We start from the raw sequence: 139,892 nt of genomic DNA, 5'->3' as shown, positions 1-139,892 counted from the left end.
GTACTTCTTGTATCGTTGTTCGACTTCTTTTGTTTTTATTTTGATGAAAAGTTTGTAGAGATTGTTTTTCTTTTTACAGGCATTAATTATCCCTTTTGTGATCCAAGGGCTATTTTTATTTTTTCCTTTTATAAAATATTCTTTTACGGGGCTATGTTTATTATGCAGTGAAGTAAAGATGTCTAAAAAATTACAATAAGCACTGTCCACATTAGGTTCTCTGTATACTGAAGTCCAATCCTGAACTGCTAAACTATTGTTTAGGGCAAAGATTGTTTCCTCAGTTGTTATTCGTTTAGAGATTTTTGCCATAGTGTCTTTGGTTTTCTTGAGATGACAGTCATATAAAGTAAAAACAGGTAAATGGTCAGTGATATCACATATAAATAGGCCACTGGTGACTTGATTTCCCATAATATTAGTAAAAATGTTGTCAATGATTGTAGCACTATGTGTTGTTATTCTGCTTTGTTTGGTTTTGGTTGGATATAGAGACAAGCTGTACATTGTGTCAATGAAGTCATCAACATGTTTTTGCTTGGTGGAGTTTAACAAATCAATGTTAAAATCACCACAGATAAATATGGTTTTTTGGTTCACAGAGGAAAATAGTTTACCCATCCACTCATTGAAAGTTTCTATGCTTGAACCAGGTGCCCGGTATACACAGCTCATGAAGATATTTGTCTTTTTGTCATTTAGGATTTCCACTGTTAAACATTCAAATAATCCATCGACTGCTATGGTCATGTTTGTTAAAACTTTAAATGTAACAGATTTATGAATGTACAATGCGACCCCTCCTCCTATTTTATTTATTCTGTTTATGTATGTTAATTCATAGTCATTCAGACTAAAATCAATACCTTTATCATTGTTGAACCAGGTTTCAGTGATTGCAACAATGGTAAATGGATGACTAAATTCTTTCAAGTAATCCTTGATAGCCTCAAAGTTAGTGTACATGCTTCGACTATTGAAATGTATTATAGATAGACTATCTTCTGATTTTACACTGTTTTTATATTGTTCGCGGGTAAAATAATTACAGTTTTTAACAATCGCAGAGAAAAAATTATTATCAGGGTCTATGTCCATATCAGTCTCTGTTGTGGCGTGCTCTTGATACTCACACATGTCCAGTTCTTTTTGTTGATGTTGGAGGATCTTCTGTAACATGTCCATATTAATACTTGGTGTGGTCTGTGTTCTTGGTGTGGGTAGCATTGAGATGATGTAAAAGTCACAAGCTACATTGATACCAAGTACTGCATCAATGTCAATACTTATCAAGATCTTCTATTTTCCTTATCACCAAGACTTTTGCTTCCTCCGGCGTCCCATTTAGTTTGATGAAGATCTTACAGTTCGTTACCCAGGTTTGTTGAATCTTGCTTTGCCTTTTAAGTTGTCGTGCGACCCTTGCGATGTCAGCATTTTTCTTGGTCAAGTGTTCATTGATGAAAACATCTGTTCCTTTGAGTTTGCGTCCTTGCCTTAATAGTGCGATCTTCTTTCTGTTTGCGAATCTCATGATGACAGCGGGTGGTCTCTGGTTCCTCATGGGCAGTGGGTGACAAGCCTCGATGTGCTCCAGGTCCATCTCTATCCCCCTGCTCTGGAGATAGGAGGCCACCTGCTGCTCCACCGACTGTGCCTCCTGCTCGCTGGGCTCCCCGCTGTCCGCGGCCACCGCACGCGCGTAATTTCGTGGCTTGATTTTGATGCCGGTGATGACCACATCATTCATGCGGGAATATTGCTCCAGCTCGTCCACTCGCTGCTCCAGGTCCACAATGCGCCGGTCTTTTTCCACGTTCTGGAGGCGTAGTTGTTTCACCTCCTCCAGTAGACCCAAAAGCTGCTCCTGGTGCTCCCTCACCGCAGTCACATCACCGCACAGGGAAAGGAGTGTGAGCCTCATCTCCTCGAACTCCTCCGATGTGGGGCTTTTCCTCGGTGCAGGCATCACGATATATCTGCCGACGCATCCAGCAACAGAAGGAAAAATCCACCTCCGTATCTCAGGCCGGTAATGCTAGCCGGCTCCGGTGTGCTAGCTCGCAGCACCGATCGACACAAGCTACAAAGTGTTACGGCACAGTGACACAGCGAAGCCAAAAAAGAAAAAGCATTTCTTGACATCTTCAAGTAAAGACTATTGTTAAACCCGTCCAACGCTACATTATTATGTGACTGGGCCGGTACGCTGTAAAGCGGACGCCTAGACACCGTGCGGCTGTTCAAGGGTGAATATTCCAGGTGAGAGAGGACGTTGAAGGCAGTGTCTTTAAGGCACACCCCCAAAATATGTCCGGGTGGAAATCGGGAGAAATTCGGGAGAATAGTTGCCCTGGGAGATTTTCGGGAGGGGCACTGAAATTCGGGAGTCTCCCGGGAAAATCGGGAGGGTTGGCAAGTATGGGTGTGCCTCCGGGTTTTTTCAATGCAAAAAATGTGCCTTGGCTCAAAAAAGGTTGAAATACACTGCCGTATATGATTCATTAGTATCACAGTAGTATACTAATACTGGTATACCGTACAACCCTAGTCAAGACCTAATCAAACAAGTTTGGGATACATGCAAGGAGTGTGTGCACACACACACAAACAGTTCAAGAGAAGCAACAAACAATTTGCGGTCACGTTGTTATGATAGAATATACATTTAGCGTCAGCTATCCACTCGCTATCATTAGCTGGGGTTAGGGGTTACGTACGGGCGTTGTCACGTGCTAAAAGCCGGAAGAGGGCGGGACATAATCCTTTAAACATTGAAAAGTTAATAATGTCCTCTGGGAAAGCGCGCAAAGGCTGCCAAACATCTCCTTCAAGGTGGTCAGAAAGTGAGAGTTGAGATGCCGTTTAATTTTTTGAAAAAGCACCAGTTTTTTGCATATGTTTAAAATCACTCATTCGGGCTAAACGTTATCATTGAAAAACCGTTCAATAACAGATTAGAGAGTTTCACAAAGAAAAATAAACAATACGTGAAGCTAGGCGAACACACGTCTACAACGCTAAATATATCCTGTGGTGTACCTCAGGGATCAATACTAAGACCACAATTGTTCAATCTCTATATAAATGACATTTGTAAAGTTACAAAATATTTAAAGTTAGTATTATTCGCGGATGATACAACTGCGTTTTGTTCAGGACAGAACACACATAAGATAATACAAATAATAACAGAGGAAATGAACAAATTAAAAAGATGGTTTGACAAAAACAGACTATCTTTGAATCTCAGAGACTAAAATAATGCTATTTGGTAACAGTAGAAGAGAAAGTCAAACACAAATACAAATAGACGGAATAGAAATTGAAAGAGTAAATGAAACCAAATTTCTAGGTATAATGATTGATGATAAATTGAACTGGAAATCTCATGTAAAAAATATACAACATAAAGTAGCAATAAACACATCAATAATGAATAAAACAAAAAATGTTCTAGACCAAAAATTACTTCATATTCTCTACTGCTCACTAGTGTTACCATATCTGAGCTACTGTGTAGAAATATGGGGAAATAACTACAAAAGTACACTTCATTCAATAACGGTGTTACAAAAAGATCAGTTAGAATAATACATATTGTTGGATATAGAGAACATACAAATCCTTTATTTATTGAATCAAAAATACTGAAATTCCACGACATAGTGAATTTGCAAACAGCTAAAATTATACACAAAGCAAACTATAACCTGCTAGCCAAGAATGTACAACAATTCTTCTCAACAAAAGAGGAAATATATAACCTTATTGAAAAATGTAATTTAAAACATCTGTACGCACGTACAACACTTAAGACCTTCAGTATATCAGTATGTGGGATTAAATTATGGAATGGATTAAGCAAAGAAATCAAACAATGTACTAATATGATCCACTTTAAGAAACTCTTCAAACTTAAAGTGTTTACAAAGTACAAAGAAGAAGAACCATAATAAACATTCTGAATTTATTTCATCCATTCATTCATTTTCAAGATAATCTTACTCATCCCACCATATGGAATATCATTTACTTCACCAATTATTATTTATTTACTTATTGATTTTTATTGTTATTACTTATGGAGTATATTGTGAATAAATTGAGAACAGGAAGTGAACATAAGTTTTAGCAACTACTATGTAAAGGAAAAGGGGTAGGATTAAATAAGCTCTGCTTCTTCCTATTCCTTTTCGAACATGTTGAATAGAGAAACTGGAAATTGTGATACAGTATCATATTGTATGCACGCATGTTCGAAATAAACTCAAACTCAAAACGTGACTCGTCTTCAATAAATCATCTTAATTTTCCATTTATCATTTCATAATCAGCGACCTGTATTACCATTGATGAAAGCACATGCTTGTCCAAACAGTTGATATCATGAGTTTTTAATGATACTTCATCACAAAGAGTGTATTTGGTATCATGGTTTAATTCAGGCTGTTTCAGTACATGTCATTAGGACGACACATCAGGCTAATCATATACGCTTCAGCGATTAGGTTGACTTCTGAATTGAGTGCGACTAAGCTAGTTTGTCGGTCTGAACACATGTCAGTATTTAAATGTGTTTGAACTTGAGCGATCTTCAAGCGCCATTAGCAGTCCTCTCTCTACCACTTCATTTGCCAGTGGAATGTAAGCCAATTCCAGATGTTACACTCGTATATACACGTTATAAATAGAATAGGATATATATCATATACACCATAATAAATAGACAGACACATGAACATTAGAACAGGAAGTGAAAATACAACAAATGATGTCTTGCCCTCCACTTTTCTAGGAAGTTGAAGTTCAAGTGTGTTTGTGGGAACTCTACCAGTCATGGAAGTCCATTTGTAAGGCCAGAGGTCAACATTGATGGAGCAGAGAGAGGGCCTATTCTGCCTCATTGCAATGGTGTTTGATGGTTTTGAGGTCTGGGCTCCTAATACTTTGTCCATACAGTGTCTAGTAAAACGTGGAATAGTATTTTGTTTTTTTGGACTGCATGTGCCTAAAAAGTTATTTTAGTAGAAAGGCTGTCTCGTAGAATATCAGGCTGCAAACGAAGGGTTGCTAGTTCGATCCCAGCTTGGTCAAGCTCATGTTGAGGTTCCCCGCTCCTGATAGCTCGTGGTTAGAGCTGTGTGTGGGAAATTTGGTGAATGGGCTTATGTGTGCATATACTCAGGTATAGTGGCGCTCTATATAAATACAGCTATATACAAACCATTTACCATGTTGAGCCAACTTGACTTACACTTGTACAAAGTTAATAAAAAATACATTAAACCAACATATTTTAAAGCAGTGGTTCTTAACCTGGGATGGATCGAACACTAGGGGTTCGGTGAGTCGGCCTCGGGGGTTCGGCGGAGGTCAAGACACACCCGACGCATCGTGTAAATAAAAACTTCTCCCTATCGGCGTATTACGGATACGGCAACAGCAGAAGTCAGGCTGATTTGCAGGTGTGTAATTTGTTGTGAGTTTATACACTGTGTTGGTTTTGTTGTTTGAACAAGGTGATGTTCATGCACGGTTCATTTTATGCACCAGTAAAAAAAACAGGGTAACACTTTAGTATGGGGAACATATTCACCATTAATTAGTTTCTTATTAACATGCAAATTAGTAGCATATTGGCTCTTAACTAGTCATTATTAATTACGTATTAATGCCTTATTCTGCATGGCCTTATTATAACCCTAATCATCTAACCCTGACCCTAACCCTCTAACCCTAACCCTAACCCTAACCCCAAACCTAACCAAATAACTCTAAATTAGGTCTTTGTTACTTAGAATATGTTCCCCTAGTGTCCAAATAACTCTAAATTAAGTCTTTGTTACTTAGTATATGTTCCCCATACTAAAGTGTTACCAAAAACATATAACTTTGTCTTGAATTTGAAAAAAACCAACATTTTATTTTTCACTAAAGAAGGGTTCGGTGAATGCACATATGAAACTAATGGGGTTCTGTACCTCCAACAAGGTTAAGAACCACTGTTTCAAAGGTATCTCAACTAATATTTTCAAGTTCATCTAAATGAATCGACTGAATGTCAACTCATGTTTTGAAGTGCAAAATACTTGACTTAGACTTGGACAAACTTTATTGATCCACAAGGGAAGTGGACTCAACTTCACTCAGTCAAAGCAACAAGATGACCTGACTAAGTGAAGTTGAGTCAACTTTTTTTTTTTTTACGCCGAATGTGCTGGACTCTCACATTATCATGAATAAAGCCACAACTGTACTCACTTGGCATCCATTGCAGCCGGGCACCCAGGAGGGGGTCTCCCAAATCTGTGGCCCCTACCCAAGGTTTCTTCTCTTACCCATTTTGGGCTTTTGGAGTTTTTCCTTTCCCAGATGTGGTTTTTCGGATCATCATCATTGTGGTTTATGCAGCCCTTCAAGGCTCTTGTGATTAAGGGCTATGCAAATAAACTTTGATTGATTGGTTGATTTAATGAGAGGAAATGTCGAAGACAGACTAATTGTCATTTTCTATAATGATGTTTATAATGTCATCATAATCAAAGAGCCCACACTGACATTTCAGCCATTGATTTACTTCGGCGATGACTAAAACTGTATTTTCTATTCTGTTCTGCATGTTCATGCTATACAAAATAAATAACCACAAAGTGCAACAGACATACAAACACAAAGGAGATAGACGAATGAGTCATCATAGCAGAATTTATTTCTATAATGTTGCTCTATCATAATTCCATTAGAAATTTTACATCATGAGTTTAAACATATTATTATCTTCTTTTCCCACATTTTATTCACATTTTAATTTCATTTTATTACAGGTTTTACAGAGAATAAAATCATTGTTTAATAGCCCTGGAAACAATTCAATTAATATTTAATACTACTAATACTAATATTAAACTGATGCTTGGCCCCGCCCCTAAGAACAGTATTTCCAGGAATCCCCCTTTTTTTGGACAGCTCAAGGGATTCCTGGGAAAACTGGACCCCAGGAGAGAGGAAATACAAATGAAACATTCATCATCATCGTCACTGGCAGATGTTAAGATTGACAAAGTTAAAGTAATGCTCCCGGGTGAATTAGTGCACCTGGTGGCGTGGAGGCCAGTGTGTGGGTCCTTGGTCCCGAGCTACAGTGCTTCATCTCAGACTACCAACTGACCAGAGATGCAGCACTGCACCATGGGCCACAGGGAGTGTGCACATACACTTTTACATGGAGGGGGGGGGGGGGTTAACAGGAAACTACTTGAACTCTGGACATATGTGACTTCCTGTGGCGTTAAGTGCTTTTCCTTCTCCAATTACACTTAGGCACTACTTTGACGCTGTAAAAGAAACAAGTGTGTGTGTGTGTGTGTGTGTGTGTGTGTGTGTGTGTGTGTGTGTGTGTGTGTGTGTGTGTGTGTGTGTGTGTGTGTGTGTGTGTGTGTGTGTGTGTGTGTGTGTGTGTGTGTGTGTGTGTGTGTGTTCTTGTATGTCTACCCTTCTTGAGACATCAACAAGGAAAAGCGCCTTACATGTGAGGACCGGTGAACAAGTTAGGACCGAAATCATGGTCCAATACGGAAACCCATTGCATCTCACAGAGAGCCAAATACTAGAGTCCGTGAACATTGCTCCAAAGTCAGGATTTTTTGGTGATTTAACGTGCATACAAAAGTAAACAATGACAGGTGCAAAGGCAGCAATATATGATAAAACAAGACGGCAGCTAAAGAAGGACTTCCCTATTTATCCCCGAAAAAACCCGCCAGGTGAACAGCTGATTGTACGACTTCTGGTGCTGACGTAAGATAACCTGCGCCCCATATGTGATCATAGGATGAATAAATACACTACGCTACTAAGACTATAGTGGCCATTAACAGTTAGCTTTTACAGCTGGGTTGCCCAAAGAGCGGCACAGGGGCCATCTGTGGTCTGTTTGTCATCAACCTTAAGCACATTACAAAAAACAATAAATAGGGGTGCAAATCTAATTTGCACCCCAGGTGGTGAAATCTATCAGAATTAGGGTGGTCCCAAAAAGGAGGGATTTTTCAAATTGACTGTGTGTCGGTTTTAAAAGTGCTCCCTCTGGCCAACATATGAAATAACAAGTGTGTGTAAGAAATTGAAATGCGCCCCCTTTGGCCAAAATTGATACAAAAAATAAAATATGTATACAACTTGAAGTAAACAATGAAGATTAAAAACCAATTACAAACAAAAAAAAAATAAACAAAAAAATAAAAGCTTACCGTTTTTATATTTGCATAGTATGTATATATGATTAATGTTGTAAATACAAATCTTTATCTATCTAGAAAGGGTGGTCCTGAATAGGTAGGCAAATTTTTCGGAGGTCTCAAGAAGGTAACAAATACAATAGTGTGTGTGTGTGTGTGTGTGTGTGTGTGTGTGGGTGTGTGTGTGTGTGTGTGTGTGTGTGTGTGTGTGTGTGTGTGTGTGTGTGTGTGTGTGTGTGTGTGTGTGTGTGTGTGTGTGTGTGTGTGTGTGTGTGTGTGTGTGTGTGTGTGTGTGTGTGTGTGTGTGTGTGTTGTTGATAGTCACCTCTTTGCTCCATGCACATCTCATCTGGAACACACACACATGCTTTGTTCAACTCACTGTAAGTACATCACTTGTTATAAAAATCAAAGCAATCATCCCTTTTTGCATAACCAAAACATACAATAAATAGATATAATATAATACAACTGTGACTAACTGTGACAGATGATTAGGTCATTTATTTATATGAGCTAAATATGTAAATAAATGTCATTTGTAACGTTGGAACATCCGGAAGCGCATTTGTGAGGTCAACAACTTATCTTATAGTTCATCCCACAGTTGTTTGATGGGCTTGAGGTCAGGGTTCTGTCACACATGACACTCGTCTAAATCCATTCATTCTAGTTTACTGTAACACCACACCACACGGTCTACATTTGAACAAATACATATATTTTACAACCTCAATACTAAACTTATATTGAGCAATGTGCTGACATGAACAACTATATATGTATATATATGTAGTGTATATTTATTTACTTGCTTTGTGTTAATTAGTGTGTTAATTAGTATGTTGTTGTTGTTTAGGTTTATTTTGAATATGCAAACTGTTGCAATATGATAACCCCCCCCCCCTTTTTTTTAACCACATTGCAATTACTTACATGTTTGTTCACTTCCTGTTCTCAATTAGTAACACAATTCAAATTGAAATGTAAAATAGCTACAGCAGTTCTAATTTGTGTAAGTCAGGCCAGTAAAGGTTGCAATGTTGCTCAATCACTGTGAGCCTGTTGTTCGCTCTGAGACGGGCCAGAGACGTAGTGGCCACGTGACCACGTGAGAGGACACGTGCATGTCAACATGTTACTTTTGGTCAGACAGCTGACTGTGACGTCAGTGGACACAGGAGTACAAGGCACACGTGTGGACTGACAAGTGTGCACCATAACTGCATCACCCAAGTAAACGTTCATAATTGTACAGAATGTACATAAATAACTTACTTCAATCCACTACTGTACTGTATACAGTAGTTATAAGTTATAATTACTGTATGCAGTAGTTATAACTACTATATGGGTGTGTAATAACTACTGTATGCAGTAGTTATAACTACTATATGGGTGTGTAATAACTACTGTATGCAGTAGTTATAACTACTGTATGTGCTAGTTACACTGTAAAAAGTGTCATTGTAAATTCACAGCAAACTGCTGGCTAATGATTGCATTACTTTCACAGTGACATTTACAGTAATTTACTGTGGTATTACACAGGACTATGATTACAGTATTTGAATGTGAAGAAAATACTGTGGAATCCTGCTAAATGTGGTTTTCATTGAGGGCCTCTTGTAACCTTAGATCATTTATGAAGATAGATGCATAAGGATCCGCCTCACGATATTATTATTGCCTATGCATTTTATTATTATATATAGTTTTTACGCACACTATTAAAATGAATATGTACATTTTACGGTGATTCACCAGACTTTTACAGTAAAATCTACAGTGGTATTCACAGTATATTACTGTAAATGGAAAAACAGTCCCATGTTTTTTTTAACAGTAGAATTGTAGTAACAAAGGTGCAATTTTTTTTCAAATGTAAAATCTACAGGTGTTATTTTTACGGTGTATTACTGTAAATGGAAGAACGGGATCACAGTTTTTCTATGATAAAATTCTGCCGACTGAGCTGCCATTTCTGTAGTGTCCAATTTGATGAATGACTTGCTGTGAAATCATAAGTCAAGCGGATATTTAAATTGTAACACAAATGTTTGAATGTATGATAAGATAATATTTGTTGCATTTGAGATATTATGGTATAAAATATTTTCAATTGCATGCAGTACTAGTTTTCTCTCAAAATGGAAAATACGAATACATCTATTTTGTAGGAAAGATGAAATATTTTATTGATGCATATTTTTGCCCAGGCTTTCAAGGGCCATTTAATGATGTGGTGGGCCACATCTGGGCCTGTGATTCGTTTCTACAAAAGGTGAACTAAATAGAAGAAAACTCAGGATGTTGCAAAACTACATCTTATTTGTTCAACCATGTTATGAAATATATTGTTGGAATACAAAATGACTAATTCAATAATAAAATTAAAATAAAAGAATAAAAAATAGTATACAAATAAACACCATATTTTCCGGACTGTAAACGACTACTTTTTTTCTACGATTTCAACTCTGTGGCTTAAAGAATGGTGAGACTAATTTATGTGATTTTCTTTGCTAACAGCCATAACGTTTTATATTCAACAAATAGTTTTCATAGAACACCATGAATTGATTAACGTGGACCCCGACTTACCACGAATTGATTAACGTGGAGCCCGACTTAAACAAGTTGAAAAACCTTTTCGGGTGTTACCATTTAGTGGTCAATTGTACGGAATATGTACTGTACTGTGCAATCTACTAATAAAAGTTTCAATCAATCAATCAAAAACCGGCAAAGTTGGTGTTATTTTTTTATGCTATGGCGCCATCTTTTGGACGATTTCAGCCGATGCGGGTGCCGCAGGTTAAAAATGTACTTCCTGTTTCCTGCCTTGAGCCGCAAGTAAAACCGTCCATAGCGTTTCTGCTCGAAAGGATTCTTCACTCATCACCCGAAGCAACGTTTGTAAGTTTTACAATATAACTAAAACAATTCATACTTACTAAACTGTCCCACGTGTGATGTCTGTAATCAAGCTAGCATTGTTAGTATTAGCTAATATGCTAACACTTTTTCAAGTGTCTGTGTTAGTTTTAATAACTTTGTATTGTTGCAGTTTTGTAAATTCTCCAAAATGTCACCGTGGAGTTATGGAGTCTGTTTAGCTGATTGGAGAGTTTGCTTACGCAGCTAGTGGGTCCATGACGATGACTTCTGTTTTGTTTGATCAGTCATTTTACTGCCGTGTTACAGGCACCATTTGGAAACAATTAAGGTATGTAAATAAAAATTTACAAAATATTTCCGTGTAAATAACTAATTTCACAAAATACATATCAGTGGCTAATATATGGAAAAATATTTTTTTCTTCAAAAATTTGTGAGTGTGGCTTATATGTATATGGTGCGCTTTAGAGTCCGGAAAATACAGTATATCTTATTGTTGCACCTTATTGCTGCTCCAGAGTGATGTCCATCTTCGGTCTCCTCATCTCCATCGCAACCCCTGATAAAAGATAAAACACAGTTTAATGAAACAGCTAATAGGACAAACAGAGTTAACGATGTTGGGGTTTTTTCACTGGAAATCTCTGACATTTGCTGGACTGCAAACGCTCCACCGTCCCTTATAAGGTCGCAGCTGGACTTTTTATTTTGGGGATGATGGAAAATAGGGAAATGGGACCAGCACGCAGCATAAACATTCCCTGGTCCAGACTGTGATTACTCCCACAGATAGATGGTCAGACCTCCTCCCCTGCCCTCCCCTGCTGTACATACATTCCCTTTTCTAGGCACACTTGGAGGGCAGCGGGGGGAGGAGGAGGGCTTGGTCTCCCTGTGCTCTGGCTCAACAAGTCCATATTAAGAAGAAAGACATGCTCTCACACTCGCACACACACACACACACACACACACACACACACGCACACGCACACGCACACACACGCACAGTAGGCCATGTTCCCAGGAAGTGCGACCCACACTCAAGCAACAAACACATGTGCCCTCTCCCAGCCTCGTCATACAACTATTGCTTCTTGCAAGTCCCACCAAACATTTCACTGCTACTTCACATTCAAACACCATTTTAGTACTGAACACCCTTGTTGTTGTCGTAGTACTTGGACTATGTCAGGTCTATTACCATGAATTGATTAACGTGGACTCCGACTTAACCAAGTTTAAAAATGTATTCGGATGTTACCATTTAGTGGTCAATTGTACGGAATATGTACTGTACTGTGCAATCTACTAATAAAAGTGTCAATCAATCAAATTTGTTGTTTTGCCCTTCCAATGGTTTTGAAATTAATCAGCCAATAAGGAAATCAGCACTCGATACAATTATAGACTTTCAACTTTAATTTGACATGCAGGCTAAATAAACAAAATAAAAAACTGTCATTATCCAAATTCTACTGCACTGCTTGCTGAGATTTTATGACCTATATTGAGCAAAACATGCTTGAAACTAGAATAGAATCAATAAAGTACTATCTATCTATCTATCAATTGTTGCAAAGCTGTGTCATCAACACTCACAAGTATAAAACTACTTTTTTAAAGTAATAATTTCTTATTTCAAGCATGTAAAACAAAATAATTTTGACACAATTGTGTCTCATATTAAAACAGATGACAGCCAAATGGACTTTGCTGTTTTATTTTCAATGAAACAAGAGAAAATACGTACTCATATAGTAGTACAGTTGTTATTAGTGAGAATATACTTATTTTAAGGTATTTTTGGCTTCATTGAGGTTAGCTAATTTTACTTGTTTTGGAAAGTCTTGACAAGCCAAATTTTCTTGTTCTATCGGCAGATAATTTTGCTTAGTTCAAATAAAATACACCTAATTTTTGTATTTTTTTTCTTGTTTTTGACAAGCCAAATTTTCTTGTTCTATTGGCAGATGATTTTGCTTAGTTCAAATAAAATACCCCTAATTTTTTTTTTTTTCTTCTTGTTTTTGAACACTGACTTTTTGCAGTGTGGACCTTACTTTAATATAAACACACATCACACAATTAAAGTTGTATTTATTTTCCATTCTTATTTGTATTTCAGCCACTCAATATCAAAGAAAAATAATGGCTACAACATGAAAATAAATGGTGAATTAAAAAGTATAGACTTACTCACACAAATACATGAGCTATTCCACTCAGAAGACTTTTAAAGCCATTCATAACATACAAACATTTTTTAATTGTTTTTGTTCCAACAAACATCCATCCAACATCCAACATCCATCCATCCATTTTCTACCTGCTTGTCCCTTTCGGGGTCGCTGGGGGTGCTGGAGCCTATCTCAGCTGCATTCGGGCAGTAGGCGGGGTACACCCTGGACAAGTCACCACCTCATCACAGGGCCAACACAGATAGACAGACAACATTCACACTCACATTCACACACTCGGGACAATTTAGTGTTGCCAATCAACCTATCCCCAGGTGCACATTTTTGATTGAAATGCTTTTTCCCATTGTCACTCTTCCAAAACTAGATTCATTAAAAATCTTAGTTCCCTCTCGGACTCTCAACTGTGGTATGTGTGTACGCCAAAGAATCACTTGATTAAATATTTAAACACAGTGTTACTGTTCAAGCTATGTGTAATGTTACAGTGGCCAAAACATATTAAATGTACTTGTTAAATAAAACCTCTGCTTTGTTTTTAATGAATACTTAGGCCTACAGCGCTATAGTATCATTATGGTGTTACTTGGAGAGCCAAGTGTTTTCTGAGGTGGTACTTTAACCACTTACTTTCTCTTTTTACAAATATGTTTAGAATGTTGTTTAATAGAATTTGTATGTGCTTTATACATAATTTCTAAGATATTGTACTCCAACATTAAACATCAGTAGGTTTAACTGTTTAGATCTTCTTCTTTAACAAGGATCATAGAAATATGTGGGCCATAAGGAAAGATCCGATGCAGAGGGAAGAGAGAATAGTTGCAATCGTCCATCAGACATGGTACTGTAACTTTACAGTACACAGTATACGACAATAACAGTATTCTTAAAACATCTTCAGCATTGCAGCTTAACGTTGGCACAAACTATGTCATGATATGTGGACACATTCACTTTTGTGTTTTGTCTGTGGTTGTGTGTGCGTGTGTGTGCATGTGTGTGTGTGTGTGTGTGTGTGTGTGTGTGTGTGTGTGTGTGTGTGTGTGTGTGTGTGTGTGTGTGTGTGTGTGTGTGTGTGTGTGTGCGTGTGTGTGTGTGTGTTTAGACAGGCTATGATAACAGCCAGAGAGCTATCTCTTCTGTGAAGCTAAACATTTCCTTATATGGTCATATCCCCCTCCCAGTTCAGTAAATCACACACAGGAAACCCACTCCATTTGACTTTATCTGCTTGTTCTACAAAATGTCCATCCGACAGACACACACACGCACACAACCACACGCACACACACGCAAGCACGCACACACACACACACACACACACACACACACACACACACACACACACACACACAGTAAAAAAGTATGAAAAAAATACTGTATGAGAAAAAGAGAGACACTTTAATCTGATGGGGTTACTTTAAAAGTCAAAGTTTCCATTGATCGAAACTGAGGAAAGCAATGAAGGCGAAAGCATAAAAATAATGACAAGAAGGTTTAAGATAAAAACTGGTATTGGGTGGTCCCTAAAAGTGAGACATGAAATGGGACACTCTAAAGCAATGTGTCAAATTCAAGGCCCGGGGGCCCGACCCGAAAATAATATTTGTCATGAAATAACTTTTCTTACTAAATGTGTTTGTTTTTCCATTTTGACAAACAAAAATATACGCACTGCATGTAATTGCATACCTTTTAAAGTTTAAAAGGTATATTATATATAATAGTATCTAATATTGCAACACATATTAAATTGTCATATTTTATTTTATGTCAAAATAAAACTAAATACTTAAATATCTGCTTGACTTATGATTGCAAAGCAAGTTATCAATCCGATTGTACACTGTGAAATGAAAATTATTTTACTGTCAATTGAAAATGTTAATTATTTATTATTTAATTATATTAAATTAAGGTAAAGTTCTACCGGCCGAGCTGCCAGTTGTTGTAAATGTAAAATCTCTCTTTGTTGTTTTTACCGTGTATTACTGTAAATGGAAAAACGATACCAATTGGCAGTTCGGTTGCCAGAATTCAAATAAACAGTAGCACTGTTTTTCTATTTACAGTAGTAATATGTTGTAACAAATAAACACAGTACAATTTACAGTCATATTCTGTAACCAGGCTGCCATTTTTTTGGTAAAAAAAACAATAGTGGTACTGTTTTTCCATGTACTGTATTATGTTATAAATACACACTGAATTTTTTTACAGTAAAATTCGATTGACTGAGTTGGCAGTTTTTACTGTAAAATCTAAAACAAATTATTTACAGTGTACATAAAAAATATATGGAAAAGTCAAATGAATAGGCAAATTCATATTTGTCTTGCCCTCGATGTGGCCCTCAACAAAAAACAGTTCAACACTCCTACTCCAAAGTGTCAGTATCAGTATCTGTATACTGCGATACAGGCTAATCGGTATCTGAACGATACCAATAAATATCCCACCTCTATTTTTGTACAGCAAAAATAATGTAATGATCAATCTTCACTATGACAAAATATTTGTATCAACAACGCGCACTTTTATGAAGTAAGTGGAAGAGAAAAAAAAGCGATGTATTTGTGGAATTGTGCCACACAGAAAAGAAAGAAAAATTAAAACTATGCATCATTGATTTATGAGTCATAAAATTGTAAAATGATATCAAAAATATCACAATAACTATTATAATCTGGAAAAAGTCAGATACTTTTGAGGAAGGAGTTGTAATTTAACCAGAGTAAATTTGTAATACTATGAGAATTAATAAATTAAAGTTTGTTTAAAAAAATTTAAAAAAGGTAGTGCTTTTACCATAAAATGCTGTACTATTATGAAAGAGTCTGATTTCTTTCAAAGAAAATTAGATCTTAATGGGAAGTTGTAATCTTGTGAAAATAATTACATCGTTTTTCATAATCACATGTTTTCATAAAACAAATAGGTAATACTGTACAATAACAATAATATTGATAAGTCCAATTTTAAAAAATTAAGTGATTTTTTTTAAACAAAAAAAACTGCAAATTTAGTATGTTATTAAAAAAAAGAAGTAAATATTACAACAATAAAACTAGAGTTAGTATTTTGTGTAAAAACCAAAATGCTTTTATAGTACAAGAATAAAGTCATAATATCACAAGTTTTCAGATCAAATAGTCAACGTTTTGCTACTTCAAAATAATATTTAATGTTGCTGACGGGAATAAGCGGTAGAAATGGATGGATGGATGGAGAAAGAACGACACAAAGTGAAATTCCCTATTCGCTTGGCTGTGTCAGCAAATAGTGAAATCATATAAACCAACAAGACAGATGTGAAGAGAGAATGATCGATAACATCAATAACTCCACAATTTAACATGCCCAGCCTTACACCTCCTAAAATGCTACTTTTTCTATCCTCCCAAATGTCCCACTAAATATAAAAGCATTGTCGGCACATGTGACATCGCTCTTCCTCCCATGTGACCGAGGGAATATGCTCTTTAGGTCCCTAAGGGGGACTCATGTGAGGGGGTGTAGTGTGTGTGAGTTGCCTGGCGGGTCATGTGAAAGTCCTGTTAACCCCCCCAAGATGTTTGACTGTAAAATAAATAAATATTGCATTTCCTGTTCTCCCCTATTTCTTTAAGACCATGAAATTATGCTGTGAACGTCTTCCCCTCTTTTCTTACATGGAGCAGTGACCTTAATGTGACCCATTGTGTGTGTGAGTGTGTGTGAGTGTGTGCGTGGGTGTGTGTGTGTGTGTGTGTGTGTGTGTGTGTGTGTGTGTGTGTGTGTGTGTGTGTGTGTGTGTGTGTGTGTGTGTGTGTGTGTGTGTGTGTGTGTGTGTGTGTGTGTGTGTGTGTGTGTGTGTGTGTGTGTGTGTGTGTGTGTTTCACCTCTCCGGCCTCTCCTGTCATCCATCTGTGTGTGTTGTGAGGACCAGGCAGCGTTCTGAGAGAACATGACGACTTGTCACTTGTACACAGTGCAGTGAATAAATGCAATGATGACGTGTGTGCTGAACATAAGTTCAGATAATGTTGTACTGCTCAGGGCCAAAGCTAAGCTGACACAACCGACTTTGGTCACTAGACACACTCTCTCACCTGCACACCCATGTGGGGACTTCAGGAAGCTGCAGAAAAGTCATGTAAGTAGTGAAAAATATTTCAATACTAAACACATATTACACCTGGCTCCTAATGTGATATATATATATATATATATATATATATATATATATATATATATATATATATATATATATATATATATATATATATATATAACTATTTTTTTAATTCGATAGTATTCGATTGTGCAAATAGAAAAAACTCACAAAATCAACGTTCACTTGTTACTTTATTCTAACTGTCAATATGCATGAAGTATTACATCAAGCATCTGATGCAGTTGTTTCACTTTTTTAATTCATACTTGTCTCATAATGCCTGCTAAATGGGGTGAAATATATTTGGCAACATTGTGTTTACCTCTCTGACAGTCCAAATGTGACATGCAAAATACTGTGATGTCATTTCATATTTTATGACTGACATTCTCAAGTATCAGTGTAATAATGACCAGTACTGTACACATGCATGTATAACATGCACAGAATGTGCATGTCCATGATAATTGTAATATACTGCATTTTAACAAGTGCACCCTTCATAACCTGCACATTTAGGCTCTGACTGCACAGTATCGACACACATGTATCAACAATAATAATTTAGGAGGTGGTTTATTGCGTTTATATATATATATATTTTTTTTTTTTACCAGTCTCTATTTTAATTTTGTGCATTTTGTTACCTTTATCCGCACAATAATTACTGTAACAAAATAAGCTCCTGCGGGTGATCATTAATGTTTATTTTAGTGCTGTCAAATGATGACATTTATTTTTTAAATAGGACGAATCACACTTTTGAAACTGGATGAATCATTTATGATCACAGGTTATTGCTCGCTTGCATGATTTAAATCAACTTTTTAAAAAAAAAACTCTAAGATTTGGACACAAAAAGAAGCGGTCAAAACGCATTTTGTAATTAATCTGCATATGATTAATTCAGTCATTTTTTTGCATTAATCACATGAGTTAACTTGTTATTTTTGACAGCCCTAGTTGATTTATTTTTAATTGCAGTTTGCACATTTTGCATCACACTGACCCTTAATCAACCGATTAATTGATTTTAAAAGTGCACTAAAATGCGTGTAGTAGTGTGTGATGAGAGTGTCTTCAGTCACAAATCAATCCATCCATCTTCTATACCGCTTGTCCCTGTTAGGGTGATGGGCACGCTGGAGCCTACCCCAGCTGACTTTAAGGGTGAGAGGCAGGGTGCAACAGAGAGAAACATGTACAAACTTTAACTCAGAGATTCAAACCTTCAAACTCCTAACCGCTAGGCCACTGTATGTCCACTATTCACCAACTAATCTGCATAAATCACACAACAAATGTTGACTTCCTGCAGGACTGTCGTGTGGTGCCTGTGATCAAGGTAAAGCCACCTGTTGACCCCAAAGAACAGTTTGTGTAGTCATACCTGAGCGGGAGACGCCATGTCGTGTATGAGAGGAGGTCTTCGCCGCGGATCTCCAGAACACTAACTATCGTCATCACATGGACCCCTCTGGTCTCCTTATGAAGCGGATGGACTTCCAAGAGCCGCATTCCTCCGATACCTTGTATGGGAGACCGGAGGGCGGGGCCTTGGGCGGGAATGACTGATGGGGCAGATGTCAGCAGACCCGACCGGTGACCTGTCGAGTCTGTCTGGGAAAGACTGGGAATGACACGGAGTTAAAACAGAGAAGGAGGAGGGGGCTGGGAAGAGGATGTGAGGGGCAGAGATGAAAATCTGGGAGGAAAGTAAGAAAAGAAGGAGTGTTTGTTAAAAGGCATATATTCCCTCCCTTAGAAAAAAAAAGTGTTTGACATATTTTATGTTTCTTCTAAATTTGGGCTTTTCTGCTCAGGCAGTGGAAAGCTCTCACATAACATGTGGAAGTCATTACACAGGGAGAAGGAAAAGGGTCATTATTTAGAGTATCAAAGCACACACACACACACACACACACACACACACACACACACACACACACACACACACACACACACACACGCACACACACACACTGTACCCTGTTCGTCTTACAGAGTGCATGTCAGGGCCTGCAAGTACATTGTTCCTATGGAGGTTGTCCACATTACAGTACAAACAGTTCAATCTTGTTCAATCTCTTGCAATCAATCGCTCATGTACGCTAGGCCAGGGCTGTTCAACAGGCGGCCCCTAGGCCAAATCCAGCCCGGGAATGACACTATACCAGACCCCCGGGTTCAGTTTAAACTTGGGAGAAAAAACAATTTTGCAGCAAATTCCTCACAAAAAAAAGAGTGTTCCTGTTGTATAGGAGAACTTGCACCAGTGTAAACACATGGGCAGATCTTTGTGTTTATAGTTTGACCTTGCCCGCATGCATAGAACACTGGGGTCATAACCATACTTGCCAACCCTCCCGACTTTTCCGGGAGACTCCCGAATTTCAGTGCCCCTCCCGAAAATCTCCCGGGGCAACCATTCTCCCGAATATCTCCCGATTTTCACCCAGACAACAATATTGAGGACGTGCCGTGATGGCACTGCTTTTAGCGTCTTCTACAACCTCTACAATCCATACAAACAGCGTGCCGGCCCAGTCACATGTTGTATGCGGCTTCTACAGTACACACACGTAAGTGACTGCAAGACATACTTGATCAACAGCCATACAGGTCACACTGAGGGTGGACGTATAAACAACTTTAACACTGTTACAAATATGCGCCACAATGTCAACCCACACCAAACAAGAATGACAAACACATTTCGGGAGAACATCCGCATCGTAACACAACATAAACACAACAGAACAAATACCCAGAATCCCTTCAAGCCCTAACTCTTCCGGGACGCTCCAATATACACCCCCGCCACCTCAACCCCACCCCCCCACCCCCATCTCCCGAATTCGGAGGTCTCAATGTTGGCAAGTATGGTCATAACGTGTCATTTGCATAACTGAGGCGTTCCTCAAGGCACACCTTTAAGTCCTCTTCATTTTTTCATAATGTGATTTATGTAGCTCAGGTTACTTCAGATTAGGGTTGTACGGTATACCGGTATTAGTATAGTATAGTACCGCGATACTAATGAATCATATTCGGTAATATACCGCCTCTGAAAAGTACCGGTCCACCACCTGACATCCACTGTAATGATACCAAGTACAGTAGCGTATCTAATCGATACTTCTATAATTACGACAATATTTTTTGGCATCACAACATCCTTCGTTTTTTTAAAATGTATATTATGTTTATAAACTCAGGAAATATGTCCCTGGACACATGAGGACTTTGAATATGATCAATGTATGATCCTGTAACTACTTGGTATCGGATTGATACCCAAATTTGTGGTATCATCCAAAACTAATGTAAAGTATCAAACAACAGAAGAAAGAGTGATTATTACATTTTAACAGAAGTGTAGATAGAACATGTTAATAGAGAAAGTAAGCAGATATTAACAGTAAATGAACAAGTAGAATAATAATTCATTTTCTACCACTTGTCCTTAATAATGTTGACAAAATAATAGAATGGAAAATGACACAATATGTTACTGCATATAATAATAATAATACCTGGGATTTATATAGCGCTTTTCTAAGTACCCAAAGTCGCTTTACATGTGTGTGTGTGGGGGGGGGGGGGCATCTCTGAAGGTGGTTTTGAAGGTAGGGAGGGAGGGGGCATCTCTGATGTGCCTGGGGAGAACGTTCCAGAGAGAGGGGGCAGCCACGGAGAAGGCCCTGTCGCCCCAGGTTCGGCGCCTGGTCTTGGGGACCTCCAGGAGGCCAGCATCACTAGACCTGAGGGAACGGGACGGGACGTGTGGCTGGAGGAGGTCAGAGAGGTAGGGTGGAGCCAGGTTATGGAGTGCCTTGTAGGTGGTGAGGAGTATTTTAAAGGGGATTCTGTATTTGACAGGCAGCCAGTGGAGGTCATGAAGGACAGGTGTGATGTGCTCTCTGGAGCGGGTTCCGGTGAGCAGGCGGGCAGCGGAGTTCTGGACATATTGCAGTTTATTGAGGGTTTTGGAAGTGATGCCGTAGAGCAGGGGTCACCAACGCGGTGCCCGCGGGCACCAGGTAGCCCGTAAGGACCAGATGAGTAGCCCGCTGGCCTGTTCTAAAAATAGCTCAAATAGCAGCACTTACCAGTGAGCTGCCTCTATTTTTTAAATTGTATTTATTTACTAGCAAGCTGGTCTCGCTTTGCTCGACATTTTTAATTCTAAGAGAGACAAAACTCAAATAGAATTTGAAAATCCAAGAAAATATTTTAAAGACTTGGTCTTCACTTGTTTAAATACATTCATTTATTTTTTTACTTTGCTTCTTATAACTTTCAGAAAGACAATTTTAGAGAAAAAATACAACCTTAAAAATGATTTTAGGATTTTTAAACACATATACCTTTTTACCTTTTAAATTCCTTCCTCTTCTTTCCTGACAATTTAAATCAATGTTCAAGTAAATTTATTTTTTTTATTGTAAAGAATAATAAATACATTTTAATTTAATTCTTCATTTTAGCTTCTGTTTTTTCGACGAAGAATATTTGTGAAATATTTCTTCAAACTTATTATGATTAAAATTCAAAAAAATTATTCTGGCAAATCTAGAAAATCTGTAGAATCAAATCTAAATCTTATTTCAAAGTCTTTTGAATTTCTTTTAAAATTTTTGTTCTGGAAATTCTAGAAGAAATAATGATTTGTCTTTGTTAGAAATATAGCTTGGTCCAATTTGTTATATATTGTAACAAAGTGCAGATTGGATTTTAACCTATTTAAAACATGTCATCAAAATTCTAAAATTAATCTTAATCAGGAAAAATGACTAATGATGTTCCATAAATTCTTTTTTAAATTTTTTCCAAAAGATTCGAATTAGCTTGTTTTTCTCTTCTTTTTTTCGGTTGAATTTTGAATTTTAAAGAATCGAAATTGAAGATAAACTATGTTTCAAAATTTAATTTGCATTTTTTTCGTGTTTTCTCTTCTTTTATAAAGAAGCTAGCTAGTTAAAATGGGATATTGTGATTTCACAAGACTCTCTTAGAAGGGATCATTTGAAAATGTTCAATTTAAAAAATGTGCACTTAGAGAAAATATAATAATAAAGTGTTGCATATTGATATTTATCTGTTTCTATATATATTTATTGTGAGAAATCATTAAGGTGATCAGTGTTTCCACAAAGATAAATATCATTAATTATTAATAATAACATAGAGTTAAAGGTAAATTGAGCAAATTGGCTATTTCTGGCAATTTATTGAAGTGTGTATCAAACTGGTAGCCCTTCGCATTAATCACTACCCAAGAAGTAGCTCTTGCTTTCAAAAAGGTTGGTGACCCCTGCCGTAGAGGATGCTGTTGCAATAGTCTAGCCGGGATGAGATGAAGGCGTGGATGAGGGTTTCGGCAGCAGAGGATGTGAGGGACGGCCGGAGACGGGAAATGTTTCTGAGGTGGAAAAATGCAGTTTTGGTGATGTAGTTTACGTGGGGGAGGAATGAGAGGGTAGGGTCGAAGATTACACCTAGATTGCGAATGTGGGTGGAGGTAGTGACAAGGGAGCCGTCGATGTTTAATGAAAAGTCCTGAGTGGAGCATAAGTCAGCAGACTAATTAGGAGCCTTTGTTTGTTTACTTACTACTAAAAGACAAGTTGTCTTGTATAATCAATATTTTATTTAATGACAAACTTGCAATAAGAAACATGTGTTTAATGTACCGTAAGATTTTTTGTTTAAATAAAGCCAATAATGCAATTTTTTGTGGTTCCCTTTATTTAGAAAAGTACCAAAAAGTATTGAAATAATTTTGGTACCGCTACCGGTACCAAAATGTTGGTATCGGGACAACATTACTTCAGATGCAGTCTTTTGTTCAACTTCTTTAGTTCTACTTGTAATGTACTTGAGGTACTTGAATCTTGTGTCACCAGGCAGAATTCAAACTGTAAATCCCGCCCCCGACTCTGCTCACCTGGCTGATAGTCCCTCCCAGTCTCCTCCTCTCTAGAAGTGCCAGAAATGGTGCACCAGAGCTGTATGTGCACATGCATAGGATGTTGACAGTCTGAAGTTGCATCAAAGAATCCCTTGGTTCGTATTTTGTTGCAGACTACCAGTAACACACGTCGACACGCAAAAGAGTACAGACAAAATAAAGGAAAATGGAACATTTGATTGCCTGTCAAGAAGGAAAACAGACACCAAAGTTAGTCCAAAACCGGCTCACAATGCCCCCCATCTTGAATAGGCCAGAACAGTATTTTTTTAGTTTTGGCTCTTCTTTGTTTTTTTAGACGCACAACATCTTTCTTTTCTTCCTCTGATTTCCTCTTTTGTTTTTGTTTTTTAGCAGTATATGCTGGTGTTGCAATCTTTTCACACTGCAAAAAGTCAGTGTTCAAAAACAAGAAAAAAATAAAATAAAATTAGGGGTATTTCATTTGAACTAAGCAAAATTATTTGCCAATAGAACAAGAAAATTCGGCCTGTCAAGACTTTCCACAACAAGTAAAATTAGCTAACCTCAATGAACCCAAAAATACCTTAAAATAAGTATATTATCACTAATAAGTGCACTTTTCTTTGTAGAAAAAAAAGAGACCTTTTTGCTCAATATGTTGAAAAATATTCTTAAATGAAGTAAATGCTAGTGCCATTATCTTGACATAATGATATGCGCTCGGCATCATGATTTTTTTTTTCATGCTTGAAGTTAGAAATTATTACTTTAAAAATGTAGTTTTATACTACGTTAATGACACAACTTTGCATCAGTTGCTATTCTAGTTTCAAGCATATTTTACTCAATATAGGTCATAAAATCTCAGCTTCAAGCTGTATTATCTTACTGAGATAATTTAGAACCGAAACCCTTAAAACAAGTAAAACACTCTAACATAAAATCTGCTTAGTGAGAAGAATTATCTTATCTTATTTTATCTTGATCCTGAAGGAATCAATAAAGTACTATCTATCAGACAGAAAATAAGCCAATATCACCCTTATTTGAGATATTTAATCTTAGTTAGATTTCGTTTTTTGCAGTGCAGGTGGTTGTTCAGCAGCCATGTCGTACTAAAAACAAGTTTGCACCGTGCACGCGCTTTAATAAATATCGTGTCAGCCAATGAGGAGGCTCCTTCTTGGACTCTGCTCACCCCTCCTTTCTCTAAATCCTGGGATTGGATCTGGAGGGGTTGACCGCCAAGAAGTCAAATGAGTTTGTCTTCCGGGGTTTTATTTACTAAAATACTTAATTATAAGGCGCAGACACCACAAAGACGTACGATTTTTCCCGAAATGATTACTGTTACAATATATTGTATGATGCTAATATGATTTTTTTTTTAGATAAAGATTATATCTTAGGTACCCCAGCTTTAAGGTTCTATTTTAGGTTCTTTCTTTTTCATCGTTTAGGCTATTCAACTGGTGACCCACAAGGTCAGTTCAAAAACCTGTGAGAGACTCACATTTTTGCAGAATGTTTTAAAAACATCAGAGCGCTCCTGTAACTCTGAAAAAAATAAATCAAATGTCTCCTGCAGAAAACACTGGGTCTCCGTAATATACAAAATAAGACTAACAGTGAAGGGTTGGTGCAAGGATTGAAAACATAAATAAAGTTAGAGCCACAAATAAATTGCTATATTTCCAGATTAATATTTCAACAATGCAATAGGAATATTAGGAACATTATAATAATTATCATCATGATGACGTTTTGTGTATTACTTATGGTTGTCATGATCCCACACCCCAGTTTGGACTGAGTTTGTTATGTTCATTTGTTTAGAATCACTTCCTGTCTTGTTTTGTCAGTATTTCCTGTTTGGTCTCTGTGTTTTGAAGCATCTTTGCTTTCTGTTCCTTGTCCTGCCAGGACACCTTTTTTCATCATTGTTAATTAGTTCAATTTACTTTTTCACCTGGTTCCTTCTTTCAGCGCTGGATCATACTTTTTGGTAGTCTGGTTAGTGTGCTTGTGTTCTGTTCAACTTGGTTCCTGCATTGCTTTCCCTATGCTTCCGGTGCACTTCCCAGCTGCACCATTGCGTTTGCTTTGTCATTAAGTATATTTTTACCTGCACACCGTCTGTTGTCTTCAGCATCTTAGGGTAGCATCGCAAGCAACGCTCACCAGAACCTTGACAATGGGGGAATCATAACCAAACGAAATCTCCAAAAACTCATCAAATGTAGAAAAAGAAAATTAATAAAAGTAACTTTACGCCATACTTGCCAACCTTGAGACCTCCAAATTCGGGAGATTGGGGGGGTGGGGATGGAGTATATTTATAGCTAGAATTCACTGAAATTCAAGTATTTCTTACAGTATATATATAAATAAAATAAATACTTGAATTGCAGTGTTCATTTATTTACACATATATACACATAACACTCCTCTCTACTCATTGTTGTATTTGAAAGTGCAATGCTTTGCAGTAAGTAGCACAGCCTTTGAAGGAGCGTAGGTATGAGCAGTGTAATATTCTGGGTTGGAGTCAATAACCAGGCGAGGTGACGAAGTTACGTCTCTTTCCTTCATACTTCAGAACCGACTCCCACACTTGCCGTCAGGGTGCGCAATACAACGTAAACCGTTGGCCAACCAAAAAGTAACCACAGAACACTATAGTGTTCTGTGGTTACCACAGAACACTATAGTGTTACTTTTTGGTTGGCCAAGCAGACGTGACGACAGGCTGTCCTCACTCAGGTCCGCACAGATCTGGAGGGGGCGTGCCTTAAGTCCGGCTGGAAATCGGGAGAAATTCGGGAGAATGGTTGTCCCGGGAGATTTTCGGGAGAAGCACTGAAATTCAGGAGGGTTGGCAAGTATGCTTTACGCACATGGCCCTAAGACTTGTTTTGGTTGTTATTTCCTGTGTTCTGGTTTATTGTTACATAAATGATATACATATATATATATATATATATATATACACTACAGGCCAAAATTTTGGCCACACCTTCTCATTCACAACACAACTGATGGTCCCAACCCCATTGATAAAGCAAGAAATTCCACTAATCAACCCTGATAAGGCACACCTGTGAAGTGAAAACCATTTCAGGTGACTACCTCTTGAAGCTCATCAAGAGAATGCCAAGAGTGTGCAAAGCAGTAATCAGAGCAACGGGTGGCTATTTTGAAGAAACTAGCATATAAAACATGTTTTCAGGTCATTCACCTTTTTTTGTTAAGTACATAACTCCACATGTGTTCATTCATAGTTTTGATGTCTTCTGTGACAATCTACAATGTAAATAGTCATGAAAATAAAGAAAACACATTGAATGAGGAGAAGGTGTGTCCAAACTTTTGGCCTGTACTGTACATTCATTTTATTGTTTCCTTTCTAGCACTCTTTGTTTTCTGTCCACTTCCTGTTTTGCCATGCTTAGTGTTAAGGTCACCTCTGCTCTGAGCGCTGGTTCCACACCTGTTACTAACTGACAATCAGGAGGCTCACCTGGCTTTGATTGCCAATGATTGATTGCGATTTTTGTTATTCTATTTTTGACTTAACCGTGGTCTACTACCTTGTCAACGCTGGAGCTACCTGTTTTTCCTAATAAATATTATTTTAACCTGCACATGGCCTCGTGTCTCTGCATTCCGGGGTCCAGACCTACATAGCCAGTGACACTATTCACATAAATAGGTAAGATGAATATATTTTCTTATGGCTTTGGTATGGATGACATTATTTGACATATGTCATATGACGGCGTGGCTCAGATGCGAGAGCGGTCGTGCCAGCAACGGTTCCAGGTTCGATTCCAGCTTCTGCTATCCTAGTCACGACTGTTGTGTCCTTGGGCAAGACACTTAAAACACCTCTCCCCCAGTGCCACTCATATTGGTGTATGAAAGTAAAAGAATGTTTGGTGGCAGTCTACCCCAGGGTCGCTTTGCCTACAAATGGAACATACCACCATCCAAGTGTGAATGTGGAGTGAATGAATGACGGGTTCTCACTTCTCTGTGAAGCACCTTGAGTGTTAGAAAAGTGTTATATAAATCTAATTCAATATTATTATTATCATGTGACAAAGAGCTGCTTTTTTCCACACTCTCCCGTTCTCTATGAACCTCCTCGTCTTTTACACTGTCTTGGGTGTCCACTTCTCTTTTCTGTCAACCATAGGGGCAGGAGCTTTCAGACGCTCGCGGCCCCTCATCTTTGGAACCTCCTACCACCCATGACAGTTACAAAATGGACTCATTTTTACTCTTCAAATCAAGACTCAAAACACACATTTTCGTTTCATCTGACCACAGAACTTTCCTCCAGAAGGTCTTATCTTTGTCCATGTGATGTCAGATGAAACAAAAATGTAGCTGTTTGGCCACAATAACCAGTAATATGTTTGGAAGAGAAAAGGTGAGGCCTTTAATCCCAGGAACACCACCCCTACCGTCAAGCATGGTGGTGGTAGTATTATTCTCTGGGCCTGTTTTGCTGCCAATAGAACTGGTGCTTTACAGAGAGTAAATTGTCACGGCCAGGGCGCATTCCAATGTTCCCTCATCCTTGCGCTCTGCTTGTCGCACCTCGGGACACGCCCATGGCCAGGTGCATCCAGGGACGCGCCGGGTGCGTCTCCGCCCTGCAGCAGCCGCCAGATGCAATCATTCACCGGCAATCAGCGCACCTGCCTGTGATGAGCGAGCTGCCTTCTTAAGCCTGCTCAACCTGCCATCCCGCGCCGGAATATAATCTTCTGTTGGCGTACAGTAAGCGATCATATGATGCTTGATGCAACCTTGCTCTCTCTCTGTTTTCCCCTCCGTGTTTTCAGTGTGTGTTTTCTCGTGTCGTCCCCGCAGTACCCTCCGTCATCTTGAGAGTGAGCTGTGCGTCTCAATTTTCCCTGGATCTCCTTCTGGACTCTGACTGCCTCCCTCGATCCTTGACTTCCCCCACTTCGGACTCGGACCTGTAGACTTCTCTCTCCCATGGACTTCCTCGTCTCTCGTTCAACATTTACGGTAACACATAACAGCTAATCTACACACATAGTCTTACACCATACACACTCGTGGATTTTGTCACACTCCATTTCCTTAGTTAGTATATTTAGTATTGTTTGATTATATATATATACACTACCGTTCAAAAGTTTGGGGTCACATTGAAATGTCCTTATTTTTGAAGGAAAAGCACTGTACTTTTCAATGAAGATAACTTTAAACTTGTCTTAACTTTAAAGAAATACACTCTATACATTGCTAATGTGGTAAATGACTATTGTAGCTGCAAATGTCTGGTTTTTGGTGCAATATCTACATAGGTGTATAGAGGCCCATTTTGGAGATTTGCTCCATAATTGATGACACACACAATGTAGTTGCTTTTAAAAGTGCATTGTGGTTTGTGATTCTAAGAAAAAAAGATAACTAAGAAATACATAACCTGACAATGTGATTATTGTTACCCATTGCAATTATATGTGTGACAAAGAAAAGAGGCAATAAATACTAACCTTTGTATTCAGTTCAATAACGCAGCAAACATTTAAGAAATAAATGCCAGTTTAACAAAGTAAAACAAAATACAGGAAATAATTTTTTTTTTAAATACCTGGTAAAAAAAACAAGAAACAACAAGCAGTCTTTAGGTAAATAAAGCATGATGACTAACCAAGGAAGAAGAGCTTAGTAGCGAAATGTTGCTGTTGCTTCTACCTTGAGTAGTAGCCACTGTGGTGGTAGTATAGGTTGAGTTATGTAAACACTTTCAATAAATTGTGTGTCCTAAGAAAACAAGCATCTAAAGCCATTTTTCAAAAAAACATAACATCTTAGTTGGACAAGTTAAACAAATAAAAGAAGGTTGTAAACCAAACAGGGCAAAAAAAAGGTCAGCTATTTAAGAAACATACAATCATTGATTATAAAGTTAAAGTAAGACTGTGGAGGGGGCGTGGCCTGCGGGCCTGCCGTGGAGCGGGGTGTGTAAGGACCGGCCTCGAAGCCAGCGGCAGGTGAGTATATTGCCCAGCTGGGGCTGGTTATCTACTCACCTGTCGCCTTTATTAGAAGCAGCCGGGCCGAGACACGTTGGAGTTGGAGCCAGGGAGAGAAACATGCACAGAGACACGAAAAGCAGAGACACACCGGACTGAAAAGTCCGAGATATATATTGCTGGAAAGCAAACCATACTGCTGTATGAGAATAAACGACTTGATCCAACCTGTCTACCGGGCTCCCGAAGATCTGTCGGCGTCAGGAGAACCCACCACAAGAGGGAAATGTCTACAAAGACAAAATAACAAAGCTGCTCACCAAAAGACAAGTGCTGCTGCTTCCTGGTTTTTCAGTGGTGGCAGTAGTGGTTTCAGTCTGCAACACATCTGAATTACAATTACAATTACAATGTTCAAATCATACACACTTAGCTTAATAATTATAAGCAAGCGCTTGCCTGTGCCACTCTTCTGGCCACTAAATTTGGTGTTGCATCCGCAGAACGGCTGCCATCAAATCTTGACTTAAACTAAAATAGGAAGAAAAAACAACTAATAATTCAATTGGAATTTTGGTAAACTGAGGGAAGAAATTTTTTCATCATGTCACGCCATCTTTCAGGTAATTTGAGGTAGGAAACGTGAAGCCACAGCAAGCAAGTCCTCAAATACCATAAATATTGACAAATCCAGCTTTGGTCTATGACATGTATGGAGAAACCACTTCTGGGCTTTCTGCAGTTGGTGAAAGGTTAAAGAGAGTTTGGACTACTGGCCTTTCTTCTGCGTGACTATGGCTGCAAAAGGCCTTTGGATGGAATCTTCTGCTGGAGTCTTTGGGGTTGCTCTTGCCATTTCACTGTGCAATCAACATTTGCATGTCTTCACTTGGCTGAACAAAGACATTTGCCCAGGTGGGCATTGTCTAACTCTATACAAGAAAGTAAAAGAACATACATTTCATAGTTTATGTCACATAACCATTAATATTCACACTGCAGGCACATACCTTAAGATAGATCGTGTATTACTTATTTTGCCTGAGAGCTAGTCGGTTCCTGTTGGCCAAGTAGGTCCCAGTGCAAGCAAACCTTTTCTTTTTTTTTCTTTTTTTTCATTTTATTTTTATTGACATCCAGCATCAGACATTCCTATCCATTACATCATATTCACATAAATCATATATCTATTGTCTGCCCTAAATGTCAAAATATTTTTGTTTATATCCCATCCATACCACCCAACCCCCCCCCCAAAAAAAGAAAAAAACAACAAAAAAACAAAGTAATATCTACAAATACATCGATTAAATAAACAACAACAAAAAAAGAAATAATAATACATTAATAGTAATAATAAATGAAATAAAATATAAACAGATACATATATATAAATATATATATATATATATATATATATATATATATATATATATATATATATATATATATACATATATATATATATATATATATATATATATATACATATATATACATACATACTGTACATATACACATATATATACATACATAGTGTACATATACACATATAGGGATATAGGATTTTTTTTTTTTTTTTTTTTTTTTGCAGTACAATCACTAATTCAAAAAATTAAAGTCAGGTTTATGGGGCGTGACATAGTTGACCCAAATTTCCCAGTATGAAGTACATTTCTCTAATTTATAATTAATAAAGGCAGTTATCTTCTCCATTTTTTATATGTCCATTGTTGTTTCCATCCATTGCTTCAAAGTTGGGCTCTCCTGGGATATCCATTTCATAGTAATGCTCTTTTTACAAGCCACCAGTAGGATATTCATTAAGCAAGCAAACCTTTTCAGGCGAGCAATTTAAAAAGAAATGCAAACTATTACTATCTAAATATATACGGAACCTTGTATGGATTTTAAATTTATGTCTAAGTCACTGTAAATGAAATAAATCAATTGACATGTAAACAATGTTCATATTAAGTACGTAGACTTTCATATGGATTAATTGACGCAATACATTTATACTTGAGAAAATTATGGCACATTTAGTCTTGTACTGGGTTTATTTTTGTATTAATGTCATTATAAATAAATCAAAACAGTTGACAAACACTTTCATCTTGATAAATTAACACAATACATTAGGTAATCCCTGTATATTTACTGTGGTGCTTTTGCTCGTGTTGTAATTAAATTAAGTCATTCATCCATACGTCGCACATTCTCATATTACCTATTTCTTGCGATACATTGATATATTATTATATTGCTAGAACGTCTGTACAGCCAAACTTACTGCATTCACTTATTGTAGTAGCGTATAAATGATAAATGAATGATAAATGGGTTATCCTTGTATAGCGCTTTTCTACCTTCAAGGTACTCAAAACGCTTTGAAAGTATTTCCACATTCACCCATTCACACACACATTCACACACTGATGGCGGGAGCTGCCATGCAAGGCGCTAACCAGCAGCCATCAGGAGCAAGGGTGAAGTGTCTTGCCCAAGGACACAACGGACGTGACTAGGATGGTAGAAGGTGGGGATCTACACTTTACTAATATAAACACGCTCCAGCTAAAATTGTAATAATACTCACCCCTCTTCTTATTAGCTGCAGAAAATTAAATGTAATATGCACGTGTGTAAAATGGGGAAAGTGCATGTGATGACCAAATGTATGATATTGCAAAAGGCAGAGCACAGCATCTACTTATAGTGTATGTACCAATCATGTCCTGCCCATGGTGCAAATAAACACCAACACATCAAGTCAACACACCTGTGCTACAGTGTCACCTGCCCACCGAACTATGCAGACATTTTTAAAAAAAAGGTCTAAACACCATGCACAATTCAAAATTAAACTTATTTAAATCCAGTACAAAGCATGATGGGTAATATACAAAACACTCATTTTATCTGTGTTTGATGTTTCTGATTGATTACGAAATGTCAAGGAGCTTGTCAGGGAACTAAACAAGGTAGGAGTCAAACTTTCACATACTCTTAATATTTATTGTTTTATCGTTTATACTTTATATTGTAGTGTCGTCACGGCCTGATGGGGGTTGTTAACTGTTAAAAGTTATGTGTGTTTGTTCCATCTGTTAGCTACATTGTGCTTTAATTAATGCTTTAGTAAAATCAAGTGTCTCTGGTCATTCCCTGATCATACTGTAAGTCTTACATCTTTTATTTATGTACAAATGACCAGTTTTACATTACAATCAACTCCCTACTGATTGTCGAGAAAAGGCACCGTTGTGTGTGTAAGTGTGTGTATGAGGGCGTATTGTGTGTGTGTGTGTGTGTGTGTGTGTGAGTGTGTGTGTGTGTGTGTGTGTGTGTGTGTGTGGAGGCTGTAAATATTGGTGATTTCCCCCCAAAATCAGGCTTTATTGCATGTTGTACTTTATTTTTACGTTATTGTGTTTGGCAAACATCTCCCTTCAAATTGGTATTAAATTGATATCCAGACTTAAATCATTGGGATCGCCAATCACGTAAGTAAACAGCTGTATAAACCTTATCAGTACAACACACACAGTTGAGCACACTGAGTTGGAATAAAGAATAAGAAAGAAACAGAGGTTTTGTGTTAAAATTGTAACTACAAGTTATTGTAACTTTCTTCATACTGTTCTGAAGTTAGCATAGTGGTTTAGCTATTTCATTGATTTAGATTCTTTAATTACATTTTAGGCATTATATTACATTACACATCTCATACATTTGTGACATGTCTAAATTAATGATGATATTATACAGAGATAGCCTGGGCCCGAATAAATGGCAACATCTACAACACTGATCAGGCCCGCGAACAGGTTCAATCCGGCCCGCAAAATGAGTTCTCTACGTGTAAAATTGAGCTACGTTTTTAAATTAAAGAAACCGCTGTTCGAATTTATTTCCACTGGATAGTTAGTGTTAGCAGAGTGGATCCTTAACTTTTTCCTCAGAATTGAGTGATTCCATAATTTTAGCACTCTCCTTAATCTACCACAATTTATTTTCTTGATTTCTTTTAGTAATAAATTGACTTTTATTACCAGATGAACACACACAAAAGTACAGAAAATTCCCAGGTACCGGTAATTAGTACCATATCGATTTAAACAGGAAAAGTAACCATTCTTAAATGTTGGTGTCAATGCTTGTGTTGCACCCAACATTGCAGACCACTAAAGTCAAGTCAATTTCAATAAAAATGGTGTCAATCAATCAACAAGTACTCTGAAGACACGTTCCAATAAAGCAGGTAAAAGGATCTCCATGTATGTAAAGAATACCAGCTGAACCCATTCAACTACTTGATAAGGAAACACTCCTTCTAGGAAGAAACATCAAACCTATAGGCTGTCAGCAGGACAGACGTCCTTGTCTTTTGTCTGGACATTCATTGTCAACTACCGCCTCCAAAAAGAGGCTCCTTTTCGAATTTCACATTTGTCAAAAGTTCCACTGTGGTGGAGGTCTGCTATTCACTGATTGTGATGTGTGATACCATCTTTGTTAATGTCTGAAGAAAACTCTATTGAGGCTGATGGCTGATTTTTTGTAACTTTAGTGCAACATGTAGAAGTCTAAGAAGGTCAAGAAAGTTATGTGTGAGCGAGAGCAGAACAAGCTTCTCTGCGTCTGCTGTCTTTTGTGTCTTAATAAGGTAATGTTTAGACACGCTTCACTGTTTACAGGAGCTTACCAGACGGGGCCATTAGAGATGGCAACCAACCATGGACACTAAAGCACACTAACACACCATGTGTTCTTATCCCTCATATGGACACAGGTCCAGCTAAGGTACCCTTGTTTTCACTATTCATCCGTCACATGTTTTTGACTAATCAAAAAAGGATTTTATGGACATCCAAAGGTGTGTTGTGAAGCGTACAAAAGTAACATGCTCTATAAATGACTTTCAACCCTGGCTGATTCTCGAAATAACACATTCTTGCAAGGAGAAGGACAGCGAGAATATAATATATCTGTGATAAATCCCGAAAGTCACCTTGGAAACTTTTCAATAAATGTGCTGCTAGTAGAGATGTCCGAAAATGGCTTTTTTGCCAATATCCGATATTCCGATATTGTCCAACTCTTAATTACAGATTCCGATATAAACCGATACCGATATATACAGTCGTGGAATTAACACATTATTATGCCTAATTTTGTTGTGATGCCCCATTGGATGCATTAAACAATGTAACAAGGTTTTCAGAAATAAATCAACTCAAGTTATGGAAAAAATGCCAACATGGCACTGCCATATTTATTATTGAAGTCACAAAGTGCATTATTTTTTTTAACATGCCTCAAAACAGCAGCTTGGAATTTGGGACATGCTCTCCCTGTGAGAGCATGAGGAGGTTGAGGTGGGCGGGGTTGAGGTGGGGGGGGTGGGGGTAGCGGGGGTGTATATTGTAGCGTCCCAGAAGAGTTAGTGCTGCAAGGGGTTCTGGGTATTTGTTCTGTTGTGTTTATGTTGTGTTACGGTACGGATGTTCTCCCGAAATGTGTTTGTCTTTCTTGTTTGGTGTGGGTTCACAGTGTGGCACATATTTGTAACAGTGTTAAAGTTGTTTATATGGTCACCCTCAGTGTGACCTGTATGGCTCCCAAGTATGCCTTGCATTCACGTGTGTGTGAAAAGCCGTAGATATTATGTGACTGGGCCGCCACGCAAAGGCAGTGCCTTTAAGGTTTATTGGCGCTTTGTACTCCTCCCTACGTCCGTGTACACAGCGGAGTTTTAAAAAGTCATAAATTTTACTTTTTGAAACCGATACCGATCATTTTGAAACCGATACCGATAATTTACGATATTACATTTTAAAGCATTTATCGGCCAATAATATCGGCAGTCCGATATTATTGGACATCCCTAGATGCTAGTTATTCAAATTTGTAAGAAATAAATAGGAAAGGTAATCAAGGAATTCAGTTAGATTTGTTATTTTTTACTTAACTATAGATCAATTATCATTTGCAACAATGTCTGAAATATGCCCATTTTCACTGTATTGTACTACAATTAAAATAAAAACACACAATTGTAAATATTTAACACACTTTATGTTTATTTCATCATCATCATCATTTCTTTTTATTCCTTTCATGAAAATGCATATATACAAGCCATGTACAGTTGACACTTTCATTGTTTTTTTTGTTTCTTATACATTCATTTCTTATACATTCATTTAGAAGTCCAAATGAAAAGAAAATTAAAATCAAATTACCGTAATTTCAGGTCAATAAGAAATTACTTTTTCCCCACACTTTGAACTCTGCGTTTCATACAATGCCGCGACTAATTTATGGATTTTCCGGGTGCACCAGCTTCACATTCCGCCAATACATTTTGCCTCGTCACATCAGACCAATAAAATTGGTCAACGGGTCACGGTGGCCCATTTAAATTGTTCACATTAAATCAAGAACACTCAAAATCATTCAGTCAGCCATTTAGAGCTGTATGCACTCACCCTCATCATGGAGAAGAAAGGACGAAATGGACAAGACCCAGCCCGAAAAACATAGGATGATCGACCCCGCCATCAAAAAAGACAACAGCCGGGATACGGAATGGAAATCCACCAAGGGGCCCAGAAAGGTCGGACCACCATGAGCGAAAGAAGCAGGCACAAGCTCAGAAGCGACCTGCCTCAAGACCAAAGTGAAAGCAAAAACAAATCGCCAAACGAAGCCAGCCAGAGTCCCCTGAACTCCGACACCGAAGAGGACGACCCTAGCGGCCTCAGTGTGGAGAAGGAGAACAAAGATTGCGCTTAATGACCTTTCCGGAAGCGACTGTTTGTGGTGTTATAGGCACTGTCTTGTGTTACATTTGTGATTGAGCACAGGCGCCTGTGTAAATATTTCATGTTTCAATGTGTACAGCTGTGGCTAATAGAGTTGTGTGGCTAATAAATACAAATAGAATACATTTCAAGGCCTCAAGGAACTTTATTTTCATACCAGCACACATGAGACACATGAGATGGCACAACATGTTATCTATATTATTTGTATTTAATTTATTTGATCAAATTAGGTGGGTGTGGCTTATATTTAGGTGTGCTCTGTAAATGCTGGTCAGACATGATTTACAGACTTCCCATTTTCTGTCGTGGACTAATGACAGCAGCTTTGCTGTGCTTCGGTGACACAGATGTGTGGAATTTGTAATCAGTGCTGTTTAAGTTGAGCGACAGTGTTTGCTAATCGCTACTTCAGTGTCTATGTTTTCTGCTATCCTATGTGTGTTTTAAAGCAGGGTTTTTCAACCTTTTTAATAATGAATATGCTTTTTAACTAAACTGTCAATAAAAAGTAAGTGCAAATAAAAATACAGCTTCACCACTTTAGTCAAATTTTTTGCATGAGAAAGGGACAAGCGGTAGAAAATGGATGGATGGATGGATGGATGGATGGATGGAAGACACTTGTCTATGACATTAGCTCCAGTCTTCTTCTGTTTGTTTGATATAGTCATTACTGCCACAAGTGGTGTAAAAGTGTACTACAAGTGAGGGGCCCATACCACAGCTTAGACACATATTTTTTGGCAACCCTTTCGGGGGCGAAACTCTGCTTCCAAACATTTTGTCGTTGGCATTCTGGATTGTTTGGACTCTAAACTATTGCTCCATGCTTACCGTTGCATCCTCGTAAGTGTCATGATCCGTGGTTCGGATCATGTTTTTGTCATGTTCTGTTAGTTTTGGACTCTTTTAGTTCCTGTTTGACACCTGAGTTTGTTTTAGTTACCATGGCTACTTATGATTTTCACCTGCCTCTGGTGTTCGGGACGCGCATCTGCTTCTAATCAGAGGACTATTTAAGCCTGCCTTTGCCAGTCAGTCGAGCTGGCGTCATTATTGGTTTCATGCCACAGTTTCGTGTTTGTTCTATGCCATAGTTAATGCTAGTTGTTTCATGCCACAGTTTTGTGTTTGTTTCATGCCACAGTTTCGTGAGGTTCATGTCTATAGTTTCATGTCCTAAGTTTTTGCCTTAGCTTCCGCGTGCGATAGGCACGCTTGCCTTCGGGTTGTTTTCTGTTTTGTACCTCGTTGAGTGTTTCTTAAAGTTAAATCATGTTCCTACCCGCAAGTCCTGTCCGGAGTTGTCCGTTTGCATCCTGGGAGAACAAAACTCGCAGCAAGCTGCGACCCCCCCCCCCCGTCGTGACAGAAAGACGCCAGCACGACTGACTGGCAAAGGCAGGCTTAAATAGTCCTCTTATTAGAAGCAGGTGCGCGTCCCGAACACCAGAGGCAGGTGAAAATCTTAAGTAGCCATGGCAACTAAAACAAACTCAGGTGTCAAACAGGAACTAAAAGAGTCCAAAACTAACAGAACATAACAAAAACATGATCCGGACCACGGATCATGACATTAAGTGTTTTGTGCTTCACACCTCATTGTGTGCTTCCTTTGGTGAGTTTCCACGAGGCCCAAGCCTCGCTTTCTTGCCAGCCTGCCTTTTTGTTTTTGGTAATTTTTTCATTTTTGTGTGTTGGTGCTCCGAGAGAGCTTCCTTCCTTGTGTCGCAATAAAAACTATTTCTGACTGCACCTGCAAAGATGTCATCACATTTTGGAGCAACAGTTTCTTATTTGTTGTTTTTTGTAATGAAATCCATCAATAGGGCCAGCTGGCAAATCTTGCCTCATTGTGCCCTTGCAATACAACAGATTGTTACGAACATGCGTTACTGATGTCAACAAATATTACCTAATATTACATCATTTTGTTAACCTGCTTTCTTGCCAGCCTTACTGTAAGTACACACCCACATACATTACTACTAAAAATACTATAATACTGTACAGGGTGATTAAAAAATAATACGCCAAAATGATCACTCCATATTTCAAAACTGTAAAACAATAGACAACCTGGCTTGAACACATGTGTTGCACATAACTTCGAGTATTTATTTCATGCTTTACCACCGCCAGCACGGACAACATCAAGACGATATGAGAAGTCCTCTCAAACGCGCCCCAGGATGTTGCGATCCTCCGTGTTGATTGCTGCTGTTATCTCTCTCTTACTCCCCACCCCCGGCGACCGGGGCAATGGATGTCGAATGGATCTAGTTAATAGTGTGAGAGTCCAGTCCATAGTGGGGCCAGCAGGGGGTCATCTTGAGTGGAGACAGGTCAGCAGTGCAGAGACGTCACCAACTGATGCACAGATGAGAGGTCCACCACGGGTCCCGACTTTGAACAGCTAGCTCTTCATCTGTGGTCACCCAATAACCTCTCCACGCAGGCTGAGCAGAAAAGAGAGACGGCAGATCAACTGGTCTAAAAGGGGGGAATATTTAAAGGCTAGTGTATACAAATGAGTTTTAAGATGGGACTTAAATGCTTTTACTGAGGTAGCATCTCTAACTGTTACCGGGAGGGCATTCCATAGTACTGGAGCCCGAATAGAAAACGCTCTATAGCCCGCAGACTGTTTTTGGGCTCTGGGAATCACTAATAAGCCGGAGTTCTTAGAACGCAGATTTCTTGCCGGGACATATGGTACAATACAATCAGCAAGATAGGATGGAGCTAGACCGTTTAGTATTTTATACGTAAGTAGTAAAACCTTAAAGTCACATCTAAAGTGCACAGGAAGCCAGTGCAGGTGAGCCAATAGAGGCGTAATATGATCAAACTTTCTTGTTCTTGTCAAAAGTCTAGCAGCCGCATTTACATGACTACATGATTACATAACCACAACGGTGAAACTCCTGTATCAAATGATCATTGGTTAAGTCTACTACAATGCTTTAGTTCTGAATGAATGCATAATGATTTTTGAATCACCCTTGTATATTATAATCAAGACCATATAAAACACAGTTGTAGTATTTTACATAATTAAAAAAAGAGCCGTATAGGGGATATTAAGCTGTGGAGTGAGTAAATGAGGACCCAGAAGCTGTTTAACGTTGCAGGAAGTTCAATGACAGAAGATTGCTGTGCGCAGTTTCACTCTGTTTATATCCACTGACAGCATAGGAATCTGCTTCACTTCAGTGTGTGTGTGTGTGTGTGTGTGTGTGTGTGTGTGTGTGTGTGTGTGTGTGTGTGTGTGTGTGTGTGTGTGTGTGTGTGTGTGTGTGTGTGTGTGTGTGTGTGTGTGTCTTTTTAGTCCTCCCATATTGTCAAAGCAGGAAGAGCAGTGATTAGTGGTGTCTCAATTAGAACAATGTGTACAGGTGTGCTGTCTCCGGCTGCCATCCCCCTCCTCTCTCTGCTCTGTAACTCTGCTGTCGTGGCTGCTGTAAGTCCAGTAGAAGCCATAGTGTTGGCTACTTGGAAAATGTAGTGAGCTAAGTTACAAGCTAGTCTACATTAAATGTAGCTTTACTACACTGAAGCTACCCACCAGAGAAAGGTAGCCAAGATCAGATGCAATGAAATGGCTGAACAGGTAGATAGATGTTTAATAGTAAATACGTAGATAACAACATCAACACTATTTTTAAAGGTCTAACGTATATGATCAACAAAACTGTGTGACAAACAGACCAGATCATTTGTTGATTTGAGTAAAAGTAACCTTTGTATTACCTATTAGAGTAGTATACATGGATCTATCTGTCCGTGTTTGTTTAGTAGTGTATTTATTAGCCCCATTTTGTACTATTGCCATAATCTACAGGGATATTGAATTATTCATTTAAAGGGCACTATGGTGATTTTTTCTGACTTAAAAAAGTGTGTTGGATATTCATGTTAAACAATGCCAAAGCATCAAATCTGAAGGTTCATGCAATGAGCTTGCACACAGTTTCTGGGGCCTCTGAATTTGTGTTTTACAATATTTTTTAAACCGGGGGCTATTTGCAATGTCACAGACTGACGGACGTACTTATGTGGGCAGCCTTGTACGTGTTGTCTGCCAGCCTCCTCCCCCTCTGTTGCCTGCAGACTGCCGTGTCTTCCCTTCTTGTCTCATGCTCTCCCGCCTGCTCTGATGTCTAGAAATACTTCAGTGTTTATTTGTCTACGACAATGTACACGTGCTACTGAATTATTTAATGTTAATGTTTCGTTAGCAAATGTGAATTGAAGTGAATTATATTTATATAGCGCTTTTCTCTAGTGACTCAAAGCACTTTTTACATAGTGAAACCCAATATCTAAGTTACATTTAAACCAGTGTGGGTGGCACTGGGAGCAGGTGGGTAAAGTGTCTTGCCCAAGGACACAAAGGCAGTGACGAGGATGGGGGAATATGATTAATTAGTATCGCGATACTATACCAATACCAATATACCGTACAACCCTAGTACACGCACACCTTTAGTAGATCAGGTCCTAAATTAGTCATTCCACTGAATTGGTGCTGTTTGCTTGTCGTAACGCTCTCAAAATAAACTACATTTTCTATATTTTTTTCCAACTTCAAATGTGATCATACAAATACTGAACTAAGAATGTCTATTAGCCCATAACATAACATACACATAAGACACAAAAATAAGTGTGGTTGGAATATCATTGAATGTTCAGAAAACATACTTATTTTTGGCCTTCCCATGGCCTGCAGAGGTCCACTCCCACATCCTGTAGACCCTGTGACTACAGGGACTTGTTCAAAGGGGCTCATGTGTATTAACATGTTAGAGTACCAGGACTGAGTGAAAGCCAGGGACACAAATAAAGTGTGGACTCTAAATAAATTGTTTAGAGTTTTTCGGGATGAGGAGTAAGACAAACGTGTAGAAATTTACAACATTTCTGAAGGATTTAAATCAGGGGTGTCATACTCATTTTAGATGGGGGGGCCACATGGAGAAAAATCTACTCCCAAGTAGGCTGCACTGGTAAAATCACGGCACGATAACTTAAAAATAAAGACAACTTTAGATTGTTTTCTTTGTTTAAAAATAGAATGTGAGATGTCTCTGTCTCGGGTTCCTCTTGGACCACCGGGGAAGGCACATCACTCTCTGATGTGGTTTTTACAATTGTTTTTAATTTCCTTACACAAGTCTCTCTTTGGCTTTACACATCTCTCTTTGGCTTTTTCAGCTCTTCGCACATACAATGTCTCTATTGGGCTTTTCAGCTCTTCTCACATATAATGTCTCTTTTTGGCTTTTCAGCTCTTCTCACAAATAATGTCTCTCGTTGGCTTTTCAGCCCTCTTCTCCAGTGTCCTTTCTTCCGTGCTTCCCAGCTCCGCTCCCCTCATGGTCTCTGACGCTGCTAATAAAGGAACAGGTGATTAAATAACTCGTTCCAGCTGAGCCATCCACTCACCTGTCTGCTCCTTCATGGCCGGCCCCCGCACACACCCCGCCCGCAGGGAACGCGCGAACCACGCCCCTCTCCACATAGAACAAGCACATTCTGAAATTGTACAAACCATAATGTTGTTGTTTTTTTGTTTTGTTTTTTACAATTACCTGTTGTGGTTAATAGTATATATACATTTATATATATATATATATATATATATATATATATATATACATATGTCTTAATTAGATTATCCAAAAAATAGTGCTCGATACCGTGGTAGAGCGTAATATGTATGTGTGGGGAAAAAATCACAAGACTATTTCATCTCTACAGGCCTGTTTCATGAGGGGTTTCCTCAATCCTCAGGAGATGAAATAGTCTTGTGATTTTTTTCCCACACATACATATATATATATATATATATATATATATATATATATATATATATATATATATATATATATATATATATATATATATATATATATATATATATACATATATATATATATATATATATATATATATATATATATATATATATATATATATATATGTATATATATATATATACATATATATATATATATATATATATATATATATATATATATATATGTATATATATATATATACATATATATATATATATATATATATATATATATATATATATATATATATATATATATATATATATATATATATATATATATATATATACAAATTATGTGATAATGTTCATCAGTCAAGTCATTGGTGTTAATTCTCAATCTATCAAGATAAAAAAAATTATATCAAAATCAAATTACAGTATGTTATTTATGTAGTTTGATCATTTTCCTCGACTGATGTACTAACATCATGTGGTTTATTTTGTACATATGTAGCATCATCTACAAAGAATTGCTATTGCGACATCCAGTGGATACATTTATAACAGCTGTTTCTTTCATTCAAAAATGTCAGGTTGATTTTTATACTTAGAAAAGTCCTCCCACAGGCCGGATAAAACCTGTTTGCGGGCCTGATCCGGCCCTCGGGCCGTACGTTTGAAACCCCTGATTTAAATGATTATGTTTCATGGCATGCAGTCAAATTTTAGAAAGTTTGGGCAGTCATCAAATGTTCAAGGTACAGCGGTTGAAATTCATCTTTTAATGTATGTTTATTAAGTATGCAATCGGATCAGTGTGCAGGAAAAACATTTGAACAGTTGCTTTGATGGTTCATGTATACACTTTATTTAATAAAGACGCAAAATGGCACACATTCAACTACTGATGGCCAACAGGCAAATGTTTCTTGTGTTCCCAATTTAATTAGGGAGTAATTTCTCATCAATTATTTCATTCCACTTTAGAATTACCTGTATGAAAGAAAATCAAATTAAACTTTGTTTTGTCATAGTGTTCATCTGTAAGCTATATATTTGCACGATACACTTTATTTGTGCATAAAATGTAAACATTTTTTAAGTTTGCTTAGCTATAAGGTGTTCTACCACTCAAAAGGAAGTCATAAGACACAAGAGAATGCACACAATGTATTGTGCTTTACTGCCCCCTACAGCCAAGCCCGCGCTATGACATGCCAAAGACAGAAATTAACTACCGCAAGGGTCTCTAAAGTCTGTTTCTTACTTAGACTGAACAAACTTGCCTGAAAATAACAATAATACTGAGGGGGCGTGGTTTGATGGATATACAAGTTATATAAACACATGGGAAACAGTTTGGTAAATAATTTTTTTGTACGACATTACAATAATGAAATAAATGCTCTGGGTTTTCAAGGTTGCATGATGATTTAGTTTAATGTTTACCACTTATGTCATGACTGGGGATTCAAACCATGACTCCTGGAACAAAAGACTGAACTTTGACCTAATGCCTCACCAGAGGTTGATCAACGCTCAGCCTTGATAGTTTGACGATACCGATATTAATCCCATACGACATCAGCAGGAGTCTTGGTACATTTTATTAAGTTGTAATAATGTGATCAAGTGAACTTAGTGAGAGAACAACGGTAGTACATTCTTCACTCACACTATCAATTTAGGAACCTATAAAAGATGTATGCTTTTGAAGTGGTGTTCATTTTGTATTTTTGGCGACTCATAGTGGTCACAATAATTCATTAAATTAAAGGGGAACTGCACTTTTTATTTTATTTTGCCTATCCTTCACAATCATTATAGGAGATGATAGGATAGGACTTTATTGTCACATATATATATATATATATATATATATATATATATATATATATATATATATATATATATATATATATATATATATATATATATATATATATATATATATATATATATATATATATATATATATATTTATTTTTTATTTTTTATTTTTTTTACCCACAAGATAGCGCTGCTGTAGTGGCTGCTGGTTGAAGGAGCTCTTTTGTATTCTCCTTCTGCTTGTGTTCTTGATGTTTCCCTCTTGTTTTCATGTATTTTTTAGCCTTTTGGTTCTGGCCCTTTCAGGACTGTGCCTTTTCGTGACTTCTGCTGTGCTTTTTGGTGCATCCTGGTGAACTTTTGGATCCACCTTGGTAGAGCCTTTTGGCCATGGCCATGTTAGAACCAGACACCAGCTGCTGAGTCTCTTTCACACCAGAGTCCGCATGGAGAGACAGGAGGTTCCAGAGGAAATGCGAAAGAAGTGACGGGGCTGCGGAGCTGGCGTTTGGCGTCGGGATGGAAGAGCTTCACGGAGCCCTGGTTGAATGAGCATGTATCGGACAACATGGTCTCCTTGGACGGATTCTCGCTCATCCGTGCGGACTGGACATTGGCCAAGAGCTAGTGGGCAGCCTGGAAGGAAGTCGGCTTTCTAGGTTGCTTTATTGGGTCTGTTCCTGTCTCTATAGCCATGCTGCCCCGCACCCCAGCAGACGATGGTGTAGCGCACATCAAAGGTCACCACAGTATTTATGAGTGTGGAAATTGTGTTTTTGTTGTTGTTATTTGTCTGTGTACGGTGCAGTCGTACAGTATGTGCACAATATTTATGATTTATTGCTCGTTTCTTGTTTTTTTTGTCGTGTTTTGCTTTTGTGGCTGTGTGTAGGGACGGTGCTGCTGAAGTGGCCACTGGTTGTATCAGCTTTGCTCTTTTAATGTCTTTTATGTCCTTTACGTTCGTTAATGTTTCCTACAAGGAGACTAGTAATAAAATCTATCCTATCATATCCTATACTTGTTTATATTGACAAATGTGGTGTTTTGGACTACAATATTGTTCAATGAAGGACACTTACTATGTTTGTCTAGCTTCTTTGCTATTGTGTGCTTCGCTGTTGTGTAGCTACTCACTCCTATAGTAGCCTATAGCCTACCGTGTTTACTTTTTGTAAATGACTTGACTAAAATAGAGGAAAGAGCAACCTTGTGTGGTCATTTGAGGACCTTTAGATATCAACTGGCTGTCCATCTTTGCACAAGTAAACATGCTGCAGCACTGCATGTATCGGAGATTTTAGATGCAACTTTTTTTTTTTTGCTGATACCAGACCGATTACCATATCAGATTAGGACACCCCATTCATGAGTATTTAAAATTCTGTTAATACACAAATTAATTAAAGGATCACATGCATAGACTCCTGCCATCTGTTTCATGGAGTGATCCTTTGCAACCATGTGAGTGAGATTTGGTAACTTGAATAGTGTTTTCAGGAATGGACTTGTTTTTTTGCTTAATGACGTAGAACTTACGCTACAACGTCATGACATGCACCATGAAAACAACTCTGGAACAACCAACGCAAACTTGTTTTGCTGCTTACGTGAATAATTTACAGGGACGTGGTCACACATCCTGGGACCCTTCACCTCATTACAGTGTACAAGGACCACACAATATTTGGCCTTCTGTGTATGACAGTGAGATGTTGTGCTTTTACATTTGAGTTATGGATATCTTGGGTTACTCTAGAATAGTACATCTCCTGTTTACAGTTTCACAATTCAACATGTCCAAAAAGGAGTAGATAAAAACAGATATTTAATCCTACCCCTTCTTTGTTTCACAGCAATTACTAATCATCTGTTTACTTTCTGTGTTCAAAATATAACAATTTACCAATTTTTCAAAAGTACCTAAACCACCAAAGTCCTGCGAGAAACAGTAGGCCAAAATTCCAAACAGTAACAATGACAAACTGTAGTCTTTTTCTCCAAAATGAAACCATGAAATTAGAAAATGCACGGTTACTTTGTGTCATGGATGTACAGTAAATGATTGTAATTATAATGGTAGTCAATGGAGACTCCTATTGACAACAATTATAAACTTCTAAGTAGGGATGTCCGATAATGGCTTTTTGCCGATATCCGATATTCCGATATTGTCCAACTCTTAATTACCGATACCGATAGCAACCGATACCGATATATACAGTCGTGGAATTAACACATTATTATGCCTAATTTGGACAACCAGATATGGTGAAGATAAGGTCCTTTTTTTAAAAATTAATAAAATAAGATAAATTAATTAAAAACATTTTCTTGAATAAAAAAGAAAGTAAAACAATATAAAAACAGTTAGTAATTAATAAAAATTAGTAAAATTAACTGTTAAAGGTTAGTACTATTAGTGGACCAGCAGCACGCACAATCATGTGTGCTTACGGACTGTATCCCTGCAGACTGTATTGATATATATTGATATATAATGTAGGAACCAGAATATTAATAACAGAAAGAAACAACCCTTTTGTGTGAATGAGTGTGAATGGGGGAGGAAGGTTTTTTGGGTTGGTGCAATAATTGTAAGTGTATCTTGTGTTTTTTATGTTGATTTAATTAAAAAAAAACGATACCGATAATTAAAAAAACGATACCGATAATTTTCAATATTACATTTTAAAGCATTTATCGGCCGATAATATCGGCCATCCATGCTTTTCCATGTTTCCATCTGTTTTGTCATGTAGAATGATGTCTGGAGCACACGATAGTTTCATATGTTTGTCTATAGTTAGACTTCAAGTCCTTGCAATCAAGGCCTTAAGTTTAAAGCTCCAGGTGAAATCCTTGCATTCACTTTTTGCGTGTAAAACGTGTTCTGATTGTATATTTAAAGTGTATTACTTTTGTTGTTTGAAATGTAACACTACTGCTGTATTCCTGGTCAGGTCTTCCTTGCAAAATCATGTCCCGTTGGGACAAAACCTGGATAAATAAAAAAGTACAGTAGCGTTTTCGTCATTTTCTCTGCTTGCCTTTCTCCGTCTGAATTATGAAGACAGGTTTATGATTGATGTCATTAATTAGCAGACCACTCATTTTACTGTTATCAATATCAATAGTTGATATAGTGTGACATACAGGACTCAAAAAAAATGTTATGGCTATTTCAAGATGCACAGTAGTAGGGAGGCACTTAAAGGAAAATGGGCTGCATGGTCAAGTCGCTATAAGAAAGAGATTATTGCTACAAAGCAGCCCACTTACAATAAACCAAACAGAACAAAGGCTGTTGATGAATAAACTGCGCTGTGGACCGACTGACTGCTTATTACAGATGGGAATCGAAAACCGGTTCTTGTTCAGAACCAGTTTCCTTTGTATCAATTAATTGGAACCGCTTGCCGTTTTCTCAAGCGGTTGGTTCTCTTCTCAATTCTTCTGGGTGGGGATGACGTCATTACTCAACGTGTAGTGACGTCAGATCGCAAAATGGCTGTGCCCGGGCTCAACAAACGCTCTGAAGTTGACAACATTTTACTAGAAAAGATTGCAACAGCGCTACTTGTAATAATTATAAGGCTAGTTCATCAAGAGGAGAACATATGAGCAATATGATGAAACATTTGAACACACAGCATGCAATAATTATAAATGAAAGTCATGTTTTTACCACTCCTATCTAATTCCAGCAGCAGTAATGCTAGCACGTCATCTGAACACAACAGGTACTAACTAACACCGTCTATCATGTTAGCGCTATTATTTGTTAAATTGAAATGAATGCCTTCTCATTTAGATGATGACGAGAGACAGATTCTGACTAGCTCCAAGGCGAGCAGCTCCAGTTTACGTCTGCCGCTAGACGAATGTCACCGAGCAGCGACTAAGTTTGTGGTCAGAAGTTTGCATTTTCGGTAGGTGAATGTTCAATTTTAGACAGGTAAAAGTTGCATGTTTTCCTGCAACCAGATTTTCTCTCAGTCATTTTATTATACAGGTGAAACTCATAAAATTAGAATATGGTGTAAAAGATTAAGATTAAAGTACCAATTATTGCCACACACACACTAGATGTGGTGAAATTTGTCCTCTGCATTTGACCCATCCCCTTGGGGAGCAGTGGGCAGGTCCATTCGTGTCAGCAATTAACTTCAAATGTGAAAGTAATCTGTAAATATTGCTCATTACATGCAAAGTAAGATATGTCAAGCCTTTATTTGTTATAATTTGGATCATCATGGTTTACGGTTTTTAAAACCTTACGTTTTCTGAGAATTTCAATTAAAAATGTTCATAAACTGTAAGCCTTATAAACAATCAAGGCTCACTTTGCATGTAAGAAGTTAATATCACATGTTACTAGATGTTACATTCTTGTGTAATATGCACATTATTAAATTCTACAGAATAATATTAATTTCTTACATTTATTTACACAAAAAAAAAATTTCTTCAATGCTATGTATAGTTCTGAGCAACAACAAATGGTGTGATTTACCTAAATTGTTCCTTTCATTAAAAACTTTTAACTTTTGGAAAAACACAGATGTTATGTACTGGAGTACACATCAATTGCTGAGTGTAGGAGTCTCACTAATTGAGAGTAAAGATGTTTATCAGTTATGACATAACAAAAAAGGACAAACAAGTAAAAAATACCACAGTATTTTATTTCTGCAATAATATGTAGTATGATGTAAAATCAAAGCCTTCTGTTTCAATTAATATTTTAGATTAATATAAAAATATTGCTAATAACAATAAATACAATTGGTCTGGAAGGTATTTAGGAAACAACTTTAAAATCTCAATCATAATAATAAATAATAGAATCGACTTAACTTCAGTAGCTGTTCATTGAAAATAAACCTGAACATGTTCAAATTTCAAGAAATCAGTCTTCAAATTATGTCAAAAACCTCACTGAATAATAACAGTTGTACTGTGTTCCAATGCCTATTTTGGTTGGAGCATATATTATCCTATAATAAATAACTCCACTATCACTCATCTTACTAGGTGTGGCTGCTCTGCGGTTGTCGGTGCACACTAACCCTCTCTGAAGCGGATGTCACAAAGCAGTGATAAATGGTCTGAGGGGTAGTGAAACGAGGGTAAGCGGTCTGGACCAATCTGATCTTCAGTAGGAATATCCAACAGGCAGTCCACACTCAAAGCATTACGAGTATACCAGATATAATCAAGTGTGCTACAACTTTCTCCGGTGGGGCGGATCTTCCACGTAGTATAAGGTGGCTCTGTCTGTCCGTCAGAACTCAGCAGCTTATAAGCAGAGTCCAAGCCAAGCGGGGATGATCTGAAGTGGCGATAAACATCCTCTGAGGGCTCTGCATTGAAATCTCCACATACAACTAGCGGATCTGCCTCTGATGACTGCAGATCCTGGGTTCCTCCACTCCTGGAAGTTATGTTTCGTAAGCTGTGTAACAGGTCAGCACCCTGTGCACTCCTTAGCCTTTCCCAGCCACTTCGAGCTTTTAAATGCGTAACAGCCACACAGAGTCGCCGACTTGTTAGCCGGCAGTTCAGTACTTGCACAATGGCTACCTGGTTGGTGGGTAACATCATTGCTGACAGCCGCAAATGAACTGAAGTCTGCAGGGAGAAACGCGAGAGGCGGTAGAACAATGCACAACCATCGGGTCCATTGTTTTGTTTTACATCTAGACAAGGAGACCAAGGCTTGGCCAAGAAACTCCCATGGTAACCTAGGCTGGCCATGATTGGCTGGAAAGTGTCATAGTAATGGTCAACTTCCTGCAGGCAAACAATGTCAGGGCGATAGTTGAGGATCTCCTCCAGGATGAGATACTTCCTTTCCTTCCAGTTGAGGGCCTCCAGAGGACACCGAATAAATCCATCCTTCCCTTCACCTAGTGCTGGAAAGTGTGAACAAACAAAGTGTCAGTACAAAATCTAAACTGAAGCAAGCTTAATGCAAAATAACAAATGAGCAATCCTACAAAACCCAAGCACACCTCTTGCAGTGTATAGCACTGAGCACTAGTACTAGTTAAGCTATACTTGAGCAAGGTGCAGAATACATTGAGCAGATTGTACCCGAATACTTAAATTCCCTACAGTATACATGAACAGATATTGGTAGGGTGATTATTTATGTGTCTACCTTGTGCAAGTATATTCCACTGCATCACTCGTATGGAGGGGCCGGGCTGGTGGCGGAAGTGTGCGGCTCCCTTGGGATACACCAGATCTCTGTGGGGCCTGGCTGGACGCCTCTGGAGGGCTTCCTCACACTCCCTTAGCAGCTGGTCGGGGTCAAGCTCAACAAAGTCTTCTGGGTTTAGATTCTGTTCTGTTTGATCCATGGGGGTGCTGTTCAGCGTCTGAGCCAATGTACTTAACCTGCTGGCTTTGCTGCCCATTGGAAAAACTAGAAAGGACAGTAGAAGGACAAAACATGTATTGTGTCATAGGAATGGAAAAAATAGAACAATTGCAAACATTACATACTGGTGATATCAGGATAATAGGGGAAGAAGCTAACTTCAAAGAATGGTGGACTTCTAAGGTTTAGATAGAAACAAAGCTAATTTTCACTTTTTAAAGCAACTTTGTAGTTAATGATAGAACACACTAATCAATACAGAACAATCCGTTTCAGTGGATAAGTTGATAAAAGCATGTAGCATCTTAGTCCACAATGACATGACATGAGAACACCTACAGCAGCACTGGACCTACATAACTCGAAGCTGGGCTCAAAACACAGCTCGGCCCTTCTGTGTGGAGTTTGCCCATTCTACCTGTGCTAATACGGCTTATCTCTGGGTACTCGGACATCCTTTCATTTTTTTACCCCTAAAATGAACATATAGTGGGTTAGTTTGGCTAATTTGAAGGCACTTAATCAGCCATCGGCAGAAATCCAAATCGGAACATTTCAGACAAAACAGAAGGCGATCAGACTTTTACAACAACATTTTACAACAGTTGTTTTGGAGAAGACTACTCTCGTCTAACCTGACTCTCGCCAGATCCTTGTAGTTCGCTGAGCTCCACACAAGGATCTGGGACTTCTCAATAGGAGATGTATTTCAGAAGGCGGGGCCTTGTAAAAAAATCATTGTATGTGATTGGATAAACCACTTGTCCGTTATCTCGAATGACATGCTACTTCTAACACTCACTTCGAAATCAACCCGTGACGCTGATGAGAGCGACGCTGGGAAATCCAAAACAGAACAGCCGACATATTGGATAACGACAGAGCGAAAAGTTCTCTGTTCATCTTTTAAAGAATTAATATTTGATAGATTCGACAAAACAGTTGCAATAGCAGAATCAATGTTAGCACACGACTCCTCGCTGCGTGCCGCCATTGTTGTTTGAATCAAACAGTCGCTTCGGCGCTACGTCACATCTATGAAATCCCGCACGGCGATCCTGATTGTTTCATTAATTTTTGCTCTCTTGAAGGAGTTTGCATTGCCTTCGATACCAGATCCTTGTGTGGAGCTCAGCGAACTACAAGGATCTGGCGAGAGTCAGGTTAACTCTCATCACACGTACTCCAGATTAAAAAAAAGGTACAACCCAAAATGGTTTTAAATGTTATATAAAAAAAATGTTAATTGGGATTGGAAGTTTTTGAAAACAACATTTTTTCAAAAGGTAATTATTATCAACAACAACTGAATCATATTAAAAATGTAAAGCACAAGAAAACAATCACATTTGCACTTACATAATAATCATTAGCCCTGATGTGTAAATGCAACGAGTCTGGAAAGTTCTTACTGTGACTTACACATCACAATGCAAACAAACAAATACAAAGCCTTAGTGATCAGTCTGTAAAAAGGGCTAATACTGTGAATACATGAAAGTAACTATCATGTTTAAAGTCTTACCTGCTGTCTTCATGTTCCAGCAAACACCCTATTCTTCCTACAAAGTGCTTGAGTCTGCCTCTGTCTGTCAATAGTCTCTCTCTCACTCTCTTACCAATTACCTAATCCTTCAAACATTTTTATTCTGAAGCGTGTATGTCCTCCCACCCCCTCAAACTTGCAGAATGACAGATGAGCCGGAAGACACAGTAAGTCTCTCTTAGACATGAAGAGAAAGAAAGAGAATCGGAAATGAACAATCAGGTTTCTTCATTTGCACAATCACCAGGGGATGTGGGACAGGACGTTCAAAGGAAGAGTATGTTCAGAGCTGATGGAATGTGTGTGAATGTGTGTGCGCGTGTGTCTGTGTCTGTGTCTGTGTGTGTGTGTGTGTGTGTGTGTGTGTGTGTGTGTGTGTGTGTGTGTGTGTGTGTGTGTGTGCGCGTGTATATCAATCAATCAATCAATGTTTATTTATATAGCCCTAAATCACAAGTGTCTCAAAGGGCTGTACAAGCCACAACGACATCCTCGGTACAGAGCCCACATACGGGCAAGGAAAAACTCACCCCAGTGGGACGTCGGTGAATGACTATGAGAAACCTTGGAGAGGACCGCATATGTGGGTAACCCCCCCCCTCTAGGGGAGACCGAAAGCAACGGATGTCGAGTGGGTCTGACATAACATTGTGAAAGTCCAGTCCACAGTGGATCCAACACATCAGCGGGAGTCCAGTCCACAGCGGGGCCAACAGGAAACCATCCCGAGCGGAGACGGGTCAGCAGCGCAGAGATGTCCCCAACCGATGCACAGGCTAGTGGTCCACCCGGGGTCCCGGCTCTGGACAGCCAGCACTTCATCCATGGCCACCGGACCTATGCAACTCCCCCTCGCAAGGGACAGGGGAGAAGAGGAGAGAAGAAAAGAAACGGCAGATCAACTGGTCTAAAAAAGGGGGGGTCTATTTAAAGGCTAGATTATACAAATGAGTTTTAAGATGGGACTTAAATGCTTCTACTGAGGTAGCATCTCTAACTGTTACCGGGAGGGCATTCCAGAGTACTGGAGCCCGAATAGAAAACGCTCTATAGCCCGCAGACTTTTTTTTGGCTCTGGGAATCACTAATAAGCCGGAGTTCTTTGAACGCAGATTTCTTGTCGGGACATATGGTACAATACAATCGGCGAGATAGGCTGGAGCTAAACCGTGTAATATTTTATACGTAAGTAGTAAAACCTTAAAGTCGCATCTTAAGTGCACAGGAAGCCAGTGCAAGTGAGCCAGTATAGGCGTAATATGATCAAACTTTCTTGTTTTTGTCAAAAGCCTTGCAGCCGCATTTTGTACCAACTGTAATCTTTTAATGCTAGACATAGGGAGGCCCGAAAATAATACGTTACAGTAATCGAGACGAGACGTAACGAACGCATGAATAATGATCTCAGCGTCGCTAGTGGACAAGATGGAACGAATTTTAGCGATATTACGGAGATGAAAGAAGGCCGTTTTAGTAACACTCTTAATGTGTGACTCAAACGAGAGAGTTGGGTCGAAGATAATACCCAGATTCTTTACCGAGTCTCCTTGTTTAATTGTTTGGTTGTCAAATGTTAAGGTGGTATTATTAAATAGATGTTGGTGTCTAGCAGGACCGATAATCAGCATTTCCGTTTTCTTAGCGTTGAGTTGCAAAAAGTTAGCGGACATCCATTGTTTAATTTCATTAAGACACGCCTCCAGCTGACTACAGTCCGGCGTGTTGGTCAGCTTTAGGGGCATGTAGAGTTGAGTGTCATCAGCATAACAGTGAAAGCTAACACCGTACTTGCGTATGATGTCACCCAGCGGCAGCATGTAAATACTAAAGAGTGCAGGGCCAAGAACCGAACCCTGGGGAACTCCGCACGTTACCTTGACATAGTCCGAGGTCACATTGTTATGGGAGACGCACTGCATCCTGTCAGTAAGATAAGAGTTAAACCAAGACAAGGCTAAGTCTGACATACCAATACGTGTTTTGATACGCTCTAATAAAATATTATGATCGACGGTATCGAAAGCGGCGCTAAGATCAAGAAGCAGCAGCATAGATGACGCATCAGAATCCATCGTTAGCAATAGATCATTAGTCATTTTTGCGAGGGCTGTCTCCGTAGAGTGATTTGCCCTGAAACCGGATTGAAAAGGTTCACAGAGATTGTTAGTCACTAAGTGTTCATTTAGCTGCTGTGCAACAGTTTTTTCGAGAATTTTGGAAATAAACGGAAGGTGGGAGACCGGTCGGTAGTTTACCATGAGGTCAGGATCGAGGTTAGGTCTTTTGAGCAGAGGATGAATAACCGCTTTTTTGAATGCTAGGGGAACAGTGCCGGAGGAAAGTGATAAGTTTATAATATTTAACACTGATGGACCTAATAATACAAACAGTTCCTTGATAAGTTTCCCAGGAAGTGGGTCAAGTAAACATGTTGTTTGTTTTATCCCACTTACACGCTGTAATAATTCCTCTAATGTTATTTCATCAAAAATAGAGAGACTATTTTGGAGGGCAGTGTCCGTCGTATATACAGTCGTATTTGTGTTAATAGAGCCCAGTTGTAGCTGGGATGCGTTGTCTTTAATCTCCTTTCTAATGAGTTCAATTTTCTTATTAAAGAAATTCATAAAATCATCTGCCGAGTGGGTGGAGCTACTGGGAGGAGTCCCTTGTTGGGTTAGCCATGCTACTGTACTAAACAGAAATTTAGGATCGTTTTTGTTGAGGCGGATGAGATTTGAGTATATGTATGTATGTGTGTGTGTGTGTATATATATATATATATATATATATATATATATATATATATATATATATATATATATATATATATATATATATATATATTAGGGCTGCAACAACTAATCGATTATATCGATTAAAATCGATTATAAAAATAGTTGGCGATTAATTTAGTCATCGATTCATTGGATCTATGCTATGCGCAGAGGCATTTTTTTTTAATATATATTATTTTATTTGTATTTTTATTTTGAAATAAGCCTTTATTTATTAACTGCAACATGTACAAACAGCTGAGAATCAATAATCAAAATAAGTATGGTGCCAGTATGCTGTTTTTTTTCAATAAAATACTGGAAAGGATAGAAATGTAGTTTGTCTCTTTTATCCAAATATTAATCGATTAATCAAAGTAATAATCGACAGATTAATCGATTATCAAATAATCGTTAGTTGCAGCCCTAATATATATATATATACTGTATATATATATATATACTGTGTGTATATATATATATATATATATATATATATATATATATATATATATATATATATATATATATATATATATATATACACAGTATATACAGTATATATATATATATACATACATACTGTATTTATATACTGTATAACCTGAGGCACCAACTTATATTTAATCATACCCAACCTGAGACAGTGTATTGTATGAAAACCGGGACATATTTGGTCTTTTGACATTTTTGACCAAAACCTAATCACACTAGTACCGAGATTTGAAAATGTCATTCTGATAATCGTTACCAAAATTATCCCGGTTATCATTATTATTGCAGTATTGCTGAATGTGCTAAAAAAAATACTTATACACACACAGAAACTGTTATTGTGTTAATTTGTACAATAATCTGCTGTCAAATGTAAAATGTGTATAATCAGTGTATAAGATTCCAGTTTTTATATTTTCCCTCTAAATTTTTTTTTTTCAAATAGATTTTTATATTTTTTTCTTAATTTACTTATTATTTACCGATTCTGCATTGACGAGGTAAACTGTGCCCAATTTCGCTGAACTAGTGTACTGTATATGCTTGTACGACGACAATAATGATTCTTATCTTATCTTAAATCTTTTCACCAAGTATTTTATAATAAATAGACACAGTTAGAAAACCCACTATTTTGCTTGTTTTGTGTTTCTTATGCTTCACTGATAGTGTTTTAGTCTGAGTATTTTTTCTGTGTTATTAGCTAAGCTTTTATTGTTTAAATATTGATTTGTACTGCAGCGCTTTAAGATTTATTTAAATGAAAAGTGCGTAACCAATAAAATCTGATCTGTTTAGTGGTCCTTAAACGCACCGTAAAAAAACACCTCTGTCTTGTATTCCTCTGTGTATAAAAGGGTTAGGATGTTTCTACATTTCCCACAATGCATTGCTGTTGGCCATATTATAAGGCTTTGTTTGTATCACGCTCTCTGATTATTCATCCAGTGATATTGATCATGCTGAAGACTTGTGCAATTGTCAACTGCTACACTCGAGGTGAGAGACTACTACTAGCTTTTATTGCATTCCTAAGTGTATTTCTGGACAGACGGAAGTGGCTGAACTAATTTTAGTTCTTCCCAGCTAGGTTCCTGCATGGCACTTGTGAGGGGGCGGGCTGTGCTGTCGACCGCTGATTGGGGGCGTTCCCAAAACGTATTTTTCGAATACACAACCAACTTTACGTAGTATGCGATGACAATTTTTTTATTTCCTATTTCTTGTGTATTCCCGACATATTTGACAAAGAATAGAAAAAAGAACAAAAGGAACGTTCGACTTTTGTGGGGCATCTGTGTTGAATGTTGATCAGTGAAACTATCTTGCAGCGTTTTTACTCAGCCGTAGTCTTTAAACTATACGCAGTTAAATAATGTTTATTAATTTTTACAAACTTCATTTCGGTATGCAAAGCTACGAGAAGTGGACAAACTCTTTTAAACGTATTTACAGAGGAGTATGAAGTAATCAGACCGACTCGAAGCGGCGACTTCAGCTGCTTACTCCTGAGACTTTGTTGGATAAATGTGAAATAAAGCAGGCAGTACTTTGTTACATGCTGTAAAAGTAGTCAGTGACATGCCATTTGTGTAGTTGTTAGCCTCAACCCGAAGTGTTCGTGTTGTCACTGTATTGTCACATCCATCCATCCATTTTCTACCGCTTGTCCCTTTTGGGGTCGAGGGGGGTGCTGGAGCCTATCTCAGCTGCATTCGGGCAGAAGGTGTGGTACACCCTGGACAAGTCGCCACCTCATCGCAGGGCCAACACAGATAGACAGACAACATTCACACTCACATTCACACACTAGGGCCAATTTAGTGATGCCAATCAACCTATCCCCAGGTGCATGTCTTTGGAGGTGGGAGGAAGCCGGCGTACCCGGAGGGAACCCACACAGTCACGGGGAGAGCATGCAAACTCCACACAGAAAGATCCCGAGCCTGGGATTGAACTCAGGACTACTCAGGACCTTCGTATTGTGAGGCACATGCACTAACCCCTGTTCCACCGTGCTGCCACCGTGGGATAAACACTGACATCTATTCTTTATACAGTATATTGTTATTTACTAAGGAAGTACTATTGTAGAAAAATTATTTGCAAACGTGTATCTCAATCTGTGCACATGTAATCCAATTCACATGCGTGTGTACTAATGTGTGTGTCTGTATTTCAGTCCAAGTGTGTGTAATCGGATTGATTGATTGATTGATTGAAACTTTTATTAGTAGATTGCACAGTACAGTACATATTCCGTACAATTGACCACTAAATGGTAACACCCGAATACGTTTTTCAACTTGTTTAAGTCTGGGTCCACGTTAATCAATTCATGGTAATGCGCGTACCGTACGGGTTTTAGATCCGCGTTAGTGTGTTTTAAGTTGTCTGTCGGTCCCTAATCAGAAAAAACCTTCGATAGGCTGACTACTTACACGAGACTTTTGCGACACTTCTGCGCGTAAGATTTGAGCGAGCGCATCCAGATTTGTGAGCCTGTAATACAACGTGTGCGCTCACACATTCAGAAGTGCATATGATGTACGCGTTCTTATCTATGATCTGTAAAAAGCAGGAACCTTATATTAGCTTTTTACACGTGCCTTTTGCGACACTGGAAAAGGGCCTTTTGTGATGGCTGTGATTAAACACTAAGTTTTTTCTTATTTGGCTGTTAGGTGCAGACGGCCAATCTGAGTCAGTTTGTGTGGAATCTCCTGTACTTTGACGTTATTATTTTCATTCGGCGTGGCGAAGTTGGGAGAGTGGCCGTGCCAGCAATCTGAGGGTTACTGGTTCAATCCCCACCTTCTACCATCCTAGTCACGTCCGTTGTGTCCTTGGGCAAGACACTTCACCCTTGCTCCTGATGGGTCCTGGTTAGCGCCTTGCATGGCAGCTCCCGCCATCAGTGTGTGAATGTGTGTGTGAATGGGTGAATGTGGAAATACTGTCAAAGCGCTTTGGGCTCCTTAAAAAGGGGTAGAAAAGCGCTATACAAGTACAACCCATTTACCATTCATTTATTTTATTTTGTAAAAAGGCTTAACAAATGATAGATATAAAGATACATATTAAGACAAAGAGTTGATTTGTTATTAATATCAACATTTCAGCTGTTTCCCATTGCATTATGCTTTTGGTGCTATTTATTGCACCTTTTTTTTTGTTGCATTTTTTTGGTGGGGAACTCCCATAAACAATGTCTGAGCAACTATACTTGTGCAGGCTACAGGCTGTGCTCTCTTAGTACAGAGTCATAGCTGTGAAAAGCCATACACGGACATGTCTACAACAGGAAGTGAACCCATGTGTAAATCAATTAGAAGTGAAGCGTGCATCAACACTATAAAAACCTAAACATAAAAAGATAAACCACTAGGCCCTAGTGGTTAGAGTGTCCGCCCTGAGATCGGTAGGTTGTGAGTTCAAACCCCGGCCGAGTCATACCAAGGACTATAAAAACGGGACCCATTACCTCCCTGCTTGGCACTCAGCATCGAGGGTTGGAATTGGGGGTTAAATCACCAAAATGATTCCCGGGCGTGGCCACCGCTGCTGCCCACTGCTCCCCTCACCTCCCAAGGGGTGATCAAGGGTGATGGGTCAAATGCAGAGAATAATTTTGCCACACCTAGTGTGTGAGTGACAATCATTGGTACTTTAACTTTACTTTTTAATAAAAGTTACCTTTAAAGTTTTTTAAATGTTATTTTAAACATTCAAACAAAATGATTACGGCTCTTAAGAAGCCAGAACAATGTTGAATGTTTCTTCTGCCAAAGAAAATATATTGTGTGTCTTGGTTAAAAGATTTCAGTGTGTGTATAAATACTTTTTGAGCACAGCAATATGGTGATAATAATTATTATTATCGTTGATAACCATGATAAATTTGGTCATAATAACCATGATGTGAAATTTTCATATGTTTACACCTCTGCGGTCTACCTGTGGTTATGTTGATCAGTGCTTTGGAGAGTTTCAAAGTTCAATGTTCATACATGAGGTATTTACCATTTAACAAGAGCAGCTGCATATCCAGTCTTACATAACAACAATGTATGGTGAACTTGTAATAAATTAACTTAGGTGCTGAAGTATTTGGCCTTTAAATATAACTCGGTTGAAATGCTTAGTTTGTATGACTGCTAAATTTAACCACCATGTATCTCGTCGCATGCCATCTTAACAAGACAGTTGCATAACCCAACCAGGCCAATCCCATTTGAGACTTCCAGTAAAGATTGGAGTTATGGGTGCTGGTTAGCGCCTTGCATGGCAGTTCCCGCCATCAGTGTGAATATGTGTGTGAATGGGTGAATGTGGAAATACTGTCAAAGCGCTTTGAGTACCTTGAAGGTAGAAAAGCGCTATACAAGTATAACCCATTTATCATTTAATTACAACCGCAAGAAGCACGAAACTCAAAACATAAAAATAATAAGTTGGATTGATCGTTTGTCGTACCTCCCTAATTTCCATTCTTAGTGTAACGCATACACAGGGGTTGAACCAGGCCAAGAAAACCAAGAAAATTGTGATTCACATTTTTCACAGAATCCTGCAATCTTATTTTATGCCAAAACCTCTTCAAAAACCCACTCCCCGATCAACTTCTGATTGGCTGATAACGATAGTAAAAAAAAAAAAGAAAAAAAAGAACAGTTACTGTACTAAAAACAACTTGCTTATAAACTTCATTGTTTAACACAGCAATTCTCTACATTTCAATTAACAAGCCAACTGCATGTGTAAACATCCCAGTGATAGGAAGTAGAAAAAGGCAGCTTAAACAGACAGCATCCTTTCTCTGTTACAGTTCATGATTGCGAAAAAAAAAAAAGAATTGCACCTCCAATCAACATTTAACTCAGATATAGCTTAAACAAATGGAATTGTGGCTCAGAAGACATTGGGTAATTTCCAAACCATTTCACATTTCCAGTGGTTAATTTGCTCTTGAGAACACACTTCCAGATTCCCTATTACAGTAGAACTTCAACTTACAAGCATAATTGGTTTTGTGACAGAGCTTTTAACTCAAAACAATAGTATCTTCAAATCAACGTCTCCCATTGAGATTATTTTTAATGAAATTAATTGGTGCTTGACAGCACAATTTTAACATGTAACATGCCTTTTAAAAAGAAAATGAAGTAATGAAATAATAATCTACAGCATTTATCTTTGGGAGTGGAATTCTACAAAGTCTCATTCTAGCTGCTTCTACGTTAAACACACCATCAGCAGCTTTTCCATGTTTTCATGGATAAATGTTTGCCGTTTCGACATCCTTTGGTTGGTGTTAGACTCATTCCGCTTCAGCATGGTGCAGATTGTAAGTGATACGCTCCAACGGATTTGCCAAGGTCCTGTTTTTGATGATTTTTTTCTTTAATTCCATTTCTTCTCAGTACTGTCCTTTACACTCATTTTCTTCCATCCCACAAAGTTATCTCCATCGCTAGTGAAGAGGTTATTGCTAGCTGTGACATTTGTTACACCCACTAAGGATGGGGATACTTCTAACTCTAATTTTTGCCTGTAATTTAAAGCCAGAAAATTAACAGAGAGTCAGCGCTTATCTCAAAACACTCAAATTGATGTACCACTGTATTCAATTCAGTCTCAAACCATGAATAAAAGCATAAAATGTTTTGTTTAGCACAGTATCGATTATCCTCAGCCAACGAGTATGATTTTATAGTAATTAAAAAAATGATCATACATACCTAAAAGTGAAAACGTAGGTGAAGTTAACAAAGTGGTAATATAGGTAGGTGTTCAGCGGACTGTGATTATTAGTGAATTAGGTAAAATAACTGCTTTAATAATTGTCCCTAATCAAATGACAGTGTACTGAAGGTTTTCAGTTTACACAATTAAGCCACATGAAATGACAAATGGCAAATTAAGTTATGTGGATCCGGATGAATGTGATAAAATGTGGTGCAGAGGAAACTGGATATTAGTTAAAGTATCCATCCATCCATCTATCTTCTTCCGCTTACCCGAGGTCGGGTCACGGGGGCAGCAGCCTAGGCAGGGAAGCACAGACTTCCCTCTCCCCAGCCACTTCGTCCAACTCCTTAGGGGGGGATCCCGAGGCGTTCCCAGGCCAGCCGGGAGACATAGTCTTCCCAACGTGTCCTGGGTCTTCCCCGTGGCCTCTTACCGGTCAGATGTGCCCTAAACACCTCCCTAGGGAAGCGTTCCGGTGGCATCCTGACCAGATGCCCGAACCACCTCATCTGGCTCCTCTCGATGCGGAGGAGCAGCGGCTTTACTTTGAGCTCCCCCCGGATGACAGAGCTTCTCACCCTATCTCTAAGGGAGAGCCCCGCCACCCGGCGGAGGAAACTCATTTCGGCCGCTTGTACCCGTGATCTTGTCCTTTCGGTCATGACCCAAAGCTCATGACCATAGGTGAGGATGGGAACGTAGATCGACTGGTAAATTGAGAGCCTTGCCTTCCGGCTCAGCTCCTTCTTCACCACAACGGATCGATACAGCGTCCGCATTACTGAAGACGCCGCACCGATCCGCCTGTCGATCTCACGATCCACTAGTTAAAGTAAATATGTACAAAAAGGGTGGATTCAAAAAGTGTATACTTCTTCTCATTACCCTTTTGAAATATGTCTGGTTTAATTAAATTTAATTGTATTCTATTAATTACATTTATTTATTTGTTTTAAATAATAATATTGCAAATGAGCACAAGATTGCTCACTGGAGATATGTATGTATATTATGTACTACATGTATGAGGTGGAGTTGACTATGACATACTCAATAAACATCTTGACAACGACAATAGCGGATGACGCTAATATTGTCAATTGATAACATAATAAATAAAGACAATAATTAATTAATTAATACCGTACCGGCCACTCTTTCCGTTGTGGACTCAACAAGTGACTTGGGCTGTCGACCAGTCTTCTTCAGCTCGCCACCTTTGCCTCGGTGATAATGGCACCTTGTTTCCGCCGGGGGTAGACCAGCGGCGGCGGAACCAAACACTCTTCTGGTGATGCCACCCTCCAGCGAGGATATACACGTTTGTCCCATAAGGGCTGAGCAGCGGCGAGTTTGATTCATCACTTACTGCCTACTACTGACCCATTCAGATGTAAATGTCGAATGTTCTCCAAATTACCGGCAGACTAATATTTATGACTGTAGGGTCAAAAAGCCGGCATGTGTTACATCATATTCCGTGTAACTGTGGGTAACTCATTCAAGGGGGGGTTAGAGGGATGGTTTGTTGAACTACGTGTTACAGATAACAACTAAATACGCATAAGATGGTGATTTATTCTTAGAAAGTGGACTTTTATTCCTAAACGTGTTCACATTAGGATGTGCTGACATTTTTCGTGTTCTATATCAAATGTCTCGACAAACCGTTCTCCCCTTTGCTAATGTTGGATTCGGCCAAATTGACGTAGAGGGCGTGGCTTATCTGTAGGCAAGCCAATCACTTTACAGTGTTCTTTCCGCTCTGCTCACAGAGAGGAACTGTCATAACGTGTCATCACAGTGTACCCGAGGCACTGGTGGGATGGTGACGTCATTGCGCCGCCCGGAAGTTGTCCAAATGACACACAAAAAGAAAGTGGTGCGCGGTTATTTTTTTTAACATAACTTGCAGTTTTAAAAGCGTATTTTGGTTCCAATCGCCCTGGGGTTCATATATAGATTCAATTAATTATTATTCAACATTAATGATATTTTTAAAATTATAAAACTTGGTCGTTGATTTGTCAGACTTCCGGGTTGTGTCACCTGTTCTCATCTTTACGCTGACGTCATGATGGAAAGTCATTTGCGTCCATCCCGACCAAGAACCAGGGGCGCCGAAAAGGGGGGGTAAAGGAGACGGATTCGAGGGGGCCATGATGGAGGGGGGGCCCAAAGAGGCCCCTAATGATGATGAAATTATAATACAGAAAAAATAATGACACTAAGTTATTAACTAACCTATAATCACACATATTTTATTTTCCATGTCCTGGTAACAATACCTTTATTTGTTTTGGAAGCATCAACACCTGCAGGGCCCTCCCTTCCCCCCCTCTATTTACGTAAAATGGTTCAGTCCGACTGGATCAGCTGCAGGTAGAGCACCGGCGATTTGTCACAGACAGACAGCGCCACAGCGGGCACAGCGGAGGAGACAGCAGTATGCCTCAAAAATCAGGCAGCCAAAAAAGAAAGGAAAAGAAAATAAGAGAGGAGAAGGAGTTGAAGGGTCGACAATATGTCACCCAATATTTCCAAAAAAAGGTGGGTTTGTTAGTTGTGGTGGAAAGTTATGCATATTAACTTTGTCCCTGTCTGTGGTAATAAGCTAGCTCACTTTTCTCACCATGTTAGCTCAAGAAAACTCTGGATTTTTACATTTTACTGCTATATTAGTTAAATAATCAATCCAGTCAAACATTTATCAAGCTGTTCTTATTCAATAATAGTTGATCTCCCCTCTGTCAAAATGATGCCTCATTCTGAACAGAGTCAAGTGCACCAGCAGCAGCAGCAGCAGCTGCTGTCTGTCAGCCCCCAACTCCCCCTGCCCCTGAATCAGCCCCAGTGCCCCCACATGAGGAATGAGGTGAGCAGCTGTGAAAAGTTGAGCAAGGACCAGTTATTGAAAGGTTGCAAAAGGAAGCTTGACTCAGTCTGCAACGTTATATTATATATATATTTACCATTCTTTCATATGTTAAGTTCTACTTAAATTATGAGAAATCATATTTGGCCATTTAGTATTCTGAAGGCGTTTTTGTTTTTGCAGAGATTTTTTCCTCTCCACTGATTATAATTGCTATTTTTTCATGGAAGAGTTTATTTCCAATTTAAGAATCAGTGGTGCAGCAAATAAATGATTCAAAATGAATTCCATTGTATTCAGAGTGCTCAGTTCTTCCCCTACTGTACATGTCAACTGTGATGCTGTTTTTCTTTCAAAAATATGGTAATGATAGTCAAAAATACCATTAAAATGCATAATTGTAACTAAAATAGCATCAAAAAATGTTGCTGCTGTGTTGGGGGCCCTGTAAAGATTCTTTTCCAGGGGTCCAAAATCCCTAGCGGCGCCCCTGCCAAGAACATTTCACTATACTAAACAACACCTTCAAGATTATTTGGATAAGGCACTCTTTGAAAGACCCTACCTCAATTTGGAACTTCATTTCTCATCATGTATTTTCTAACCTTGGAAGCCTAAATGTTTTGCTATTGTGTAACTACAACATTAATAGGATTCCTGTTGCTTTTTCAAACTTCCACAAACAAGCCCTTCTGGCATGCTCTCTTATATACAAGCACAATTTCTCACCTACGAAATATTTCATTTGGAACAATAAAGACATATGTTACAAAAGGAAATCTCTTTTCCTCAACAATTGGTTCGAGAATTATATTATTTTAGTGAGTCAGCTTTTCAATAGGGAAGGTCAACTTTTTAATTACCAAGAATTTCTCAGCCATTTTAAGGTCCCTGTGACTCCCAAACAATTTGCCATTGTATTTGATGCCATTCCAACAGGTGTTGTTGTGTTGTACAGGGCTTACTCATCTTCTCTTTCTGCTGTAAAAATTGTGAATGATCCACTTGATACTCCTGTGGGGAAACTTTGCTTTGATCAGAAAAAGAACAGAAAAATCCGCAGCTTATTCCAAAATGATTGTGTGTCTGTCTCCTATATAATTGCGCTCTGGAATAATGTTGTGAATGACATCTGCTGGGTCAAGGTAAGGTATTTACTTACCAACAAAGTCAAAAAGATATCTTTTAAAATCATTCATCATTATTGCCCTGTGAAGACTGTGATGGTTAGATACAAGAAGGACATTGATGTTACCTGCACCTTATGTAGCATGCATCCAGAGACTGTTTAAACAGTCTCTGGATGCATGTAATTACCACCTGTTTTGGACTTGTGGAAGCACTCGATCACTATGGCAGGGCATCAGTCGCTTCATCCTGGACAATATTCATGACAAATTTGTGCTTTGTTTTAAAGATGTGCTATTTGGATTTACACTGTATGAAAAAATAATTGAAAATGAATTTTACCTTTGCAACCTCACTATACTATTGGCTAAGTTTTATATTCATAAATGTAAGTTTCTCAATACCCGACCTGTTTTTTGTGCCTTTAAAAAAGATTTAGAACTCTACATTAAAACACTCTCTACCTCTAACAACCAAAAAGCTGTGAAAACGATGATGCTATGTTCCAAATTTAAGTTATTTACTGAGATTGAGTGAGCCTATGGCTTTGCACTTTCTTGATTATTTATATATATATATATATATATATATATATATATATATATATATATATATATATATATATATATATATATATATATATATATATATATATATATATAGTATATTGCATTCTATTTTAGTTACTTTGAATTTACAACCCCTTGGCGCTGTTTTGTACTGTTTCTGTACTTATTTTGATTATAGTTTCTCGACTGTTTGTTAATGTTGACATTTATAAATAAAGGTTTTTAAAAAAAAAAATCACGACCAAGAACGAAATTAGTGATCAAACAAACAAAATGTTACATTACAGTTATTTTTAAATGTATAGGTTTGATAGAATATAGAAGAGATGCTCCTGTGGGTAGGAAACCTGATATATTCAACTTTTAAAAGCAGCTACTTAGTGTACTTTTCTGCAACAAGTTATTTTGATCTGTAGAAATATTTTGTCCTATCTTAGATGTGTTTAAACCGTTTAGAAAGTTTATGGTAGACTTATTTTGTAGTTTAATGATTCCGAATGATTTTCTTTCTCTATGGCTGTTTTTCCTTGCAGAGTGGATTGTGGATGTTGTGGAAAGTGGAGACACACTTTATATATGTACCGGTCCAACAGATGATGTCCATTGACAAACAGAAGACAGAAACCATACAGCAACACCATCCTCAGCTAATTGAATATTTTTCTTTCATGAAATACTATATGAAAACAGTAATTTCTTCTGTAAATTCATAGGCTACTGTATTTATTATCTAAAATGTAGCACTTGGTGGTGGTAAAGGTTGTCCTTTTATGTAAATAATAGGTAAAAATAAATCAAATAAGGCTAAATAGTCTCCCTATTCTTGAAGCTTTGCAATAATTCAACATGTGATTCAAGATTGTCATGAAGAAAGAAAAGACAAGCAGTTCACCTTTAAATCAAAAGTAAACGTAAAAGGCATTATGATTTTATGTTGAATAACACAATACCAAATAACCACATTTCAAGGTTCGTGCATTTAAGCGTAAATTTGTAGTTTAAGTCCTATTTTAACAATGGGCAATTTGTGATGTCACAGATTGACGGATGTACTGCAGAGGGCCATTTTAGTTCATGCTCTGCCAGGTGCTTCCTCTGTGCTCTATTGTGTCTATGCCTCCAGTGTTATTCCTTCTCATTTCTTCCATACCTCTGATGTCTACAAAATAAATACTGTAGCCTACTTCAGTCTTTGTTAATTTTTCGCGGTGCTGTTTTGTCAAGACGGGCCACTACAAAACTGTATTAGCTGTCAAATTCAGACGAAAAAAACAGCGGCATTAAAACTTGGTTTGAGGAAACAAGAGAAGGTAAGATAAGGTATTATTTTTAACAACATTTGACTAGAGCGATAAATGCTGGTTCTCTATGCTGCTCTGTATTGATCCAAGAGTGGGCATGTATAGCTAATGTTGTGACTCCCATGTGTATGTTTATTTTTGACTGTGTCTTCAAAATTGTTAAGTGTACATTTTGAAAAAATAAATTCAGATTTTGTACAGAAAGTAACCACACGGCTTCTTTTGCAATAGGAACTGTTTGCAGACAGACTCAAAAAAGCAGGTTATAAATGTGACTGCCGATCAAAATTTTATACCAAGGCATATCCAATACATATTCTGCATACCTTTTCACTGATGTGGGGCCCCATACATAACTTCATTTGGAGGTCCGACCCTCCACATCTTTTCACACTTAGTGAAACGATTTTTACACTTTTTAAATCAAAATTTAATTTAACTTGATGCATGTTTTTGTAATCAAACAAATTGATGTGAAATAAATAGTAAAACAACTTTTTATTTTGGTGGAAAATTATTTTTAACCTCATTTACAACATGAAATTACAGACCTTGTTTTATGGGGGGTGTTTTTTTTCTTGCCTTCAATGCCAATATGGTTCCCTGTATGTGGTTCTCAGCCTGCTTCATGTGTGAAGTGTCTTGAGAAAATTTAAAATATAACAGCCAAGTTGACATGATTTCTTCTGTGTCTCAACTCATCACTAATAAACCATTACCACACACTAGGTGGATTACAATGGAGCAGAATACAATTATTTTCAAAATGTTTTATAACATTTCTGTAAAATGTACTTCATTACACTCATAGTACAAGAAAAACAATGAATATTTTACTTCAAATGTAAAGCACAAGTCTGAGTTATTTTATTTGGGTCTAGACATCTTTTCACTCCCTTTTTAAATGGCAGTACAAAAAAAGACACTGTATTTGTGACCAACAGTGAAGGGGAAGGGCTTTGGACAGTAAAATGAAACAAAGATGAATTGATCTAAACAAACTCAAACAGGAAAGAAACACCTGCTGCGTATCAAAATGCTCTGTACATTTACATTTATAACAATACATTTTTCAGGCAATGTATGTGAGATACTGTTTGAATACAAATAGCAACTGCTTCATTTACAAACTAAGGCTGCCCACCTACTTTGAGCTTCTGTTCAATAGGAGTCCCTTTTATCCTATCTTGGTTTCCTTAACGAGAACAGTCCGTGACAGTCAAAGAGTGGTGCTGTGTGATGGGGTGGGGTGGGTGACTTGCCTTCCAGGGCAGCTTTTACAGTCTGTCATGTTCCCCCCACACTTTATCAGCTCAAATTTGAGTTCTCAGGAAGCTGAGCTTTCTTCTGGTGCTGCTGGTTGACTGGAGGGGGACGGGACATTTGATTGTGTTGTGGAAGGCTTCTTTAGTTGGGTGGGACTTTGGACATGCTGCACAGAAATCTGCGGTTTGGCTAGAATGAGCTGTGGCACCGATGTGCCCGTTGCCAGTTGGACCATGGATGTGGTGGCTGCTTTCGTGACAGCCTGAGAAAGATTTGTAGGGGCAGGTTTGGCCTGTACGAGCTGGGTCAGCTGGCCTGATTGATTTGCCTGCATGAATGCAGCAAGCTGGTTTGCTGGGATGGTGATAATTGTTATTTTGTCACCTGCTTTGGAGCCTGTAGGCAGCATGGTGGGTACGGCCTGAATAACAAGTTTTGGAGCGGCACTAGCGCTGGCTACTGTAACTGGAGCTCCTGCAGCCGTGGTTAGTACTGGGGAGGAGTTTAATGTAAGATGGCCAAGAGAGTTAGTCATCACCACAGGCATGGTGCGGATGGACCTGTCAGAAAAAAAATCAGGGATTATCATATGTACACCATATTTACATCACATGTACACCATAAATATAGTCCTGAAAATTCTTGGGACGACGGAAGCCTCAGGCTGGGTTTCGTTTCTTCAACTTTCGTCACAAGTTCTCCATTGTATTCAGGTCAGGACTCTAACTTGGACATTCTAAGACATTGCCATAATTCAGTCCCTCCAGGATTTCGCAACGTCACCAATTCATACAAATTCAACCAATTCCTGCAAATTATGCAGAGCCTCGGACTTGATCCAATCCTCACAATTTCCATGCACATTTTGGCCAATCAGCTACATTTATGGCAACAAAATTTGTCCCAGCATCATACAATAGGTAACATCATTGTTGTTCAACCAATCAAATGTCTCCCTACATTGTCTGCGTCTTCAATTCCTTGTTTACATTGACAGAAGCATTTATTCACTCATTTATTACTCATCATTCACTGATTTTACCAACAAAATCGCAGCTATAGATCGCTCTCAAAAGTTTCTCAATGTTCTCAACAAAAGTGCGAGCAAACTACGGAACATTAGCAAAAGTTTACGCTCAAATTTCAACTTTCAAAACATGCGTAAATGTGCATGATAACTTCTGAAACTTGTTGACGACAAAGCAGTCAGCCAATAATAGCATATAATAAGAAGAAGACGTATGCTGGTGTTTGTTCTACAAACTATGCACACATTTGAGTGAATTGGTCACATGTGCAAGTATAAAAAATGCCAGCAGATGGAGCACTCTGTTGGTTAAGATATGTATTAACTATGCTAAGCCTAAATTTACACTTTATGGAAAGAAAAAAGCTTTTATAGGCATATGTATGTATACAAAATCTCACAAAAGTGAGTACACCCATGGACTAGTTTAACTACAGTACATCTTTTCGAGGGAAACTATTAGAAATACAGCTTGGATATACTTCAGAGTAGTCAATGTACAGTTGGTATACAAAAGGTACTTTTCATAGTATTGTCCTTTAAGGTTATTTGCATTGTTTACTTGTTGTCTTCATCATAAACAATTTTTAACTGTGAACGTTTTTTTCCACCAAATGTAAAGGCTGAGATATAATTTTTAGTCTTTTCCTACCTTTTATAATTCCAAAGGGGTAATCAATTTATTACATCTTTAATTTTCTCCTGTGATTTTATTGCAACACACACACACAACTGAAAAAAAACCTTGCACTTTTCATTGCAATTTTTGGGAAAACTTCTGCTATTCAGGCATCTCAAAAAAGGTCCATGAGATCCTGGGGAGGGACTGTTGTCAATGTTCAAAAACGTTTATTTTAAAATGAATATAAAGCACATTTTGTTAAATTTGTTGAAATCCTGTGTTGTTTAGGGTTAGGGTTACAAAAATATAACACTTAACACTGATGACAAATTCATAAAATCGAAAGGGAATGTCATGTTAATGAAAAAAAAGGCCGTAAAACATTGCAACTTTTGCCGCAAATATTTTAAAATGCTGCCGCGAGATCAAGCATTTTAGGCCGCAACAATCACTAAAAAAGTCTGCGAAATGCTGGAGTGACTAAAAATTGTGTAACATACTTCACTCCCTTGGCAGTATGTTTCAAATCATTGTACTGTTCTAACTCCCAGTTGTGGGTGAGTTTCTCAATGGATTCCTTCATGTTTTTAATTAAAGCTGTTGATGTAATCCTCATTTCTAAAGATTCCTTGGACCTTGACATGGTTCTATGTGCCACTGGAACACAAGCATCACCATAGCATTACAAAAATGTTTTTCAGCGTGTAGGCTTCTCCTTTCTTTTTTCCGACATTTAGCACCAAATAACTTTAACTTTGTCTCATCAGATCACAGGATGACGACCAAAAGCTGGGATCTTGCTTTGGATGACTTTAAACAAAAGCCAGGCAAGATTATTATTCCAAGCAGTTCGTCTGCACAAAGAAAGTACTAGCTGAAGAACACTGTGCTCATCGTCAAGTATGGCAGTAAAAACGTGATGCTTAGGAGTATGCTCATCATTGGTATTGATTTAATTGTAGTATCGTTTAAAATTTATACAATACCCATCTCTAGTATCATGTGAAAATGGGTACGCCTCTGTACCAAATCAAGAGTTTATCCAATTACTGTATGAATACACCCCTAATGTTCAGATGCTCGAACAATCATTGGATCATGTATTTTTTTTAGCAAAATATTGTTAGTTCTCATAGGTCAACTACAATGATCTCACAATAATTACAATGCTAAATTATCTGATAAAACAATGTCCATTTTAGTCATTGGGGTGCATGACTAAAGCAAATTCAAAAGTTTGAAAGGAAAGTAGTGTCAAACCTGGTGGTAGTATTACTGGGGATGATGGTGACATAGGTTTGTTGAGCGTGGGAGGCAGCAGGGGCGTTTGCACCCAGGATTTCTGAACCTTGCTGGCTGGACAACATGCTCTCGCTGTCTTCACCTTCATCATTATCATCAATGATTCGAATGTTCTTTGGCATGTCTTTAAACTGGTAGGCCAACCTCTGACCCTCCACCTTTGCAAGGATGCCACGCTGGTAATAATATCTGCATAAGAACACATAAGATTGATCATATTCTACAACATCCCCACATTTATCAGAAATTGTATTTCTAAGTTTTTGTATTTTGTAGAGTAGCTGACCTTAAGGCTCGGCCCATTGTTTCATAGTTCATATCAGGCTTGTTCTTGTGTTTCCCCCATAGTTTGGACACCGCCTTGGAATCAACCAATTTAAAGATGCCCTTTTCTCTTTGCATCCACTTAATGTATCTAGGACAGGTGTTTTTGTCCTGCAATAGCTCCAGAAGAAACTCCCACAGGTAGGTGGTATTTCCTAGAAGAAAAACAATGTCACCAAGTCTAATGCAAATTAGATTTTTAGGACACTTTGACTTGAATAAAGCATATTGATATGAGGAACGGGAGCTTTTTGGCTTCATTCAAGGTATATTGACTCCACTTTCAAGCAAGTCTAGCTTCTGCACACATTATTACACTGTACCTTATTAAAGTATGCACATAAAATGCATATGTCATACCTTTTCCCTCCCTCTGCCTCTTTTTCATCCCCATGTCAAAGGAGCCATTGGATGTAGGTTGATGCATCTTTATCTTACGTCCACCTAAAAGTGTTGAATTTATTTATTTTCTGGGTTTCCTCGCATCTTTCAACATCAAACAAAGCAAATTACTATCTAGAATGAGTCTTATAATACTGACCTCCTCTCTTCCTCTTGGCAGCAGGTTCACAATCAGGTGGGATTGGGAAGGATTCCTCTTCCTCTAATGATCCACACTCTGTAGAAACCTCCACCACTGTCTCCATCATCACATCTTCTGCTGGGTCCAAACACATAATAATCATTCCATTTTCTCATTCCATTTGGATCTCTTCAACAAATACTGCATCTTTACTTCGATGCAAGTACATGTAACTAAGTAGGTAAATAAAGTCAATATTCAGAATTTTCAAGCAATTTATTTTGACTGTACATGCATGCCCTTTTACCTTAATCTTGGATGGTCACCTAAAAGGCGGCCAGTGCAAAGTTGAGTGAGGAGACTTCGACTTGTGTACCAGGAGGCAAATTTCATTTCAAAATACACCCAGGCTAAACTTTAGGTCAGGGGTACCCTAACATACAGTCGTGGTCAAAAGTTTACATACACTTGTAAAGAACATAATGTCATGGCTGTCTTGAGTTTCCAATAATTTCTACAACTCTTTATTTTTTTGTGACAGAGTGATTGGAGCACATACTTGTTTGCCACAAAAAACATTCATGAAGTTTGGTTCTTTATGAATTTATTATGGGTCTACTGAAAATGTGACCAAATCTGCTGGGTCAAAAGTATACATACAGCAATGTTAATATTTGGTTACATGTCCCTGGGCAAGTTTCACTGCAATAAGGCGCTTTTGGTAGCCATCCACAAGCTTCTGGTTGAATTTTTGACCACTCCTCTTGACAAAATTGGTGCAGTTCAGCTAAATTTGTTGGATTTCTGACATGGACTTGTTTCTTCAGCATTGTCCACATGTTCTCAATGGGGTTTAAGTCAGGACTTTGGGAAGGCCATTCTAAAACCTTAATTCTAGCCTGATTTAGCCATTCCTTTGCGACTTTTGACGTGTGTTTGGGGTCATTGTCCTGTTAGAACACCTAACTGCGCCCAAGACCCAATGATGGTTTTAGGTTGTCCTGAAGAATTTGGAGGTAATCCTCCCTTTTCATTGTCCCATTTACTCTCTGTAAAGCACCAGTTCCATTGGCAGAAAAACAGGCCCAGAGCATAATACTACCACCACCATGCTTGATGGTAAGAATTAGTGTTCCTGGGGTTAAAGGCCACACCTTTTCTCCTCCAAACATATTGCTGGGTATTGTGGCCAAACAGCTCAATTTTTGTTTCATCTGACCACAGAACTTTCCTCCAGAAGGTCTTATCTTTGTCCATGTGATCAGCAGCAAACTTTAGACAAGCCTTAGGGTGTTGCTTCTGGAGCAAGGGCTTCCTTCTTGCATGGTAGCCTCTCAGTCCATGGCGATGCAAAACAAGCTTGACTGTGGACACTGACACCTGTGTTCCAGCAGCTTCCAATTCATTGCAGAACTGCTTTTTGGTGGTTCTCAGTTGACTCTTGATCATCCTGACCAATTTTCTCTCAGCAGTAGGTGATAGCTTGCCTTTTCTTCCTGATCGTGGCAGTGACAAAACTGTGCCATGCACTTTATACTTACAAACGATTGTCTGCACAGTTGCTCTTTGAACCTTACGCTGCTTTGAAATGGCTCCAATTGACTTTCCTGACTTGTTCAAGTCAATGATTCGTTTTTTCAGATCTGTGCTGAGGTCCTTTGACTTTCCCATTGTCGCGTTTGTAACCGAGTCTAGTGACTGCATCACATGAGCCCTATTAAATGGGCTCAGAGAACTCAACAGGTGTTGTCAATCATAATCACTCACATGAAGTTAAGAGGCCATGCCATGAAGCTAATTTGATTTGATTGTAACTTTTCTACATCACCAAAATTGATCATGTATGTTGCTGTATGCATACTTTTGACCCAGCAGATTTAGTCACATTTTCAGTAGACCCATAATAAATGCATAAAAGAACCAAACTTCATGAATGTTTTTTGTGACAAACAAATATATGTGCTCCAATCACTCTATCACAAAAAAATAAGCGTTGTAGAAATTACTGGAAACTCAAGACAGCCATTAAATTATGTCCTTCACAAGTCTATGTAAACATTTGACCACGACTGTATATATATTGTATATTCTACTATAATTACTTTATTGAATTAACAACCTCCTAGCGCTGTTTTGCACTTGTTTTAATTGTCCTTGTTCATATGTTGTTTATGCTTGTAAATGTTGAACATTATAAATAAAGGTATATGAAAAAAATATATATATTTGCTCATTTGTGTTGAAGTGAATACGGCTGAGGGAGCGCTCAGTGATGTATGAAACATGCTAATTTTCCTAATAAACATGACATGATGTCACAGTAAAAGCACTACACGCCTACAGTCACAAAAAGAATGGCACAATTTGGGACCCCAGATTCGTTTCATTTGCCATATTGAGGCAGCGATTATCCTGCTTTCAAACCTCAAGACCTTTTGTACACAGTTTGAAAGCCATAGCCGAAGAAAAGAAACAGACGCAGCAATTTATGGATGACAGCAAAGTTATTGAGTTAATTTTAATAAATTAATTTACTTTTACCGGTCGATTGATTGACTTAATACTATCAGCGCAGTCCTACCATTGAATTATTTTTTTAATGCGTCTGGACATCAAATTCAATGATTTTAATGTTATTAAAGGTGTTAATTTTTGCATAATTCATTTAATGCCCCGCGGAAACCATGTGTACGCTTTGCTTTACGATGCTTCTTTAAACTTGTTGTGCGCCGATGATGAGAAAGCGGCTGCAACAAATTATCTCAGTTTGATCTTAATCCATCTGAGTTTGTTTGCGAAATTGGCCGCCTTTGTGACTTTTGCATTTGTAGCAGGCGCTTGTTGCTACCACACCATCTTTTTCCAAAAAATACAAACAAATAATTTTAATGCACTGCAGAGTTATTTAATGTGACTACCAAGATGGAGAAATATATATATACAAGCTAACAAATGTTACCAAACTGGCCATTAGAGACAAAACGGAAGGTGATCAGACTTGTATACTCCAAGTACATTTATAAGAGCTTTTTCTGGAATCCGAGGATAGAAGCATGTACTTCACATACAAATAAAAGGTAAGCACCCAGATGTTAATTTGATAAAAAATAAATAAATGTGACTAAAAAGTATTTATTTTTTTAACTCCCAAGTGTCTCACCTGCCTTGAACCTCGCTGCATGTAACCGTTACTGCACCACACACAAAATTGGCTTTAATTAATTGCAGTAAATTATTTGCTTTTAAATTTACTCAAAAAATTGGCCCAACATTTTGACACACATAATTTTATGTCATACACAACCATTTTTTTATGTTTTAGATGAAAGCAAAATTGCCCAAAACTTGGTAACAGTATTCTTTTAAGTTCTGTCTGGGTGTATTTTGAAGCGAAATCTGCCACTGAACACCAGTCATAATCACTGGCTAATACATTGACCTGATCACGGACTGTACAGCACTTTTCAGGTAACCATAAGTGGTTACATAATGAAGCATGTGCGATCAAAATAAATTGTATGAATAATTTGCGTTTATATGATTAATGTGACAGTTTATGTGATGAATTGAATGTGTAAATTTTTGACAGCCCTACGAGGGCTAATATCCTTTTAAGACAATACCTCAGCAACTAGTTTCAGTATTCTGGTGAAAATACAGATACACTATTGACAAATAAGCTTTCAAGCATGCAAGTGGGTTTACCTGTATTGCGGTCATGCAGTCCTCCAGGAGACTCCATATGCAGAAGAGCTTCAGCTGCTTCAAAGGTTTTATCAAAACAAACCACGTCCTGACCCGACATCTCCACTAAAAAAGACAATGAGCATATGTTATTACAGAATTGCTTCAGACTTTACCTACAGACTCACTAAAATATAGTGGGTTCATGAGTCACCCTTTTGTATGTAGAATTTGGTAGTAATTTCTAAACCGAATTTGCTGTGGATATTCATCCATCCTTACATTAATCTAATGTATCTATCATCTATTGAACTTACTCAAAAGAGAGATACAGATGACTGCAGCCAATTACTGTTAATAACAAGGAGGACTGCAGCAATCGATTATTTTAGTAGTCGAGTAATCTATCGATTAATTTGTTCGATTAATCCAATAGTTGGATAAAACACACTTGAATAGCCTCAATACGTAGTTCAGGGAATAGAGTTGAGTAAACAAAGATTATTGCGGTTGCCATAACCTTTTTTATATATAAATAAATTCACATGTTCAATATTGAAATTACACTTTTAACAAAAAAAACAATGAATAAACAATAAAAGTTAAAAATGTAAAAAAAAACAGTGTTGTTTAAAACCCGGCAATAAACAAATACAAGAATTAAGTTAAACAATAAGGCAAAGTATAGTAATGCATTATAACTTATAACACGTCACTCACATTCAAATAATAAAGATGAAAGCACATTGTGTAACCTGAATAAATGAGGTACATAGTTTAAATTGTGTGTGTAATTAAAACAAACACATTTAAAAAGGTATCCATTGGAGAAGTGATGTTTTCAATTGGGTAAAACAACTTGTTAGCGTTAATATACAAACTGGAAAAACTAACATGTTCTCACATGCCCAAATGTGTTTGACTAATCCTTTTATTATGCGAGTCAAGCATATTAAATGGTGTCAGCCAACTGCCAAAATAGGCTTTTACTTAGTGTCAGGTTGTTTACTTTGTATTAACGCAGGGTGCTTTCTGGAAATATGCTACACAACTATACTCTTTTTTTTGTTTTGTTTGTTTTTTGGAATGTATACTCTTTTTTGTTAACCTTATGCCTTTGGTGTGCAACTTGTGCATATATGTAAATGCTGTGCCAGGAACACTAGCACTGAGAAATAGTATGTGTCACCTGTAGGGCAAAAATACAAACATGTGATTATTTTTTTGTAATTAAGGAATTGTAATTAATGCATGAAACCATAATCTTACAAGTAGTATAATCTCTTACCAGTCTCTGCCACTTCTGTGACCACCTCCTGCTCTTCAGCCACATCCTGCATGATGTAAGTCTCGTCATCATAGACCAGAACCTGTGCAGAGTAACACTCTTCCACTTGTGCATTAGGCACCTCCTCTACGATCACTGCGGGGCAGCCATCATCCTGCACTTCCACACCTTCCTCTTCCTCTACTTCGTCACCTCCACCCACAATTACTGCCTCTACCTCCTGCTGAATTACTTCGTCATCCTCCTCCTCCTCAGCTGGCTGTGGCTCACACTGCAGTTTGGAAAGATGCAAGAGGGCAGATGTGTAGTTGGTTGGTTGCACTGTATCCCACAGGACTGCAATCTATTTGTCGCCTCAGTCGGTTGCGGCGGTCAATGACAAATTCATCAATTTTCTTAATTGACCAAGACGCGTTTGCAAAACGTGAGTAAAAAAAAACATGAAACGCAGAACAAATAGGTTTAGAGCATTTTTAAAATACACACACAAAACTGTTCTGCTTGTGAGTAAGGGTGGGCATCCTTTTACATTTTAACCGATACTAGTACCAAATCAATATTTAAAAAACAAACCCTGTGCTAAGTAATATAATGTATTGTTGCATTCGTAAGAAGACACACAAAGTCAAACACTCTTTTTGATTTTTATTGACAATCTTATGCTACAGTAACAACCGGCCCACTTCCAACACACATTGCCTCCCATGCAAACACGCCCGTCTCCATGCTTCCCTCGGCACACAATACTACTTCCTCTTCTCCGCCAACACTGTGTGTTCCCAGACCATGGGAAGATTTAACATCATAACACACAAACATACATATTAACACTAGCAGGTAGAGGTGGGAATCTTTGGCCACCTCACAATTTGATTACGATTACGATTCAGGAGCTACGATTCGATTATAAATCGATTATTGATGCATCTTTAGTTTGTGTATATTGATGCAGTGTTAAATTACTTTTTGTTTCACTAAATAAGCATTTATTCACTTGCAACATTCAAAAACAGTGCATTAGTAAGAATAAACAGTTAAATTAATTACCATCACATGTATTATGTTATATTAAATGTGTGCAAAACTGGAACATAAGTCCCCTATAATAAAGGAGCTAGTCTGATCTCTCAATGAGGTGGCTCACTGCAGTTAGATACATTTTAGAACTGTCTGCATTACAGTATTTACAATAAATAAATAGATTATCAATTATTTGCGCTTACTAATCGTTTTTATAATAATCCATGTCCGAATTGCGATGAATCTAAAAATCTATTATTTCCCCCACCTGTACTAGCAGGTCACTGAAGTACGAATGGATATACATAGTTTATTTGCGTACTATTGACTAATGATGCACCGTAAATTCGGCTGCCGAAAAGACTTTGACTTGACTTAATTTCGATCACAACAACAAAAAATACTCTCCATCTATACATTTTTAACAAGGCAAATAAAAAAATTAAAAAACACTATGTGTGTCCGAAAAGGAGAAGGAATAAGCAAAATCTTATTTACAACAGAATGCATGATGACCTTAAATAACACTATTCATCTAGTACATTTTATAATATATAGTATATTGAGTATGTAATTACATAATACATTTATAATGACATCCATGAATACTCAAAAAAAATAAATACAAAAATAATGAATCAAATTAACACTCATTTCATCAAATGTAGTTTATATGAATAAAATATAGGGCTGGGCGATATGGCCGGAAACCATATCACGATATATGTTTTTTATATTGATAGATATTGATCATTATTAATACTATTTATGACTTATTTAAGCATGTCAATAAATACAGTCAAACAAATTCCAACTTACTAAGGGTGCGATTTATCAGTGGAGAAGGTGTCTGGTGGCCAGGTAGGATGAGCGTGGCTAAGGTAATAAAATAATTTAAGTAGATTTGAAGATAGTTGCGCTCCTCGACTACAGTCTGGGACTGGGAGCAGAACAGCAGGAAAGGCGTGACACTCGGTAGTTGATACGGTTACGTGATTGACTGTTAGTGTGTCACTCCCATTGTTCAGTGACACTTCCTGCTTCCTGTTCGCTGGGATCCTAAAGCGCAAACTTAATGAAACAAATCTTGCTTCATAATTTCTGGTTTCTTCTGACCAAAAAATATTAATATATATTGAATATTCAATCGAATGCATTTTATACGGATATCGAGTATGCGTCTATCGCGATATATATTGATATCGTATTATCGGCCCAGCCCTAATAAAATATATCCTTCAGATATTTTATTTTTCCTACTCCTTGTTGTAGTTGTATTTTTTATTTGTTTTTAAATATAACAATGTTATTGCTTTGTTTGATTTCCTCATGCAATTCAAGGTTTCCCTGAGATTGCCAAGATACCTGTGGCGGTGGTGGCGTTGTTAGGGGTGTGGTTATGGGCGTGGTCACCATGACGCTATCGCAATATTTGCATAATCTGCTATGATGATATGATTTTCCTTTAAAAAGGTTAAACAAATGTATACTTACATTGGAAACAAATATGTTATTAATTAATATTAACATATATGGTTACATTGTTTCGCCATCTTTTCAATGTTTGCTGCTGCTTATTATAATTAATAGATTATTACAATGTGTTTTGAGAATTTTTCAAGTGTCTAGAGACTTTTAATGTATTTTTTATTAAAAATGACTAACAACAAATCTAGCATCTTTTTACGGTGTTATTATAAATGTACTAATGTTCAGAACCCTACTCACCAGATCCATAAATGTAATTATTTGCGACTTTATAAAGAGTGCATTAGTGTGTTCCCAAAAGCCAACATTGTGTATTATTCTCAGTAGGCCAACTTTTGCTGGATGATATATTGACCTACAAAGTATTGCAGATAAACGATTATATTGCCATTATTTTTATGAGACCAAATTACCATTGATGTAATGTTAATACATAATAATAATAACGCATGTATATACTGTACTTTCAAATGCAATAAACTTGTATTTCTCAAATATTTGAACATTGAGAATGGAATGTAAACTTAAAACTCCAAGTTAAATAAAGCAAACATTTTACAACCCAAAAATATAATTTGTTGCACTTGAAAAAAAGTTACAACCAAAAGCAATACAATATCTTAGATTGGAACTGCTCTTTTTTGGGGGGAATTTTGCCTATTGTTCACAATCATGAGAGGCAAGAACACACGGTTATTTTTTTATATTTTAAAAATGATAAACGCTTGCAAGACACAGCCAATGGAAGTCACCGATTTTGCCTTCAAAGCCCTCTAAAACAACTTCAAAACCCTCCAACATTTTATATACACACTGCTAGCATAAATTTAGTAACAGACACATTCATAACAATAAGTAATATGTAAAATATTTACCGTATATTAGTCATTTTTTGCCGGAACTAATTTCCTCTGCATATTTATTTCCATTTCCATAGCAGTGCACTTCCGACTTCTGGCAACAAAGTGTGTTCCTACTTCTGGATACAAACGCAAGTGTCTCGTAAACATGGCATACTTGCTAATAAACAACGAATAACTATTCATGGACAAATGAGGATTCACAACTTTATATTTTTGAACCTGAATATACGAAGGATGAACTGCTGTTACGTTGGAGCAGCCGGAAGCCGAGAGAGTGAGGCCAGTGCGACTTTAAATGACGCTGTAAATGTGGAGCTTGGAGCCAAGCTAGGTCAACATAAATGGACTGATAATCCAAAATCAACTGGAAACGTCCCCAGCCAGCTGGATCAAACGAACAACTGTCCATCGAGTGAGTCACTATACTATTAGTTATGATACATGCAGCACATCATGCGTGTTAGTACAACTATAGTACATATGCTGTCAAGCTAGCTGTGTAAAAACAAAACATGAAATATGCGCTAACGCTTTACAGATACTTTAATGATTGTTCATGTTTTTAAGAATGGTGTCCTATTGCATTGAGTTGTGTATTAAAAACTCAAAGGCGATTCGGGTTCTGACGTAGCAGCTGGCTTATCTCTCGCCGTAACTAGTTCACGGCTATTACCGTAGCACGCCAATGTGTTCGCTCTTACAATAACAATGTCGCTACAGCTTGGTTATTATAAAGGTTACAAAATGCAAATTAAGTATTATTGGTGGTTATTGAATTTATTTTTAAAGTGATTTAGAGGCAAATTGGATCGCTCCTATTAGCTGCATTGCTAGCTACCTAGAAAAAGTCGATTTTTGGTATTGTGAACGACAGTCAAATTTTAAAAAAAAACGGAGGTTCCCTTTTAAGGAGGGGATTGGGGGGGTCTCGAATCTACACTACCATAACAATAAATAAAATCGCTAAAGTTCTGACAAAGTTGCACTTGGATTTTGAACATGTAGACAGGCGTAGGGTTGTACATTACTTATCTGACAATCAAGTTAGGATCATTTTAAAACGAAAGTGCAAAGTAACTATACGAACATCCATCCATCCATCCATTTGGGAGAAACTTTTACACGTAAACAAACTGCGTGGTTGCTTGCTCTGCGTACCAATCTGCTAATTCATTCCTACATGAGCAGCTTTCTCGCGGCGGCGAGTGACGGCAGCGGGGCGGCAAGGGAGAGGCCCGGCTAGCAGCCAGCAGCAGCGGCACCACCACCTCGCGGCGGCGGGATCGGCAGCTTTCTCGCGGCGGCGAGTGACGGCAGCGGGGCGGCTAGGGAGAGGCCCGGCTACCGGCCAGCAGCAGCGGCACCACCACATCACTGCGGCGGGACCAGCAGCTTTCTCGCGGCGGCAAGTGACGGCAGCAGGGCGGCGAGGGAGAGGCCAGGCTGGCGGCTAACGGCTAGCGGCTGGCAGCAGCGGGACCATCTCGCGGAGACGAGACCGGCAGGTGACTGCGGCGAGGCCCGGGAGAGGAGAGAGGCTGGAGCGAGGCTTGCCAGGCCGGACGGGACCCCATCGGTGGGAAGGCGAAAGTGCCGTGACGCGTCTCGGCAATTTGGGTTGTGAGTTTTAGCCAGTAAAGAAACCGAACTGAAATTAAGAAGAAAACCAAGTGAATTAAGAAAATGAGTGCGAAACACAAGAAATTCGAGGAAGACTTGGAGGAGATCAGAAAATCGCTTAACTCCCTGTCGGAGGATGTAAGGACAGTGGCCAAACAGCAAGACACACTCATGGAGTTGTTGACCGAAATCAAAATGCTGAAAAACATCATCAAGGAAAAAGACAAGAAAATTGTTGACCTAGAAGCAAGAATTGACGAAATTGAACAGTACACCAGAATGGACGATTTAATTATAAGTGGACTAGAAACCAAACATCGCACATATGCAAGAGTGGCCGGGACTCGCAGCAGGGACGCTGACAAGGACGCCGAAGCCCCGGCAGACGAACTTGTGACACTTGAACGGCAAGTAATTAACTTTTTTTCCAGTAAGAACATGACTCTTCAAAGTGGCAGCATTTCAGCGTGCCATACTATCCCCAGGAAGGACAGCAGAACCAACCCAGCCATTGTGATCCGGTTTGTAAATCGGAAACACAAGACGGAGTTACTACGGCAGGGAAGGAAGCTGAAGGGAACTGGGGTTTACATCAATGAACATCTTACCAAGAAGAACGCTGACATTGCAAGACAAGCACGCATCCTCAGAAAAGAAAACAAGATACAAGCAACATGGACACGGAACTGCAAAATCATGATTCGGCTAAATGGACCATATGAAGAAGCCAAAGTTGTCATGATCCGAGAGCTCCGCAACTTGGATCAATATAGATGAGACCTGCTAGACTTATGACTGACACGGCTCATCCTTGGCTGGAGACGGGGAAGGCTACGCAGCGAGAAGGTGAGACAACTGAGAATCAAAAGTTTCTAAGAGCTGAATACATGGACTATAAACTGTATGACTTTGAAAATGATGTTGACCCAGAAAACCATCTGTTCAACTCAATCAATGCTACATGTGACTACTACACCGAGGAACAATTCAATGACAATGTTAGTTTAGATAATACATTTTCTTTAATACATTTCAACTGTAGAAGCTTATATGCAAATTTCTCAAAGATTGACGAATACCTGAAGACTCTAAATGGCAAATTCAAAATAATAGCACTTTCTGAAACATGGATCGATAAAGACAGAGGTATCGATTTCTCCATTGACGGGTATGAATTGTATCACTGTAGTAGAAGAAACAAGAAGGGAGGAGGTGTGGCCCTGTTTGTTGACTGTGAATTGAAATGTAGACCTGTGGAATGTATGACAGTGGTAATTGATGATTTATTTGAATGTGTAACTGTAGAGGTAGAAATAGAAAAGAAGAGAAATGTTATTGTTACGTGTATGTATAGGACACCTGGGTCTAAAGTAGAAGCATTTAATGATAGTTTGGAAGAATTATTGTGTAAGGTGAAGGAAAATAAAACATTTATCATGTGTGGCGACTATAACATAGACCTGCTAAGCTCACCCAGAAATAAATCAACAAGAGACTTCTTGGATGTGGTATATAGTAGAGGGCTTTATCCATTGATCACCAAACCCAGTAGAATAACGACAAATTGTGCAACGTTAATTGATCACATCTTTATAAATGACATAAAAAATAATATAAAAAGTGGACTAGTATTTAATGATATAAGTGACCACTTAACCTGTGTTTCTTACTTATGACTGTCCAATTGATAAAAAGAGGGAGGAAAAAACTCATAGATATGTAAGGAAAAGAATTGAAGAGGCAATAAATAGGTTTAGGAAGGACTTATTTGAAACTGACTGGAATGAGGTGTATGGGGGAGAAGCAAATGCTGCATATGAGGCTTTTCTTAATATATATTTATCATTGTATGAAAAGCATTGTCCGAATGTATGGAAACAAAGAGACAGCTACAATAAAAAGCCTTGGATTATAAAGGGACTACAGAATGCTTGTAAAAAGAAAAACAAACTTTATAGAGATTTCATAAAAGTAAAAACAAAGGATGCTGAAACGAAATATAAGGTTTACAAAAACAAATTGATAACAATAATGAGACAAGCAAAAAGAGAATATTATAATAATTTACTAGAAAAAAATAAAAACAATATCAAAGGAACTTGGAATATTCTGAACAAGGTAATAGGAAAAACATCTGGGCCTACAAACCCACCAAGCCATTTTATCAATGAGGATAATAAGATGATAACAAATATGAATGAAGTGGCAAACGGATTCAATTCTTTTTTTGTGAATGTTGGACCCAAAATGGCAGAGAGTATTGGAGAACATAAAGATATACAGAGTGGATGGAGAGGGGGAAGCAAAGTGCTACAGTCCATGCTTCTAGGAGATGTTAGTGAAAATGAAATTGTATCGGTGGTAACAAAACTGAAAAATAAGACATCAACAGACAGTGATGGTATAGACATGATAATTGTAAAAAATACTATTGACTGTATCATCAAACCTCTTTGTTATATTTTTAATCTTTCTTTTCAAACAGGGACCTTTCCAAATAAAATGAAGGTAGCAAAGGTAATTCCACTCTTTAAAACAGGAGATAAACATAGATTCACTAATTACAGACCAGTGTCACTACTGTCACAATTTTCTAAAATAATTGAAAAAATATTTGTAAAAAAATTAGATAGTTTTATTGAAAAGAACATGCTGTTGAGTGAGAGCCAGTATGGATTCCGGACCAATAGATCCACTGCTTAAGCTGTAATGAATATAATTGAGGATATAGCAACAGCAACTGATAATAAGAAATACACTATAGGGGTATTTATCGATCTTAAAAAAGCATTTGATACTATAGATCATTCTATATTATTGTCCAAGTTGTATTCATTTGGTGTGAGAGGAGTAGTTTTAGACTGGCTAAGAAGTTATTTAGATAATAGACAAGAGTTTGTGGATTTTATGGGTAATACATCTGAACAAATGAGGATTGAATGTGGAATTCCACAAGGTTCGGTTTTGGGACCAAAATTGTTTATTTTATATATTAATGATATATGTGAGGTATCAAAGTTATTGAAATTTGTATTATTTGCGGACGACACCAACTTTTATAGTTCGGGACACGACTTAAAAGCATTATCAAAAATTATTGAACAGGAAATGATTAAACTTAAGAGATGGTTTGATGCCAATAAATTATCATTAAATGTAGAAAAAACAAAGTTCATGATTTTTTGTAAGAGGAAAAGGGAGGAAACGATCAAATTGTCAATAAATGGAATAGATATTGAAAGGGTTTCTGAACTTAGATTTTAAGGAGTGATACTGGATGACGGTCTGACATGGAAATCTCATATTGCACATCTGCGGAAAAAGATGTCTAAGAGTATTTTTATATTAAATAAGGTAAAATATGTGTTAGATTATAGGGCAATGCGCATATTGTATTGTGCACTTATATTGCCATGTATCAGCTACTGTGTGGAAGTGTGGGGGAACACATAAGAGTAACATAAAGGCATTGTATCAACTACAGAAAAGAGCTATAAGGATTATTCATAAAGTAGATTACTTAGAACACACTAACATATTATTCATTAATTCAGGTTTATTGAAATTACAGGAGCTAGTAAAGTTACAGACATTATGTGTCATGTTTAAGGCTAAAAGCAAAACATTACCAGCAAATTTACAAAAAATGTTTGTCATCACTTCTGAGAATGAAGAGCATAGAAGAAAAGGTCATTTCCAACATCAGTATTCAAGGACAACTTTAAAACAAATGTGTATATCAGTGGTGGGGGTTAAACTATGGAATTCTCTTTATAATGAGATAAAAGATTGTAAAAATATATTCCAATTGAAAAAAATATATAAAGACAGAACAATAAAATCATATGGACAGCCATAAGTGTTTACATTTTGCTTTATATTTATTAATTTACTTGTTTTTTGCCTGGTTTTGTATTTGTTTTGTATCATCCCGTGAGGTGTACCTGTTTATTACTTATTTTGTTTTTTTGTTCGGTTTGTACTTCATGAAGTTTTGCACTTGTGTTTTTTTTGTTTTGTTTTGTTTTGTTTTCGTTATATTTGGATATAATTGTTGGTTCACATATCATTAAGTAAGACTATGTATTATGTGAAGGGGGCAGGAAAATATAAGATTTTTCTTCATCCTGCTCCTTCTCAGGCATTGGTGTGTAACGGTGTAACTGAATAATTGTGTTATAATTGTCTATCAAAGATGCACATCAATGAAGGAGATAAATAAAAATGATGATGATGATGATGATGATGATTTTCTACCGCTTGTCCCGTTCGGGATCGCAGGGGTTCTGGAGCCAATCTCAGCTGCATTCGGGCACCCTGGACAAGTCGCCACCTAATTGCACTACTGTTTAAAGGCCTACTGAAATGAATTTTTTTTATTTAAACGGGGATAGCAGATCTATTCTATGTGTCATACTTGATCATTTCGCGATATTGCCATATTTTTGCTGAAAGGATTTAGTATAGAACAACGACGATAAAGATTGCAACTTTTGGTATCTGATAAAAAAAAGGCTTGCACCTACCGGAAGTAGCGTGACGTAGTCAGTTGAACATATACGCAAAGTTCCCTATTGTTTACAATGATGGCCGCATGAAGTGAGAGAGATTCGGACCGAGAAAGCGACAATTTCCCCATTAATTTGAGCGAGGATGAAAGATTTGTGGATGAGTAAAGTGCAAGTGAAGGACTAGTGGGGAGTTGAAGCTATTCAGATAGGGAAGATGCTGTGAGAGCCGGGGGTGACCTGATATTCAGCTGGGAATGACTACAACAGTAAATAAACACAAGACATATATATACTCTATTAGCCACAACACAACCAGGCTTATATTTAATATGCCACAAATTAATCCTGCATAAAAACACCTGCGTGTTTGTTATGCTAGCTCCTAGCTCCTCTGCTAGCTCCTAGCTCCATAGAACACGCCAATACAATTCAAACACCTGATCAACACACACAATCACTCAGCCCAAAAGACCGTTTACCTAACCCAAGGTTCATAAAGCTTATATATTTTTAAAAAGTTACGTACGTGACGCGCACATACGGTCAAGTTATCGAATGTTTAGCAGCCAAGGCTGCATACTCACGGTACCTGATATTCAGCTGGGAATGACTACAACAGTAAATAAACACAAGACATATATATACTCTATTAGCCACAACACAACCAGGCTTATATTTAATATGCCACAAATTAATCCTGCATAATAACACCTGCGTGTTTGTTATGCTAGCTCCTAGCTCCTCTGCTAGCTCCTAGCTCCATAGAACACGCCAATACAATTCAAACACCCGATCAACACACACAATCACTCAGCCCAAAAGACCGTTCACCTAACCCAAGGTTCATAAAGCTTATATATTTTTAAAAAGTTACGTACGTGACGCGCACTTACGGTACGGTACGTGTTATGCTAGCTCCTAGCTCCTCTGCTAGCTCCTAGCTCCATAGAACACGCCAATACAATTCAAACACATGATCAACACACACAATCACTCAGCCCAAAAGACCGTTCACCTAACCCAAGGTTCATAAAGCTTATATATTTTAAAAAAGTTACGTACATACGCAAAAAAAAGCCAAAGCTGCATACTCACAGTAGCACGTCTGCGTCTTTGTCATCCAAATCAAAGTAATCCTGGTAAGAGTCTGTGTTGTCCCAGTTCTCTACAGGCGTCTGTGTATCCAAATCAAAAGTCCTCCTGGTTAGAGTCTCTGTTATCCGAGTTCTTCCATCTTGACTGCATCTTTCGGGAATGTAAACAAAGAAGCGCCGGCTGTGTACTGTTGTGGCTGACTACGTTCGAAAAATACGTCCATTTCGCACCGACAACTTTCTTCTTTGCTTGCTTGGCTTCCTTCTCCATAATGCAATGAACATGATTGAAACAGATTCACGAACACAGATGTCCAGAATACTGTGGAATTATGAAATGAAAACAGAGCTTTTTCATATCGGCTTCAATGTGGAAGGCATACCCGTGTTCGTCGGGCTACGTCACGCGCATACGTCATCCTCAGAGGCGTTTCGAACCGGAAGTTTAGCGGCAAATTTAAAATGTCACTTTATAAGTTAACCCGGCCGTATTGGCATGTGTTATAATGTTAAGATTTCATCATTGATATATAAACTATCAGACTGCGTGGTCGGTAGTAGTGGGTTTCAGTAGGCCTTTAAATAGATGTAGTAACAGGTTATATGCAAAAAAATTCTGAGTGGGGAACACTGACATGAAATGACAACATGACAGCACTTTTTAAAAATGCTAGTTTTATAATTAAATGTCAGCATGTCTTGGTGATGTATTTAACTACACTTTCTGTCAGCGCATACCATTTTGCACTGTTTTGTTTACACTGACCTGGCTTCGTCACCAAACGTGGAGTGAATGTGTTTAAAGTGTCAGGGATTCACCTTAATGTAGCACACCGCCACGGCAATTTCATTACCCCCACACCTTAAAAATAAGTTGTTTTACTTAACTTGAAAACAAATTAATAATGTAATATAGCATATTGTAGCCCTCAGAAGAAATCACACAAAGTCTGATGCTATTTTTAAATTTTTATCACCCATCTTATGATAATAAACGACACAATTCCAACAGGTTTTAGCTCCCGTGCAAACATTTCCGTCTCTGTGCTTCCCCGGACACACAACAACACTTCCTCATTTTTGGCCAATCATCTTTCAGGCACGGACGGTAAGTTTGACAACATGGGAAAAACTGACATCAAATCCACACGAACATAAAACATTAACACCAGCCGGTCGTGACAGTATGAATTGATATATATACTGTATATATATATATATATATATATATATATATATATATATATATATATATATATAGCCTATTATTTGCGCACTACTGACAAGTGATGTCCCAAAAACCCTCGAAAAAAGACTTTGATTACCGAAAACCGTGTTGCCGAAACCGTATGTAAACAAAACGCACACCATTGTCCGTAGCGTTATCAGCATGTCTGCAATTTGGACGTAATTTTAATGTATCGCAGACATACCCGCGGACAGCCATCTACAAAAAGTGCAAATATTAAGAGGACAGTGAAAAGAAAAGAAAAAGAAAGTCTAACTGGAGCAGCAACGCGAAGCAAGTGACATCACGCTCGCTGTAGCTCGCCTTTCGTCAGGGACATCGAGGGACAGAAGAGAGCTCCAAACACGAGTACATTTTATAATAAGACCAGAAGAAGATGCTAGATTTGCTGCTAGTCATTTTTACTAAAAAACTAATCATAAAGTCTCTAGACACTTGAAAAAATCTCAATAAAGTACACAGAAAAAAATATGTTACCGGTAATACAAATAATAATAACAGATCTGTTTTTAAATGTATGTATACATTTTGAGCCTTTTTAAAGAAAATCATATAGCGAATTAGGGCTGGGCGATATGGCAAAAAAAATTATAACGATTATTTTTTCCATATCATTCAATCTCGATTAATATCACAATTTTTTTTTTTTTTTTATTAAAGGAGGAGTGTCCCTTGCAGGATAGATAGATAGATAGTACTTTATTGATTCCTTCAGGAGAGTTCCCTCAGGAAAATTTAAAATTATAGCGTGGATAGGATTATAGCGTGTAACGTTGCATGCCTATTTACTACCGCAGTATAGTATATTTCAGCCATAAATTGCTCTCGGTAATGTACGCTGACATTTTGTGCATATCTATGATTGTGATTACTTAAGGTGAAACTGTACAGGTAATCCACGTTATTGTCTGTACCCCGGTTTTAGGGCACCAAATTAATCACGATCAGCCCTATTGTAAATTATGCAAATTATTAGATCAATCAATCAATCAATCAATGTTTATTTATATAGCCCTAAATCACAAGTGTCTCAAATGGCTGTATGATGTCATGGTGACCACACCCATGACCACGCCCCCACCACCACAGGTATCTTTGCAGTTAAGGGAAAACCCTGAGTAGGCATGCAGGTTTTCTGTAGTCGCAAACATTCGGCAAACTGGCTTCTCTGTGTTGATAGGCTCATCTTGTTCTAAAGGTTTAAACTGAAATATTCCCAGACTGGTGCGGTGGAATTTGGTTTTGTGATCATTTTGTCCAGGTTAGCTGCTAGATGCTAACTTATTGCACTGTGTAATGCTAGCGGGCTAGCGGGCCAGCGGCCCTGCATCACCTCAAGAAAGTTTAATGACACTTGCTGAGGACAAGATAATTCACCCCCATCTTTTCATTCCGCTATGGTACAAACACACGTAGCCACTAAAAGCGACGGAAACAGTGAATGCTCTTGATGCATGCAAATTAAATTTACAGACTTAACTTTAATTTATCGTTGGTTAATTGACTTATAGAATATCGGCCCAGGCCTAATTCTGAGTGGTCTTTTTTGTAATGTGCATAACTTTTGGAACGTGCTTATATGTTACCCTATACTTCCACACAGTAAATAAGATATAACAATAATGACAATAATAGTGTACGACATGAAGGTTTTACGGTTTAAGATGTGATTTGTTTTTCCTAGGATTCCAATACTTTTTGCTATTTTACTACTCATATATTTGATGAGAGCTTTCCAGCACAGCTTGTGATCTAATACCACACCCAGAAATGTACTTTCAATTTCTGTGTTATCAGTTTCTACTTTTACATTTATTCATACTTTACGGTTTACAAATAACATGAATTTGGTTTTGTTCAAGTATAGAGTAAGCCTGGGCCAATAACAAATTTTGCTTGACATGTCCAGTGCGTACCCCACCTTCCGACTGAGTGCAGCTGGGATAGCATCCCCCACATTGTATACTACTGTATATTGACTGTATAATGCCCCTTTCCCAAATTACATAAACGATTGTTTGTACTAGGCCTGTGCTGATAAAAATGTTGCTGGATATGGACATTATATTGTCCCACAAATTATGTTGTCAATAAACTATATTATTTTGAGACCAAATGATGCACTAATGTAACCATTAGGGGTGTAAAAATGAATCGGTACAAACCGATAACCGATTTTACCTTTAGAGGTATGAATACATCGTTTGGCAAGCCTCTAGATCGATCTATATGCAATATGGATCGCTCAATATCCGGTTGTAATGTCATGAATCGGTTGATTGTAGATATGTTACAAAACATGCTCTAATCTTGCGAGATTTCTGTGATGATGTAATACAAGAGTACCGTTCTCTTTTGCAATTTAAACAAAACAGAGCAAAATGGGAGACAGCACCAAAAGAGTTTATAAACAATGCACTCCCAAGTCTTAAATAGAAAGTGTGGTAAACGTTTGAATAAAAAAAAAAAAAAAAGACTGGTCTGTTGGATAAAAATATGGCCATTTGTAACGTTTGTAAAGCAGCGATAAAGTAGCGGCGGTATGACATATCTGAGCACACACCTGTTGTGACGGCATAAAGACACTTAAGCCGGCGATGAGGGAGCTAAGGTAGCAGACCTACCAACTGGCAAGATAACGACAACATCTACTACACTGTTCATTGTGCTAAAGACTGAGCTGCAGGGCTGCCAAGCGAGTCACGCAATTTAACCCATTCTCACACCACACTTGACATTTCGCACGCTTATATTTCCCCATTGACTACTCTATACAGTGTTTCCCACACATTCATTTATTTGTGGCGGCCCGCCACGAAAGAATTGAGGCCGCAACAAAACAAAAAAATAAATAAATAAATTTTAAAAAAAAATTTGTCCTGTCCAGCTTCTCAGGCAAATCATATAGTTGATGTAGATGCCCATATCGGCTGTTCAGATTTACTTTACAAAAGAGAAGTGTAGGATCAAGATTTTTGGAGCTCTTTGTTCAGTGGATCAGATGTTTGATGAAGCTTTGTGTCTATCTACCACCACTACGGTTTTCTGTTTATTTGTTACTGACTGTGGCAGGACACCTCTGCCTCTGTTTCACTTTATGTTGCTGCTAAATAATATGGTTGTAGTAGTAGACTAAAGTTAAATTATTTAGTATGCACTAATTAAAGGGGCAGTGCTTTAAGAGACATTTTAGCTTTTATATTTTTATAAGATATATTTTTTGTAAGAACCACAATTAATAAATATATTTCAGTGAATAACTTATTGTTCAAATCTGTATATAAATATGTACATAAAGTGTAGTAATTATATTGTAAAATTGATGGATGGATGGATGGACGTTTAAAACAAAACTTTTATTATTAATTAGTAAGTATAAATTTTTGAGCCTTTTTAGAGAAAATCATATCATTGTAGTAAATTATGCAAATTACTCGATGATGTCATGGTGACCATGCCCATAGCCACGCCCATAGTCACGCCCCCACCGCCACAGGTATCTTGGCAGTTTATGGGAAACTGTGCAACCTACTAATAAAAGTCTCAATCAATCAATCAATCAATCACTGCTATATTAATTGTTTTCATAATAACAAACTAGTTTCCTCGTGGCCTGCCATAGTTCGAGTAAATCAGATTGATTTCCCGAAAGACAACAGACAGCAGACCAAACCATAAATGATTTTACCTAAATCTAGCCTACCACGACAGGTAACACGCAGTGTAAATCAATCAGAAGAAACCTAAGACGAGACTTTTAGTCGTCAACTTGGTGACTTTCTTGCTAAATCTAGTATCTTTCCAACTCCTTGTCGTGATTTTCTTTCTCCAACAGCGACTAGCAACAAATCTAGCAATTTTGGGGGGCATGACTGGAGACATTAAAGCGCATAACACTCTAACGTTTTAGCGTACAAGCGGTGATGTCTGCTCTTAGACAGCTTGTACTGAAAACACATTTTGTTGTACTTTTAAGTACCGTACAATGACAATAAAGTCAATTCCAGTCGAAGCAAAGAGGAGACCCACACTCACTCTGTACAAAGCTGCCGCTGTTTCTGCCTTGGTTGAGATGTAAATGTTACATCACTGTCACGCTTCAAATAAAAACAAAGTTATCGTTCATGTCAATGAGCCAGTCAATAAAAGTGGTTTGTTCGTGAATATCTTAACCTTCCAGTCTTTTGATCAAGTTTGATACAATAACATTTAACAATGTAGAAGAAAGAAAAATACAACATAACTAAGAATCATCAGAAGAATATTAATTTACAGTTGTAATCATAATTTACATTTTTTAACTCAGATCTTTTCTTTAAGTTTGTGGATTGCAATGCCTTGAAATTGGTAGTAATACTATTTGCTAATCATTAATACAGGAAACTCCTTGTGGAGAGGCGGGGCCGGCGAGCGAGCAGCAAGGCAGGGCACGCTAGAGCCCGGCCCAAGATGGCGACGAGGAGACGGGGACGGTGAGCGAGCGGCGAGGTGGGGCGCGCCGGGAGCGACGCCGCAATCATGCCCAGGTGCGCGGATCGCGCACCTGGGCACGATCATCCAATCCTCTCACACTGTTTAAAAGGGCGACAGCTGTGAACGTCGGGAAGGGAGACGGTAGGAGACGAAGCCAACGTGAAGCTGACGCGGTGCGAGACAGGAGGAGAGCCCGAGGCAGACGACAAGCGAGCAAGGAAGAGGAGCTGAAGAGCGACCTGGACTGAGGCTATTTGCAAAAATAAACAAAGTCACAACTGCTCAAGATGTCTCTATTCTTCTATTCGTCTTGTGGGTCCAGGGAACCCACAAGACGGCACGAGTCCGTCACACTCCTGTTTTGTATTTATCTATTTAGAAACACATGACATTGTTCTTTCATGATACGTTTACCGGTAATTTTCTTTTCACCATGCAAAACTTCCATCTGCATTGAATCGTATCGCATCGAATCATAACTTTTTAAAAAGTATTCTTAGCGAATCGTATTGTGACCCTTGTATCAAAAGTCACATCGAATCACCATTTAAGATAGAGATGCACATCCCTAGTAACCATGTTATATAATAATAATAATGCAGGTATTCCTTTCAAACACATTAAACTTAGATTTCCCATTAGTTATTTTTTTACTACTTATATACACCTACACACACACCAACAGTAATTTAAGGTCAATTACTGTTGATTATATGAAATAAGTAAACAAAAAAATGGAATATTTCAAAATAATTAACTCTCAATCTCTGTTAGCAGAAATTGCACTTCAATAAATAATTAATTGACTATCGGCCCAGGCCTACTTCACTGCGCCATACTAGTGCTGCTGTCTTTAATTTGTGACTTCGGCCCAATTAGCAGACGTATTGCGACTTACTTTGTTGTTTCACTACCTGACATTCAAGCTATCTTAGCATCGCTTCATGTCTACCCCTGCACTATATCCAGTGTGCCAGTGATAATGGTGCTTGTAAGATGTGTAATTTATTTGCTGCCATTGAAGCAAGAATTACTAACTTAGAAGCAGCTGCGCACTGTGTATGGACATACTTTAGCTTCGACTGCTACCCCCTGTCAGGATGCTACATTGCATTGATGATGCATTTCTCTTAATTGTATGCGACATGGCCAAAATGTGTCAACAACATACATTGTCACAATGGGGAAATATAATTAAAATCTCTATCGTACAACCAGAAGTCTTACCTGTTGTGGCTCCTCCACCATGGTAACATACTCCACAATATTACCTCCTCCATCTGATACAACCACAGAGGTCATCACTCATTCCTAAAAACACAAAAGAAGTGTCTTGCTGGTTAAGACTGCTAAATACAACAATAAAGAATGTGTGCAAATGTGAAAAAAATCTAAAACGTTATTGATATGCATGTGTGTAAACAGAAATGACAAATTAAATTATTCACTGCATAAAGTGTATTAACAGTAAATAATCATATCTGTATGTCTCTGATGATCAGTATAACCACAAGGGTCATTTAAAAATATTAAAACATTACCAACTAGGGATGTCACGGTATGATTTTTTTTAATCACAGGTATTGTGACCAAAATTATTGCAGTTATCGCTGTATTTTTAATTGTGCTCAAAATTTTCTAAAACTACTTATATTCAAATCTTATTTTTAAAAAAACACAAACGAATGCAGCTGAGATGGGCTCCAGCGACCCCCTACGAACCCCGAAAGGACAAGCGCTAGAAAATGGATGGATGGAAACAATACAATTTAAAATGTATGTAAGTACCTGAAGTAGAACATTTAATGTGCATATGAAAGCAACACAAGCATTATAAAAAAAGTAATATGGCAGAAAAAAAATTACATAAATAAAAATATGTGAAACTTGTGCAAGATGGCAATTTATGAACATAAGACATAACTGCATTTTTTGTCCATATAGATAAAAATAGTGTTAATATATGAGATTTAGTTTTACATAGTAGGCTGCATGGTATGGCCAAAATAGCAATTAAGATTATTCTTTATCAATATTGTAACTGTTATTTCTTCGTGCACATAATACATATTTATAAAGTGTTTGGATGTATTCATTTATTTAAAATTTTCATAAAATATAATATTGCCTGACAAAAAGTGTTCAGTGTTGTAGCTTTACTATTATCGTTAGTTTTTTAGCCAAAATTCGTCCGTTCTCCCTTTTCTGTCTACCCACTGTGTCTGCTTGTAAGTACTCCGTGATTGTGCGCTGCCGAACATGGTCCTCTGCTCGTAAAACTAGCAATGTATCCCCGTATGAAAAAAATAGTCAAAAACAGAAGGAGATAACGTTCGCAGTAATCTACCACATAGCGAAGGACATACACTATTTGATTTCCTATTATGCAGCTCATTTTTATGACAGTTATTTAAATATATTGTGTAACATCATGCACAAAAGTGCACTTTATTTGTTTTAAACTATTGTAATGGCGTTCTGTACAAAAAGTGCCCTTTAATTTAGTGTTGTTTTGATATGTCATCTTAGTGACATCATGCACAAAAGTGCACTAATAGCTTGTTTTCAAATGTCTCTGACAATCTTGCGCTTTCTGTTTTGAAATTACATGAATGTTTGTGCCACGGTTTAATAAATACAGTTTTAGTAAATTGACTTAGTTGTGATTTCTCTCTCTGCATGAAAGTTTAAAATGAGCATATATTAATGCAGTATGAACAAGAATGTTTTAATGTAGACACATAGAATCATCATACTGGTGTGATTATATGCATCAAGTGTTAATTCAAGGCTAAAGCAAAATATCGAGATATATATCGTGTATCATGACATGGCCTAAAAATATCGAGATATTAATAAAAGGCCATATCGCCCAGCCCTTATATACACACACACACACACACACACACACACACACACACACACACACACACACACACACACACACACACACACACACACACACACACACACACAGGCGGTTACCTACGGTGGCCGAGAAAAGTCACAACAAATCCAACAAGACAATATACATTACAACACAACAACTTTCAGCAACAGCACAATTGCAAACACCACAACACAATGATATAGTGCAACAACACAACTATAAACCACCGATTAACAAAACAGAAAGGACAGAAGAGCAAGTTACGGTGACGGACATAGTATATTAGTATTATCGAAACAGTGAAAAAAAGTGATTTACTACTCAAAAAGTGTCACACTTCACTTATTTTACCAACTTCGTTCTCAGGAAGTTGTGAGTCACCAAAACTTGTCTGCTGTCACTTCCGTTCCGTTTTTGTATTGTCGTGTTTTGGCTAGTTGTTGAGTAATGGCTTTATGTTATTGTGTTGTGGCGTTTGCATTTGTTCTGACTTCTCTCTGCTATTGTAGCTGATTAGTATTAGAATTACAGTAGCAGGTCAAACCTCTGCTCATTAAACCTTGGTTGCACTTAGGGCTGGGCGATATACAAACCCCGTTTCCATATGAGTTGGGAAATTGTGTTATATGTAAATATAAACGGAATACAATGATTTGCAAATCCTTCTCAACCCATATTCAATTGAATGCACTACAAAGACAAGATATTTGATGTTCAAACTCACAAACTTTATTTTTTTTTTGCAAATAATTAACTTAGAATTTCATGGCTGCAACACGTGCCAAAGTAGTTGGGAAAGGGCATGTTCACCACTGTGTTACATGGCCTTTCCTTTCAACAACACTCAGTAAACGTTTGGGAACTGAGGAGAAACATTTTTTAAGCTTCTCAGGTGGAATTCTTTCCTATTCTTGCTTGATGTACAGCTTAAGTTGTTCAACAGTCCAGGGGTCTCCATTGTGGTATTTTAGGCTTTCATAATGTGCCACACATTTTCAATGGGAGACAGGTCTAGACTACAGGCAGGCCAGTCTAGTACCCGCACTCTTTTACTATGAAGCCACGTTGATGTAACACGTGGCTTGGCATTGTCTTGCTGGAATAAGCAGGGGCGTCCATGGTAACATTGCTTGGATGGCAACATATGTTGCTCCAAAACCTGTATGTACCTTTCAGCATTAATGGCGCCTTCACAGATGTGTAAGTTACCCATGTCTTGGGCACTAATACACCCCCATACCATCACAGATGCTGGCTTTTAAATTTGCGCCTATAACAATCCGGATGGTTCTTTTCCTCTTTGGTCCGGAGGACACGACGTCCACAGTTTCCAAAAACAATTTGAAATGTAGACTCGTCAGACCACAGAACACTTTTCTACTTTGTATCAGTCCATCTTAGATGAGCTCAGGCCCAGCGAAGCCGACGGCGTTTCTGGGTGTTGTTGATAAACGGTTTTCGCCTTGCATAGGAGAGTTTTAACTTGCACTTACAGATGTGGCGACCAACTGTAATTACTGACAGTGGGTTTCTGAAGTGTTCCTGAGCCCATGTGGTGATATCCTTTACACACTGATGTCGCTTGTTGATGCAGTACAGCCTGAGGGATCGAAGGTCATAGGCTTAGCTGCTTACGTGCAGTGATTTCTCCAGATTCTCTGAACCCTTTGATGATATTACGGACCGTAGATGGTGAAATCCCTAAATTCCTTGCAATAGCTGGTTGAGAAAGGTTTTTCTTAAACTGTTCAACAATTTGCTCACGCATTTGTTGACAAAGTGGTGACCCTCGCCCCATCCTTGTTCGTGAATGACTGAGCATTTCATGGAATCTACTTTTATACCCAATCATGGCACCCACCTGTTCCCAATTTGCCTGTTCACCTGTGGGATGTTCCAAATAAGTGTTTGATGCGCATTCCTCAACTTTATCAGTATTTATTGCCACCTTTCCCAACTTCTTTGTCACGTGTTGCTGGCATCAAATTCTAAAGTTAATGATTATTTGCACAAAAAAAAAGTTTATCAGTTTGAACATCAAATATGTTGTCTTTGTAGCATATTCAACTGAATATGGGTTTAAAATTATTTGGAAATCATTGTATTACGTTTATATTTACATCTAACACAATTTCCCAACTCATATGGAAACGGGGTTTGTAATATCGATATATTTTTAAACAAGATATGAATTAAGAAAATATTGTAATATCGATATAATTTATTTCACAATAAAATGACCAAACATTGCTTATTTGTTGTGTTCCTTGTTCTCCCCCGCTCCCCCTCCATGGGCTACTAAACTCCTCCCTCCTTTCAAGACGTGCACATTTGGACAAATGTATGCCTCTGGATAAAACATTAATTTGAGTTGTTTACCATGTAAACCCAAATAAAAACTGTTCTCGAGTTGCCAATCCGGGCATATTTCGCACGAGAAATGCTGCCAAAAATGTATGTCAAAGTGAAGAAGATCATAGATAGATCATTTTATTTACAGTATGTTATGTGAGATAGGCTCCAGCACCCCCCGCGACCCCGACAGGGACAAGCGGTAGAAAATGGATGGATGGATGGAATTCTGTACTACTTAAACAGTTTATTTTCTGTGCTGTTAATACCCATCTTGACTAACTGGGTTAATAAAAGTGCCACTGATTGTTTACAGTACAGTTGTCATTCAGTTCAATTTTAGTGAATCTCGCTCAAAAATGAATATCTTTATATGTATACTTTCACCGGAAAATATATCGAATATCGAGTTTATGTAAAAATATATCAAGATGTACTTTTTTGTCCACATCGCCCAGCTCTTGTTGCACTTAATTTTTTATATTAATTCATTTTGCATTGGTGTTATTCCTTTGTCAAAAACAACAGTAAAAGAGGAGGTAAATCTACTGTTGTATTATTTAATGTTGTTAAACAAAAACAGAAGTAGCAGGAAAATCTAAGGTTGGTAACTGTACTTTTATTCAAAAGTTATTGTTTATTGAAAATGAGAGCATAAAGTGTTTCCTCTTGTTAATTCAAGTGTTGGCTACACTTTATTCAAATACGATGTGAATACATTTGGCCATTAATTGTTGTTTACTTGCTTGTTTGTATCCATAACTCATCTATCCATCCATTGTTTACCGATATATATCTAATTCCCTTGCAAAATAACAGGAATATAGGAAACTTCACCTGCAGTATCCAGTATTTATTTCACAGTCACACTGGGTTTTTGTTTTGTTTGTTTTTATTTGCTAAAAAAGATACTGAATCGATTCAAAGTCATAAAATCATTAAGGATCGTATCAGTCTAAACCAGTGGTTCTTAACCTGGGTTGGATCGAACCCTAGGGGTTCGGTGAGTCGGCCTCAGGGGTTCGGCGGAGCCTCCGCCGCGGAGGTCAAGACACACCTGACTCATCGTGTAGATAAAAACTTCTCCCTATCGACGTATTATGCATACCCCCAAACAATGTTACCTCTAATTTTCCATATGCGTGAGCAAACGTAAAAACTCCTTGAGCATTCAGTGGAGCACATGTGAGCGACGTCAGACATGCACATGCACTGTGGCCACACCAGCAGCACACCTGTCCCAAACCTGACTAAATAACAAGTTAAATGTTTTATTATTATAATCAAATGACAGCATTCATTTCCATGAGATTATTTTCTAATATAAGTGTTTTGGCCCACTTACAATGACAATAACAAAAAATATTGTTTTTCATGAGCTATTGTATGTCTGGGTGGAGTTCCTGCTTTGGAAATAATTTGTACCCCTTCCAGATATCGCATTTAGTTCCACTAAAACATTCACATGTTGCACAATGAGATGTAAACATGGGATCATGTGTACATTCCTGTAACTTTCTGTTTATCTTTATTAGTATTTCTTTAAAATAATAACATCATTTCATGATTAATATTTATAAATTAAGATTAAATTAAAGAAAAAAACATTTTATTTTTCACTAAAGAAGGGTTTGGTGAATGCGCATATGAAACAAGTGGGGTTCGGTACCTCCAACAAGGTTAAGAACCACTGGTCTAAACAAATAATATTGTCCCTAAATCGAATCGGCAACCATCATCTCTGAATCAAATCGTTGTTAAAACGAAGCATTACACACCTAGTGTACAAACATGATTAATACATTATTTTTGGTGATTACATTTTGTAAAAAGTTTGTAGAAATGTTTAAAATCTTTGTTGTATTTATTTATATGCATATTATACTATTTATTATATAACATATTTATTTTCTCGATCAATGAATTAAAATCTTAAAAAGTATCATCAGCGATACTGTCTCTGAATTTACTTGGTATCGGATCGATACCAATTTTTGTATCGCCCTCCTCTAATGTTGTGAACCGACAAAATTGACGTGCATATGTAGGATGGCACAAAACTAATAGTTAACAGTTCATCAAACTTAAAAACATGACAACATAATGAAAACAAACACACCCACTAGCACTACTCGTATTAGAGCGCGACCGTCACGTCGCAAGCTAATGTTTACTTTCTGTACGGTTTGGCTAGTCAAAGTGCGGTTAAGCATACTTTTCGCTGCTCTAACATCAGCTAACGAGTCATGGGAATGTTAAGAAGTGCTGTTCAACTTAATTACAAACACCGAAATAATTCTGCCTTTTATACAACGCATTATATTTGACAGGGAACAGACTGAAAATAGTTCTGTTCAGTGCGCAGCTGTTAGCATTAGCAATTAGCTCGCTGACAGCCTATATACCGTTATGTAACACAGGTCCATGGTTCGCAAGCAGAGCAAAGTACAGCAAAACTAAGTCTATTTTAGCGAGTTGAGCCCCCCACTCGCAGTCTATGTATACATTGGTGCACTTACTTCACGCCTCTTACCTTGTTTTGCTGTCCACGCAAAGTAAGTAAGCTCCACAGCTAATGCTAGTCGGGCCTGATGTTAGCCTAGTTGGGAAGCCAAAGCCGCCAGTTTCACTTTTACAAACGTTGCTCTGCGAGTCCTTCTGGCTTCAGACTCTTCACAAGAGATCTTCCAATCCGTGTTCGAATCCACGCGATATGAACGAATACATGCCGCACATAAGTGTGGATTTGCGCTAGTTATTGGCTATCGTGGAGCTTTTCCGGCGCGCAGTCTGAACATATACTGCGGGGCAAAGCGTCGACTGCCGTGACGTCACGAGGACAACCCCGGTGCACAACGAGCGACGGTATAAAAAAAAGTCGACTAATCAAATATCGAAATTGTATTATCCTATAAATAAGTACATGTTCGGGCCTATGATAATCGTAGTAATTGCGTTGCTCTGCTTTTTAATTATATTTCCGTGACGGTGTTCTTAATTAGCAAAATAATAAATGTACAGGAACTAAAATGATAAAAGCAGCATAAACCAATGTTTTCAAATAGGGCTGACTTGCTAATTTGTATTTTTCTGACATTTGGCAAGTTGCAGCACAAAGTGCTTTTCACCAGTTAATAAACATAAAAAAAGAGCATGGTGGAAAAACACCACCTTTGAGGCGTCAAATTAACGCCATCTACAAAATAAAGTAAAAAGTAAAAGTAAAGTACCAATGATTGTCAATTTGTCACACACACAGTAGGTGTGGTGAAATTCAATCAATCAATCAATGTTTATTTATATAGCCCTGAATCACAAGTGTCTCAAAGGGCTGCACAAGCCACAGCGACATCCTCGGTACAGAGCCCACATAAGGGCAAGGAAAACTCACCCCAGTGGGACGTCGATGTGAGTGACTATATGAGAAACCTTGGAGAGGACCGCATATGTGGGTAACCCCCACCCTCTAGGGGAGACCGAAAGCAATGGATGTCGAGTGGGTCTGACATAATATTGTGAAAGTCCAGTCCATAGTGGATCCAACACATCAGCGAAAGTCCAGTCCACAGTGGATCCAACACAGCAGTGAGAGTCCAGTCCATAGTGGGGCCAGCAGGAAACCATCCCGAGCGGAGATGGGTCAGCAGCGCAGAGATGTCCCCAACCGATGCACAGGCGAGCGGTCCACTCCTGGTCCCGACTTTGGACAGCCAGCACTTCATCCATGGCCACCGGACCTGTGTAACTCCCCCTCCACAAGGGAGAGGGGGGCAGAGGAGAAAATAAAATATTATTAAAATGGGTCAAATTACCCTCTGCATTTGACCTATCCCCTTGTTCACCCCCTGGGAGGTGAGGGAGCAGTGAGCAGCAGCGGTGGCCACGCCCGGGAATCATTTTGGTGATTTAAAAAATGATTCCCGGGCGCGGCCACCGCTGCTGCTCACTGCTCCCCTCATGTCCCAGGGGGTGAACAAGGGGATGGGTCAAATGCAGAGGGTAATTTGACCCATTTTAATAATATTTTCTTTTCTCCTCTTCCCCCCTCTCCCTTGTGGAGGGGGAGTTACACAGGTCCGGTGGCCATGGATGAAGTGCTGGCTGTCCAGAGTCGGTACCCGGGGTGGACCGCTCGCCTGTGTGAGGGTGATGGGTCAAATGCAGAGGATAATCTCACCACACCTAGTGTGTGTGTGACAATCATTGGTAGTTTTTTTAAAGAGAGGAAGAGAGCAAATATCAGGAGCTTGTGGAGGACTGCTGCAGAAATGGGTGGAAGACCAAGTGCATGCCGGTGGAGGTGGGATGTCAGGGATTTGCTGGCCATTCCCTATGCAAGGCCTATGGAACTTTGAACACCACAGAGCAAAGCAGGAGGAGATCCATCCATTCAGACATGAAGGCAGCAGAGAAGGCATCCCGATGGCTCTGGCTAAAAAAAGGGGGAAAAATAATTAATATCAGGTAAAAGTCAAATCAAAAAGGTGGGTATTAAGCCTGCTCTTAAAAACATGAACGTTTTTAAGAGCAGGCTTAAAACCCACCTTTTTGATTTGACTTTTACCTGATATTGATTATTTTATTGAAGTAATTTGTATTTGACTTTTTATCCTATTAGTTATGCAAGATTTTATTTAGTTCTATTTATTTATGAATTGTAAAGTGAAGTGAATTATATAGCGCTTTTCTCTAGTGACTCAAAGCGCTTTTACATAGTGAAACCCAATATATAAGTTACATTTGAACCAGTGTGGGTGGCACTGGGAGCAGGTGGGTAAAGTGTCTTGCCCAAGGACACAACGGCAGTGACTAGGATGGCGGAAGCGGGGATCGAACCTGGAACCCTCAAGTTGCTGGCACGGCCACTCTACCAACCGAGCTATACCGCCCATTTATATTATATATAATATATATCATATATTTACTGTATATTCATTTTATTTTTATCTTTTTAATAATCTTCATATGTTTTACTTGTATTTTATTCTTTATCTCTATTCATGGTTCTTACTTTTTACAAGTTTTATTATTTTTATTTTCCAACGTTCCTCAGATGAGCCATCTGCCTCAGGGTTTATCGGCCGTGCCTTGTGGGGGCGTTTATGTGTCAGCGTCCTGGTGGCCATGGTCTGATGACCTCTTGGTGCAGATGGCTACTGTGATGGTGTTTACTCACATGTCACGTATGTGATAATGGGGGATAGGTCACTGGGGTATTGTTTTTAACTTTGTAAAGCACTTTGCGTTGCATTTCTTTTATGTCTGAAAAGCGCTTCATAAATAAAGTTTGATTGATTTATTGATTGAAGTGGGGGTCATAAGCCAGTTGGACACGATCAACCCCAGTCGGGTCGCCTGGCAGAAGGTGTGTCTTGCAAGACCCAAAACATCCAGTGAAGCCAGGTCACAACACTGATGTGTCCAAGTTTGTGCATAGGAAAGGTTGAACGGTATCAAATTCAGTAAATAATTGGAGAAAACAAGGAGTTATGCATGATCAATTTTAGTACCTTTCTTTAGGTATCAGACATTTTAAAATAAGGTTAGAAAATAAAGAGTCTACGCATATTTTCAACTCCTTTTATTCTGTAACAGAAGAAATACCATGTTTTATTTTCAATTGCTTTTAGCACCAGGGACATAAAACACTGAAGGATAGTAATAATGGAACGTGCAAAATGAGGAAATAGAACTAGAACATGTAAACTCTACCAACAAAGCTGTAACTTCTGATTGAAGTATTTACAGACATTTCTTCAACATACATCGTTACTGGCATGTCGTCACATTCTATTCTGCACTTGCTGCAAACCTGCTTCAACCCTCCAAATTGGTGAAAAGATGGAGCAGGGAATACTTATATATCTGGCTTCTTTGCTGAGGTGGAGGATGGGCAATTCGCTCTCCTATCGGTGTGTTACAAAACTACTACCGGTACTATTTTACATCCAAACACGTGACTATAAAGCGAGGTTGCCTGTGATTGGCCCCGCAGCGACAGGGGCGGGTCCTTCTCGTTGGAGTGACAGGTACGTAAACTTGAGAGAGCTCCTGTGTGTCGCTCAATCTGTGCATTGCTGACTTCTGCCTCCTTTTTTCAGTTTGTTGGATCATTGTTCAGATAAATTTAAGGACATTAAATTGCAGAGAAAAAAAGTTTAATCAATTAAAAAATTCCCAACCCCCTGCTTTGACACTCCCACCTGCACAGCCACACTCACTTATTGTTACCGTGAATAAAAGTGATCCCTATCTAACAATACCTTCTGCTCGGAAAGGGAAGCTCGCAGGAAGGGCTTTGTGTTTTCATTTGAATTGTTGAGATTAAAAATATTCAAAAATGATGTAAATCCATACAAGAAATACACATTTCCATCAAATGGTTAAGGTTGTCTAGAAAAATACACTTTTTAATAGAATTTATGTTCAAAATAGGACAGATTGCATTCCATGGTTATATGTTTAAAAAACCCTGAGTGCCAAATTGAATGAATTCCAAGTTTCCTGATCTTAGATATATGATATAAAATGCCATATATATGTATATATATATATATATATATATATATATATATATATTCATATATATATATATATATATATATTCATATATATATATATATTCATATATATATATATTGCGTATTATAGTGTGACAACTAAGGATGATAGCAGCGTAGCGCAGTGTTTTGTTGCTTTAAAATGTGTTTGACATGGATGAGGTCTGTGGAAATGAGGAACATTTGAGGTAGGTGAATTTGCTACATAGTCACGGCAGCTGTCAAAGACAAACCAAAGTAAAACAGTTTTGAATTTGTAATGATTTGTACAGTAGGTAGAGAACACTGTACAAGCATATCACATGACTGATGGAAGAAAGGATGAACATATACAAGGAGTGTTCAAGAGTTAGTAAAGTATTGAACAGTAAAATAAATGGCTCAGAAGTGTCTTCAGTGGTTCACTAAAAAACCTTTCCCTTTAAGTGCTTCCTAGACTTGGATTGTCACCTACAGTGTACATGTAATAACTATTTAATGTATATTTCACATTGCAATAATAGCACACCCTTTTCAAATCCCATTTGTGCATAAAAGGAAAAACAAGTTGACAAAGGCACACCCCTCTTCTTCTGTTACACAGGAAGTTGTCATTCAGGAAATGTTACCTGTGTGATAAAGAATAGAAATGTTCCTTATTAGTATTCGAACCATCAACTCAAATACACATTTTTTCCAGTAAGAAGCTAAGTACTTCAAAGGGGTCCTATTATGCAGTTTTTGTGTAATTGGGATCCCCAGAAGACCCGAAAAGGTGAAATCACACCATGGAGGCACGGCAAGGATATTTGTAAAAAAAAACAAAAAAAACTTGCCTTTTTCCAAACTTGCTCCAATTGAGCCGTATGGAATTTGAGACATTAGTAAAGTTTTTTGCCTTAGTTATGTCAGTAGATATCTCCATACATGCTAGTTTTACCTGAAGAACTTTGCCTTTTTTCCAGTTGTAGTCCAAAGTTGTAGTCAATAAGTTCCTTCTTTTTCTCTATACTCTTGTTGTGGGTAAATGCACCCTCCCCTGTTGCCATTTCGAATAAAACGTAGTGTATAGTTCTAACTTATATCTTTCAGTAGACTCCATACGGAAGCGTTAAAAACTACAACATGGCTGACGGGGTGGAGATGCAGTGGGAGGAGGCTTAGCCTGGAGAACTTTGGCATGTAAATATGACTGCCCGAAAATAGCACCTTCTGAAGAGACGGTCAGTAAGTGGCTTGAAGATTAACTGTAACACATAATCTTTGCAACAGTTTGACTAGATAACCACCATTACATGTTATGTAGACCACAAGCAAAAAATCACAATATGACCCCTTTAAGTGAACTGCACTTTTTTCGGAATTTTTCAAATCATTATGAAAGACATGACGATGGACGGACTTCTTTTAATGCATTCTAAATATTAAATAAACATAAATAAAAGTCTGCTTACCAATGGGAGCTCCACTATTCCCCGCATAAAGTCCAATAAATAACCATTCAAAAACCACCAACAATGCTCAATTTACATTTTGTGACTTGAATATTAACCAATTATTAGGGATATTGTTATCATAAGCGTTAAAGCAGGCAAACTATTCATAGCGGCACCGTGATCACTTCCTGTGTGCCTATGTTTACAACATCGAGTGGTCTGCTGCGTCTTCGCTTCCTTGCTCCCTGGAAGTTTATTGTAGATCATAAATCATGCCTCTCACCTGGACATGAGACGTCTGAGGAGGTAATCCGACAAGTTGGTACACAGCCACATAGGACCTCGAACTGGCGCGGAGGACGACACAAAAAGAGCTTGTCCCCCCTGAACCTCCACCCCGTTTCTTTGTGAGGATTATGAGTCATTCTTCATCTAAATGGGAATATATGAACATCCCAGCAGTCGGCATCCTAATGACAGCAGACATTGTACAGTAAGGGATGTTTTATTATGTTTCTTTGCTCTCATAAAGTCTGCAGTGAGCAGAAATCAGTAATGAAGAAAAAAAAGCAAAGCAAACGTGATGCGTTTTTTAAATCAATGCACCACGCATGTTTAAAATGATCAAAATACGTAAATATTAAATATAAATGTTCTCCATACTACATTACAGGTATACAGTATTTATAGCATGTATATAAAACCCTAATGGAGGAGTTTGTATGTTTTTTAGGGGCTCTATAGGCAGAATTTAATGGGTCCCATAGGCTCCATTGTAAGCAGACTTTTGATCGCATTTATTTAATATATTGAATACATAAAAAAATCCATCCATCGTCATGTCTTTCATAATGATTGTGAACGACAGGAAAAATTCACAAAAGTGCAGTTCACCTTTAACCTCCACAACCTATTATAATATTTAAAGTTCAGTACCTTATAACTACTGCATTTGCATCCTAAGAAGACTCCGCTTGTCCTGAGTACCAGAAACAAAGATCAGTGTTATTTTTTTCCATGACCTTACAGTCAAAATAGGAAAGTGTAGCACACATATAAATATAAACATAGTGATGTCACATCACTATTACACTTAGGGAATAAGATGTGTCGTTGGTGCTCCCTCAGCAACCCAAACAGTTTCTATTTCAGTCTCCAAATTGTGGGAATTATTGCCACATTCAAAGCACTTGGAATGTCAGAAAATCATTGGTAATCTTTAGTTCATCCAATAGATGTTTGATAAGGTTGAGTTCATAACTTTGTAAAAAAATATGCTCGAACAGACAAAAGGTCATCCTCTTAACTGTTACTTCAGAGCTACAATCATATACAATTAGGGAATATTTGCTCACCTGCTGATTTTACAATGATATGTACAGGACAGAAATGAATGGTAACTTTTTTGTAACGGAGTCAGAATGTAAAATAAAATCCTGAAACAACATCTATCAAGGGAACTAAGTATTTGATCCTATTGCAACATAGTACCTAGTGTGTGAAAACCTTGTTGGCAAGAACAGAGGTCAGACATTTCTTGTAATTGGTTACCAAGGAAGACTTCGATCAGGGAAACAACCAAAAAGCAGAATGTTTCTACTTGGATGATGTTGGACTAATATTTAGTATTCTGGGCTGGTCCCTCAGCTTTCTCGCAATCATCCTTACTTCACCAGGTGGAATCTTGGATGAAGCTCCAGAGGCACGGCGATTGACTGTTACTTTTGTATTCCTTCCATTGCTGAATTACTATATCAATAGTGGTCTCTTTCTTAAAGAGCTTCTTGTTGATGGTCTTGTAGTCCATTTCAGTTTTGTGCAGGTCTACAATGGTCCTTTGACAGTGCTTTGGTCTTGCTGTGGTGGTGGAGAAGAGACAGCTTTCTTTTATCCACATAACTAGATGAGATTGGGTAGGCTACTTTCCTAAAAGGGCTAGGGCTAATTGTGTGCACATACCCGGTCTGTGGGCGTCAGAATGCTTGTTGATCATTTGAGCATTGAATATGTATTTCCCTTAATGTACCAGTGTAGTGAAAAAATAAGTTGCCTCTATATTGAAGCTATTATCATATATATCTGATTCATGACACCAAAAGACTTCCAAAGTTTGCGAATAAATACATATGATCAAAATAGTATCAATCTCACAGAGATTCCCGAGCCATTTTGAGAGAAGATGAGGAAGCAGACATCGCATGACGTAGAGGTAGGGACCACAGATGCCTTCATCACCAACAACAATGCAAATCATGCAGACTTTGTAAGAGTCAACAATTACTTTGGGCAAAATTATCATCCAGAACTTTATATTGTTGATCCTGAATATAAGGAGGATGAGCTACAAGTTTTAGAAGCTCTGCTTAATAGATCCAGCTTTAGTAAAACACAAAGCATCATGTAGCAATATTGCTAAGTGCTAAACAAGAAATACAAACTACAAACATAATGAATAAGAATTAATCATGACGCACATGAAGGGTTAACAAGAAAAAGTCTCCCTGCAGACATCTCTTCGGTTGTGTGTGTTTGTCTCCATCTCTGGGTATAAATTGAATGTCACAGATGACCAACTTCTAATATTTGGTTAATATTCAGGTTACGATATGTATAAAGAGTATTGTTGGTGGGTTTTGAACAGTTATTTAGAGGGTTTTGTGGGCAAAAAAAAAAGCGGCCGTTGACTACATTGTTAGCGAACCTTTTAAGTATTTATTTACACCTTAGAATGCATAGAAAAAAGAAAAACATGTGTTCATATCTTACTTAAGGGTTGTGAATTATAGACAGCACATTTCTCTCCAATTTTTGCATATTTCCAGAATGACTGATCTGATAATATTGTCAGAGTGCAGAAAAGTTCGTCCAGCGACGTCAATCTACGAAAATTACCAAAGACGTTCGAAGTGGAATATTTTAAATGGCTGACTGAATTTGTGGCATTTTGTGATGTTTGAACTATGTTTTTACATACTTTGTGGATCGTAAATATGATCGGATATGGTTTAATGGTTACAATGAAACACAATCAAGCATATAAAATCAACTTATTTTTCCACTCTACTGGTACTTTAATCAATACAAATTAATTTAGAACCTTTATTTACGGTTACTTTATTTTTTCAGGATTTTATTTGACATTATGTCTGTGATTTTACTAAAATTATCATAAAATGTAGGCATGTTTAATATCTTTGTAAGGGGGTAAACAACACAATCAGCAAATACTAATTTCCCCACCTTACAAGGTATTGGTGAAGAAATACATTTCTGGGGTGACAAATGTATTTGCCCACAATGGCAATGTAAATGTATTAGAGTATCTCCGAAATAAAACACATCTTCAATGGTCTAAAATCAGTTATTTAGGAAGAACAAAAACACATACCTCATCTTCTGGAGCTGGGATAATTCTTCCACTTATTGGTGCCACTCCTAGAACCCTAGGTGATTTATCTACCTTAGGTGTTCCTTCCAGAACCACAACAATGAACTCCCGTTTGGGTTCTTCTTCTCGGGTCTCCACTGGAGCTGGCGATGCGTCTCCCGCTATCAGGCTAGTTAGGTTGATATTTGATTCTGCAGCAGCCTCCTCTGTTGGAGGAACATCCTCAATGACTGGTTCAGTCTGTATTGGTAAGATGGAGTCCTCAACAACTGAGGCTAACTTTACTTGTGCATGGGCCTCCTCAATCACTTCTGCCAATAGTTCTTTAACGGTTTGTGCTGCGTCTGCAGTCACAGGGGCCTCCTCAAACAGTGGTGCAGCCGCAAATGGTGCGAGAGCCACCTCATTTACTGGTAGTTCATCTATCAGGGTAGGATCCTCCTCCACAACTTGTGACACAACTGATAATGGGGCCTCCTCAATCACAGATGCAGCAAAGACATCCTCAACATGTGCAAGCACTTCCCTAACTACTGGTGCAACGTCCTCTGCAGTTGCAGCTTCCACTAGTGCAGAGTTTTCTTCAATGGCAGGTGCAGTTTCCAAAATTACTGCAGCCTCCTCAAGCATTGGTGCAGCCTTTACAGGTATGAGCACTTCCTCAACCACTGGTGCAACCTCTTCTGCAGTAGCAGCCTCTATTATCGTAGGGGTTTCTTCAATGGCAGGTGCAGCTTCCAAAATTATTGCAGCCTCCTCAAGCATTGGTGCAGCCTCTACAGGTATGACAACTTCCTCCACCACTGGTGCAACCTCTTCTACAGTTGCAGCCTCCACTAGTGTAGACGTTTCTTCTATTGCAGGTGCAGCTTCCAAAATTATTGCGGCCTCCTCAAGTATTGGTGTAGACTCTACAGGTATGAGAACTTCCTCAATTGCTGGTGCAAGGTTTAATAGTGTTGGAAGCTCCTCCACTAATGGTACAGCTTTTGTTGGCCCTGAGATGTCTTCATCTGCGTCCTTGTATTCCAGTATCACAGGTGAACATTCATCCATGGATATAATTTCTTCTGGTGGAGGGGGTATATCCTCTGGTGCTGCCTCATCAGCAACTTCAGCACACACTGCTTCTTCCCTTACTTCAGTTATCTCCGGCGTAGGGGATACTGTCTGCAGCACTGCAACATAAAATTCAGCCATCCAAACATCACTGATGCTGAAGTTGTATATTGTTCTATTCAGTTCATACTACATGAGTTTGGTAACCCAGGTGAGCAAGTGGCAAATCTTTTAAACCGGCAACATACAAACAGCTACATGGGGAACATGCCCATAGTGTACATGCAATGTGTATTTGATTGAAGATATTATCCTCCAAAAAACTTTAAACGTCTATTGGAAAATCCCAAACAATCACACAGAAACAAGGAAAAAAATGAATGACAGTAGTAATTCCTTGTGGGATTATATCAGCTTTATTTCATGGCTGTTCACAGCGCTCATTATCCAGTTATATGCTAAATAAATATATGATCACATATGGTAGGGATATAAATTGAACATACAATTTGGATTTTGGTAAAGGAAAAACATGTTGCAGCACGTTACCTTAAATACAAAAGGTAAATAAGTGAACCTACTCTATCTACTTGATTGGGAAAATTAAAAAAAAAGGTTCCACAGTTTCTCAGCTATTCAAATTGCATAGGCAGCTTTATGTTCAGTGGAGAAAATAAGTTTGTGAATCCCTGCTGATTTTATAAGTTACCCCTTTACAAAGATAAATTGTGTACAGTTTATTGTAACCGAGAAATGTTTAGGACAAATCCAGGGGGAAAACAGTAAATAAATATAAGTTAATTTTGTATCATTAATTGACTGGAATAAATACATGATCCCCCCCAAACACAGAAAGCATTCTGAGCCCCACTATGTCCACACATTATTAGAAAAATACTCATCTTATGTGGTAAAGACACAGAAACACAGAAAGTATCTCCTATTTACAGCAGCATTGGGAAGAGTGTAAAGCTTCCAAATTACCTCAGAAACAAGACTGAAATGACCTTAAAGACAATGATCAAAAAGCTTGGTAAGAAAGAGACAACGATTGGTGCAATGATTGAGAAATGGAAGAAATACAAGTCAATCTCCATGCATGATTTTACCTGGTCGGGTGAGGATGATTGTAAGAAAGGTGAGGGATAAGCCCAGAATTATAAGGGAGGAGTTGATTAATTATCTTAAAGAAAGTTGGGTCCACCGTCACAATTAACACACTTTGCTGAATTGAGATCCTGCAGTGCCATCAAAGTCTCCCTACTCATGCACAGGTCTATCTGAAGTCACTGAACAAACAAGACTTGAGATAATGTGATGTGGTCAGATCAGACAAAAATTGAGCTCTTTGGCATCAACTCTAATAGTTCTATGCAGGAAAAGGATGGACTAAACCCTCCAGGTTGTCAGTGAAATATTCCCAAGGGTGAAGGACTTCAAATATCAAAGGATTCTGTTCATGAGTTAAGGAAGGCTACCCCAATACTTCTTATCAATGCTTCCCTACTACATTGATAAGAAGATTGGCATAGCGGCTAAAACAGAGGTCGGCAACCTTTACTGTAAAAAGAGCCATTTTGCACGTATCTTACACTAAAGAACAATTCCATAATTCCAAAAATTCCTTAAAAGACCATATGAAATTTAACGTGCATCGGGCCCACATATTACATTTAAGCAAAAAAGAACACCGACTTACTCTAGCAATATCCCCCCAAAAACATCTTAAGTAATACAAACATTAATTCAGGTCACAGTGGTAATAATAGGATGTAGTGCACCAATCATTCTTACTAAGGGTGACACATTATCACCAAAAATAGCAATAATTGAATTGTACACAACTAAAAACATCTTCACTTTAACTATTAAACCCTGTTCTCACAAAATAGCACACTAAATGTCTCAGGCACTGCACACAGCCAGACACCTTTTTTTCCATCAGTGACAGGTCAACACATTTACGGCATTGCAGAAAGTCAGATATTATGAATCTGTTTTATCAAAGATACACAATTCCTCCACACTTCATCTCAGAACTCAGCAGAGAAAGCCTCAACAAGGAGGCTCTCTCTAGGTTGTCCTCAGACGAGCCTTCCATCGTTGTCTCCAGTCATCCCGGTTATCCAATTGTCTGGCCAGCTCGTTGGTGCTTTGTGCTCCCGCATCATTCTTGAGTACATCCACATATGTTACAGTGGGACGTCCTTGTGACCGGTGCCCATGTGTTGGCTCCCACAGTACCAGTTTGCTGGCTGGCAGCTCCTGGTGTCTTTGGCAGTGTCTGCTATTTTGTCACTCACTCTGTGTATTCCAGCATACAGATTGTCATTGGTAACATGTGTACTCTTGCTGATGTTGAGCATTACACGTAAACCACCGTCTAGAGACTTCTGCAGGGTTGGCTTCAGGGTCCAGCATTCACTGCCATATAGGAGAACAGATTCCACAGTCACATAGAAGAAGCTGAGTTTGATTTGTAGGGGGAGATTGTAGTTCCACACACTGGCCATGCCGTTCATAGCCCTCCATGCAAGTGCTTTCATCACTTTTAGATCCTGCTCTGTTGAGTTGACCCTTGAGCCCAGGTACTTGAAGTCATTGACTTCCTTCAGAGCAGTGCCTCCTGTTGTGAGAGGTTATAGGTGATCACCTCGGTTTTCTTGACATTCAGCCGAAGGCCAACATTGGCGCACTCTGACTCCACTCTGTTCAAGAGCTCCTGTGCTTGCTCCATGTGTTTGGAGAGCAGGCTGATGTCGTCCGCGTAGTCTAGATCTGTCAAAACTACTGCAGGGGTGTCTTCTTGACCTCCTTGGTGTAATGGTAAGGCCTGCTCACGTCCATTGATGGCCTTCCTGAGCGCGTAGTCCAAGACTATGACAAAAAGGAAGGGGGCTAGGGTGTCTCCTTGCATTACCCCGGCCAGGATGTCAAACTCCTCACTGTCGCTATCTGGGGACACCACCTTGGCCCGTGTTCCTGCATACATTGCCTCTATTGCCCGGAGCAAGTTGGGAGGGACATCGTAGGCCTTCAGAATCTTCATCATTGTGCCTCAGCAGTGTTTCCCATAAACTGCCAAGATACCTGTGGCGGTGGGGGCATGGCTATGGGCGTGGTCACCATGACATCATCAAGTAATTTGTATAATTTACTACAATGATATGATTTTCTCTAAAAAGGCTCAAAAAATGTATACTTACTAATTAATAATAACAGTTTTGTTTTAAACGTCCATCCATCCATCCATCCATCCATTTTACAATATAATTACAACACTTTATGTACATATTTATATACAAATTTGAACAATAAGTTATTAACTGAAATATATTTATTAATTGTGGTTCTTACAAAAAATATATCTTATAAAATATAAAAGCTAAAATGTCTCTTAAAGCTCTGCCCCTTTAATTAGTGCATACTAAATAATTTAACTTTAGCCTACTACTACAACCATATTATTTACCAGCAGTATAAAGGGAAACAGAGGCAGAGGTGTCCTGCCACAGTCAGTAACAAATAAACAGATTTTAGCTAACTGCTTAGTTGCTATTACTTTTACCATCATATTTGTACATGTCGTATTTGCTGATGTTGCTCTATTGTTGTTGTTGTTGTGTTTGGTGTTGTTGTTTTTGTCTCTCTGTCTAATCCCCCTCTTGTCCCCACAATTTCCCCCTCTGTCTTCTTTTTTCTCTCTTTCTATCCCCTCCTGCTCCGGCCCGGCTGCACCAAATGATAATATAAATACATTTAATAAAGTCAAATACAAATAAGGCAACAAGAGAAGTATCCTACACATCTCTTTTGTAAAGTAAATCCGAACAGCCGATATGAGCATCCACATCAACTATATGATTTGCCTGAGAAGCTGGACAGGACAAAAAAAAAACAAAAAAAAAGACGAAAAATCTATTTGTGGCGGACGTAATTCTTTCGAGCAGGCCGCCACAAATAAATGAATGTGTGGGAAACACTGCTCAGTGTATTGAGTCAAACGCCTTTTTGAAGTCAAAATAGCACAATACAGCCGTCAGGTTGTTCTTCTTCACCTCCTCGATTATTCTACTCAGGGCCAGGATCTGGGCTAGTGTGGTAGATTTGGGCACTGGGATGATGTTGGAAAGAGACCACATGTCAGGCAGCTTGTTGCCTAGCAGGGCAAGGTTGCAGAACTCAAGGGTGATTCTTTACGACTTATTTACGATCTCTGGTGGTAGCCATTTGGCCCAGCACTCTTACCCTCTCTCAGCGTGCTATTCGCCTTAGCAAACTCAGTAATCATGAAAGGACCGTCCTGAATGTTGAGGTCATGGAGGAATGATGGTATCTCTTCTGAAGGCTAAAGGCTGAAGAATTGCATACATGGGTTGCTGACCTATGATCTAAATAGTCAATTCGTTGCACCGGACCCAGCCGTCATGTTGAAAAGAGACCAGAGTTGGAAGGCAAAACTCTTAACCAGTCAGTGTACGTTCCTACAATCACCAAGGTTAGAGGCTTTCGGTATGGTGGTGGGCCCTGCGATGAGGTGGCGACTTGTCCAGGGTGTCCCCCACCTACCGCCCGAATGCAGCTGAGATAGGCTCCAGCACTCCCCACGACCCCGATAGGGACAAGCGGTAGAAAATGGATGGATGGGTATGGTGGTGACCAAAAGATAAAAATTGCGGATAAAATAGACCAAAATTACTTTCTTCCACAGGAAAGCTGGACTCACCCTAAAGCAGGGTTTTTAAACTGTTGGTCCACGGGCCAAATCTAGCCAGGGAAGGACACTAGACCAGCGCCTGAATTTAGTTAGAAACTTTGGAGGGACTAATATTTTTGCAGCAATTTAAATACAATAAAAACACCAGAGTAGTCCTATTGTATAGTGGAATATGGACCAGTGGAAACACATAGGCATATCCTTGCATTGATATTGTAACCTCCTAAAAAACAACGTCCACTGCTTTGGACACTAATGGATAAAAGGGGCTATTTTTTTTTTAAATTTGTAACTCAGACACAAAATAGACAAAAAATTCCCACTACAAAGAATGCTGGTTCCAAAAATAAGAATGATAGTGTAGAAATGTAGCCGCAAGAACAATTTAGTTGAATAGCCCTGCCCAAAGAGGTTAGGACCTTGATAATCCAGAAGAAGCCCAGAGTAGAGCCACTACTTCACATCAGTAGGGGCCATTTAGGTAGACTCGGGAATCCAGTCTATATGTCCATTAAATGTCTCCCTGATCAGGATTTCCAGGCATACCCACTCGGGAGGAGGCCCTGGAAGGATTATGTCAAGCAGCTGGTCTAAGAACTGAAGGAGGTGGACAGAGACTAGGAAGTCTGGTCTTCTCTACTAAGACTGTTGCCCCTGCTACCCAGACACAGATAAACAGAAGAAAATGGATGGTTGGTGTCAACCGGACTCAACGTTTTTGGAGGCATATAAATTCTGAGTATGATCCTAACAACAATATCCGTACTGTCAAACACGTAGGTGAAAATATTCTGTTTCGGGATCTTAAGATGTGTGCAAACCTGGTGACCATCTACAAGAAACTCCTGACCTCTTTGCTTGCAAACAAGGGTTTCTAGAAAAAAAGTACTAAGTCACCTTTAGCTTGGACATACAATGTGTTAAACCTTAATCAAATACAAATAGAATAAAAATTTGTATTTAATGGTAATTTTTCTAAAATTATTTTATATTCTGTCCATCTCCATGACAATACACCTTCAAAAATATGGACAGTTTCAATCTTAGTAAGAGGGTAAACTTGCACAATCAGCAGGGATCAAATACCATACTTATTTTCCTCAATGTACATAAGAAATTGATTACGATTTAAGTAAATTCTTTAGCTTAATCTACCTAGGAAATGTACATCCACACAAAGCTTTTTGTCATTAAGCAGGTAATACATGGACTATACATTATACTTGTCTTGCAAAGTGAATCAAATTGAAATGTTGACATTTAGTCTGATCAGATTTATTTCACCCATAACTGCAACTGAGCGCTCACACTGTCGTAACTCTCAACCTGTTAGATTACCAACCAGGCTTGGAAATGGTAGTTATTGTTGAAACTGATATGCACTGCACATAATTCTTGCCCGGTTCACTCCCTTCCCTCTTAGATCCCCTTAAATAAATAAATAAGAACACTACAACACTAAATTCACGTGAATTTAGGTTTTCTTTAAAGACAGTGATTAAAAGCCCTGCTAGCAGCAATGTAACCCTGAGTGTGTGCATGTATGTGTGTCCTCCTGAATGTGAAGGAAGGGCCTCAAGCTTCGGAGGTAGTTGTATCTTCATTAGAAGAGGAAGTCATACCGTTGCTTTCAGGGTCCTCAGCAGCAACTTGTTCAGCAATGGCATGGGCAGTCTCCTCAACATCTTCTGCTACTTGGGGCACTTCGTCTGCGTCAGCCTGCACTTCTTGGGCAGCTTCCGCAACTTCCTCTGCCACCACAGCAACCTCGGCAACAATTTCTACAACTGCTTCCGTCTCAGTCTCCGACTCAGCTGCTGCATCACCACCTCCTTCTTGACTGGCATCTTCAGCTGCCTCCTCTTCTGGGCCTACAACGAAAGAGCAAGGTTAACCAACCGGGCGGACAACATCTATTTTGTCAATATTTGTCTGTTTAGTTTCTCTATGAATCTTCTTAAAAAGCCTCACTGGGAAAAAACAAGAATGGCAAAAAATCCTTGAATCTTGACATGCAATTTTAAGATGTAAGCCGACAAATAATGTCATAAAAGCATGCTGAACATGACCACTATAAAGTGAAACGCATCATCACTTGGAAATGAGTATGACAAATCAGTTTAGAGGGGAACAGCACTTTTTTGGAATATTGCCTATCATTTACAATCCTGGTGTGAAACAAGAATACATGTCTTTCTTATTTTTGTACAGTCTGAATTGTAAAAAACTGCTTGGAAGAAGCGGCTAACAATTTAGCTCATGGGATTAATCTATACAACATACAAACACTGCTAACAACACTCAATTTACATACTGTGACCTGCATATTACCCAAGTTATAACAACATTGTTGTGTAAGAGTTTATGCCGAGGAACTACTTTTGTAACACAAAGCCTTGTTCACGAAAGCATAAGCTAACTATTGCTGCTACTGTTGCAAAATTGTCTCTGAGTTGGTAAAGATTTTTGTAAGATTTTTAATCATGCCTCACCCTTGTATATTAGAAGGTTGTGGCCATACGTTGAGAAGTTGGCCAACTTTGAAATCTAACTTAAACTCGCACGGAAGACACAGCAAGATGCTCGTTTGACAACAGCTTCTTTTTTTTTTTTTTAACCTGAGGAGTGACGATCAGGGTGAATTCATCATCTACACAGATAGCACAAGTTTTGTGCTAAAGGCTATAAACATCCCATTAGTCCTCATCTCAGTGAGAGCAGATATTGTACGGTGAATGTTTCGTCATGTTTGTGGTTTGTACTTCTTGTTTAGCACTTAGCAATATTGCCGCATGATGCTTAGTGTTTCACTATAGCTGGATCTGCTGAGCACCTCGCTTCTAAAACTTGCATATCATCCTCTGAATATTCAGGCTCAAAAATATAAGGTTCTGTATCATCATTTGTCCCAAGGTAGTCGTCGTTGGCTCTCATGAAGTCTGCCATGATTAGTAATAGTTGTTATTGTTGAAGGAAATAGTGAATGTTGTGATGCGCTCTGTTAAAAGATTGCGCCCAATAAATAATTTACAGTAATGCTTAAAATGACCAAAATAAGTAAATACTACATGTTATTATGAATGTGTCTGTTACTACAATACATATATACTTACAGCATGTATATAAAACGTAGGAAGTTTTTGAATGTTTTTTTGGAGCACTTTATAGGCAGAATACATCAAATTCCAATTACCTGCTTTGTTGACGAGCAACTTGCTGCATTTTCCTAGCGATGTCTTTGGGTCTAAATTGAATTTCAAAGTTGACCTACTTCTCGGCATACGCTTGGCAACCTTCTACTATACAAGTGTAAGGCATGATTTACAACGTAGAATTCATTTAAACTTAGGGGAAATTTAGCAGCAGCAGTAGTAGGTACAGTAGTTAGCTTAGTGAGCAAGGCATTGTGTTACTAAAAACAATTCCTCGGCAATGTCGTTATAGCTTGGTTAATATTCAGGTCACGGCATGTAAATGGTGGACTTTATAGGCAGAATAGATGAATCCCATTATCTACATTGTTAGGTGGCTCGTACTAGCAAGTTAAGATTTAGACAAAAAAGCTAGACATGTGTTCTTGTCTCACGTAGGTATTTCAAAAAAAAAGTGCAGTTACCCTTTAAAACATGAGAAAGGAGTATGATATAAGTATTAAAAAAAAAAAAGAGTAGCTCATTTCCATCCAACTTTTCACAGCTAATCAAAATTATTCAAATTCAGTCCAAAAAATATAAATGCAGCATTTGTTTGAATAAAAATACTATGTTAGGGATATAATATCAAACCAATTAATTCGGAAGCCTCTTTTACAATAAATTTGCATTTGTGGATGTACTTTACGGTCGGGCGATTACAGCAAAGATGAAAATCACAGTTAATGTTCAATTGACCTTGATTTCGGTTAAAACATGATTATCCCACGAATCTACTACTCTACTTTTTGGTCGATGGCATCCTTATTGTAACCAAAACATATACTAATAACCGAGACTGCAGTTTTACGTCGGTGAGAAGCTCTATGGGTCAGTTTCCATTACTTAATTATCGGCCAGCCCTAATGTACAGTACATAAGTTGAGACTCGCAAAGGTATAAGTAAGCTTGGATATACATCATGACAAATGGGAATTTGTAACTGTTCAAAAACCTGGGATGAGAGCATCTTAGGCATGTGCCCTTTTCTAGCAACGGGGATCAAATTGTAAAGTAAGTGAAAAATATACAATAGACATTAAAATTCTACCTTTGTGTTACAGTTTTAGAATTCTTTGTCATTTGTTACCTATTTAATATTTAGCTATGTCTAGCTGAAATATACAAGAAGATGAATGGAAAGAGCAATAATACTGTGTCTTTTGAATCATAAATATATTAAGATTACGACACATTACAAAACAACTGCATGCAAACAGGAAAGACAAGGCAAGGAGACAAAATGAAATAATATTATAATGGTGAATGCAATGGTAATAGAGGGGGAGAAGTTGTAGATTAGCTTACCATCCAAATAACAATTTATTAGGATCCCTGTGTCACACTTTGCGTGCCATCTGATTTATATGTTGTTTTTGGCTGGTCCTAATCTTGTTTTCTTTTTCCTTAGTTACTACAGCCAGGCGGACCCACGACCCACGCCTGCATCCCATCACTAATCTACACCATATTTAAGGTGGAGGCTAGCGGCAGTAAGGTCTTGGATCGCTGCTACTCTGGAGTTGTCCTTCATCTTCCTGCCTCTCCTCCAGAGTTTATTCCATTCGCGCTAAGTATCATTTCTTGCTGTTTTTATACTTTTTGCCGAAACCCTGAGTTCTCCCTTTTCGTCTCCCACGGCTGGCGTTCTGTATACGCCTTTGGAGAACTATTTTTGAATTTGCTTCAAGGCTGTCATTAAAAGACTATTTGACTGCAACAACGCAACTTCTCTGCACCTCGGGGTCCAAACCCTAACATAACACCTTGCACATTAATGTAATAGTGAGGTAAAAAATGTTGTACGTCATTCCTCTTGAAGTGAAAGATTGCTCCAGCTATTGCTTTAGCCATTAATGAAAACCTCACTGCTCCAAAGAAGTAAGTTAACCTCGAGCACACTAATGCATTATAACAAAGGGCCCCATGTACAGTAAACATTTTAAAAAGGGAAACACATATATATACATACATATATATACATATACATACATACATACATATATACATATATATATATATATATATATATATATATATATATATATATATATATATAAAATAAAAAGACAATATAACCTCCATAATCATGGATGCATATATAAAAGTGCAATATATTTATCTGTACAGTAATCTATTTATTTATATCTGCACCTTATTGCTCTTTTATCCTGCCCTACAACGAGTTAATGCAACAAAATTTCGTTCTTATCTGTACTGTAAAGTTCAAATTTGAATGACAATAAAAAGGAAGTCTAAGTCTAGTCTAAGTCTAATATGTACAACACAACTTTGGAAATGTATAATTTTTTGCCCTGCTTGTCAAATCATTATAGGTGAACAACAATCCTAGAGGCAAGAACCTAATACAGCAGATCCAATTTATTCCTACGTTCCTTGAGCTGGTTGACATTGACATAAACTGTTGCCAAAAAAACTAAATTAAAACAACATTTACTACTTTTGCCAGAGACAAAGAAAATGGGCAATAATACAATATTTTACAATTTACCTTACCGAAAACATTATTTCACCAAAGATATCAACCACGGATATTCAACTAAATTGTTTTAGGGGCCACATATCCAGAAAGCTGAACTCCCTTAACTATTAGTTTCATTTTTTTATATTCTGGAGAACCTCCTGTACATTTGATTTTGGTCTACTTATTTTGTCAGGAGTTACAGGAGCGCTCTGATGTTTTGAAAGACCTTCTGCAAAAAAAGCTCCTCAAAGATCATCTTTATGACAGCATTCTAGTGTTTTTAGGAATATGCTGCAAATTGTCTTTTTTTTTTTTTTTTACTGAACTTTCTGGCCTCCAGTTAAATAGCCCAAATGATAAAAAAAGAGGACCTAAAATAGAACCTTGAGGAACACTACTAGTAGGACTAAAAAAGTTGAACAAATGACTACTGACTGCATCTGAAGTAAACAAGCTACATCAACACCTTAGTTACATAAATCACATTCTGAAAAAAATAGTCAAAGGAGAAGACTTAAAGGGGTGCCTTTTGGAACACCTCAGTTATGAAAATCATAAGTTTGGACCCCAGTGTTCTATGTTTGCTAGCAAGTTTTATATGTCAATACAAGGATCTGCCAATGTGCTATGGGTGGTCCAACTTCCTTCATATAACAAGATAATTCTTGCATTTTAGAGATTTGCAGTTTGTCTCCCAAATTATGAACAGCACTATGTGGTATGGTGTTATTCCCGAGCCGGATTTGGGTGCCAATTGAAAAGTGTTAAAAGATTTAGCAGCACTGGGCAACAAACATCGGAAAAGTCACTAATGTCCAATGGTTTAGGAGGAGGAAAATGGTTTTCCTTTTTAGATCCGAAGTGTCCACTTTTATGAGGAATATCCAAAGGATTACAGAGGACCTTAGCGTTACCTTTACACTGGAAAGAGTAAAGACACAGAGTTAGTGAAATGAAAAATAATTAAGTAGAATTAAGCACACAGTTATTGTAAATTAGTCATTGTAATCAGATTTGTAGATACAGAACCTTTGGTGTGGTACAGAGGTCTACCCATTTCCCCAACAGTGCAGTTTAAGTGAAAGACAGGAAGTTATTTGATGATAGAAAAAATAGTACTGCAGAGTGAGGGGGGAAATATAGGGGAAGGTAACGTTATAAGGTTTGAGGGTAATCACAAGTGGTTGATGGGGTTAGGATTAACTACACAACAGTGTATTAGGTGACACAGTAATGTACATAGAAATTACCTGGATATTACCGTTCAAAGAACCCACATTTAAGGAAAATGCAGGAGGCTTTGTACAAGTTTACATATTAAGTATAATTAAACAAACTTTGAGCTTAAGGGTTCCGTTTAGGGATGGGCGATCTGGCCTAAAATCTACATCACAATACACAGAGCCACGTGTTGGCCACCGCCGTAACCTAATGAGGCCGCCGGGGCTAAGAAGTGCTGTGACATTATAAAAACTGTAATATCTAGATCAGGGGTGCTTTGCGGTCCGCCAAGTCGTTTGTTTGGCCTGTTAAAGCTTGGCTTCAAAATTTTATAGAAAATCATACTTTCAAGCTCACACAACCATTGATAAAATGTCCACAAGGCTAACTACTGTTGAGTTGAGTTGCTAAATGGTAAATGGGTATAGCGCTTTTCTACCTTCACGGTAGTCAAAGCACTTTCAGACACTATTTCCACATTCACACACAAATTCAAACACACATTCCCACGCTGATGGTGGGAGCTGCCATGCAAGGCTTTAACCATGACCCATCAGGAGCAACGCTGAAGTGTTTTGCTCAAGGACACAACAAACGTGACTCGGATGGCGGATCGAACCAGGGACCCTCAGGTTGCTGGCACGGCCGCTCTACCAACCGTGCCACACCGTCTCAGCTCTCTATTGAACGTGACAAACTCCACTATCTCTTATATGATCGTATGGGGGCTAAACTCATCACTCATGGTGCGACTGTGAGCTTAAAATTGCCGTGTTGAACACATTTTAACTTTGGCCTTTGGAGGCAAAATATTTCGGCACCCCTGATCTAAGTAATCTAAATCACAAAAAAACAGTAGTTTCTTTCAGTTTGCTGTCTTTCAACTACCTAAGCTTTGCTGTAACGTAGCATGGCATGCGCACAGCAATGCTGGTTGTGCTCGATAAACTCTGACCGAGATGCACCGGTACTTTAATTCCGTTTTTTAAATATGAATAGTGCCCTGAAAAATCAAAACATTAAAAAGCAAGACTGAAGATTATGCATTTGCTTTGAAAATCATAACATTAATATATTCTAAGACCTTCCATAGTCGTGTTTAATACATTTTATGAGATTTTGATAGGATTTAAAGGGGAACCACACTTTTTTGAAGGATTTGCCTATCATCCACAATCCTTATGTGAGACAAGAACACGTCTTTCCCTTTCCTGTGTATTCTAAAAAGTTAAAAACTGCTCGTAAGAAGCAGCTGACAATGCAGGTAATGGGAATATGATATATTCCGTCTATAAAGCCCACTAAAAACTTCCAAAAAGCATTTAATATACATGCTGTAAGTAACGTATCTTCCAGGCTATAGAGTGCACTGGTTTTAAAGCTGAACCTACCAAATTTTTAAAGAAAAAAAAAAGTTTACATATATTAGTCTTACGAGACTATAAGTGGCAGATATATACCGGTACAAAAAAGTAGCTGTTTATAGACCGTAAATTACAATACAATCCCTATGTTAGCTCCTACAATAACAACTATAGCTTGGTTAGCAGGTTGCGGCATGTAAATAGAGCGTTGTTGGCAGTTTTTTTTATAGGGCTTTATAGGTGAATAGATTAATCCCATTACATGCATTGTTAGCTTCCTCATACTAGCAGTTTTTCAATATTTAGAACACAGTGTGTGCTCTTGTCTCACATAAGGATTGTGGATGATAAGCAAAATTTAAAACAAGTGCTTTTTAAGACCTTAAATTCAAATTATTGGATTTTAGACATTTTAAGGCTTTTCAAGACACTATGGGTACCCTATTTATGTTCATATACAAATTTGGGATTTCTGGCATACATAGACTTTTAGTCAGATTTTCACGCACACTTTTTTAGACATAGTCTCAGAACATTTGGTTGTCAGGTAACAAACAAGCATAGCATATTTAATTTTTCCAATTTAACTTACCATCCTCATCATCATTCTTGCCTGTAAAAAAATAGACAAAGAGTCAGCGTTTTCTGAATCGGACAGTGACACTATTGTAAATGCATTTCTTTTCATGACACACGAGAACAGTACAATTGTAAACACATGACCATGATGTAAGGAGGGAAATAGGGGCAACTTTTGTTAAGATTTAACAAAAGTAAAAGCGAATAAAAGCTGAACTTATTTGTAATTATATAAAAAAAAATTAAGGTAAGAAAATAAAATCATAACTCGAAATATTTGTGAAAACATTTAAGATTTTGTTTTAGGCCATATCACCCAGCCCTATTTTAAAGTGATTCATTCTAATTTAATTAGATGCAATGCAAATAGGTTTATGACAGGAATTAGGGCTGAACGTTTAAAAAAATAAAAAAATAATATTCCCTGTAATTTATTCAGTTTTTATCTATAACACATGATAAATTATTTTAATAGGACCAACTACATATTTTATCTGTACGCTGAGCCTATTTGTTGGAATTAGGTCAGATATGTAGTTTTATTAAAAAATGTTGTTTTGTCATTACGCTTTACTTCCGTTACTGTATGTAAAAACCTGCACAGCAACAATGTGATTTCCCCATTGTGGGATAAAAAAAGTCTATCCTATCTCTCAAAATGGATCGGGAATCTCTGTGAGATTGATACTATTTTGATCATATCTATTTACTCGCAAACTGTGTAAGTCTTTCGGTGTTATAAATCAGGGGCCTTACTTATCAAGCTTCTTAGAATTACTCCTAAGAAGTCTGCTAAGAGTTGACTTAAGAGTAAATAAATTCTTCGCTGAAAGCTGCACTTAAAAGTTAGTTATCAAGCGTCTTACTCACACTTTCAGCGAAGTGTAGGACTGAATCTTTAGTGTCACACTCAGAGCTGAATTACGACATTACTATGTGCCGTAAACGGAATTTTAGGTGACGTCATTTCTGTGTCCATAGAAATGACCAATCACGGAATGGAATCCGTTGTCTAAGAATAAAGAAATATCTTGGAAATATTTAAGTGGACAATGGGAGTGTATATTTTGACAATAAACTACAAAATAATACAAAACAAACTAGTCCCCGCCGGCACTCACGCTACCGCTCCCTCTCTTCTATCGCCCACACACTCACTGACGTCACTCACCTCACGGCCACACACATACGCTACTGTCATAACATTTTCTTTCCAATTCATTAATTAGGCAACTAATTTGAAACTGGTGTGGGTGGCTCTATATATACTAGCCCACTGCAGACACATGCAGAAATCAACAAGGAATCGAAAAGTATTAAATCTGTGACAAAAATAATATCCGCTCTGTCTAAACGATACCGTTTGATCAGCTGCTCGTCATCAAAAAAACAAAAAACATTGTTCCGTTCCCTGAACGTTCGCGCACGTCTCTCTCGCCTCAGTGCCATCCCCTGCTGGCAACTCCTAACCACTTAAGACACCTCTGAAGGTCTCTTAAATATCATGGAGAGTAGGAGTGATTCTTAGACTTAAGAACGTTGATAAAAAGCTTTTATTCTTAAGTTTGAGAGTAGGACTAAATTTCGCAAATTCTCAGGACTTAAGTGTAAAATGGCACTCTAAGAAGCTTGATAAGTACGGCCCCAGATCTATATGATAATAGCTTTAATATAAAAGCAACTTGTTTTTCCACTCTACTGGTACTTTAAGCTTAGGGGAAGTGAATTTGTGATTATTTTTTGGGCCTTAAGAAATACTTACTCTGAGGAGGCCATGGTTTGGGAACCCACTCTTCCTTGCGTCTAGCATTGATTTCCTCAATGCGATCTTTGTACTTGGCATTGTCAGTGGACACAGTCTTGTATACCTGAGGAGAGAAATCATGATCGTCTTACTTTTGTAATGTTTGAAAATGTCTCATATGGATCATGCAGGGTTTCCCCCAGATTGCCAATATACCTGTGGCGCCTAGGAGCGTGGTCAATATGACATCAAATAATTTGCATAATCGGTGAATGCAAATATTTTATTTTAAATGGCTAAAAACATGATTTACATACATTTAAAAACACATCTGTTTTATTAGGTATTAGTATTAAGTTAAGACATTTTTCTTGTATTGTATCGTTTTGCTCTATTTTTCAATTGTTGCTGCTTATTGAACAATGTAATAAATAAAGGCTGCACTTTTTTAAGAATTTTTAAAGTTTCTAGAGACTTCTCCAATCCTTTTAGATATGTTTTCCTTCTGAAAAACGACAAGCAACAAATCTAGCATCTATTTCTAGTGTTCTTGGAGACTACTCGTGTTTGGAGACTCTTTGCTTCTGTCGCTCCATGTCCACATAAAACAGCAATAGCCTCTACTGTCACTCAAAAACACTGATGTCACACTCGCTTTGCGCTGCTGCCCCAGCTGCACTTTCTCTCTTTGGAAGAGCGCCACTGTCCTCTTAATATTTGCACATTGCACGTTTTGTAGATCTCTGTCCGGAGGCATATCTCGAATATATTAAAGTACGTCCAAGTACGCCCTCGCTTCAGACAATCGCGCGTGTCTTGCTTACATCACAACATCTTGTTTCGGCTTTGCTGTTCGGTGATCAAAGTCTTTTTTGGTCGCCAAATTTTTGATGTATCATTTGTCAATAGTGTGTAAATATTAGGCAAATCTTAAAATATATTACTTAAATTTGTTTCCACATAAAAAAACAAATGTTTAAGGTGTGGCGGCCCGTTGAAGTAATTAAATTATGACTACGTACCCGCTGCGGCATTCATAATTTAAAAGCAGTTAAGTAGTGCCAGGATGACAAAGTCTTCAAATGTATCAACATTTTTTGATTCTCAGTTGGTTTTATTTGCACAAATCTCTCAATCAACTTCAGTCATAGATAAAAAATAACCAACGCGTTGTGCTTTGAATGCCCATTTGATTGACTTGTCAGTTATTTTTTTTATTTTGAAAGATTTGCTAAAAATTATTTACCCTATCACAAAAAAAAAGTAATAAAGTTTTATTACTAATATTATGTATATTCTGGCCTGATCTCCAGTAATCCAGCCCTTTAACTTGTACTGTATGTATGATTACTCTTTTTATACACATTTTTCAAAATAAAGAAAATGACATAATTAGATCAAATGTGCATTTAAAGAGTTAAAAAAGGGGGGAAAACATGACATATTTGCTATTTTTATTTAGGACTGAAATTTATGAAGATATTTGTATTAAAAAAGTTGAAAATATGAATCTAAAAACGTTTGACTTAACTTTTTCGTCTACTACTTAACTGGGCTAAAATTATTTCCCTGTGAATAGTTGACATTTCAAAGAATTTGAAATTAAATACTAGAATTACATGTTAAAAAAACAACAAACAAACAAAGTTATGGTCAAACAGAGAGCAAATATTTACCTGAAAGGACAAAAAAGTTCCCAATATACTGTAAGGGTTAAACAAGAGAACAATTTGATACTCTTATTTGAATATTTTTCATTTACTGCAAATTATTTTTATCCAAGTGTTAAAATTGTGGTTTTATTTTCAGTGTGTGACTGTGTTTAGGCACACTCCCTGCAATACTGCACCTACAGCGTTAATTCCTAAATAGTAAAAGACATTTTTGTCACAGCTCAGAAATTATGTTGACAGTTTACATTTCACTTGCATGCAGATTTTTTGACTGATTTATTTCTAATCCGTGTGGTGGTGGAAACTGGAAAGGCAATATCATTTAAAAAAAAAACGTCACTGTCCAAACACTGGACCAACATTGATGGCAAAGGATGTTCAGTATTGAAACTGTGGTTCAATTTGATGGGGTGAAGCCAGGTTTACAGCTATGTTGTGACATGTTGTTATTATGCTGTTTGTTACTTATGTTATGTTGCAGCTATTTAAAATTGTTTTGTCAATTTGTTCTGGCCTGAAATAAATTGGCCCTTTGAAACATATCTTTGTCTTTGTGTGTTGTATGTAGACCACATTGCTTAGCAGTGTTCAGTGATGCAAATGCATGTCAAGCTGATCAACAGATTGTATTATTATCCAGTGCAATAACAGTACTGAAATGAAGGCTAAAAGGACATTAAAAAGCCTTAAAAAAATAAATAAAAAATAAATAAAAATTAGAGTTACTTTTCACAGTGACATATTACTTTTTGGTGTAAGTAACTGAGTTACTTTTGAAATAAAGTAACTAGTAACTGTAACTAGTTACTGGTTTTCAGTAACTAACCCAACACTGCATATAACACATCCCTAATTCATACCATAGTTATTATACTTTTACACTTATTAATGTCGGAATGTTATTAAATGGATATGTTCCTTTCTGACTGTACTTAAATGTATAATGTATTTATATTATTCACATGTGAATAATGCTGTAGAATAGACTGTATTTATGTTATTCACATGTGAATAAATAAATAATAAACACTTACCTACCAGTAAGTGTTTATTGTCTATTGTGAGCGAACTGTGGTGCTGAATTTCCCCCAGGGATCAATAAAGTACTTACTATTCTATTCTATTCTAAAACAGTGGCTGTACAACTAATTAAAAGATCTCTGGAACAGATTTTGGGAGTGACAATGCATCCCGGAAGAAGAGGTTCTTCTAGATTTATTATTTCGCAATCTGAAGAACTTGGAACTCAACCTGCGTCCTAGATTGTGTTTGAATTTAGAGGTATAATTGGGTTCATTTTCGGACACCTAAACAACTAAGTTGAAAATACAAAGCAATAAAATTCTATAACTCACGTATGTTACAGCACCAACAAAGGCTCCACCACACAGCACAGCGTAAAGTATGTTTTCTCCAGAGCCACCAGGCATAGATGACATTTGCCTCCGTTGCAAACCTGGAAAGACAAAAGACACAAAATGAAAATGAATAAACAATCACACAAAAAATCCCCAACCCCATTTTTTAAGAATGTGTTTGGAGTTTGGCATATGTATCTCAGTTAGTTTTCCCAATCTGTAAACTGGCCAGGATGAATATCAAGTGCATTAACACCAAGATCTAAACTACAAAATGGAAAAAAGAGAAAAACATGACATTGTTAGGGTGTAAAACGGCATTCATTGACACAGTTCGTATAAAGAGCAAACACATTGATTATGATCGAGATAGAATGTGTCATACTACTTTTCTCAGAACTATATACATGGGAATAATAACTGACACAAAATGGCATTCAATCTACATTTTGTAAATATTTTGGTAGCAGTTCCGATTTGTTATTTGTTTTAAATCGCTGCTATTTTGAGTTTGATCTTTTGTTTATACAAAAATATATACTTGATTTTCACCAGAACTTTGCTGGTCCTTATCTTTAAAGGGAAACTGCACTTGTTTGGAATTTTGACTATCACTTACAATCCCCATGTAAGACAAGAACACATACAGTACGTCTTTCTTTTTTTAATGCATTCTAAACTTTAAAATACGGCAAGTCTGAGGTGGCTAACAATGCAGCTAATGGGAGTACTGCATTTTTCCCACAAAGCCCTCTAAAAGCATCCAAAAACCGCCAACAACACTACATTTAAATCTCGTGACCTGAATATTAAGCAAGTATTAGTATCGTTATTATAAGCGCTGACGTTTGGAAACTACAGTACTTTTAGCGGCGCCATGATCACATTTATGACATAAAATGCATAAAAAATAAATAAAACACATATGTGCTTCTCTCACATAAGAATTGCAATTAATAGGAAACATTTCCAAAAAAAGTAGTTCCTTTTTAAATGAACAAAAGTGTAATAGTTGTTTTTATTCTTGTAGCAGCCTAATGAGCAGCACATTTACAGTATAAATAAATACTTCTGAATGGAATAATAATGTTTTTTGTGAGTTAGCACATGCCTACAAATGTCTCGAGCGAAATTTAAAAGCCAATGGCGAAATTAGACCTACTGAATAATTTGTAGGAGTACATTTTCTAATTCAAATAAAGGACTAATCGTTAAGCGAGTCAATTATCAGGTGACTGTCAAAATAGTCCTTAATTGCAGCCCTAATGAACGGTGCTTACTGCCATTATTTTAAGATCAGATGCAATAGACAGACTACAGATGACTTTTATTCATCCGTGCAATTAACTCCGAAGAAGTTCCACACTGCATGCACGTTCTTGTTTTATTCAAAATATTGGCGGCTGCCTCCTAATTTCAATTGTGACATAATTTACCGGTGCAGTAAATTGGACATTAGATTGGATTTTACTGATTGCATATTTATTACATTTTTTGGGGGATTCCATTGGTTTCAATTAGATCGGGGGAAATCCTACATATAACTAGTGTTAGGTATCATACCGTTAGGTATCATACCGTTAGATAACAACGGCTTTACTAACAAGATATTATCTAATTAATGACTTTTACATACGTTGCAAGTACGTTTGATATAACGTGGCACACTACTTTTGATGTGGTTGTATGTGGTCAGAAGTACAGCATGTTCAATTAAGGAAGTCTCTTTTATCTAATGCAAGCAACAGCCACCAAATGAACTTGATATCCTATATTAACTAACGCTAACACGAAACAGTGAACATATTCAACAGAGCTGTCGTCACTGCCAGCAAACTGCCGATGCTGAGCTAACCAACACAGCTGCTAAATACTGTCCTGAGCTATGGCTGACATCACTGTCACTTGGCAACGGGCACCGCCTTTTAAAAGGGACACACTCTGCTCTCATGAAACATCAGTCAGCTGCATTTTTTAAGTAACACATTGATTACATTCCCTAGTAACTAATTACATTTATTAAACAATGATTATTGTATTAGCAATTCAATTATTTTTTTGCAAAAATAAGTAACTGGAGTAATTACTTTTATAAAAATATTTGCCTAACACTGCGTACAGCCTCCACATATATTTAACCTAATCAGGGTTGCAGCATTCTGACACGACTCCCTACCCCTCTTACGCAACATGTAATCCACTCAGGTCTAAGGTTGTGCACAGGAAAAGGTGATGCACATTAAGAATAGTAGAGGAGATTTAGGTCACAAGATTAAGCCATGATATCCTGTGGTTTAGGTTATCTCCACACGAACACAGCTAATTTTAAAACTCATTATATGCCTTTTTACCTTTCGTCCAAACATAAGCAACATATTTTGTAGACCTCTACAAGTACAATTTGGTCCATCACAAATGGAATTGGGGCTACTTTTTGGCACTTGCTCATAAAAACATTAAAGCGCACCTGGTCTGCCAGAGAATAGGATGACAGAGCAGGAGGGATCAGTGTTTCAAACTGAACAACTTTGTCGCTATATTTACTGTGTTGTCAGACCTCTTTAGATACTTCTCAGGGCATTGAATCAATCGTAACTGGACTGTTCAGCTTAGGGCTGGGATAGCCCCCCCCCCGCTACCCCGAGAGGGACAAGCGGAAGTGCTTGGTGATAAAACGATATCAATATATATCGCAATAGTAAATGATATCAATAAAGAATGCATTTGACAAAACGTTCAATTATTGTTTTTCTTTCTATGTCAGAAAAAAACGGGAGTTGCTAAGCAAGGTTGGTTGCATGAACAAAGGCACTAGCGCTCTGGTTACCGAGCAATTCAGGAAATGACTACTGATCAGTGGGAGTGATACGCTAACAGCCAATCAGGTCACAGTATCAACGATCAAGTATGGTTGCGCCATCTTGTTGTCTCACAATTGAGTCTTTGCACGGAGTGTGACTAGAAACTAAAACTGTATGCTGCACAGCAAAAAAATTGTCGATAAAACAGGAAAAGTCAATTCGACAGTATGGCAGGACTTTTTTTTAAAAGGACCGTAGTCAAACCAATGTGGACCACCGTGGCCGTGCTCACCCGAGCCCAGCCCTAACTTTCTGGCACTAAACTTGCAGAAAATACTTCTTCTCAAACTTCTCTCTTTAGATTTTCACACTTTGCACTATTTTGTTACACTTTATTAAGCATTTCTTACATATTTCTTGTTTTTGCAAAACAAAAATATTTTTCCTCTGGGCCCTCATGTAACAAGCTTGCGTTCGCACAAAACCCTGCCTTAAGCACTTTTTTACGGCAACGTTTAGATGTATCAAGACTGACGATGTGGAAAAGTGCGCTGCCTCACGACAACATTTCTACAGGCTGTGGATACTTTAGTAACACACACAGGAGATGCTGGGTTAAAGTTCACATAAAAAAATGCCAAATTGTCCTACTCAGACTGACTGATGTGCCCATCAGGTACATATGAACAATATGTTTAATTGTAAAAGATTTTAAACAAATCCATCCATCCATTTTCTACCGCAATTGTCCCTCTGGATTGCGACGGGGTTATTGTGGGGGGTTTCTACAAGGAACTGTAATCTGACTCATGTGAGCAACTGTATAAACACATTTTGTTATAAGTTACAAAAAATATTTTACATTTGGTGTAATCACCCAATCACCCACCTCTTGGCCTTTGTTCAGAATTTGTCACTGCTCATAAAGGGGTCCCTCTGGGATCTGTATTAGGGCTCATCTTATTTATCTTATACATCAATTATCTCAAACCACATTTCTCTGATGCTAATATGCTGATGATACAATTATTTATTGCTCTGGATCATCTGTTGAACAGGCTGTTAATTCCCTGCAGAAAGCTTTTGTCGCTGTGCAGAATTCACTTATTGACTTAAAACAGGTTCTCAATGCTGACAAGACAAAACATATGCTGTTTTCCAAACATAGGAAGGTGCCTCAAACTACCCCGGTAGTGTCCACTCTTGAAGGGAATGTCATAGAACTGGTGCATGAATATAAATACTTTGGTGTTTTAATTGATGACTCTCTCACTTTTAAACCTTTTATTGATCAACTGATGAAGAAACTAAATCTTAAATTGGGGTTCCATAATAAGAGATGTTTTTCTTTTGGTGTTAAAAAGTGCCTGGTCTCTGCCACATTTTTATATGAATACTACTCGTTCCTGTCTTCAGATGGTGGACTGTGTTTTACCATGCTTCTTTGAGGTTCATCACAAACTGTAGAGCCATGACACACCACTGTAAATTGTACTTTCAGGTAGAATGGCCCTCTCTGTCCATCAGGAGACAGTGTCATTAGTACATTTTTAATTACAAGGCTCTTCTGGGACTATTGCCCGAATACATGTGTGCATGATTTCACAGACAAGTACGAACTCTTACGCACTGAGATCCAATGATCAGCTGTTGCTCTTTGTCTCTTTTGCTCGCACTGAGCTAGGGAAAAAAGCTTTTGTCTATGCAGCTCCTTATGCTTGGAACATGCTACAAAGAGACTGGAAGCTGACTGAATTTTTATCCTTAAATGCTTTTAAATCTAAACTGGGAGCGTTTGAAGGAGCCTCACTTATCTGTAACTGTTTTACTTGATGTTCATCCTGTCATTTTAATGTGTAATGTGAATGACATTTTATGTGTAACTCTGCTGCCTCTTGGCCAGGAATCCCTTGAAAAAGAGGTTTTTAATGTCAATGGGATTTTTTCCTGGTTAAATAAAGTTTGAATGAAAACATTTTTTTTTAAGTTGTATGTTTCATTAGCTATGTGCACATGGACACTCTGCAGTTTGCTCCAAACACGAGAAAGAAGCACCTTCTACTCACTTGTGATTGGTCAGACTGTGCCGAGCTCAAGCACATGGCTATTTTCATTACAATTAGCATGCCAAGCCACGCACACTTCTGCGGCGGATTACAAGTAAATTGCAACGTAACGAATAAATGTGCTTGGATTTGTGCATGCGAACACTTTAATATAGCTGAATTTTTACTTGCTCTGCCGTTTTCTGGATTTGTCCATTTTTAGTAGGAAAGCCACGCAACTCTCTTCACACGAGCCCCCTGGTCCTTATTTTCGATAGGTCATAAAATATATATAATTACCAATATCGACCGATATTAGAACACTTATATCATGATAGAGTTTCCAGCAACATGTGATGAAGGAATGCACCGTGCAGGGTTGAAATTCTACTGGATTTACATTAAAGGCCTACTGAAATGACATTTTTTTATTTAAACGGGGATAGCAGATCCATTCTATGTGTCATACTTGATCATTTCGCGATATTGCCATATTTTTGCTGAAAGGATTTAGTATAAAACAACGACGATAAAGTTCGCAACTTTTGGTCGCTGATGAAAAAAAAGCCTTGCCTATACCGGAAGTAGCGTGACGTCACAGGAGGTAGGATTCCTCACAATTCCCCGTTGTTTACAATGGAGCGAGAGAGATTCGGACCGAGAAAGCGACGATTACCCCATTAATTTGAGCGAGGATGAAAGATTCGTGGATGAGGAACGTTAGAGTGAAGGACTAGAGAGGCAGTGCAGGGTGTATCTTTTTTCGCTCTGACCGTAACTTAGGTACAAGGTCTCATTGGATTTCACACACTCTCCTTTTTCTATTGTGGGTCACGGATTTGTATTTTAAACCACCTCGGATACTATATCCTCTTGAAAATGAGAGTCGAGAACGCGAAATGGACATTCACAGTGACTTTTATCTCCACGACAATACATCGTTGACGCACTTTAGCTACGGAGCTAACGTGATAGCATCGGGCTCAAATGCAGATAGAAACAAAATTTTAAAAAACCCTGACTGGAAGGATAGACAGAAGATCAACAATACTATTAAACCATGAACATGTTAATACACGGTTAATAATTTCCAGCTTGGCGAAGCTTAACAATTGAAGCTAACTAACTTAGCTACGGAGCTAATGTGATAGCATCAGGCTCAAATGCAGATAGAAACAAAATTTAAAAAAAACCCTGACTGGAAGGATAGACAGAAGATCAACAATACTATTAAACCATGAACATGTAAATACACGGTTAATAATTTCCAGCTTGGCGAAGCTTAACAATTGAAGCTAACTACTTTTGATGTGGTTGTATGTGGTCAGAAGTACAGCATGTTCAATTAAGGAAGTCTCTTTTATTTAATGCAAGCAACAGCCACCAAATGAACTTGATATCCTATATTAACTAGCGCTAACACGAAACAGTGTACGGAGCGGCGGCGGCGGCGGGCGTTGTAGCTTTCGACAACACCCCAGCCGCCATCAGAGTCGGCAAGAAACATATATTTCCCCAAAGTTACGTACGTGACATGCACATAGCGACACGCACGTATGGGCAAGCGATCAAATGTTTGGAAGCCAAAGCTGTACTCACGGTAGTGGGTCTTGTATCCAGCTCAAACACAACACAACCTCCTGATTGTGTTGCTGTAGTCCGCTGCTAATACACCGATCGCACCTACAACTTTCTTATTTGTAGTCTCCATTGTCCATTAAACAAATTGCAAAAGATTTACCAACACAGATGTCCAGAATACTGTGGAATTGTTCGATGAAAACAGAGCAGTTTGTATGGTGACACATTGGGTACGAATACTTCCGTTGCCATCGTGACGTCACGCGCAAACGTCATCATACATCGACGTTTCCAACCGGAAGTTTAGCGGGAAATTTAAAATTGCACTTTATAAGTTAACCCGGCCGTATTGGCATGTGTTGCAATGTTAAGATTTCATCATTGATATATAAACTATCAGACTGCGTGGTCGGTAGTAGTGGGTTTCAGTAGGCCTTTAAATTAGGTTGTTTTAGCTTATAATCATGCTGCAAGATCTAGCATGTTGCATTCAATGTTTATTCCCATTAATTCCCATGGAAAGTGTCCAACTTTGAATATTCCCGGAATTTTGCAACCCTAGTGAGGATGCTTTTGTTTGCTTGACGCTGTCAAACTTGCAGGACACAGCTGTTATGTCATCAACATGCATTATCCCAATATAACGATAGTATTAAAAGCTCTATCGTCGGCCAAATGTATATCATTTATATCATATATATAGTGCAGCCCAGGATCAAATACTTTTAGCGAGAGACTGATTTTTTATTTCCAGCCTTTTGCAAGCCACATAAATGACCAGACCTGGCCATCGGGCCTTAAGTTTGACACCTGTTACCCAAGAATGTACAACAATTCTTCTCAACAAAAGAGGAGAAATATAACCTTAGAGGAAAATCGAATTTAAAACATTTGTATGCTCGTACAACACTCAAAATCTTTAGCATATCAGTATGTAGAATTAAATTATGGAATGGATTAACCAAAGAAATCAAACAAAGCACCAATATGAGTCAGTTTAAGAGACTGTTCAGACTACAAGTGTTCACAAAGTACACAGAACAATAAATTCTGATGAATATCTTGAACCCTTTTTTTAAATTCTATTTTTATTGAGACAAAGATTATTTATGTATTTAATATTTGTTTACTTAAGGTTCAAGGTTTTATTCGTCACATGCAGAGTACAACACAGTGAAATGCTTTTTTCCATGCTCTTCAGATATTGCGTACAGTGGGATCCAAACACTTGTTGCTGAATCTAATACACTAAATACAAAAAATACAAACATTTGAATAGCTCTGGTGTACATTAATTACAAGACAATAAGTTGCACAATAACTCCCAGTAGTTATGGTAGAAGTATCAGTACAAGTAAAAGTACAGTAGTCACATACAGTACCAGTGCAATGTCAAATAGTATAACAGTAAATACAGTATACACTTACTAAGGTATATTATTTGATTATTATTTATTTGTCCACTGTTATGTTACAGAGAACAAGGAAATAGGATAAAATTGCTAGTGTATGAAAAGGGGTAGGATAGGGCTGTAACAACTATTCGATCAAATCGATTAAAATCGAATATAAAAATAGTTGGCGATTAATTTAGTCATCGATTCATTGGATCTATGCTATGCGCATGCGCAGAGGCAATTTGTTTTATTTAAAAAAAGTATATATATATATATATATATATATATATATATATATATATATATATATATATATATATTTAATTTAACCTTTATTTATAAACAGCAACATGTACAAACAGCTGAAAAACAATAATCAAAATAAGTATGGTGCCAGTATGCTGTTTTAAAAAAAATAAAATACTGGAAAGGATAGAAATGTAGTTTGTCTCTTTTATCCAATTATTAATCGAAGTAATAATTGACAAATTAATCGATTATCAAATTAATCGTTAGTTGCAGCCCTAGGGTAGGATTAAATAAACTCTGCTTCTTCCTACTCCTTTTCGGACGTGCTGTTATGAAACAACTGGAAATGTGAGATGAATTACATTGTATTATTGTATGTATGTTCGAAATAAACTGAAACTGAACTGAACCTGTGATGTAGACCACAATAGTGTTTTAAATCTAGATTTAAAAAAATCATAATATACCCCTTTAGGATGTTTAAATGAGTTTCAAAAAGCACATTTTAACCAAACTCAAACAAAAAAATGTATTATTTTTTTTCGTGTGCATGACAACATACTGGCTGTTGAAGTTCTGGCGGACCCCAGGAAGGTAGGGGGAACCTAAATAACGGGAGTATGGTGTTATGTAAGCTTCACATTAGATGGTTGGACCACGGTCACACACCACGTGACGTGCAGTGGCAACCATGCTTCCATACAGTTGTGCGGTCAAGGTCACATTTGAACCTCATACTTTGTCGTGTAACATTTGTACAATTGATTCCAAAATTGTATATGTGGTATTTAAAATGGCAAATGTGAAAGGAGAGTCCTTATATATTTTGTGGGGACAATAAAAAGTAATGAAAGGATCAGAAGTAATATTTAGTGTAGACACTCACCATTCCGCGGCAAGTTGAAGGCTGCTGTCCTCGCCAAAGGTCCACACCTTTGCCAGGCCGCTCTGCAGGAAAACATATCTTCGTTACGTGGCTGCTAGCGTGTCGTCACTGGAGACTGCCCGAGCTGGTCTGGGGTCGGTGTGTGTGACAGCGGAGCAATGGCGGATAACCAGAGATGACCGAGTCGTTCAAAACCCGCGAGTCTTCAACAGACTGGCTGGAGTACGACTTGAGTCAGTAAAAATAATCGAGTTTGCCGTCACTACGTGCTCCTCCTTCTTTGGCTAATGGATGGATGGAACGCAACACATGTGGTGTGTCGCCACCTGGCGGAGGGGAGTATGTACATTCCTGTGGTATAAAACGTGACATTGGACTAGTGCTGAAGGGAAATCTCTGATTATTATTATTGTCTGAGTACAGGTAGGTTGTTGTAATGAGTAAATGATGCCTCAGTGAGTGTATGTGTCTGGCACACTCACTCCCTGAATGGAAACTGCACTGATACTGTGTTAGTGTCGCTTTGTCGCTATCTGCTGGATTAAACAAAAACTACATCTGACCTTCAAATAAAATAGTTTATTAAGATCCCCTTTAGCTGTAAACACATGAGCAGGCTTAAGACCCACCTTTTTGATTTGGCTTTTACCGAATATTTTTCAATTTTATTGAAGTCATTTGTACTTCACTTTTTTCCAATTAGTTATGCTAGATTTTTTATTTATTTAGTATATATTTACTGTAAATATATATTAGGGATGTCCGATAATGGCTTTTTTTTGCCGATATCCAATATTGTCCAACTCATAATTACCGATACCAATATCAACCGATACCGATATATACAGCCGTGGAATTAACACATTATTATGCCTAATTTGGACAACCAGGTAAAGATAAGGTCCTTTTTTTAAAAAAAATAAAAAATAAAATAAAATAAGATAAATAAATTAAAAACATTTTCTTGAATAAAAAAGAAAGTACAACAATTTACAAACAGTTACATAGAAACTAGTAATTAAGGAAAATTAGTAAAATTAACTGTTAAAGGTTAGTACTATTAGTGGACCAGCAGCACGCACAATCATGTGTGCTTACGGACTGTATCCCTTGCAGACTGTATTGATATATATTGATATATAATGTAGGAACCACAATATTAATAACAGAAAGAAACAACCCTTTTGTGTGAATGAGTGTTAATGAGTGTAAATGGGGGAGGGAGGTTTTTTGGGTTGGTGCACTAATTGTAAGTGTATCTTGTGTTTTTTATGTTAATTTAATTAAAAATAAATAAATAAAATAAAAAACGATACCGATAATAAAAAAAAAAAACGATACCGATAATTTCCGATATTACATTTTTTAAAGCATTTATTGGCCGATATTATCGGACCTCTCTAATATATATATATATATATATATACATATAATATTCATGTTTTACTTGTATTTTATCCTTTATTCTTACAATTTTACATATTTAATTATTTTCACTTTCCAGCGTTCCTCGAAGGGAGTCCCCTGCAATCAGGGATGATCGGCCATGGCTGTGGGGTTGTTTGTATCAGCGTCCTGGTGGCAGTGGTCTGGTGATCTCCTGGTGCAGATGGCCTCTGTGATAGTGTTTCTTCACTTGGCTCCTCTGTACTCAGCCATGCATTAGTTTGTGTGTGTGTATGATTATTGAGGATGTGGTTATTGGGGCACTGGTTTTGTTCATTACAAAATCCTACTGGGAACGCCTCGGGATCCCCCGGGAGGAGCTGGAGGAAGTGGCTCGGGAGAGGGAAGTCTGGGGCTCCCTGCTTAGGCTGCTGCCCCC

The 139,892-nt window shown here is 38.0% G+C and overlaps 3 protein-coding genes and 2 long non-coding RNA genes across 8 annotated transcripts; 1 reads left to right on the top strand and 4 right to left on the bottom strand.

The window, feature by feature from the left end:
- Positions 1-6,731: 6,731 nt before the first annotated feature.
- On the bottom strand, positions 6,732-19,100 carry LOC133648879 (uncharacterized). Its single transcript, XR_009825942.1, has 4 exons — positions 18,889-19,100; positions 17,224-17,278; positions 11,644-11,700; positions 6,732-8,589 (listed from the first exon to the last, which is right to left on the bottom strand). It is a non-coding gene; the product is annotated as an uncharacterized LOC133648879 (long non-coding RNA).
- Positions 17,386-29,136, top strand: LOC133648880 (uncharacterized). Its single transcript, XR_009825943.1, has 3 exons — positions 17,386-17,477; positions 28,064-28,224; positions 28,318-29,136. It is a non-coding gene; the product is annotated as an uncharacterized LOC133648880 (long non-coding RNA).
- Positions 29,137-48,612: 19,476 nt separating this feature from the next.
- nocta (nocturnin a) lies at positions 48,613-62,370 on the bottom strand. Of its 3 annotated transcripts, none has more exons than XM_062045377.1 (3): positions 62,034-62,370; positions 50,095-50,361; positions 48,613-49,846 (listed from the first exon to the last, which is right to left on the bottom strand). In XM_062045377.1, the coding sequence occupies exons 1-3, from the start codon at positions 62,245-62,247 to the stop codon at positions 48,996-48,998; spliced, it is 1,332 nt and encodes a 443-aa protein (XP_061901361.1). In that variant the 5' UTR covers positions 62,248-62,370; the 3' UTR covers positions 48,613-48,995. The 3 variants fall into 3 exon arrangements, with proteins under 3 accessions (XP_061901361.1, XP_061901362.1, XP_061901363.1); XM_062045378.1 differs by lacking the exon at positions 62,034-62,370 and adding an exon at positions 51,842-52,198; XM_062045379.1 differs by lacking the exon at positions 62,034-62,370 and adding an exon at positions 50,952-51,090.
- Positions 62,371-67,603: 5,233 nt separating this feature from the next.
- On the bottom strand, positions 67,604-101,187 carry LOC133648876 (ETS-related transcription factor Elf-2-like). Of its 2 annotated transcripts, none has more exons than XM_062045375.1 (9): positions 100,888-101,187; positions 94,340-94,423; positions 76,795-77,065; positions 75,528-75,632; positions 71,841-71,960; positions 71,660-71,743; positions 71,262-71,454; positions 70,934-71,164; positions 67,604-68,584 (listed from the first exon to the last, which is right to left on the bottom strand). In XM_062045375.1, the coding sequence occupies exons 2-9, from the start codon at positions 94,412-94,414 to the stop codon at positions 68,086-68,088; spliced, it is 1,578 nt and encodes a 525-aa protein (XP_061901359.1). In that variant the 5' UTR covers positions 94,415-94,423; positions 100,888-101,187; the 3' UTR covers positions 67,604-68,085. The 2 variants fall into 2 exon arrangements, with proteins under 2 accessions (XP_061901359.1, XP_061901360.1); XM_062045376.1 differs by having other exon boundaries at positions 71,841-71,957.
- A 2,733-nt stretch (positions 101,188-103,920) lies between these two features.
- Positions 103,921-138,365, bottom strand: mgarpa (mitochondria localized glutamic acid rich protein a). Its single transcript, XM_062045374.1, has 8 exons — positions 138,068-138,365; positions 129,106-129,206; positions 126,096-126,201; positions 124,347-124,367; positions 117,116-117,364; positions 109,718-110,895; positions 107,266-107,308; positions 103,921-105,522 (listed from the first exon to the last, which is right to left on the bottom strand). The coding sequence occupies exons 1-7, from the start codon at positions 138,141-138,143 to the stop codon at positions 107,273-107,275; spliced, it is 1,767 nt and encodes a 588-aa protein (XP_061901358.1). The 5' UTR covers positions 138,144-138,365; the 3' UTR covers positions 103,921-105,522; positions 107,266-107,272.
- Between the last annotated feature and the right edge of the window lie 1,527 nt (positions 138,366-139,892).

The sequence above is a fragment of the Entelurus aequoreus genome, linkage group LG04, assembly GCF_033978785.1.
Source record: "Entelurus aequoreus isolate RoL-2023_Sb linkage group LG04, RoL_Eaeq_v1.1, whole genome shotgun sequence".
Classification (NCBI taxonomy): Eukaryota; Metazoa; Chordata; class Actinopteri; order Syngnathiformes; family Syngnathidae; genus Entelurus; species Entelurus aequoreus.
This window is presented reverse-complemented; position numbering and strand designations above follow the sequence as displayed.

What these genes read in the sequence shown, in the direction of transcription:
- LOC133648876 (XM_062045375.1), bottom strand. Translation starts at nt 94,414, where the DNA reads ATGACCTCTGTGGTTGTATCAGATGGAGGAGGTAATATTGTGGAGTAT. An exon ending in TGCCAAGAGGAAGAGAGGAG is followed by an intron (nt 71,744 to 71,840) that starts GTCAGTATTATA and finishes CAACACTTTTAG; the next exon opens with GTGGACGTAAGATAAAGATG. An exon ending in CCCAGTAATACTACCACCAG is followed by an intron (nt 68,585 to 70,933) that starts GTTTGACACTAC and finishes TTTTTCTGACAG; the next exon opens with GTCCATCCGCACCATGCCTG.
- nocta (XM_062045377.1), bottom strand. Translation starts at nt 62,247, where the DNA reads ATGAATCAAACTCGCCGCTGCTCAGCCCTTATGGGACAAACGTGTATA. An exon ending in CACAACGGAAAGAGTGGCCG is followed by an intron (nt 50,362 to 62,033) that starts GTACGGTATTAA and finishes TGTCCTTTCTAG; the next exon opens with TTTTTCCAATGGGCAGCAAA. An exon ending in GTGGAATATACTTGCACAAG is followed by an intron (nt 49,847 to 50,094) that starts GTAGACACATAA and finishes CACACTTTCCAG; the next exon opens with CACTAGGTGAAGGGAAGGAT.
- mgarpa (XM_062045374.1), bottom strand. Translation starts at nt 138,143, where the DNA reads ATGTTTTCCTGCAGAGCGGCCTGGCAAAGGTGTGGACCTTTGGCGAGG. An exon ending in TTGTTGGTGCTGTAACATAC is followed by an intron (nt 126,202 to 129,105) that starts GTGAGTTATAGA and finishes TTCTCTCCTCAG; the next exon opens with GTATACAAGACTGTGTCCAC. An exon ending in CAAGAATGATGATGAGGATG is followed by an intron (nt 117,365 to 124,346) that starts GTAAGTTAAATT and finishes CTTTCGTTGTAG; the next exon opens with GCCCAGAAGAGGAGGCAGCT.